Consider the following 144,179-nt stretch of genomic DNA (forward strand, 5'->3'; position numbering starts at 1 on the left):
ATGGATGGAATGGACTGAACTCAATGTTATGTATGAATCCTAATTGAAGGAAGACAGGAATATTGCAACGGAGGACGTGGTTCATTTCTTGACTTGTATAATGACATACAGATGGCACAAGACATTAAATGTTAGGTACCGGTGTTAGCTAGACCACTAAAAGTTTCCAACATATCAATCAATCAAATGCAGAGTAGTCATGCAATTGGTGCTCCTAAGTCATTGGCTAGGGTTGTGTGATATACTTTGCATTTGGTGAATGGGAGTGCTCTGCGCCCTTCTTGACCGGGTTGGGATATTTTCTTCTTCAATAAGTGACACTAGACTAGAATGTCGATCAAAATGGTATTTATTCTTATGTCTGGGACTCTCTAGCTAGGTGAATCCTAGTTGATCAAATGGTATTTATTCTCTGTCCCTATTGTGATGGCCTATACTAAGTAATGTCGATCAAAATGCTGAACGCTATGATCCTTGCATGCGATACTCCACGTATCTAGTTATAAGATTGAATGGTACTGGTTACTCCCAAGGTTCGAATCTTATATAAATCATTTTGATGGTCTTCTCTTTTCATTTACTGTACTTGTCCATATGCGCTAGCTTTAAATCAAAGGAACCCAATGCTCTCATGGGGTACAACTCATGGCTAGGCTTTACAAACGTACAATATATATATATATATATATATATATATATGAAGATTCAATAAAGATCAAGATTATGCATCTGGTATGATATTTCTGATCAAGTTTTTCTTATATATTCCTTGGGGTTATACCTTTTTCTCTTTCTTTGTACCCTTTTTCTTTTTTTGGGTGGTGATTTAATTCCTTAATCTCTCGAATATGAATTACGAGACACTGTAAAACAAGTCAATTTGACTCTCTCTCATATTAATCAGGGGCTCTTGTTATTCCTTTTTTTAGTTGCTACTCGGAAGGAAGAGAACCATTGATTTCTGAGAAGGCTCTACCTTTTTGAGCCTCTTTTAGTGGTTCTACCATGTGCAACCTTGAACAATTGATGGCCTCAAGCCCACCTATCTCCAATTTTTCTACTCCACTATTTAATACTTTTCGTAACATTTTTAGTTATCTTCTTTATTTGTTGTCTCTCCTGCTCATCAAATTAATCAAACTCCCCTAGTTGAATTTAAACTTTAGACGGAAATTGATTAATTTTAATTTTAGCATGATTAGTGTAGGTCGATGTCGACATTATTATAGTGTACGAATTTGCTCTTTGTTCAGGCCAAAAGACGCATTATCAACCACCTCCGTTTATACTAAATAACCATCTCCTTTAATTTTTTGACCCGTCAAAGAATAATCTCTCTCTCTTTAGATATGGTGATGCATGTTAGTTAATTATTTTATCATAATCACTATGTCTATATGTATGTATGTATGTATGTATCTTCGAAACCAAAAATTAAAATTATATTTACAATCTTCAGAAAAGGCTCTCCAACTTGCTGAGGCTGCGGAATTAATTTCCCATCAAAATAATTTTCACACCCATCTCTTAACTAGGGCAGGCCGACCAGTGCCTGGTTGATACCATGGTAAAATAATCTTAGACGTCGACTCACACAATATGGGTGTAAAACACGAATTTGCGGAGTCTAAGAGCATGCAGCAACCATTATAGTTGAATGATACTGGTCCCGTGAATACTTGTAAAACAATATATAATTAAGTAGGGCATAATATTACCAAAAGAAAATTGAAGGTTTTAATTTATGGATGCTATGCTCTAGTGTATGTAGGAGTAAGCAGGAGGTTGCGTATATGTATCCCCTTCCCGGACCAGACCCCATATTGGCATATAACTCCTTTCCCAGTGTCGAGTGACATGTATGTAGATTGTAGAGGGGGCAACAATTTAATTGGGTAGGAATTAATTGTAGCCTTGCATGCATGTATTAGTGAAGCTAGAAGGCTAGTAGCTAGCGTGCATCTGCCTTCACTTTAGCAACTTACAACACTAGACTACATGTCATGGAAGGTGTTGAGATGACAAAACTTAGTTATGCTTGGCTTTATTCATGGAGGTTTGGTTGGTTTATTCAGCATAGAGAGTTGATTATACAAGATTCGTTGCTTCAGGGGAAATATGTGCACCAACGGTCCGCAGTTCATCACTGAAAAATTCAGCTATACACCTTTCACTGTTTTGGGGGAGACTCTTCATCTTTTGTCGATTGATGCTACCTCAATTTGCATCTCCAGATTCTACTTTTGGGGGAGAATCTTCACGTACACCTTCAAATTAATTTTATCTTTCCACGACAATTTATAATGTAGAATATCTACCTACTCAATATATATATTATATATATATATAGTCCGCGTCCGGTGTGTGTCATTGGTCATGCCACACTTTGTACGTACGTACAACTCTTCAATTATAATTCTGATGGGGCTTAAAATATCCATTCCATTCATTCTATCACATTCACACATAATATGTTTGCTGAATCGCTGATACTTGTACGATTACGATGATAAGTCGATGCCTTTCTAGCTCTTTTGTAATATTAATAAACTATTTATTAGGATTCCGAGTTTTGGAGGATATCAACCATGCATTCGAAATCGACCTTGTACAAATCTTCTTCGCTGTGCGTGACTCTTACGGCTTGCAGACCTATCTGTGAATTACATATATATCTAATTCAGGATTGCGCATGGGAACTCTCTTTGTATAAAACTGCATCAAATTAAACTATATGTAGGGCTGTTCATAAGAAGGTCCAATCCGATCAAACCGACCAATCCAGACCGACCCAATCCGAGTCGGCCGGGTTTTCATTAGTACTGTTCGGTTTTGGGTTGTACAAATTCATAAACCGATAGTTTGGTTTTCTTGTGTGAAAATCGAAACCGACCCGAACCGAACCGACTCAGTTCCTACTTAACTATTTAAATATATATTTCGATTTAAAATTAAATCAACCTAATCTATTTAAATATATTTCAATTTTAATTAAAATATATTTTATATTTAAAACTACTAAATAAAGATATTTCAGTTTTACATAAAAACTGAAATATCTGGCAATCCAAACTTGCACCACACATTTTCTACTTGCGGCCCATTCACTTTTTGGAGATATCTATGTTTGCTCAATGAGATTTTGGTTACCATTGACCGAGATATATATGTTTATTTTTTCAAATTTATGTAGGGTCCGTAGAAAATTCATTTTCCCTACATATCGCTTACCTGCATAAGTATAAGTAATTTTCCCACATGAGAAACAATTGAAAATAATTGGATGGAACAACATTATCCTTTTTAATAATTGTTTTGTGTGGCTAAAATGGCCATTTTCTTATTTACCTAGGAAATCTATACTATTTTAAAAAGCACGAATGGCCTCAAGAATATTTCTGAAATTTTTTGAAGACGAATTTACCCCCTCTATATTTAAATTTATTGATAAAAATGAGGGCAAATAGGTCAATTGGTTATTGATATTAAATGAATTGAAAAGAGGTAATTTTAAGATATTTAATGCATTCAATTTTCTCTCACTAAATCCAACACTTAAGTTATTAACTTGCATTCATGTTCATTTAATCATATATTTAAGCCATTTTTGTTTCTTCTCATCATTAAGTTCTATTAATTAAATCCATACTTAGTAAATTAATAATTTTAATAACATAAAAGCTTATACTTTTAAAATCTATCTATAAAAAAATAGTGTTTTCAACTAGGTGGTGGTAAGAAATTAAACCATTGTGGGTCAAATTGGTCAATCCATGTTGCCACGATTAAATAATAAAATTCAAAAATTGATAAAATGAAAAAAATAGAAATTAAAAAAACTGGGAACATTTTTAAAATACATATTAAACAATAATAAGTATGATAAATAAAAAATATTTTTATTAATTATGGAAATGGAATGTAAAATTTTAAACCAATTGGAAATAACAATATTTTTTATTCTCTTTCATTAAAACCTATATTTAAAATATATTTTCCTCATCATTAAATTCTTGTAATTAAATCCACAATACTAATTTTAATAGTATAAAAACAAATATTTTGAAAAGTAATGTGAAAACAAAACCATTTTCTTCCCTCATGGTGGTAGGCAAGCAATTCAATCATTTGGGATCAAATGGATTAATAAATAATGTCATAATTAAATACTAAAAAATAAAATAAATAAGTATGAAATGTAAAAAGTAATTTTATTAATGATGAAAATGGAATGCCAAATTTAAAATAGCCTAGAAATGAAATGATGTCATAGTCAAATAATAAAATTTTTAAAAATAAAAAATACAAAAAATCACAAAAAAATATAGAGAAAAAATTGGGCATATATCTAATGTTATATATTTATAAAAAATAAAATATTGGGTACATTTCTAATATTATGCATTCATTATATTGAACAAAAATAAGTATTATACATAAAAAATAATTTTATCAATGATGGAGATGTAATACAAAATTTAAAAGTCAACCTATAAATCAAACTATTTTTCTTTTTGGGTGGTGGGTTAGTGGTTTGGGTCAAATGATATCATAGACAAACAAAAATTTAAGTGTGATAAGTAAAAATTATTTTATATAATATAAATGAAACATATAATTTAAAGAGAAAATTATAGTCAAAGCGAGCTATACATTTAAAATTAGGTTGCAAGTTGGTACAAAAACCAACAAAACTTTGACAACCAGTTCTACATTTCAAATTATAAACACCCCCGAATGTCAACGAAGGCTTATGTGGCTATTGCCAATATGGGACAAATTATAAACACCAGCAAAAAACCTTTACTGAAAAATAGGTTTTTAGTTTCTCTCTCACTCCCTCTGTCTCTTGAATCTCCCTTTATTCTCTCTCACTCTCATAGTCATCTCTCTATCTCCCACTCTCTCTATCTCCCACTCTCCTAGCTTCGGTTTGTAGCCAAATCAAAACCTCCATCTCTCAATCTATCTTAAGCATTAGTCTTTCTCCCACTCCCTCTTTTGTTCTTTTTTTTTATTTTTCTTACAAACTTATACAATATTAATCAGGCCATATAAAAGAACTAAAGAGACCAACAACTTGTACAATTAAGTTATAAATTTCTATTAAGTTGGTGTAAATTTCATAGACAATAGTTTCTTGTAAATTTTTATCAAATTGGTGTATTGATTTTTGAATCATATCAAATTCGTCTCATGTTCTTTTATACGATCTGATTAATACCATATAAGTGTGTAAAAAAATTAAAAAAAGAAAGAATGAGAGAGGGAGCAGGAGCGGGAGCGGGAGAGAAAAAGAATGAGAGAGATTGAGGGAGAACGATAGGTAGAGAGAGAGAATAAGAGAAATTGGTAGAGAGAGAGAGGGAGGGAGTGTGAGATAAACTAAAAGCCCTTTTTTTTAATTTTCCGATCACCCAACACTAAAGGGTAATTTTGGTATAAGCTTTTTCTTGTGTCCAACATGGATTAAGTCCTATGTTGGTAACAACCACATAAACCTTTTGATGACATGGTTGGAGTTTTTATAATTTGAAATGTAGAGCTAGTTGTTAAAGAGTTTTGTTGGTTTTTGGACCAACTTGTAGCCTAATTTTAAATGCATAGCTAACTCAACTAGCTATAATTTTCTCTAATTTAAAATGAATCTGAAAGCAAAATTAATTTCTTATCCAAATGGTGGGTCAATGTGAGGAGATGGGAGATCCATTGTATGAATGCCCAAATCTTGCGGAATAAGGTGGGTGAATTTCAAAAAAATTTCTCTCCCTTTCAACTGGGAATCGTATTCCCTATTTAAAAAATCACACTTTCAAGGATCAATCTTGAACTATAAACAGAACTAGATCTGAACAAGAACAGTAGGAGAGGATTATACCTGATACAGAGAAGTAATATCTCCCAATGGAGGTGTTCACGCCCAAGGAAGGATCCAAAGACTGCTCCCACTGAAGATGGCGTAGTGTAGGATGGAGTAGAATCAACAGTGTTCTTCTCCAAGAACCTAGTCCTTCGCAAGAATTAGCAGGATGGCACGCGAGCATAGCTTCCTACCAGTCCTTTCACAAAGAACTGATATCAAGATCAAATCTTGACTTGTCCCACTCAGTTGAAGATCGAACAGGCAATGAAGGCGACAAGAAGAAGGAGGCGGCAAGAAAGAATTCTACAGGGTTGCTTAATTCTTCTTTCTGTGATTTCAACTCTCTAGAGGATGTGAGAATGTCTCTGTAAAAGACTGTCGCCCCTCTCTTCTTTGTAACCCTAAAAGATCAGCTCCCAATCTCATTAGGAGTTGTTGATCCAAGTCATAATTGGATCAGCCAATCCTTTAGGTGATAAGGATAAATCCTTATCTTATCTGCAGATTGGATCGACCTTCTCCTAATCTCATTAGGAGGCTCATAGATATGAGATATATATACTTTTATATCTCATATAAAATATATTTTGCAAGACAAATCTCAACGATTGAAATCGGCTACCGGTAGTCTTGGTTTCCATCAAAGAGAGTGCATCCCCGATTATTACCTTTGTCCGACAAAAAGACTGATCCTGTCACTATGATCACCCACTCAGATGAATTCTCAGACTATCCCAACATACCCAGGTTTTGACCCCCACTAAGGATCTCACTGATTGGTACATCAAAGATAGCCCAATCTGACACCTAGTGCAGTATCATAATCGAGTCTAGGGGTCGGGTGTAACTTTCCAGTTTTGCCCACTAATCTCCAAGGTCCAGGGCAATACTGGAAATCTGGTCCGGTTCAAAGATTCAATTGATCATACACTGCATGTGCTTAGGGTCTCACCCTGGCGGCTGAGACAGGCCACCCCAAACGACTTGGTGGCACATCAATGTCAGCCTTATCAGGATAGGCCTCCCCAGACCGATTTACTGGCTGTGAACATTCTAAACTAACATGAGTCTCATTAAGTGTCAAGTTTAAGAGTATTACACAGAAACATATCAAGGGAACATGAATCAAATATGTACTTTTATTCATTTACAATAAACTCATAATATACATCATTCTGATTGAAGCTAAGGGCATACAAAATTGTCTAACACAATGGTCCAACCATTTTCAAATGCTGCTAAAGATAGGTAAAAACGCCACTAAAGGCTAAAAGATAGGTAAAAATGCCATCAATAGCTGAGTCGGTAAAAGTTTTAGTCGCGTTTATCCGATTTTTAGTAACACTCAAGTAAATAACAATAAAACTTACTTTCAATGACGTTTATCCAAATTTTAGTGGCACTTATATAAATGCCCATAAAAACTATTTTTAGTGGCGATTCATCCTTTAGTGACAATTTCAAATGCCATTTTTAAATTTAATAATGGCATTTATTGACACATTTAGTGGAAATTCTTAGTGCCACTAAATTGCAACCACTATAGTGGCAATTATAAGTGCCACTAGATGGTTACCATAAAAGCTAGCAATAACAACATAATAGCATTTATTTTTTATATTGCAACATTTTTACAAGCGCCACTAAATGTCTAAACATATTCATACATGCATGCTAAAATATAATAAAATGAAGCAACAAAAAATATGTTGCTTATTATATAATGGTAAATGGACCTGTATCAATAAATATTAATTTCATCATGCCCTTTAAATCAAATGCATATTATATATTTAATTAAAAATCAAATAATTATGAAGTTTAGCCAAATAAACCATTTTCATATAAAACAAATTTATCATAAAATATTTATATATATACAATTGTCACTTTCAGATCATAGGTCCATAATGGATAGTCTAAAAACCAACAAAAATATAACAAAAAAATCATTTTGCTTTATGATGTCCAAAAGTCTTCATCAAAATCCAAAGTATATATCTTCAATACCCTCCACGTTAACAATTTCCTGAAAAAACAAATATATATTGTTAATAAAAACTAGATATAATATTATATCTTTGAATCTAATAATAGATGGCCGAGAGATAGATAAATAAAGAGAGATCTTTATATAACAGATTTTATATCTTTGTTGCGAATGGACTATTTTGTGTTCTTTCACTATTTGTTTTTTCTAGGACAGTATACAAGTTTATGGTTGTATCTTTAACAGTTCTCACCTGCTTTAGAGTGGGTAAAAAATGCGAGTAGAAAATCTGGAGTAATGCTTGTACTTTGAGACTTTTTCTCAAACATTTCTAGTGATTCGTGACCGGAACTGGGATTTAACATATTAATTCCCCAAGAGCTTCCTCTAGACTAAAAACTAAAAAACCAAATCTCATAACAACAGTAGTAGGATCAAGCCAATTGGCATCTATTAAATTTCTGTTCCATACAAGTTGTCCATATTTCAAATTTTTGTTCCATCGAAGTCCTCCTGTTCAGACCATGAGAGAGGGATGGCATAGTCAACCTAAACTAGGGTTGTCAATTGGACTGAATTTGGTCCAATCTGATTCAGTCCAATGTGAGTCCATTATAAATGGATCAGGTCTAATTCAATCCAATGAATGTTTTAGATCAATTTGGATCGGTCCAATTCAATGTCTAGACTGTCCAATTTGTTCAAATTCATTTTTGATTTAGATTGGTTTCAACCCAAACCTGGTTGGGTCTGGACCGTCCAATCTATTCTGTTACTATTTTTTGTCTGATTTCAAACTTGAGATGCATTCCACCTTAAGATTTTCTTTCACAAGCAGACATAGGGATTCAAATACCGCTTCCATGACACCAAATTTGTAGGGGGTGGAGATTTATAAGTGTTAATCGGATTTCCTGCACACTATATATCCACAATCTACCCACCTTGAATTGCAGCCACACATCCCCATCTTATATTATAAGATGCGACGCTGCCGTGTATTGTCGGTGGGGTGTGGGTAGAGAAAGTGAGTAGGAAATCTAGATTCTTATAAGTGTGGTGCTGTGCTATTCAAAGTAGCCAGCTGATGGGAGAAGTTAAATCTTAGTTCTTAGTTCTTATTGTATATCCTTCCATAAATAAAACCATAAAATCAATCAAAGGAAAATATAGCATTTATATTAGTATATTACCACTGTGGTTGAAACCTTATATGGTCATGTATTAATAACAAACTGAAAAGAAAAAGGAACAACCTACTGGAAACCTTAAGTCTAACAAAATATCAAAACGCCGCCAATCATCACAACAAAAGGATGGTGGTAGAGGGAGATGGGGCCACGTTTTGTAGTTATATGACACAATGAACACATGAACGCATACTCTGGGCATTGGAAAATGAGGTAATCAATAGTTGGGATTTCTAATAGATATGCAAAAATGTAATTTGGCTAAAAGTAGCCTCCTGTCAATTCATCTCCCATGAAATCGGTCATTGGAGGTGAGGGATGTCTTGGGTCATAAGCCGGATAATTGACCAATCAAGTAATCTTGATATGCCTTTGGGTGGTAATCCTAATACCACTAGCTTTTGGGGCACTGTTAGAGAGAATTGTGAAAAAAGACTAGGTCAGTGGAAGAAAAAACTCACCTTTAAAAGAGGGAGACTCACCATTATAAAGGCTTCTCTCTCTAATTGATTGGGGTTCCAACCATGATCAGGGGCCTTGGAGATTTGATCATCTATTGAATGAGATCCAGGAGATCTCTTTTGACGCCTCATGTTCTTTTAGATGGATTCCAAGAAAGATGAACTCTTTAGCTGGTCGCCCTTCAAAGTCAAAGGTGGACAAAATCTTTTTGTATAGTGTTAATACTTCAACTTTATAATTGATTATGGTCTTTTGTTTCCTCTGTATGACCTTTATGTACATCCCCCCCTTGATCCCTTTTGAATAGAAAGTTACCCTCAAAAACATATTTTGAATTATAGTAGCAGAATAGATATTGAGGATGGTATCTAGGGCATCAAACCTCAAATTTCAAGTATCATTCAAGAACATCTAGAAGCAAAGGACCATTCTCTCCATTCGTGTTCAAATCATATCCATTCTTGTTACAGAAATCCTTTAACTCAATTTTCCAAAACTCTTTTTCCTGCAAAACGAAAGTAATTTATAAGCAAACAAGAAAATTAAAAAAGAAACATTTTAAGTAAAATCTGAAAATTAATATGCTATCTGAAATAGAAAGAATTACATGATTACCAAATTACATTCAGGCAAAAAAACTTTTAGGGTGTGACCCAATTGTGCCCACCCTAGGTATTCACATATCAGTGCTGTTAGTAGCCTTCCTGCATGTAGACATCCCAATCAAAGAAATGAAGAGGTCAGAGGAGGAAATCAGCATTACATAAAGAACAAGTAGGGAGACAAGTTGATCAAACTTCAGCCTCAAACGTAAATACCATGAGTAATAAAGTAGTAAACTAGCTGGCAAAGATGGGGGATCACCTGCAACCACCAAGGTTTAGGGGGAAAGCATGTCCCTATGTGAAACAAGGGGCCATTTCTAAATGGATAGATTAGGGATCCCCAATATCAGAGAGGCCATTGCTCTTTTATTGGAGAATTTGGACCCAACATCCTTGTCACTTTTCATGTGCAATCAAATGGTGTTAACAAGGCATACCCTTGTTAGAACCTACAGAGCAATTGGTGACTACAAATAGTTCAGCATAAAGTAGTAGGTTGCCCTAGCATGTAAGGATATGTTTTGTTAAAATTCGGCTCTAAAGAATCACTATTTGAAACATGAGTTTTGAGACAAAAATGACTCTTTTTTGAAGCTAATTTTTTTACTCCAAATAATCAATTCTTGGAATGAGTTTTGTGAGGAATTACTTCCAGCAGTTTTTTATTTTTTTATTTTTTGAGAAAAGTCTAACCAGATTTCATTAAAATAAGGAGTACATGAAATGAGAGGATGTACTTCCAGCAGTGTTCATGCATCCAAATTTAAAAATTATTAAATTTTAGAATCACAAAATTCATTAATTCTCTAAAAACATGCCACATGCAACCTAACTTGTTCAAACAAGAATCTAGATATCTTGGATGCTATATGAACCTCTTCAAAGCTATAGTTCTTGGAATTTTTGGCATCACAATTAATCAGAATCAAGTGTGTAAGCGATAGTTCTTACACAGTTCTTATCTTGTTTAGTTAAGTATCTTTCAAGTTTCAACCCCTAGATACTAATGAAGTGGATCCATACAGAATAAAATGGAACTGTTAACTCTTAGTCTCTGCAATTACAGGACCATGCATGTGTTGGGTCATTATCCATTCATATTCTGTACAATGTAAAATAGGACAAGGGCCTCACAAACCAAGTACCTCTTCAATGATGTTCATTATAAGGGATCAAATTGTGTATTTGTCCAACTAGGCAGGTCCATTCCTCTAGAATCATGTGGCCCCATTGCTTTGTATTTGGCTAGAATTTCCATTAAGATGTGAGGGATCCTAATTGTGAAGGATCTCCATCCAAGGATCTATTTGGGTACGGAGGTATCAAGGGGTGGCCCATGGAGCTCCTTTCTAAGCTCTTATCTATCCTTGCTAGCTCTCTGAAGTCTGAATTACCTAATTATAAGAAGTAGATAGGCCGGGTGGTCCAAATAGAATATCTATTCTTGAAAGCACTTGTGCCCTTGTATATTTTTGTTCAAGGAGAAAACAAGTTATAGAAATTGCTAATTTCTGCCAATAAATATGACACATCAGGTCTGTTTGGTAGGTACAGAATCTACTCCACTAGATATTTCTTCACCGTTTTGTAACCTGATCACCTCCTATTGTCCCTAGGATTGGACCCCACCTAGGCCTCCAACAAGCTAATGATCTACACTGGATATATTTATTACATACAATCATGTTCTTAGATTAATTCCAAGATTGTTAACAAACTAAGCGACCCTTATGACCCTATCCTAGCCCGTTTGACAACCATTTGAACAGCAACCTTTCTGAGTCTCTGCTTTCCCAATCACTGCCATCAACTGAGAAGGGGAACCCCTGAAAAAGTGATTGTTTCTTTCACCCCAAAACACCTAGAAAAGGACTAGAGGAGAAGCAAGCCACACAATCTTGCCTCTTTTACTAAACCCAGCTAAAGGTCAAGTAGAAACGAGGCAGCCAATGTCATCGGGAGGAATCCAATCTTTGCCAAAGTTTATTGAAATGAATCCACGCTGCAAAAAGATGGGGCAGTGCAAAAGGTGACTGATTTTCACGCATTAAGCTGAAAATTTCAGTCATGACCAAGTATAATTGCATCAAGTAGAATGATCCACCGTAAACACTGAAAACTAAGCCATAAGGTAGTATCTACCTAGCATACCAACAAGTTATATCCCTTCAATATATCCCCAGAGCAATGTAAGTAGAAACCATCTGAAAATACAAATTCCATTTGATCATTCTACCAAAAACTAGGGGGTGCACAATCATCAAATGCACATGACTAAAGTTAAATCATACGTTTTTTCCCTTTACTACAATAATAAATATACTAAAAAGAATTAATGAATTGATAAAACCTAAAAGGATCAAAATGAATAAAAACAATAAAAAATAAGAAAAAGAGAGAACCCAACAAGGAAGAAAGACAACAAAAATGGGAAGGTCATAGACTACAGACTTACCGTAAGCTTCTCGATCTGCTAATTAAGGTCGCTGTCATCTTAGTTGCTAATGTTCAAAGGGATGGAAGCAAATCTTGATGGGGAAGTTCAACGATAGGTAAGGGCTTGAATGAGGCAAAAGAGGACTAGGATGAAGAAAAGAGTAAAGGAACCTGTGCCATTGAAGGTATTTCCCTAAGGATCTGGAGGAAGATTTTGAAAGAAGGCCAACCACTTCAATAAAGTCCTCCGTTCTTGTAGTGGCCTCGGCGCATGAACATTGGCTTGGGACAACTCCGCCATAGCCCCGACCAAGCAAAAAATGGAAATAATATAATATCTGTAGACAAAAGAACTCACATAGACAAATAAGAATTCTAAAGTGGAGTGTAGTGAGCTCATGCACGAACTTTGCCACGATGTGAGTTTCGGGGACGGATGGAGGAGAATGCAGAACGAGATGGGGGAAAAGGAGAACCCAAACACCTATGAGCAAGAAAGTTTAGCGCTCATTTTTCTCTTATTGTTCTTTTAATAGTTGAGAATAGATATAGTGGCATTTAATATTTTAATTGCTTTTTGGGTGCAATTTATTAGAGATACATCAATAATTATTACAGTGGAGTTTATATTATATTTTAGCGGTAGTTTAAAATGTGCTGGTTAAAATACAAATGTAGTGGAGTTTCATGGTGGCATTTTTAAGATACACCACTAAAGATGATTTATAGTGGCATTTAGAAAAATGCCGCTAATAAAAATGCCGTTATAATCAGAATTTGTTATAGTGAATTTTTTCAAGAAATTCATGATGTCATAATTGAATATTAAATATTTATAAAAAGATAGAACACCAAAAATGAAAGTGTATAGAATTTTGTCGAAAACATTTGAGAACATTTCTAATGTTATATATTCATCATATTAAATAAAAATAATTGTTAAAATAAAAGTTATTTTTATTTATGATAAAAATGGAATACAAAATTTAATAATAATAATAATAATAATAATTGTTATTTGCTACAAGCATTGAAGTTTATTTTTAATCATATTGTTACTTTTGTTAATTTTCAATTTCTATCTTAACTATGCTATATCTAAAATTCAAGTAATTAATATGAAGAAAAATTTCTCACGTGCAACGCATGTGCTTAATTACTGGTAAAAGAACATGAATAAATAGCTTCCTAAAAAACGAATAGGGCTAGAGGTGTAAATCGGGCTGTGCCAAGGTTCAAAGTATTGAAAATGCAAAATTGGAAAGGCAATTTTAAGAGATGTATCGAGATATGCCTTTGATACGCATGCGTATGGAGAAAACTAAGACACGCATAGATACACTTGGAAACACTATAAATAGTTTCATAACTCATAAAAATACATCAACAACACTAAATATAAGAACTCAATGAGTTGTATATACATTAAATGAATATATTTTAATGATTTAATGAAGAAATATATTATAGTTAATTATAATTTTATTAAAAATCCTATGCTTAACTATAATTTATAAATTATAATTCTTATGTTTTAATGTTTTATAGGATGGGAAAAACTCAACTCTTCCATCCAATCATAAAACATGCATTGGCACAACTTCTAAGTGAAAATATAATCAATAATTATTATTTATTATTTATTTCTAATAATTATAAAAAATAAATAAATAAAAAAACATTATATAGCATATTAAAATATAGTTATTAAAGAAGAAATTTCAATTGCTATGTGGGTATGATAGATAATCTATAGAATTATAGTATATTCAATCATTGTGATTGAATGATAAAATATAATTAATTAATTTTTTTAATTAAAAAAATATCAAAAATAAAAAAATAATAATTATTAAACAAGAAATTTCAATTGGTCTATGGATATGATAGATCATCCATAGAATTATAATAGATTCAATTGTTGTGATCAAATGATAAAATATAATTAATTATTATTTACTTTTTAATTCTAAAAATAAAAAAAGAATATTAAAGAAGAAATTTCAATTGCTCTATAGTTTCCATAAATCTACTGATAACACAAAAAAAAATGTGATTTTGAATGTAAGAAATGTAGATCAACATTAACTTAAACATTCAAGAAAAAAAAAAGAAATCACAAAATATTATAAAAATTAAAAAAAAATTACCTATTTTTGCCATATTTTTTCAAAATTTGAAAAATCTTCAAAAAAAAATGAACGATCCACACTTGTTTCTTGCAAATTTTTGCAAATCTATTACTCCAGGAATGAGGTTTGGAGTTTTAGAACCATTTGGGCTGAAAGAAGCATTATTTCAGGGAAAAGAACCTTGCTTTCCCCCTTTATTTTTTTTTTCAATTTTGGGTTGTATCTTTTTCGTTGATACGCTCTGATACACCCCCGATACAAGTTCGATACGCATGGAAAAAGATGAAATGCCTCGTATCGAAATTTTAAACCTTGGGTTGTACCGTCCGTGGACCAACATGGCCCGACCCAAATTTGGGCTAACATGATACAACGACTTGTGGGCCGTGCTAGGTCCGACACGATGGTTTGGGCCGTGTTGGGCCTGGAGTTCTAGGTCCACGGGCTGGCACGACATGGGCTGCGCTTGGCTCGCCCGATGAACTAGTCGTTAGGGATCCCCACCCCCTAACGGCTAGTTTCAGCTTTTTGGTTTTTTTTTTACAAAAATATCCCCCAACAACTATAAATAGATATATAGGGGGGTATTTATGTATTTTGGTTTTGGAAAGAAAGGCACAAATGCCCTCCAACAACTATATAATAGCTAGTTTGGTGGCATTTTGGGTAAAGTGATAAATAACTTTACAATGACCAAAATACCTCTCCCAACAACTAAAAAATAACTTGTTTATAGAGTATTTTGGGCAATTGAATTATTTTCAATTCCTATAAATAGTTTTATCCTCCACCATTCTCATCACACCAATTCTCTTAATCACTTCTCTAGTTTTCATACTCTCTCAAGTCTCAATCTCTCATACATTCTCTAGTTCTCCAATTCTCAAATTTATTGAAGTTTCAACAAGAAGGCTTGTTCAATAGCTCAATTATCTCAAGTTAGCAATTTAGAAGGCTTGGAATCATGGAGTTGAAAGACTTCAACTGTTGAAATCTAGTTGGGATTCTGAACCAGCAATCTGAGTAAGTGCAATTAAATTAATTTTTATTTTTTAGAATTAAAAAAAAATGTTGGTTCCTCTCGAAACCAATTCCCCAATATGTTCAATGTCGATGATATTCAGTCGCAATATGATAGTGTTATCACCAATTTGGATGCTATTAATATTAACTGAACTTTCACCCCTATTACTAATATTATGGGAAAGAAAAAGAAGGCCACTAAGTTGATTAGCCCAGTTTGGAAAATATTTAAAGTTTTAGGGGAAGGGAAAAAGAGTTGTTTGCCAAAATGTTGGAAAGACTTTACCTATTGTAGCAAAGGTGGTACTGGCCATTTGGGTAGACATTTGCTCACCCATGAGAAAGAAAGAAGAAGGGAAAGAAACAACACAAACACAAATTGGGTGGGGGGTTGGTATTTGTAAATATTCTCAAGAAAAAAATGAGGCAATAAGAAACCAAATACATTGTATATGTTGAACAACCATTTTTGTTAGCTGAAGATATTAAACTTGAAAAATGGTTACGTAATTCTGTAAATCCACAATTTAAAAAAGTTTGTAGGAATACTATTAGATCAGATGCTTTAAAAATTTTTTGTTCACATAAACAAAATTTAATTTATATGTTATCAAATCTTAATTCTAAAGTTGCAACTACTTCTGATATTTGGACTTCTAAATTTACATAAGTTATATTTGTGTTACCGGTCATTTTATTGACGAAAAATAGCTTTTAGATAAAAGAATTTGAAGTTTTACTATGCTTGAATGGCCACATACTGGCCCAACTATTGCTGCAAGTATTTTAAATACTTTACATGCTTATGGAATTGACAATAAATTATTTTCTATTAGTTTTTGATAATGCTAGTATTAATTATTCAACAATAAATATTTTAAAATCTCAATTAAAACCATGTTTAAATGGTAAATTATTTCATATCAGATGTGCATGTCACATCTTAAATTTATGTATTAAGGATGATTTAAATATTATTTTTACCTATATTTCTAAAATTAGAAATTGTATTATATATATTAAAAGTTTTGGAGCAAGAAAACAAGAATTTAAATATTTATGTCAAAATTATGGTTTAAAATATAAACATTTTATATTAGATGTTAAACATATGTAAAATTCTACCTATGCTATGTTAGAAAGTTGTATTTCTCACAAACAATTCTTAGTGATTTTTATAATGCAAAAACGCCTAATATTATATTTGAAGAAGATTGGGAAATGACAATTTGTATAAGAGATTTTTTTAAAACATTTTTATGGTACAACTTATGAATTATTGGGTATTTACTATCCAACTAGTTGTAATTAGCTTATCAATTAATGATGATTAGTGATTGTTTTGCAAAATATAGAAAAAATCCACAATTTAAAAGTATTATTGAAATAATGGAAAATAAATTTAAAAAATATTGGGAAAACATTTCTCCTCTTTATTGCCTTAGCTACAATATTAGATCCTAGGATTAGGAAAGATGGTTTAGATATCTTACTTGAAATATATTGTGAAAATATGAATATTGAAATTGGAAATAAAAAAGAAGAAATTAATAGTTTATTATTTGAAATTATAATTTATATGAATATGAAGTAATGGGGAATTATAAAAATTCTATAACTTGTATAGCTTCATCTTCCACTTCTGGACTTGAGTCTAGTAGTGGAAGAGAAAAAACTTTTTTTATTTAATAAGGCAAAAATCCACTGTCTCGACAACAAGTTCATTTATTGAACTTAATTTTTATTTACAAGCAAATTTTTCTACTTTTGGTGGTTCTTCCTTCACCTCGAAGGGAACAAAGAATTTTGATATTTTAGCCTGATGGAGTGAACATGCAAAAAATTATCTACTTCTCGCTGCCATGGCATGTGATCTACTAACCCCTTTGGTGTCTATAATTCCATCGGAGTCTTGTTTTAGTACAGGTACTAAGGTGTTGGACGACAAGAGAAACTATATGAATGATGAAAGTCTAGAGATGTGCATTTGCTTTAAAGATTGGCTGGATGATGAAATTAAGTTACAAGACAAAGGAGGGCATGACACTACACTTGATATTTCACATGAAGTAGATGAGCAAAGTCAAGAACACTAGGAGAAAATGATGAAGTCAATATTTTTTGTATACTCAATAGTTGTATAGCATTTTTTCAAATTATTGTAAATTTTGTTTTAATTTTATTTAACTTATTTGATATTTTTAATAATGCAATTTTTTATTTTTAATTTGTAACAATATTGTGTTTTTTATATTTTATTAATTTATTGCATTTTCTAAATTTTCATATTTTATTCATCCAACCATTGTATGCTTTGTTTCATTTAAATTTAAATGAAATAAAATTCCTATTTTTCTTCTAATTTGGTATTCACTTTGAGTCTTTGTCCCTTTGACTTTTTATTTGGTTAAGTATTCTTTTAATTTCTTTGTTAGATTTTTTATTTTTCAAATAGTTTCCAAAGGCCAAAGGAAAGTTAAATATTTTAGTTTTACTTATCAAAGAAATAAAAAAAATAAAAAAACAAAAAAAAAAACAGTCTGATCCGGTTCGGCCCACGCCAAGTTCCAGCCTATGGCCCAGCCTGGCATGGTCTGTTACTCACCCGGCTCAAGCCTATGGCATGACACAGCACAGCACGGGCCCACACAGGCTTGGGCCGTGGGCCATGTTGGGTTGACCCCCAAAATTCTTCCTGGGGAAAGCTGCACAGCCCTGGACGCCTTGCACTTTGCATAGGTTGTAGGTGGGCCGTGCCATGCCGGCTGGCATGACCCGTTTTATACTTCTAAACAAGTTTTGCTAATCCTCTCCTATTTCTTTGTATTTTTTTAATGTTGATGTACATATGATACAATATACTTGAGAAATCATGAGAAAAATCTTTCTCTCAAACTCTTGTTTTCTTTGGATACCAGAGTTCTTGTGTTTAACCATTCATAGTTCTCTAACTTCATTCATTGTTCTAATTTTGGTCATAATCATGGTGTCTACAACCAGTGGTTAGCATTCGCATAAATAACCAAAATCAAAAGCCAAACTGAATTTGGTAAGCAAAAAATTGATTCTATTTCGATTAATATATTAAAAAATAGTGGTTGTATAGATAGTCCAAGTCACCTTGCTTTTCCTTGCTCCATTACCCCAACCCTACATTCTCCTTGACATAATTTCGTTACTTTAATTATTTAAAATTTAGTTATGTTAAGTATTTCAATATTCAAATATTTAAAATATTTAATCTTTTTTCTTATTTAAATTTTATTTCTTTAATGTTATCATGTAATTTTAAATATTTTGTTAGATAATTATTTAGCTATTTTTTATATTTTGTTATTTAAATAATTTTTACATATGTTTTTAAAATGTTATTTAGTTATTAAATTAATTGAACAATCCATAAAATTATAATTTATATTATTATTACATAATTTCATTATGAATTTTATAAAAATATAAAATTATTAATAATGTGAATAATATTAAACCTATTATAATTATTTTTTGTTTTTAATAAATATCTTAAAGCTACTAACATAATTTCATTATAATAGTTAAGTAATTATTAAATGTTTTAATTGAAACTTTTTTTATATAGATATAGATGAAAAGTTGGGGAGTGGATAAATAGGAATTAGAGATAATTTAGGAGAAAGTGGGGGATAGTTAATTTCCTAATAAAAAGAAAAAAAAAAGGAGATAAGCCATGTTAGGTGGCAACTCTTAGTTCTTCTAGAGGGAATCTTGCACTCCCTCTAGAATTGCTCTGTTTGGATAACAGAGCAAGGAGAGGACTGCTGAATGGAAAGCTCTACTTTAATATATACATACATACATACATACATACATACATACATACATACATACATACATACATATATATAAACTATTAAATAAACACTTATTTATCTATATAAGTACTTCTGAATTTATTATATATAGTGCTAATTTACTTAAAGCCTAAAATAAAAATTAAACACTTGACAAGAAGAAACAAAAATCGACATGAATCCAAGTCAAAAATTGAGATTTGGCTAGGGTTTGGGGTTGCACAGTTTGGATTGGATTAGGAATAGGATTGAGCTGAATCCAAACTTAACCCAATTGGATTTGCACCCCTAATTATTGGCTGGTTGGTTCAATCAACTAGAAGTTCAGAACATGCATAAGACAATACGGGCACCAACCTAAATAACTAGGGAAAAGTAAGGACATGCCCAATTCTGAATTCTGAATTCCAACCCAGCTATCGTAGAATCCAAAAACATATATAACTCCACTTTTTGAAAAGTTAGGATAGATTCCCACAGAATTATTGTCTTCAATAATTTTGTGTAAGGCCAACAGTGCTTCAATGTTTGTCTCCCATTTTTCTTTTAAAAGACTAAAATGCTCTTATTACAAAACATAACTCATTTGAAAAAGAAAATGCAATCTTATCTTGGTAAATGTTTATCAGGTTGGCACATGTAGCCCATATATGCCAAATGGCCGTTACGAATTTTGAATTCTTCAAAATAAAACTTTTCAAAACCCCATTTCCCTTTTAAAAACAAAGACTAAAACTCGCTTGTTACAAAACATGACTCATTTGAATCTCTCTCCCTTTTCCACTCTCTTCCTCCCTCTTTTCCCAATCATTGCATTCTCTCCCTCTTGTGTTTCTACGGCGTGAGCTCATAAGCTATATCAAACTAGGGGTGCAACTTAGGCGGGCCCAACCCGAAAATTTACACGGGCTGGTTATGGATTTTCAGTCCTCAGGTTGGGCTTGGGCCCAAGAAGTCAAGTTTTTTTTTGGGTCAAGCTCGAGCCTAGCCCTTAAGGTAGCCTGAACGTGGCCTAAGCCCAACTCAACTATACACATACATACATACATACATACATACATACATACATACATACATACATACATACATACATACATACATACATACATACATATATACATAAATTTTGCATACATATTATATATATATATATATATATATATGTATAAAATACATACATACATATTTTGCATATATATTTTCATAAATACATATATCTATGTATAATTTTAGAGTGGGTTCATTGACCAACTCGAGCCTGGCTTGGGCCCGAGCCCAACCCGAGTGCATCAAATTATATTGCAGGCTAGGCATGGGTTGGGAAGATTAGGCTTGACCTCAGGTTCTAGGCCTGTCAATGATACCCGAAAACCCGATGCTCGATCTGACATCTGATCCAATTATCTTGGATTCGGATGGTGTATATATGTAATCAGATCAGATTCAGATGTTACAATCTACACCCAATTAATAATCAGATCGGATTCAGATTTGACCCCATCCAATCTGATAAAAATTTGAATTCGATTATAATATAATATTTATAATTTTAATATATCAGTTTTATATAATTATATTTAGAATTAAAAAATATATTATGTATATTATATTATATGTGTATTTATATATATAATAAATTTAGTGTATTATATTTATATTAATAAATTATATATAAATGTTAAAAAATAAATAATTTTTACCTTTTCTAGTATTTTAGAAAATTTACAATGAAGTCAGATTAAATTCAAATCCAATCCGAGCCCATTAGGATTTAAATTCGAATTCAAGTTTTTAAATCCGATTGGATTCAAACGTATGCTATCAGTAATTGGACCGGATGTAGCAAAATCTACATCCGATCTGATTATAGCCCTATCAGGTTCTAGCCTTAAGCCCAAATTTTAGGATTGGGCCCGGGTTGACCATAAACCTAGCCCAACCTACCCAACTTGCACCCCTATCTCAAACCAGGTATTCTTTCTATCTTAGTATGAATTTACCAATTTAGCAAAATAGAAGAGATTTACTTGATTTTTATTATGGGATGACTTTCATGTTATAGATTGCACATTGATTACTTTATAACATTGGTCTTGAAGTCTTGAATGCCCAAATTGCCAACCAAGTGGACATTTACAAAGATGGATCTAAGATATTGGTTAAGCTCATTGGTGTTAGTAATTTTTTTTTTTTCATTTTAATTTCTTTTTATAATATATTAGTTTGTTTTTATCATACAAAGTGATGGTTATTGTCTATTCACAATAGCCTTGAATGCCCTATTTGCTAACTTCTCTTTACATTTGTTTTGGCAATAACAAACTATATTTGCCAACTTAATAAAACTTTACAAAATTGGAACTATGGGACTAATTAGAAGTGCGGGGACATGTGGCATTCATAACAAATGTTTTATTTTTTGTTTAATAATAAATAAAAAATATATTAGAAATAATTGTGTTAGTTACACTTTGATTGCTCTCCCATAATGTTGGCTAAATTCATTGGGAAGGATATGACCATCGTCACTTGGATAGTACGTTTCATGGAAATTTATTCAAGGACAATGACATAAAATATTAATTATTGTGTGCTCACTTCTCCTTAATGGCCGTTTAGCAATAGGGCCATATCAACCAACTTGGTAAAAATTTACCAAGATGGAATTAACATGTTAATTTTAAATCTAAATACATGCAAAAACTATATACATATGTAATATTGTTTGATAATGGAAGAAAGATATACTTGGTATGATGGTGTTATATTTTGGTTATCCTCCCATAATGGCATTATATACCCTAATTGCTAGCTTGGTAAAATTTTATTAAGATGTGTCTAGGGTGTTGGCTAAGTTCATTGGGAAGAACATGTCCATCCTCATTTTGATAATAGGTTTTATTGCAATCAACTCAAGGTCTATGACATAATAGCATTGATTATTGTGTGCACCATCTCCTTAATTGCCATTTGGAAAATATGAACTTATAGGTGTCAACTGAGTAAAATTTTATGAAGATGGGATTATAAGGGGTTAATTTCAAATTTGAGAACATGCAAAAACTATCACAAATGTATAGTATTGTTTTATCACAATTAACTTAAGGACAATGATATAATAGTATTGGTTATTGTGCATACACCATCTCCTTAATAGCCATTTGGCATATATGGGCTATATGTGCCAACTTGGTAAACATTTACGAGGATGAGATTGCATTTTCTTTAAACCTTTTCTTTTCTGAATGAGTCATATTTTGTAATAAGGGCATTTCAATCTTTGTCTTTTCAAAGAAAATTGGGAGATTGACATTGAAACAATGTTGGCATAACACCAAATCAATCAAGATAATAATTCCTTTGTGGTGTGGGAATCTATCTAACTTTTCAAAAAGTGGAGTTATATGTATTTCTGTATTCTACTATGGCTGGGCTGGAATATAGAATTCTGAATTAGGAATGTTTGTACTTTTCCCAAATAACTAAATTCAATAAAAAACATCTATTTATGGGTGACGTTCATCGAGTTTCGCCTTCTGAGTTTCCTGTTCCCACCAGTGTATGGAAATTAATTGCAAGTGGCAAGTGGGCAAGGCTGGCTGTAAAGGACGACTAACTACACTATCTAACCTCAAAGTTGGCGGGTATAATTCGTGCCAACAAAGCAAAATAGCATATATATATATATAGGTAGAGAGTTTGGCTTTATTTATTTACTAGCGGGGCCTGCGATGCACAAGATGTGGCTCCCCTCCTTGTCCCTCACTCCCATAAGTCAAGACACTCTCTTCCATCCCTACCTTGACCCTAGTGGCAAGAGAGGTCTGGGGTGAGGCACCCATTCTCCATAAGGGAAGGGGAATCCCCAAATTTTTCCCACCTTAAGCCAATCACCTAAAAAATCTAATTTATGAATATTTTACAAATAAGATTATGGGAATTTGAGCGGTTTTTAAGAATTGGATTATGACAATTTGGGGGTATTTTATAAATGAAATTATGGACCATAGGATTATAAGAATATGAGGAAAACATAAAGATACTTTAAAAATCAATATTAAATTTATGAATATTTTATTAATTTACCATCGGGTTTGGGGAATTATATGTAAACCCCATCCCCAATTTGGGGCAAAAATATTTTCCCTGTCCCCACCCTGTCCCATCCTTGTTTAAGATTTGAGAAAACTTGCCCCGTTTAGGGTGGGGCAAGGTAGGGCCTCAGTTTTATAGGGAATATTGCCATCCCCACAATTCTAATAATTTTCTATAACTAATTAACAAACAATTAATTAAATAACAATAAATTATAATATTTTATGATAATTTCCAAAAAATTATTGAAATTGCTATTGATTAGTAGTAATATGTATAGTAAATTAATTATTTGCAATAACAATAAATTAATATAAATTATTTACTTTTTAAGCATAAATTATTTATTATTAATCATAGTAAATGTAGTCATAGTAAATTAATGTAAATATGGTAAATTACATTATTTTTAATTAAAAGTAAACCACTTTTGTTAATTAATGGGAAACCAGGTATGGTCAAAGTTAACCAAGTGGTCTAGATCTGAGTGGATAAACTTAATAACTTTCCTAAATTATTAAGTAATTATTTTTTGAAATAATAATAATGGATTGTTATTTAAATAATTATGAAACCATTTCTAATAAATTAATTTCCTAATTTTTTAATAATTAATTAGTTGAATAATAATAATGGATTATTATTTAAATAGTTTTGGAGAATATTTTTTCATAGATTAATTTCTTAATTTTTAATTACTTATTTAAAAAATAAATATGGATTAATAAGAGTTTCCCTAAATTATTTGATAATTTCTAACTATAATTATTGATTTTATTTAAATTAGTAAATTACTCTAATTAGTAATAATATATTTTATCAATAAATTATTATTGTAAAAATTAAATGAAAATTTGTTATATTACATTGATTAATGTAAATTATGCTAAACATTGAAATTTTGAACATTTATTAATAACCAAAAATTATTATACAATGGATTGTTTATTTAGTTTTGGTAGATTATTAAATTATTTAATATTTTTTAAATAATGGATTGTTTTTAAATAATTATTTCATAATTTTTTGTAGAAATTTTTTCAGAAATTTTTAATAATTTTCATAAATAATGGATTATTTACCAATAGATTTATTTAACAATAATCGAAGTTGTCATGAATATATAGGAAACATCGAATTCCCCTTATTCCCCTCTCTTTGCTTGAAATCACATCTATAAATATAAATATTGTTTGATTTGAAAAACCAAATCTTAATATGGGAAAGTGGAGAGAATAGAGGGGAATTAGAGATAAATGTGAAGGAAAGGATAAAACATATATTGAGCTAATTAAGGAGAGAAGTCAAGTTGTTATAGAAAGTGAGAGACGTTAGTTGTTGGGGGAGAGATAGAACCCAATCGAAAGGGAGAGGAATGAAGAAAGAGGGTGCTGAGATGGTAAATTGGGAGTGATGAAAAGGGGGAGAGGAGAGAGAGTCAAGTAGAATGTAGGGAGAAGCAAGGTGACGTGGACCATCTTGCTATATATATACTAGAGGGGACCCACACAATGCATGGGCTTTGTTAAGCAAAAGCTAACCAATAGAAATACATAAGAGTATATAATTGTTTTATATTTTAACTTTTTAATAATCGATTCGATTGAACTCGACCCAAGTTGGTCAGCTTTATAGTATTTTTGATCGACTTTGGTTCAACATTTTTCCAATCCGACCAAGTTAGGTTAATTTCGGTTTGGCTATTTGTAAATTGATTAAAATTGAAACAACCCGACCATAGATATATATTAATATTTTATATTTTAAAAATAAATTTTTAATACTGGAAAGTTGAAAAATTCCCATATTTCTTTGTCTAAAATATTTTATATCATTAGTTTAATTTTTTAATTTACTTCTTAATAATGCCACTGTAATTTATTAGATTTAAATTTAATTTTTAAGTTTAAATATTTTAAACAAACAAACTAAATAGAAAATAGACCCAAACCGATACAACCCGGGTTGGTGAGTTTTCACTAATGGCCAGTCGATTTCCGGTGGCAAACTCCTAACCTGACCAGGTCGATTTGGTTCGCAAAAAAGCTTGCAACCGAACTAAACTGATCTTTGAACACTCCTAATTCCAAATAAATTTATAGTCTAATGTCTAATAAATAACAATAGTTTAATCTCCAATAATTATTAAAAATTTATAGCAAAAATACACAATTATTAAAAATAAATTTATAATAGAAATACAATAGATATCTAATACAAATACGATAATTAGAAAATACAATAAGCACTAAAAATAATATTAAATTAGTTAATAAATAGTGTAATCTCAAATAGTAGTTTAATCTCTAATTAATATTAATCAATAAATTATAAAAATACATAATTACTAAAAATAAATTTATAAAAAAAATACAATGAATTAAATATTTAAATAATATTGTTATTTAAATTTTAATTGATATAATTGAAATTAGATATTTACAAAATTATTTAATTATTTAAATAATATTGTTATTTAAATTTAAGATATTAAATATTTATTAAGTTTAATAAATCCATAAAATTATAGTTAGTAATATTATTACATAATTCGTTATTAATTTTGTCAAATATTAAATTATTATTAATATGTTTGTTATGAAATCTATTATAATTATTTTTCTACTTTTAAGAAATTTTTAAAATTTATTATATATATATTATTTTAACTATTTAAAATTTAGTCATGTTAAATATTTCCTTATTTAAATATTTAAATTTTTTTATTCTTTGAGTATATTTATTTTAAAAGTTATTGCATAATATTCTATATTTTGTTATATGATTATTTAGCTATTTTTAATGTTTTATTGCTTAACATATTTAGTTGTTTAAATATTTAAATAATGTTTTATTTTTTAATGTTAGATTTTTATTGTATGAATAACATTTTAGTTGAATAATTCATAAAATTATAATTTATATTGTGACTACATAGTTTCATGATGAATTTTGTGAAAATATAGAATTATTAATAATATGAATATTATTTAATCTATTATAATTAATTTTGTGTTTTGAATAAATATTTTAAAGTTAGTATATAATTTCGTTATAATATTTAAATAATTCTAAAATATTTGGTGAAAACTTTCTTTAGATAGATGTAGATAAAAAGTGGGGGAGAGAATAAATAGGAATTAGAGATATTTTAGGATAGAACTTCTATACTAAATTATTGATAAATAGGAGTGAGAGATAATTTTGGAGATGAAAAGGAATTAGAGACAATTTAGGACAAAGTGGGGGAAAATGGTGCCACTTGGCTAAACATTAGAAAAGCAAATCCCTCTTTCTTTATGGTAGTTAGGAATAGTTAAGCCTATGTTATTTTTTTATTGATTTAATGGGTAATTATGTGGAATTTAAAAATTAAAAAATTAAAAAATTAAAAAAACAGAAAATTAGGAAGGGGGTTTGGAGAAAGGAGGAGCATGGTGACATGGATTGTCTTGCTATAAAAATAGAAATCCCTGGAGTTTCTGACAATCATAAAAACCTCCCCTATAATTTTATTTTAGCAAAACCCTCCCTTCCATTATCATCTCAGATGGAAAACGTTAGATTGATGCACCAGTTTTTTTCCAAATACCCATTCTACCATTTTATAGATGATTTTACATACGAAATTACAGAAATAATCCAATTTTAATTCAACAAAAATACATATTTCAGTAATTTTGTATGTAAAAGTACTGAGATGATTGTTAAAGGAGGTTTTTGTTGAATTAAAATGGGGTTATTTCAATAATTTTGTATGTAAAATAATTTATAAAAGGGTAGAATGGGTATTTGAAAAAAAATTGGTGCATCAGTTTAACATTTTCCATCTAGGGCAATGACATAAGGGAGGCTTTTGTTGAGTTTCTTAGAAGCTCAATGGTGGCATTTGTTAAATAAAACTATAGTGGAGGTTTTTATAATTGATAGAAACTTCAGGAGAGGATTTTGTATTTTACCCTATATATATAGATATAGATAGATAGATAGATAAATAGGTAGATTTATTATTTATTTAAATACTGAAATACAAGTGATCTAGTTGCTAACAATCCATACACTCTGTACATTTAACAGGATGATGCGTCTTATATTGATTGGTCAAATACCCTTGGCTTCCTTCATTATGTGATTATAAGGACTGGGTCCGAAACCGGAACCTGAGGAAAGAAAATGACTGAAGGATTTGATTACTTGACTCGAATTTAACACGACCATGTTGTCACCAACTATGACTCACGTGATCGATTCTTTGTATTTCCAAGCATTTCATTTAGGCTTCGTTTGGTTTATGGGATGGGGATGAGAAAAGGGAATATTCCGAAAATATTCCTTTTTCTCTCATTTGTTTCAAGGGAAACAGGGGGATGGGATGAGAAAAAAGTGGGATGTGAGATCCCAAAGTTGTGGAATCGGGATCACACCAAAACCGTGCGACCTTGGTAGAAAAACTCGAGAAAACTCGAGTTTCATCTTCATCCTCATTATTGTTGCTAATTGCCACCACCGCTGCTGGTAATCGCCATTGCCCTTCTACCCTTTGCCACCGCCGCCGCCACCGCTGCCGCTCCTGGCAATCACCGCTGCCCTTCTACCTTCTACCTTCTGCATAAGGAAACCGGTAATAGTTTCAAGAACCCAAATCTGTCGCTACTAGTAAAGCATATGCATAAGGATGGAGACGGTTTGAACTTGATGGTTTCAGGAACCCAGATTTGCCGCTGCTCTTCTACCTTCTGCATAAGGAAACCGACAATTGATGGTTTCAGGAACCCAGATCTGCCGCTGTTGGTAAAGCATATGCATGAGGATGAAGATGGCTGGGAATCGTCGTTGTTGGTAACGCCACTTCTGGCGATTCCAGTTTCGCACGAGGTAACACTGTTGATGACGATCCTTGGTAGGCATTCACCGGCGATGAGGGCGGATTGAACCTCCGAGATCTCTTTTTGTGTTGAGTAATTTTCCTATTATTTTCCCATGTAAAACCAAACAATGGAAACTGGAATTTTTACACTTTCCCATCCCATCTTTTTCCCATCCCACCCAAATCTTCCCACAAACCAATTAAATGTTATATTATAATCTTAACAAATATGATTTAACATATAAAAAGGTCAAAATTGGTTATGGTTAACCTCGCATGATCTCACCCTATATAAGAAGAAAGGTCGGGTTAGGGTATCGGTGATTTAATTTGAGTTGAGTTCAAATTTGGTCATCACATCTATTGGGCCATGGTGAAAAACCCGAAGTGCACCAATTCCCAAGATGAAAAGGCTATTTTTACCATTTTTTAGGGTATTTCTTAAATGACCCTTATGGTTTAGCTAATTGACTAATTTTACCCCTGTTATTTAACTATTGTCTAACACTATCCCTACTGTTTCAAAAAATTACTATTATCATTAAATATTAATAGAAGGGATGAAATGTTAGTTTTACCCTTCCCTTAAATCCTTTTAAAAGCATTTCTTTCTCTCGCACTCTCTCTCTCCACCTCCCTCGCATTTTGCACACAGTGGAATGTCAACTTCGCAGTTCACACACACTAGAATGTCAGTTGGGTTCCTCTTCTAGTTTTGCTTCCACCAAGAATCTTCGATAAGTCTTACATGGGAATCTACGATTTTGATGAGTTTGAGTATTTATCAGTCGGTGATCGAGGAGCTGGAGAATGTGATGATGGTCGACGATAGAGATTCGTTTCGGTTGCTCCTTGTTTCTACTCCCTCTAGTGGTTGTTGTTTCTTCATCCTGTATTGGTGCTTTACAATCTGAGTAGAGTTTGAAAACGATGCAGAGCGGTGGTGTTCGGAACGGTGGATAGTTTGGTTTCTATTTATTGCTTTTGATCTATGTGTTTTCTATATACATTAGGGCGAGAATTAGAAAACTAAGGAGAAACACGCGCTAAATCAATTTCAACCTCGGGGGTCGTGCAACCGGTTTTCCTAGGGGCCGTTGGAACGTGTTAATCTCGACCGTTGATCCCCGGATACACTTGCTATAAATAGGGGCCAAGGGGCTCATTTCCTTCACCACAAGCCTACGGATTTGTAATCTGAGGTCGCACTCGAGTCTTTCAGTTCGGTGTCTTTCCGAGGTCGCCTTCCTTTCTTCGGTCTTCTTTTGGTGAGTCCCCCTTTGCTTTTTCTTTTCGATTCTGTGTCTTTCTAGCATGTCTAGTTTTAGTTTTGATAGTCTCTTAGACGAGAGCTGTGAATCCGCTGGAGCCAAGGTACCCACCTTGGCTCAGGCCATAGATCCTCGTCCTACCGAGGAGGTTACTTCGGGCCAGGATGCGGTCCACGGTCCTACCGAGGAGGTTACTTTGGGCCAGGATGCGGTCCACAGTCCTCAGGTAACCTGGCTTCCACCTCACATCGAAGTCGGCTGCCAGATAAATTTGGCCCATCGACAATGACGGCGGATAGGCACCTAACCCTAGTAGCCCGGTACAGACTTCCCAACGACCTTGTCTATAGCATTCCCTTAGGTAACTTCCCTTGGGATCATGGTCACAACGAGATTGTGATCTTTGAGGAGCAGCTGATTGCTGGTCTTCGTCTTCCACTTCACCCTCTCATAGTCGAGGTCGTAAAATTTTTCAACATCACCATAGATCAGCTACATTCGAACTCTATCCGCAACATCGTAGGGACCATTTCACTTTTCCACGATTACAATCTTCCTCTTGACCTCGACATTTTTTCTTCTATTCTTTCCATCAAGAAGAATTCGTCTTGTGTTCTGCCCGAGCACAGGCGAACTTACTATCTGTCACCTGGTCTTGGCTTCAAACTTTTGCACGAGCTCCCTAACAAGGTCCCCGCCCGGAAGAGGTGCTATTTCGTGGTCCGCAACACTGAGGGGTGGCTTTTCCCGACTCATTAGAGGGCAGCCATCCAGGACCCTGGTGTTAGGTTGGACCTAAAAACAAGGGAGGCGCTCCGATCTTGGGCGGAGCTCAGCCTGAAGTTTGAAAACTTCGTGACCGAGGAGAAGCTCGTGCAGACCGGTTTGAGCCCTGACAGGTCACTGTTTGCTGTATTTTTTCTCTGTTTTACTTTGGTGTTGTATCTGACAGCCTCGTTTTTGTCGCAGCTATCATGGAATCCCCGCCAACGAACTCTTCGGGAGTACGAAGAAGGGGAAAAAGAAGAGAGCCTCAAAAAGGGCTTGTGTTGAGCACCCACCAGCTACTGTACCCAAGCCTGAGCACCCGTCTGCCGATCAGCCTCCCGTAATAGATCTGGTCGAGGAGGACTCGGGCAAGCCCTCCCCACCCCGCATGCCCGAGGAGGCTACGTCTTCGGAGCCCGTTCCTGTGGCCGCCACTTCGGGTAGTGATGACGTAGCACAAAGTATTTTGACTCTAAAGTTCCGCCTCCTCAAGAGCAAGGACACGGTATTTGCCTAGGAGGTTGCTCATTGGGCTGAACTGCCAGTTGCTCAGCTCGGGGCTCGAGCGGCTACTCACTGTATGGTGGTAAGTTTTTAGGACTTGTCTCTTCAATCTGTCTTGTACTTTGATTTTTGTATACTGACGCTTATTTTCTTCTCTTGGCATATGAATTCCACCATCCACGCCTTGGCTTATCAGTCGGAGGTGAACTTGAAGCAGGCCCTCAGAGCCGAAGAGTCTTCCCGGAGTCAAGAAAAGATAAGAAACATTTTTTTGTTAATTTGGTGATCATAATTTGATATCACTGTTAAAATGAATCTGCACTCACTATATGATAGTCTCTAAATTTTTAATCCACAACCCCAGGACCCTGATGATTGAAGAATCGAGTTGACGCACCAAGGGGATACTTTTGTATTAAAGAAGAAGAAGAAATGGCATATTTTAAAAATTTAATGAATAGTTTGGGATACTTTTGCATTAAAATTTATTGTTAGGCTTAACCTTGAAAAGGTCAATAAGGTATATATAAGTTTTTTTAAAAGTTTAAGATATGTATAAATAGTTTCTCAAGTGTACAGGTATATATATGTAATTAATAACCCAAAAAAGAACTATGCCTGGATTGATAATTAAAATGTCTCACAGCAAAAACATGTCAATGCACCTAAATTTGATTGTTCAAAATAATAACATTTTTTTTGTTATTAGATTGGGTTGAATATATCCCAGTCCAATCCGAATTCAAATCCCACTTCCCTTGCCCTCTCTACCTATTTGATTTTAATTACTTGCCTTACATTAAAAGATGTTTAGTGGTCAATAGCCATACCTCTAATTTGGATGGTGTAGGTTCTGATCTTAGTTTAAGTTTGGGAGTGTTTATTCAAATAATTATTTATTTTGAGTGGGATCACACTAATAAGCATTTATTTGCATTTAAGAAAATAAGTCCGAAATAAATATTTATTTTGAGAATAAGAAAAGCCCAAATTTTGAATTTATTTTCAAATAAGCACTCCTAAACTTGCCTTATAACCCATTTGAGAGGGATTTCTGCGTTGGAGGTGGGATGAGGTGATTCAACCGTGGTAGTTGAGCACCTGTGTTCCGGTGAAACTACTTGGAATAGCTTCTTATTTCAGTCGTGTTTTTGACATTCGGAACACAGTGAAAGGGCTTTCCGGATTTTCAGCAAGCATAGTTTCTGACGTTCCCATATGGGGCCCAGCTGGGAAAGCTAAAAGCTGCATCTCAAAAGCCCTCTCAAACGGGCACTTATTAATAGGCTATGAGATGATAATATTCTTTTAATTTTTATTTAGGGTAAATTGTTGAAATTAATCTCCCCTGAAGTTTCTGGTCGTTGCTGAAACCTTCACTACAGTTTGATAATTATAATAGCCTCCCCTAAACTTTCTGACACGGTTGCAAGTAAACCTCCTCTATTAGAACCCTTTAACAAGAAGTGCCAAAATGTCCAAAAATCTGCATGCAATTACTATGGAGGCTGGTTTTTACAAAAAAATATACAAAAACTTTATAAACAAGAATTGTGTTTAATATACTTTTGTTTTTTTTTAAAAAAAAAAGAAAAAAAAAATAGAGAATTTGAGTCAAATTCAGGGAAACTTTACCTTTGAGTGATTGATATCAAGGGAAATTTTGGTAAATAAATCAAATTCAGAAAAGAAATTGGAAACTATTCATACAAAGAGAAAATTGAAAAATAAAAATTTTCATAAAAAATAACTATATAGGCATTTTATACATTTTCATGACTCTTTTTAGAGGATTCTAACAAGGGGGTCTAATTGCAACTATGTTAGAAAGTGTAGGAAAGATGATTACAATTTCGAAAATTCAGGGGAGGTTTAATAAATAATAACCAGAAATTTCAGGGGAGATTTTAGCATTATTTAAGAAGGAGATGAGGGCGGGAATTTGAAAGTCCACAATTAATGACATTGATGTGGTTGTTAATGAGCTCAGTTTGAAATTAGAGATTTAAAAAGTAGTACAATTATTGGAAACATAAAAAAATGGGTAAAGGTGCGATTAATTTGAAGTGGAACTTAGTGGGTTGAATGGCAAGGTTAATAAAACATTAAAGTTTGAAGTTTGAATTTTGAAATTTGAATTTTAATACCACTATGATTTGTATTGGCTAATACATGCGTAACGTATGGACAAAATAACAAAATAAGCATGTGCCATGTGTTAATAATATGGTTGGATAAAGATACGATACTCTGTATTGAACGTATAGTAGGATAGCCCATGGATACGATACCTTCTAGCTAGTCTTCAAGGTTGAGAACAAGAGGAGAAATAATTTTTCTAGGAAAAGAAATTAAACAATTAGATAGAGCCGTAGAGAGGTTACTCTGAACTAATTACCCCAAAAGGCACCATCAAAGTGGTGATTAGACCAAGTAGTGGTTTCCCCACAAGTAAGCATCATCCCATTTCCACAAAATCCCGTAAATTGATTTCCGCTTGGGTTATTATTGATAACCTCCATCTCCATGAACGAAGGTTGCGGCATGCTCATCCCCAAGGAACACGGCACTGCTATTTCTGCCTGATCATCACCACCCTCGTCAATTACCATAAGTGGTGGGGAAGGCCGCCTAAGGTATCCGATCCTCTCTTCGATTAAGTTCATCTTCTCCCCAATCAACGCTTCCAAATCTTTCAGATCCACAATGTTGTTCACATCTCCCAGGCTCCTACTACCTGCCAAGCACTGGTACATAAGATGGTTTATCTCAGTCTCCCTGTTCTCTTTCTCCTGTCTCTTCAGCTGCTCCTGCAGCTTGGATATTCTTTGCCTAAGGAACCCTTCTTGGTTCGTCATCTTCTTCCCTTTTTCCATCTCCGGCAAGCTCTGAAACCTTGCGGCAAGGAGTTGGGCCTCTGGCAGTGATGGCCAAACGTCGGGCTGTTTGTTGTAAGGACTATAAATGATTGCGCATGCATCAACGCCACACAGGGTGCTAAGGTCACTCAACTTCTTTGTCAAACCCTTCATCCTTTTCTCGAAGGTGACTTTCCTAACTCTGGGATCAGCAATCAGCATATGCTGCGTTTTTGCCCTAGGCATCGTTACTCGTTAGACTTAGGGTGGGTGCTTGCCTGCTTGGGGTCTGGGGAAGAAAACAAATATAAAAGGCCTGAAGGGCCCTTGTTTGTGGGCCGGCCGGTGAGGAGGGATTTTGTGGCTGCTACCTCTTTCTTGTACCAACCACGGGGTCAGAGTGGTATATATAAAGGTAAACGACTAAACGGGCACGTTACGTTGCCATTAGAAGATTTTTGTTGAGGACTTGAGGGCAGCGCAAGGGTGAGGGTGGGGTGGTATGATAACTGATAAGATTTTCACATTCCACGCTTTAGTAGCAAATGCTATATTAATTAGGTAAAAAAAAAAAAATCTTCGGGTGTAAGAGACACATGTATTCACTATTCAGTCCGTGGTTTAAAATTCTGCCTAGTAGGTATGACAACGCATTATTCTTAATACAAATTACAAGCCTATTAGCTGCTTATAGTTGGTGTCGTAAGGCAGTATAACTCTGTATGCTCACAAATAAAAGTGTCAGTTGATGTTGTCCATCATAGAACTTTCCCTCCTATTACAATCACCTTTTCGCAGTGGATTGAAAGCCATCTCATCCAGCATGGGAAAATTTTGACAAAAGTAACGAGGCGTGGGTTTGTCATCCCCCGTTTATAAGCAACTGTACCTACAATTTAATATAATAGGACCAAAAGTTTTCCCTTGTCCATACCCAGCCCCCTACCCGTTTGATTATGTGTTCGCATCCTGTGAATCCATGGATTCACGAACAACATAAACTTGCCAATCAGAGACGACCACGTCAGCAATTCAAAAAAGAAATAAGGTTAACATGTGTTCAGCCGTTAACCGAACAAATCCAATCCAACCACCCACAAAAAGACAAAAGAAATTTTCTTTCAAGGTCATTTAAACTTTCCTCCCGTTTCGAGTCCTCTCCTCCAAAGACCTAATCCAAGCATCCCGCCAGCCAGTCACCATACACCGGTGCCTGTGTCTGTGGAACAGTGGCAAGAACACTGACATTCCACAGGTACTCTCCAGTTTCTCCAACGGTTCCATTATCCCATCTTCTTCTTCTTCTAACCCAATTTCAACCCGATAACCTCCATGTACGGGTGTCAATTGGACTGGATTTGGTCCAATCCGATCCAATCTAATGTGAATCCATTATAAATAGATCAGGTCCAATTCAATCCGATGAATGTTTTGGACCAATTTGAACCGGTCCAATTCAATGTCTGGACCGTCCAATCTATTCAAATTCATTTTGATTTAGTTTGGTTTTAACTTAAATCTGGTCCATTGACACACATATTCTTATCTTATATCAATGAATCAGATATTGACTTAATCCAACACAATCCAATATAAATTTGTTACAGATGGACCAGATCCAATCCAATCTAATAAATAGTTTGGACTGGATTGATTTAATCCAATATATCTTGTTGGTCCGTCCAAATTAATTTTGGACCGAAATGGGCCTAATCCAAAACCGGTCCATTGACACCCTCACCTCCATGAGAGAACAGCAATTTGTAAACCAACTACAATTTGTTTATTATTATTTCTTTTTATCACGGTATCTTGAGTTATTAGAACAAACCAATTCAGCTGTTAGTTGACTCTGTTTTGTTCCTACAGATGGAGAAGGAAAAAAATCATCAAGGACCCGGAAGAGCTCCTAAGATAGAATTTATGTTACGGTGGGGAAACGGAAAAAGGCTTTGATGTGTGAATTTTAAAGCTAGAGATATCGCAGGGAGGAGAATCACTACTCGTGCCGATTGTCGTGTGGTGAGAGCTGAGAAAGAAACACCTCCTCTACAACAAAATCCCATGAGCATGTAAGATAAGGTCGAGAATAAGCACAAAATAGAATTTCAAGAATCCTGACATCAAATATTATAGTTCGTTTCTGTTCCGTTTGCTTTCAGGGACTCAGAAAAGAACAAAGTCTCAAGAAAATGAGCTTGAGAGCGCCAAGGGAAAAAATAGTTCTTTTTTGGATTTTGTTTGGTATCAAAGTACTCAAGATGAGATAGAAAGGATCACAAATCGAGTTCTTTTTTGGGCTTTCTTTTGTTTCAGAAACTCAAAAACTTGAAAAGAAGAAAAACCCAAAAAGGAATTCCAACTAAACAAGGTCCGAGTCATCAGAAATCGATTTATTGTTGGGTGTTGTTTTGGTTACAGGAACGCAGAACCGGTGATACATCCATCGAGTATAAGCGAGAATAGGAAAGTCAGCTTCGCCAGAGATGGAAGATCGGTGCTACGTGGCGATAAGGTCAATGGGGTTCGATGACAATGCGAAGATGAAAGAGAGGATACAGCGGTTATCTGGCCAAAGCTATTTATTTCACTATCAAAGCAAAGAAAAGGAAGAGGATTTCATGGTGATGAAGGAGTGTAAGCTTCCTCAGAGATCCAAGAAGAGGGCCAAATATATACAGAGGATCAAACTCGTGAGTTCTCTCTCCCTTCTTCCCTCCCTCTGTTTTAAGTTTCAACAGTACCTACTGGAATGCCGGAGTTCTTGTCATCGTTCCACGGCAGGCAGGATACTTGGGTTAGGGCTCGAATTAAGGGTGCTCACGGTTCTTTTTTTTCTTTTTTCAACGGAACAGGTACTACTGTTTTTGAAAAATCGGTTTGAAATTGAACCGAAGCCAATGGTTAATCGATTAATCGGTTTGATTAACCGTCGGTTTAATTTGTTTTTTTAATTTTTATAATATATATTATAAAAATATATAAATATATAATAAAAAATTATAAATATATAAAATATTATATTTTAAATAATAAATAATATATCATATTTTAAAAATATATATTTATATATATAATGTATATTTATTAATTTATAATATATATATATATAATAGATTCGATTTCAGTCAAAGCGTGATGAGTCAAACACCGTTCAAACATGCATTCATAAGCGCATTCCTCATTTGTGTGGGGATGGTAAATGGGCGTTTAACATGAACGCCATTAGCCATTCCTCATTCAAAATATTTTTGTGAAAAACCCCGTGTCTCTCCATTCTCCTCCCAAACATTTAATTCTGCTATCCTCTCCGATCAAAGGCATCTCCAGCGAAGACAATCTTCTTCCGGCGACCGGCGATAGAGGTTTAGTGTTTCTCTCCCTGCGGTGGTTTCTCTGCAACTGAAACCCGAAAAGGCAAAGGCATCACTGGCGAAGGCAAATTTCTTCCGGCGACCGGCGACAGAGGTTTAGTGTTTCTCTCCCTGCGGTGGTTCATCTGCAACTGAAACCCCAAAAGGCAAAAGGCATCAACGGCTTCATCTGCAACTTTGTGCTTCTACAGCTTCACCTGCAACGGCTTTCATCTGCGGTGGTTTTAAGGCATCAATGGCTTGTGAAATACATAGGCTCCAAAAACTACCAAGTTCCATAAGGCAAAGCTGCAGTTGAGCTTGTTTCGGGAGCTTCACCTGGGATACAAACAGCAATAGAGCTCAATAAGGGTACGACCTATAACTTGGAATTTGTACTTGGAGATGCAAACGGCTCTTGTGTGGGAGATTTCATTGTGAGGGCGCAAGCAGGATCTACATCAATGAACTTTATGATGCAGGCCAACGGAACCGGCTTGGCCCAAAGCTTCCTCATGACTTTCAACGCAGATTCAGCTCTTACAAACATCACCTTCGTTAGCCTAACCACGGGTCAGACAAGAGATTGTGTTTTGTGATCCTGTGATCGATAACGTGGTACTCCATGCTTCATTTGGGCTCAAACCACAAATGCAGAGTTGGGTGCTGTTTTTATGCTTGGTTTTCTCGTAGATGTTGTATAGATTATTGAGAAATAGAGCCAAATATGAATCTGTTTTACCACTTATTATCATATTTTACTGTTATTTTTTTTACAAGTTGTTCCTTGTAAGTTGTAACTGAATAATTTGATTTTGAGAACTTGGGTAAAGCATAGCTGGCCTGATTCCTTCGCCTGTAGAGATTGATTGGATCTCATAGGTCCAAAAACTTTTTATAAATTGCACTCCTTTAAAGGTTCTGATGGATTGATTGAAAGAGAATGATTGGTTTAGCAGTTGACTGATGGACATTATTCAATAGTTCTGGGTTTTTGACAAAACAAGTGTCTGGATAATGCGTTAATGTGGATCAACGAGATCCCCACTGAAGGAGTGGAATCGCAGGGTATTAGATATAAATGAGTAGTTCTATACATTGAGACCCTGTTTGAGTACCAATAAGGAAAATCGTAATGTTCTTCTGTTTCAAACAAAACACCGTGGTTAGGGTGTTGGTAACATGCTTGGCATATGGCTGTCAACCAGAGCCAAAGTTCCTATTCGGCACACCGTAACACATTGGCTGATAGATGGCAAATTAAGTAATAAGCACTAAGCAATAATAAAACCACAAACAAATTAAGCAATTCAACAAACTCAAAATGATTTTATATAAGAGAAGAAAAAATAATTAACCCAGAAATGATTTTACAAAGAGAAAAAAAATAACCCAAAAACAAGTTAACCCATAAATGATTTTATAAGAGAAAAAAATAACCCATAAACAAATTAACCCAAAAATGATTTTACATAAGAGAAAAAATTAACCCAGAAATGATTTTATTATTGTTCTGTTCTAAAATATACTAAAGTAAAATGTAGCCGTTGCAGATGAAGCCATTGATGTCTTAAAACCACCATAGATGAAAGCCGTTGCAGATGAAGACGTAGAAGCACAAAGTTGCAGATGAAGCCATTGATCCCTTTTGCCTTTTGGGGTTTCAATTGCAGGTGAACCACCGTAGGGAGAAAAGCACTAAACCTCTGTCGCCGATCACCGAAAGAAGCTTGCCTTCGCTACTGATGCCTTTGCCTTTTGGGGTTTCAGTTGCAGATGAACCACAGTAGGGAGAGAAACACTAAACTTCTGTTGCCGGTCGTTGGAAGAAGCTTGCTTTCGGCAGTGATGCCTTTTGGCTTCGCCGGTTGGAGAGGATAGCAGAACGAAAGGTTTGGGTGGAGAATGGAGAGACACGGGAAAGGAGAACAAAAGGATGGCTAACGACATTCATGTTAAATGCCCATTTACCATCCCCGCACGAATGAGGAATGCACACGTGCTTATGGGCACGTGTCATCCTCTCATAATGTTCGAATTGTGTTCGAACCCATCATGCTTTGACTGTAGCTGAACTGATATATAATATAATATACATAAATATATATAAAATATATAGAAATATATGTATATCAATCGGTTTGGTTAACCACCGGTTTTCTATATTGGTTAACCAAAACCAAACCGACAAGTTCGGTTAACCAATTTTTCAATTCGATTTTGGTTGATTTTCTCGATTGGTTCAGTTTTTTTTTTTAATTTTTTTTGCTCACCCCTAGCTCGAATGATAGAGGACTCAAAATGGGGAGGAGAGTTGAATGACGTTGAAAGAAAATTTATTCATGGCTTTTGTGGGTGGTTCAACTGAGTTTGTTCAGTTAATAGTTGAGCACCTGTTAACGTTACTCCTTTTTTGAATTGCCAACGTGGTCGTCTCTAGTTCCCTTCACAAAATGCGAACTCTCTTGATTGTATTGCTTGTGCCAATTAGTTTGTGGTTTTACATTTTATAATAGAAACCTTTTTTTATTCGCATGTGCCAGTTAGGTTGTGGCGGAGATTAAGGGCTTGTTAATTTTCTCTTAATTCTTATCTCTTAAAAGGAATTTTTTAACTTTAAGAGAAAAATATTTGTTGGTTTTCTCTTATCTTTTATTTTTTAAAGTACAATCATGTAACTTTTTGTTTTCCAATGATACTCCCAAAAAGACAAACAAAAATTCTCATATATGAGGCCAAAATAGATATTTGATAATTTTCAGAATCCAGAATTTAGAACTTCTCTACATTCAGAGTTCAAGTAAAGAAAAGTTTACCAATACTAATATAACTCTTAATGTAATTATTGCACTTTCAAATATTACACTTTAGAGCAAATAAACAAGCTCTAAGATTGTGTTTAATTTGAAGAAAAAGGTAGGGAGGTTTCCTTGCCTTTCCCTTCCTTTCCCTACCTTTTCCTTTAAACCAAACATAGCAAAGTTTAAAGTCTAAATAATTTCACTTATTTGGTTCAATTACTGTTCTAAAATGCTTATTTTTCCATTTGTGAGACCACATCTTCGCCCCACCACGTCTTGCCACACAACTCCCCACAGCACATCCTTGTCATGTACTCGATGATGACATCATCAGTTCTGATACATCATCGGAAGATGTTTCCAATACACGGCGTGAATGTGCTGTGGGGCGGAGATGTGAACTCCCATGTAAAGAAAAAAAATAAGGGTTAATTATTTAAATATATCCTATATTATTATTAAACTACTTAAAGGTCAAATCGACATATTCGTTTCTTAGAAATAACAGAAGACAGCCTCTCCCTCTCCTTTCTGGTAGATCCCAAATCATTCCAACATCTCTTGGACGGCTCCGCTAAAACCCATTTGTGAAAATTAATGGGACATGAACGCCGACCTAGGTCATGAACGCTGGCCTAAAAGACAAAGACCACCGTCCTAGAGACCTGGTCAAACCATTCATAAGCCGGCGTTAGACGACACTGATTGCCGGTAGTCATAACCGCCGGCTTAGAGCCATTTGTCATTTTAATAAACCGCCACCATAGGTAAACCATGTAGTAAAATCCGACACTTTTAACCGCCAGCTTAGAATAAATTGTCATCTAATTAAATCGCCGCCATAAATATATTAACCGCAGGCTTAGACATAGTATTAACCGCCGGCTTAAGTGTAATGATCTGTCAAATGTGGTGGTTTCTATGACTGCCGGCATAGATTTTGTTAATTTTTAAATAATAATATCAGTTGACACCTGCTTAAAACTGAAACCTGAAACAAGAATTCAATACAATCAATTCTAATAATCTGAAATCTGATTTGCATTTCTAGTCAAGAATTCAATACAATCATTAAAGAGTGTTCACACTTTACATTGCACACATATTACTATAAGTCTATTACAAGGCCACATCCTCCAACTGCGCTTGTACAAAAAGCTAGCCACATATTGATCAACCAAGGCAATCTTTCCATCAAATATATAACTAGGATTAGATCAATCATGATATAAACTTGTAGTTGGGTTGCAGTTTGTGGGAGGAGATTCCTTCTTGTTGTCTTGGTTCCTCTTCCTCCAGTCGAATATCTAAAACTTCCTAGTTTTGAATCCTTGATGTTATTTGTGAATCATTTACATTGTTTGTCATTTCAACACCTTCAGCTTCACTTATTGGATGAACTCTAGACTCGGTTCTTTTGAAAGTATGAGAGCTGAGATCCTTCTGGTCAAAATGAACTCTATACTATAGACTCAGTTATCTGAAACACATGACATTGCTGCACAAACCCGGTTCTACTGAACCCGTAATCCCATAGAGTATGTACTTCTGAGCATCCGAGCTTCTTCTCTTGTTCATAACTACCTTGTATTTGACATCTTGGAACTGCAGACAATAACCATGGAAGTTAAACCATTTCTTATTACACCCTAGAGCTACAGAATTTATGAAAACTTGAAAATTTTCAGCTAAAGGAACCCATCTCTAGTAAAGTATTAAACATTACCTTCAGAAATATGGGCAGAGTAGGTACTGTCTCAATTTTCTTCCAACTGCAGGACTTCTTATCCTACTCATAAGATGAAGGGAAGTCATCTACAGCATTCCCATCTGGTGTTTGTTGTGGATGCTTTTACAGCCGCTAACAGCAGCAGTAATGGGTGATTAATTCAGAGTTTAATGGTCAGCAGCAGTAATGGGTGATTAATTCAGAGTTTAATGGTCAGCAGCAGTAATGGGCGATTAACTTAGTGTTCTCATCTTATCTAATTCAGTGTATTCATCTTATCTAGCTAGATACAGTTCTATCTTATCTAGTAGGGAGTCTTATCTGTTCAATGTTCTTATCTAAATTCAGTAGTATAGTTCAGTAGGGAGTCCTAAAAGTAGGATTCTTATCTTCTTGTAATCTCCTATTTAAAGGAGCTAATGATATTCAATAGAGGCATCGAAATTCTCAGTCAAGACAGAGTAGAGGAGAGTTGGTGATCGCTTGAACAAATCACCATTAAGGCACCAAGATAGGTTCCTCAAGAAAAGGGAGGAACAAGGGAAAACATGAGGTTTTTCCCGTGGACCGACCCGTGACGAGATCCTATCGCGGGCCTGTAACAGTGTTGAATGCAATTTTCAGTGCAAATTGGCTCCCAGAAAGTATCTCCATTGGCAAAGAAAAAAAAAGGAAAATAGTAAGTAGTAGTGGAAGCACTATAATTAATTGAACACTCGATGCAGGTTTGGTGATCCCATTTTTATTCCAAGGTTTCTCTTCTTTCCTGTTTTATTTCCATCCTCAGGTTCACCATCTACTAGTCCAATTATGCTCTTACTTTTGTTTCTGGCAGTATTTGAGGATATGGGGATAGATTCTTTCATCATCGTCTGTCTTGATGCAGTCTTACCAGTATCATTGAAATTAATCCTGCTACCGCTCAGCTTTTGTCACTGCAGCAGATCCTCGTTTCACCTCCATATATATGTGAGTTCTATTAACAGTAGACAGAAGAATGAAAATGATAAATAGACTAAATATAACTAATTTTTTTTGAATGGTAACTTTTGACTGTATTAAAAGTATTTTCATCTCACGGGAACCAAAACAACTGAATGAAATGTAAATGTTGCCCATGAAATGGTGATGACAACAGCTGCAAACTTTCAAGTGTTTGTGGCTCCCACAAAAGCCCAATATTTTATATTAGACAAAGGGGTAGAGAAATTACACAACAAAGAATGGATGAATGCTTATTTCAGTCGAAAGCTGTACAAAAAGCAATAAAGGAGAAACACTGATCCAATACCCATTGGCAGACACTGAGGTTCAAATGAAGTCAATCTTAATATTGAGCTGGCACTTGGCAGCATGGCTGCCGGGCAAGCACTCCAGAAGCCACTGTTTTAAGCAAAACATGTGATAGCTCTGGCTATAATCCAGCTTTCCCATCTCATTATCAGCATCATATTCTTGAATGATTTCCAATCTTAGTATTGCTGCTGCTGCAGCCTTGCAGACAGGGCAAGCATTCTTCTGCAGAAGCCATTGCTTTATACAAAATAGGTGATAACTGTGGCCACAGTCCAGCTTTCCCACTTCATCATCAACTACATATTCTTCTTGACAAATGCTACATTTCCAATCTGTTTCAGTGGGAATATGTGATTGCAGATCCTCCATAAAGGAGTGCTTAATTTTTCTGAGGCAATGGAATATCTCATCTTCTCTTAAACTAGTATTTACATATCCAATTTTACCTCCCAGTTCAAGCAATTCCTCATATGTCATATTATCAACATCAAGCCGCCAATCCCTGTATTGATCATATACCTCTGATCTTCCACACAAAAGAAGGCTCTGGAACATCATAATCTCTGCAAGCCCTCCTGGAATAACCATTAAGCAAGTCAGAAGATCAACTTGAAGAACAAATAAGTTGCCATTGATCTTAAACGTAAAAAAAGATCATACTCATAGTATTAAACTAACTTTAATATCTATTCCAGCATGAATACTTTCTTATAGATAATTTGGCATAAATCAAAGCAAATTAAATGCAAAACACTGATTGATATAATCAAAGAGTTGGGTTTAATATGTACATCCAAAAGAGTTATTCTAGTCTTGAGCTTTTGCACAAACAGGCCAGACTTTGAAGAGAGGAGGCCTGCCTCTACTTCTCTCAAAGTCATTACATTACCTAGAAATGTTTATGTGGGATCTAAATAGATGCCTTCTCTCGAAAAGGCCTACAGCTCATGAGGATTTGCACAAGAAAATTTGTTCAAAATGATAAGACTACCATTATGCATCATTGGTTTAAAAACAAACTTCTAATGGTATAGGCTTTCTCTTAATAACTATAGATTACTCACAGACCATGCAACTAATGAAAAAAAGAAAGAATATGAGTTATGTCAGCAACACACCCCATGATAAATCTTCCCTGTAGTTCCTGAGTTTGAAGGTCATCTACTGTTAAAATTGATTCCAAATTTTTTAAACATGGGTTGGAATGGTCGGTTTCCCTTTTTTCAGTTTATGAATTATAACAACTTCCTCGTTCTTTGATGGCATCAGCAATCTCTTTAACATCCGGAAAAGTATGGACAGGCCCAATGCAGATTTCTGATTTCCATAAACATTCAAAATGTCAACAACCCACACTCTATGCACCAACGCCTGCCCGTGAATTGGCATCAATTCCGAGCTGGCACCTACCCCAACAGTACTTTGGGCCTACAAATTCTGACCCTGGGCTGAACCGTCTTTCTCCCCTTTAACATCTGCACATCTCACTGCTTCCCAGTACAGCGAGTCCATCATATCAGCACCAAAAAAAAAAAACCCAGGAAATATTTCCAAATAATAATGTGAATAAAAAGGACATAATATTCATAATGTGCTTTCTAGGTAAAATAATCAAATAACTAGTTTCTTAGAAATCCATATTATCGAGCAGAGAACAATATTCTGTTCATTTACATTTTACTGTAAAGGTTTTGCCTCTTAAGTTAAATAATACAAATGCATAACCCTGTGGGCCTGCCCATTAAGGTCACAGCTTTTTCTTTGCCTTTGCAAGCTACTAAACAAGAAAAGCATCTTACCATATTTTTTTTGATAATATCCTACTCATATATAATAGCTTGACTGTTGAGTCCTATCCATATATGTATCAAGAAGAGCTGTAAACATAACTACTTTATATGGAACAGAACAAGTGGTAGTCAAGATAGAAACCATAATGTCTGGAATCAATATGCAGTTAATGCAAAAGCCATCACCTCATCCACAAAGTGATGAAACTAGGAATGTGTTAAACAATTTGAAATCTTTATAATTGGAATAACAGAAACAACAGTAAGAAAGTTAATTACATGAATGCTCTATGAAAAAAGGATATAATTCCTCTATGCAACAGTAAGAAAGTTCATTTGAAATCTTTCTTTTATTCTTGATATATTTCTCTTACAGATATAATTCCTCTATGCAAGTTTTGCTAATATACAACATTCTTTTTTCCAAATACATTTCAGATTTACAATGATTTTTCTAACTTCATCAAGAAGTGGTATAAGCTACTCTGGCAGCTTGAGATGATTAGGAACTTTGGATACAGAATACGAATTTATTTTTTGAAGGTAAAGTGATTTCATTAAAGGGGAAAAATAGACCCCAAAGCTATACAGTCAAACATTGTACAGGCCATTAAGGCCATTACTCAATGTTGGTCCCAGCCATCTGGGTTCTTGGCAGGGGTAGACTCAGTAGGGTCCTAACCTTTGTCATTTTTTTCGCACAAAGTAGCTGCCCTCGGACTTGAACTTGTGTTCTCATGCTTGCCAGCCCGACTTCTGAACTTTGTCTGTGCTTGTTGCTTGATCAACAGCCGGGTCAGTAACTCAGTACTCAGTGTGAATTAAATATATATAGCTATTAATAGGCCAGATGATTCAAATTTTGAAACTCCTCAATAGTTTTTACTAACAACACCCAGCAAAAGACAACTCAATCAAAGCTATCAGATAAAATCAAAGAAAAAAGAGACTCCATTAGAGAATTCACCTTATCATCAAGCACAGTTTCAGTGAATCTTTGTATCTCATTCAAGCACTACCTGTTCATCTATTGAAGTATTGATTATTAATACTAAGCATGCAATCAGCCGTTAAGGAAGAGCATCTTTTGCCCATACCAAGATGCATTGTTTTTTGCTTTCTTTTCTTGGAAAAGAAATTAGTGTTATTGGTGCAAAACAGTAAAAACATTTAATGCAAACCCACACAGAGATAGAGAAATTGACAAACACCATTTCTTATAAATAATGTTTGATCTCAAAGCTCACAAAATTTATCTTGGGGGTGCAAATTTTAATTATAAAACTTCTCCCAACACAGCAAGTTGCTTTCCACGGTATACATTAACTATAATGTTTGTTAGTTACAATAATTACCTGAATAAAAAATAAAAAATAAAAAAACTATACGGGATACCCACAGAGCAATAATTATAATGGCTATGAATCGGACTCTTATTCCCTGAGCTGAAGCAGGAATCCTGGACACCCCCCCACAAAAACACATTTGTTACATTAGATTTAACAATTAATCTTTACATATATTTTCTTATTTAATCAGTTTCTATTCTACAAAACGCCAAGAGCCTGTTGAGATCCAAGGGGACTCCACCGAGGAGGATATGTCAGTTGTATTCTTGGAGGGTTTATGGTGTTGATGTAATGTTTCTTGGTTGTTTTAGTGTTGTATTTTCTTTCATGAGAGAGAGAGTGCTTTCTTCCTCTCACAGTACCATATACCATACAGATACCATATACACAGTTTCTTTCACAAGCCATGTACTGAATGGTTACCAATATCTTAGAAAAAATAATTAATATTTAATAATCAAGACTGTTTTTATTGTTTTTGAAATTAATTATTGTTAACTTAATACTATTCCATTTTGAAATAATAAAAAATAATAGTTAGTATAAATTAAAGAAAATTTACCTAACAAAACTTAATAAAAATAAAAAATTAACAATCCAAAAATAATGTTTGAATTGGACATGAAAGTAGTTGCATGTCTTTCACATGACCTCTAAATGAGGATAAGCAAAATATAAAACACAGAGTTTAAGACTGTGACCAAAGTTGAGTCTCTTAAGCTTGCTTCCTGGTAGTGTGGAATGTCATAACCACTAGCCTAGAATTCCTAAAGATAGGAAAATCAAACCTGGATTGAGCATCTCCTATTTTTGTGTCCTTATTTTTTTCTTTGTAGTTTGTTAGGTTATCAACAAAGCAGTTAACTTAAGATGTATGCAGCTATTTTATGGAGCACTATAATCAGAGCTGTTTATTTTATTTCAGCCATTCTGGAGGGTCTGGAATGCTGCAGGGAGTGATGGTCGGGGAGTTATAGATATTCTTTTGTACTTTTCAGACATTGATCTAATTATCTGAGACTTGGTCATATCTTATGCAGAAAATTAATACATTTATTCTAAATCATCTAAAAATTGTAGACTTGTTCTGTTTTTTTCCTACGATTCTAGATCAGCCATAATTCAGGATTCTGCATTCACATACTTGATCTACTATACTCATCTTCATATTAGAACCAAAGCAAGAAAAGCAAAAAATGTAAATATATTATTTATGGAGAACTGGAGAGATTCAAACTGAAAATTATTCAATAACCAGTAAAGCGGAACCCTTCTCCAATCAAGTAAGAAAACGCAAATAAAAGAAGAAGCTTTTTCCGCCCTTTCCTTGTTCTTCTATGTACTAGGAGTGTAGATTAGCAGTTGTTGAAGCCCTTCGATGAAAAAAAGCACGATTAGGGTTTTATAATTTATAGAGAAACAAGAATGGGGTATAAAAACTACAAGGGTCGATGAACTTACCTTTCTCGACTTCTCTGTTGAATTTCACAGCTCTGCGCCAATTTAGTATTAATAGAGCTCAATTCAAACTCTCGATCAAAGGAAACCTTTCATTGTTGTGTGAGAGAGAAAGTAGAGAACTAGAGTTGTGTGGGAGAGAAATCGTTGCTCTCTCCCATGTAGGAGAGGAGTCGTTGCTTTCTCCCAAGACGGACGGAGCAGAAATCGGCTCCATTGTTTAAGAAATTAATGGAGGGAAAGCATTGAACCAGTCAGTTTAAGAACAATTTAATTATGATCGGCTGGTTCAATGTGAATACCGTTGCTTTAGTTCACTTAACTGCCACCCTGTTTTAACGGTTTCCTTGGTTTAATTCATTGGCGGCAGTTTTGATAAAATCGCCACCATTGATGCATCGAGGTCGGTGTTTTTTATGACTGCCGGCTTACAACCGCCGGCTTAGCCGGTTTTTCTTATAATGGATAGACGTAGTCAATCATCTAATCCAGATCAGCAGCTCAAGTAGAATCCTGGCATGAAAATGCTCTACACAGTAATCTAAATTATCATCTGTTACGTTGTATTTTATCTCTATTTTAAATTATTTCAAATTATACCTCATCCTCTATAACCAGTCCACAAGTGTATATAAATACATTAATGAAGGGAAATCTATGATATGGAAAATCACATAGGATGAGATAGCCCAATCAACTTTCGACTTTTTATTTACGTGAATATGGGTTATTGTAAGTAATCAGTTTCATAAACAACAATTAAAATCACATTTGAAAAAATAAATTCATTTTAAGAAAGACGCTAACTTATGAAAAAGTAATGACCGTTATTTTCCCTAATATCTTCAGCTCACTACCCCTGTTGAATCATCGTTGACAACAATGGTTTCTCTTTGGTGTCACCTCGTCACCCTTGTGCTTCTTCAAGTGATCCTCATCCTCTTGCTCTCTCACCCTGTCAAATCTGATGGTAAGCATTGTCTCTCTTCCTTTCTTTTCTTAATTTTGCTCTTGCAGATCTTTTACTTTGATGGATTTGACCTGTTTGGTTTTATTTCTCTACCAATTTATATATGTTCATCATTCTTTCGTTCTTGCGTGATTTGGGTCTTCATTTCAAGTTCCAAGCATATGGGATCTCTTTATCTTCAGTGGTTGCATTGCAAGTCTGACTTTGCTGATTAATGGGACTTTTCTGATATAATAACATTCATTTGGTTGGGAGAAAGATCCTGATGCCTGGTTCTCCTAAAACGTCATTAAGTGACGATCTGAACGCATTGTGTCTAAAAAGGGACCTGGATATTGGGAGAAAAATGCATGTTGCAAATATCCATTTGATTGGGTATCATGTTCTGCAGTGTTACTCATTCTCTCTCTCTCTCTCTCTCCCAGGTAGTTCAATGATTCAAAGAACTGGTTTTGAGATTTTTTTTCGTTTTTCTTGCTAGGCTCTTGTCTGTCAGACAAGTGCTCTGAGAGGATACAGGAGAAATACATCTGTATTATTTGCAAGAGCATGATCATTACTAGATTCTAATCTAGGTCTAAATTCTTGTATTTTAGATCTAAATGTCGTTGGGAAGGAGATAACAAAAGATGGGAACTAATAATGGGTCCTTTAAGGATTTAAGGCTTCGCATCACCTTAATAGTTGTCTCAACTACGCTAGTTTTGTCATGAAATAGAACAGGAGAAGGTTTTCTCGTGTTTGGAAGTCTATAACAAATTGTTTACTGTGTCCTGAATCTGATTCCCACGATCTATATCTTGAATTACTGGAAGAAGATAAGAATGTAACAGAGTATTCGGTTAACGGATAAGTTAAAGACTCTTTTAAATTTTAATTAACAGAGTATTCGGTTACTGGAAGAAGATAACCCGGTAACTGCTGTATACATGGCAGCAGTACAGGTTTTAGATATAATATGGTTTTCCATATCATAGTCGGACCCATGAAACCGGCTTTTTAAGCCATATTTTATATATCTCCACTTTGTGTCTCTCATGGTATTAGAGCGTTGAACCGGCCAGCATCTTTATTTCACTGATCCTGAACTTTGTTCTCTCCTTATCATATCCACTATCTTGAACAACGAGAACTCCAATGGAGTGAGTCTCTTCGTCATCACTCGGTGCCTTGCTTTCTGGAACTGATTTTGGTTAAAGTAGTAGATGGCACCAATCATATGGCATTTTTAGGATGAAAACGCTCTAGTCGATCGGCCATGATGAACTTTTTGGACATGTAGATGGATCAACTCCTTGTCCATCCACCTCAACTAGTTAGACTCCTTTTGCACAAGATGTTGTAGCTACTGCCTCATGGAAGAAGCAAGATTGCTTTCTATTCAGTTGGATGTTGGCCTCGTTATCAGAAATCTCTCTCTCTCGCTCTCTCATGTTGTTGGTTGCAAAACCAGCAAGGAAGCCTAAGACACTCTAGAACACTTCTATGCTCTTCGTGGAGTACTACTAGTGCTGTTCATCTGCAAAATGAGCTTGGAAACCTTAGAAAGAACAATATGTCAAATTCTTGATTATTTGTAGAAGATAAAACACTGTGCTGATAAAGCTTGCAGCCATTGGTGAACTCTCACCAATTTCCCAACTCATTAACCATGCAATCCATGGCCTTAGTGCTGAATATGATGCCTTGATTACGGTTGTTAGCACACGAATGATGATGATCTTTCTTATGCTACCTTACAAGGTATGTTGCTTATTTTTGAAAATTATTAATTTATCTCAATCTCACCATTAATTCTATTCTCATAGACTGACCCCTTGCAAAGATGGCATCCAAAAATCATGACAACAAGCCTTCAACTCGTGATATTGGCTCTACCAGGCCTTTCAAGTACAGTAAAAATCCTTGCCAAATTTGTGGAGGGAAGAAACATTTTGCTAAGTATTACCATAAGCTCCTGACATTACTCGACTCTGAAATCTTGCTAATCATCTTCACAACCTTCAGCTTATGTTGCTTCAAGTGCCACTTCTATTGATGCATTGTTTTTAGATTCTGGCACTACACGTCATTTGACATCTGTGTTAAACAAGATTCAACTTCGAAATTCCTATGATGGTACGAACAGAGTGACTATTAGCAATGGTTCAAGTTTGTCCATTATGCATTCTAGCTTTTCTATTATTCCTGGTTCTTCTAGGCCATTATATCTAAATGATTTTCAATTAAATCTTCTCTTTGTTGCTGAATTCTCTTTTGATAACAACTGTTATGTTAAGTTTCACCCATCTAAGTTCCTTGTGAAGGATCTGAGCACTAAAAAGACCCTACTACAGGGTCTGAATAAAAATGGGATGTATGAACTTCGATTTCCTTTTATCGAAGATAAAGATAGCTCTCCTATTGCTTGTGTTGGTGAGAGAGTTAGCATGGATCTCTAGCATCATCTATCGGGTCACCTGTCTCCTAAACTTACTTCTAAGGTTGCTCATGATGTAATCTGCCTACTACAGGATGCTCGAGAAATAGTGGCAGTTTAGGAAGGGACTAAAAGCCGAATGCCGCTAATTTTAGAAGGGTTAAAAGCCGGCAATCTAGAAAGGGGCTAAATTTTATTCTATAGCGGCAGTTTTACATGACTGCCGCTATAGAGTATAGGGACTACCACTAATACATAAGGCGCGAATTAAGGTTCTTCCCTCCTATTTCCTTTTTCCATTATTTTCCTGCCCTTTCTCTCTCTCTCTTGGAGCCGACCTCTGACCACCGGATGACATCCAACTACACCGGCGTCAATAGGTAATCTTGCTCTCTCTATTTTCCCTTTCTTTCTCTCTCCCTCTCTCACTTTTCTACTGTCAATGACCGGTGGAGTTTGTCTCAGCGTTCCACCGAATAGCACCAACCAGCATCAATAGGGGTTCTATTGCCTTTGACACTATTACCAAAGTCCAATGACAATTAGGTTTCTTATTCTTCTTCAATATACCACTTAAGGTAATTTCTAATCCATCCTTTTAATTTGTTTGGTTGATATGGACCTGCTTGCGAATGCTGGACTTACTTGCGAATGCAAAGGGTTGACTAAGTTAGAGAAACCGCAGTTCGTGGGTCTAAGGGTGTCAATGGACCGGTTTTGGATTGGGCCCTGTCCGGTCCAAAATTAATTTGGACGGATTGAACGGACCAACAAGATATATTGGATTGGACCAATCCAGTCCAAAATATTTATTAGATTGGATTGGACCTGGTCCATCTGTAATAAATTTATATTGGAATGGGTTGGATTAAGCCAATATCTGATCCATTCATATAAGATAAGAATATATGTGTGAATTAACCGGGTTTGGGTTGAAACCAATCTAAATCAAAATGAATTTGAACAGATTGGACGGTCCAGACATTGAATTGGACCTCTCCAAATTGATCTAAAACATTCATTGGATTGAATTGGACCTGGTCCACATTGGACTGGATCGGATAGGACCAAATCCAGTCCAATTGACACCCGTATGTGGGTCCTCCTAAATCCCAAATTAGGAACTACACGTCTCTTTCTCTCTAGATTGTAGATATACTCCATTTAATTTTACTTTTTTGTATGATTAGATTTCCTAATATGTTCTTGTATTTTGTTTATTACATATTCTTACAGTAAAACATGTTTATTATTTTTTCCTAAATTTTTTATTCTCTTTTATGATTAAGTAGACGGTATATAGAAGAGAAAATAAAGAATATGTCTTCATTTATGCAGAAACTGGTTAATGTTCTAAGCTTATCATTCTATAATTTACTAATGAAACCTTGAAAATTCATGTCAACAAATAATCTATTATTGGATTTTCAGAAGTTTGCAATTTTTTGTGCACAATTTTTAGATTTTGTCAGTTTAGTTTGAAAAGGAACATGCTTAATTTATAAAGGCTTTTGGATATTCTAAAATGGAGATTTTCACGATCTGTTTGGGTTGATCTAACTTAATCTGCATTAGTATCAAATTGTGCTCATAGATGTTGATCTGAGAATGAATGAAGAAGCTTAACTCTTTCAACTTTTTGGGTGAAAATGGGTTAACATGTATATTGAAAGCTTCATTGTTGAAGGCATAAATCATTTTAAGTTAATGGATGCCATGCTATATGAAGCTACCCATAGTCAAACCAAATTCTCTTATGAAAAGGGAAAGGTTTTCTAATTCTGATAAAGCAGATATTTTGACTAAATAGATGTTTTTGATTTACTACAGTGGATTCCAAAATGAGAATGGTTGTTCTTGGCAGCTTTCTCTTTAATGGAAGGCATTGAAACATAAACAACCTTCTTATATATTTTGATATGGTTTTAACCTTGTACTGTTCTGGAAAAAAAAATGTTTTCAGAGAATGACAGTTGAAAGTAGCTTGAGAAGGTCATTTTAGTGTATTTGAGAGAACTTATATTGTAACCGAATTGGGACTTCATGGCATTTTCTTAATAATCTCATAAGCTTCCTCAACCCTCCCAGCCCATCCAAACAAATCCACCATACACCCATAGTTATTCACTATTGGGCTGATATTATATATTTTCAATCAATTTTTTATTAAGTCAGAAGAACATGTTCAGGAAATGATCCTAGTCTGTAATCATGTGATATTTCATTCTGTTCTAATAAAAAAAGAATATCTAGAACAATGAAGAGATGCTTTAGAATCTGGAGTTATTTTTAAAACAGCCTCTAAAATGTTTAAATGAACTCAATTTCTTGACCACCCAATTTGTTAGGTCTTGTGCAACGCATATCAAGAGTTCCAAGTAAAGCTGAGTCAGATCCTGATCCCTATCAGTGAAGAGATACAAAACTCTGCTGCATAATTACATTGTGAGTTACTAAATTGAGACTTGAATTACCTTCCATTTTCTTGGGCATCTTTTCCATCAGAACTGATTATTGTGGGCACTTGTAATTCATCAAAATCACTCGGTTTGTCTATGAGAAGTCTTGATAGACTTTTGCAGAATTGGTAATCATGTTCAAGTTAATAACTAAGTATACAGGCTCACAAAGTTTCAGCTTGAGCAATTCGTTTTTACCTCTTTATACATCCTTGGATATTTCTACCATAGAATAAATGGGAGTTACTTGAATGACATGATTTTCCACGACTTACACTATATTCTGGGCACCTTGATTGGTTTTATTGAATTTAATATTTCTGAAGTGAGTTTGACTTCTTAGTAGGCCATATGGTATTGACTTGGAAGAATTATCAAACTTTATCAGGTCTGGACAGTTTCTAAGGAACTTAGGTATTTCTTATGTGGGTCTAAGAAATAATTAGTCTCCATTCTATTGTCAACAATCCAATCAGATTACCTTTCTACAACTTCTGCAAACTCTCCCTGAAAATGAAATTGCAAAAAAGTAAACCAATTGATTTCACTATAAATTTGGCCACATAGCAGATCATGTTCTAAAAGTTTCCAGTGTAGAAACTGAGAGAGAAGGGTCACCCAAAACCAGACAGTAGCTGGAAAACATTGCATTAGAGATTGTATTTTCCCTTTCTTAGAAAAAACTTTTTTAAATTCCAACATTGCATTAGAGATTCCATAGTAGCTGGAAAACAACCACCAACCCCAAAGAAACCTGTGAACGCCCTCCAAATTGTATTGGCCCACCTTGCAATGGACTAAAAGTGAATGGCAGAATCCACTGCTATCCCACACATCACACATTGGTCATTGTCAATCAAGATTTACCTTCTTGAAATGGGCACTTGGCATGCATTCCTGTGCTATCAAACAACATTCTTGTGTTGTTATGAAATAGCAGAGCCTATGCATGCAACTGTGTTTGAAAGATGTTAATGTTATTGGAGGACTTTGGAAATATATTTTGAAATAGCAGAGCCCGTGCATGCTTGAAGTCAAACTGTAGGTTATGAAATAGCAGTCTCTCACTCTTCTTGTATGTTAATAAATATACCATTTTTACTATTGATAAATAAATAAATGATGAAGACAGCATAAAGATAATAAGTGTATATGAAGAACATGAAATTTTATTTTGATAGTTGAAAGGCAGAAATGATAGGGTTGCACACAATAAATCCTAATTTCTTATGGTGACGAAAATTTCTTGGGCATTTTGGCAATTCCTACCAAGTTGTAAGTGGGCCCAACATAGTAGATTGATTTGTCTATTTATAACACAGTTATGTACTAGTGCTTATAATTTCAGTCATTAATTCGTAAGTAGATTAGGAGTTATTATACTTACTTTAAATTAGGTTATCTGAACAATAAATCTGAAATTTTCTGCTGTTTTAGTTTTAGTACAAATGACCAATCCCTACAATCTATAAACATGTCCGTAAGATAAAGAGATCAATCATTATGTTTTGAGTTAATTTTGAGGATTTCCATCAAAACGTACAGTAATATTTGGTGCCCAGATTCAGGATCTTTTCTCTTCTTTCTTTATCTCTTGCCATTTAAGCTAACTCCAACATTGATTACTAAACAATGACCAGACAAAATACCACCATTCAACATGATTAGAGCACAGATAGCTAATCCATGTATTTTCTTACATCCATTTCCAAAAACCTACCCAACATTCCCCATCCCCCCCCCACCCATATTTTTTGATCAACCCCCTCCCCCCCTTATATTTAACCTCCTAACCATCCTTTGACAGGTTTGCAAAACTCCACCTAGAATTTCCTAGGTTTCTACACATAAACATCTTTTTTTTTTTGTTTTTTTGTGCAAAATCTACCAAAAAACCTACTAAAGTTAGATAGGAAATTTTAGCTTTGCTGTAGGGTTTGAGACTCATGTATACTCTATTTACAAAGATCAGAAGTTGAAGATTTAAAGATTGTTACTAACTGAATGACTGGTAAGGAGGATAATGCATGGTAGATTTGACACACCTTGTGTGATCATCCCACTAAATTAGATCAAGAGATATGGTTAATAAATTAGCAAGTGTTTGGGACACTTGTGAATAGCTATTCTAGTCTTTGTGCAACAGTAAAGATGGTTCAAGGTGATATATTTAATGGTGCTTGATTCCCTTTTGTGTATATATTTTTCATAGATGGTGCATTTGAAAGCTAATGTTTTGAAATGATTAACTGATCATTCAAGTAGGTAATGGTATTTATAATGGAATATTTTTCTTTTACGGTAAATGTGCCCTTATTCCGAAGGTTTTTGATACTTAAGAGGTGTCACTTTGCGAAGAATAAAATGGTCTATACATGATGAAACAATGTTGCACGGAAGCTTTTTTTCTTCGCCTTAATCCTCCTTCCTCGTCTAGCCCCTCTTCCAAGCTTACCCTTTGCAAAAATCTATGTGCTTCTTTTTAGTCTTTGTTGTTTCGTAGTTTCCTACCTTACAACAAAGGGGGGAGTTGTTAACACCCGATTTTTGATTGGTCTGCCACTTAAACCCCTAATTTACACTGAACGCTCGATCAGACCATTCCGATCACTCCGAAAATGCCAAAAAACCCAAAGAACCCAAATTTCAACCTTTGAGCCCTCAAATCCACCGTTAAATCTACTCAATACTAATCCAATGGCCCTGATCAACCCCCGTCTACACTTTGACCCTTAGACCAAACATCACCATTAGACTCAAGACATCCTAAAATACCTTACCATTAAATTTCGGCTGAAAATTCCTTCATTTAGCCTCTCATAAAAAAGATTCCATTTTGACCCCTTTTCGTTAGCCTAAAACACCTAGAACCCATATCCCATTTGATCTAACACATTTGTGTCAATCAGACCATACGATTGAGCCTTAGACAGAACAAAGTCCATAAAGTTTTGACAAAAAATTCCCCTATTTACCCCTCCAATGAGTCAAGATTCCGTTATAAACCCTCTTATGAACCCAAATTCCCTCAATCTGGACACCCTCTCCAAATGCCTACCCTATCCATCAAATTTCAACCAAAATTACCTTTGTCTGCCCTTCCATCTAAAAAGATTCTATTTTATGACTCTAAATTGACTGAGTTACAAATTTATATGATCCAGGTCCAGTTAGACTAATTTGACCCCACCAGTTAATCCAAAATGCATATAAACCTCACCCTAAAAAATTACAACCAAGACCACCCTCATTTACCCTTACATCTATAAAGATTCCATTTTTAAGGCTCTAGATTGACTGAATCCCAAATTTGTTTGATTTGGGTCCAATTTGGTCAATCTGACCCCATTGTTCAACCTAGAGTGCTCAAAACCCTATCCTATAAAATTTCAACTAAAAATATCTTTGTTTGCCCCTTCATCGCACCTAGAATCCATTTCGAAGGCCCAAATTGTTTAAATTGGTACCCTTCTAGATCTGCCCGATCTAGGCCTAGTTCTGCCAATCTAACCTATCAATCAACCGAGAGTCCTCAAAAACCCTATCTTGTGAAATTTTAACCAAAAATACCCCTGTTTACTCATCCATATGGAAAAATTCCGTTTTGGCCAATCTCTTTGCCCCACACACACAAAACCCTCTTTCCGGTCAGAACCCTTTGACCCAAAAATCCCTACCATTAAACCAGAATCCCGATTTGACCCCAAAAATCTCCACTATTAAACCAAAATCCCGATTTGACCCCGTAAACCCGGTTTCGCCCAAATATCTCAAAATTACCAAAATGCCAACTTCCAAAAATTTACGAAAATACCCTTTTATCTCCCCGTATAAATTTACTTTCTCCATTTGCCGTGGTCCACTATTCATTGGCTTCTCCCATCGAACCCGAAAGGCAGAACGGCGAGAAGGAGCTCTCGACACAGCGCTGGTAATCCCCGTCCACCTCCGGCCCCTCATTTTTCACTCTCTTCTTCTCTTTTCTCTCCCTTCTCTCTCTTCTTCCTCTCCCCAGTTCTCCCCTGATTTTTTTTGTTTCTTCTCTGCCATCGCCGCTGCAACTCTTGTTAGCGGCGGTTCGGCTTTTCTCTCATTTCACACTCTCCCTCACTGATTTCTCTGTCCTCACCGCATCGCTCTCTCTTCTCTCCCCATTGAACCGAACTCGGCTTTTTGTACTGTTCATCGTCTTCTATCCGGCGAACAGCAGCTGCGTTGCCCCTTCATCTCTGGCTCCTCTCCCCTTCGTTCCTCTCTCTCTACTCCGTTTTTCTTTATTTTTTTTATTTTCTCCCCAATCTCTCTTTCCTCTCAATCTCACCCACCCTATTCGAGTGCTACGAGATTACCGCTACCGCTGTAACTTCCGGCGGCGGTGAACTTCTTCCTATCTCTTCTCTATCTCACATTCTCTCTCGTTTTTTTTTTCTTTCTCTCTCCCTCTTTACCCGTTCTCCTCTCTCCCTCTCTCCATTACCCCATCCATATTGCCCAGTCGACCACCGCTTCCCTTCCCTCTCTCCATTGTTCTTCGTCGGTTGAACATTTCCAACGTCGTTCGGAGTCTGCAACTAAGCATCGTCCATTTCGTTGAGTTCCAACCGCAAGCACCAGTCGTTGTAGCAGATCGAAGGCAAGAAGCTAGACCGGAACCGTCCGAATCTACCCTGTTCATCAATCGTTCTCAGGTCTGGTAAGTTCTGTTTTCATCTCCTGTTTTCATCTCCTCTACATTTCGCTTTTTTATTTGTTTCCATTTCCTTTTATTTCTCTGTTTTGGCTCTTCTCGGGTTGGAGCTGGTAATGAGATTCCTCTGAATCATCTCCTGTGAACTCTAGACGCCAATCCGATCCCTATCGTTTATCTTGCCGCTGTGATTCACACATAGATCTCTTATTTTTAGTTTTTTCCTGTGAATGCTTTTTCTGATGCATATAACTGAGGGCATGGTCATTGGTTAATTGGTTAATTTGATCTGTTTTTTTTTTTTCATTCTGTTTTTGGTAATTAAGCTTCTGGTGGGGATGAAAGATGGATGAAATTAGGATCAATTTCTAGTGTTTCTGCCTCTTGATTTATTGATCTGTAAATTGCCCTGCACTTTGTGAGACTGAATTGGTTTCACTGGTTTCTAATCAGTTCGGTTTTTCTTTTCTTTTTTTTTTCCTATGCCAAGGGTTGTCGCTTGACATTAGAATCGGATAGCTTAGCTGATTTAAGTTTTTGTAAAAAAAAAGTGTGAAGACTGCAGCTGCAGCTGAAGATAAGATTTAAATCAAAAACAAAACGTAAGGAGGAAAAGAGGAGTTGGTGATTAGGGGAATACAGTAGGCCAGGGGATATTCGGTTTTGTTGCAAATTAGAGTGAGAAGGAGGAATGTCTGACAAAACAATTCAAAAATAAATGAATGATTTTAATAAACAATAATTGATTCAGGCTACCTAAAGTCTAGGCTCGAGCCTAATAAAATTTAAAAAATCCGAACTTTGGACCGAAAATTTAAGCCCAGTGCATATAAAATAGCGGATTGGATCGGTTCGGGATCGGGTTGGATCCGCCAAAGTTGCACCTGAACGCAGCTGAACTGTGTAGTTCGGTTGTTTCCTTCTATTCAGCCTCTCTCTCTCTCTCTCTCTCTCTCTTGCCACTCAATTACTTTTATTTAAAGTTTCAACTTCAAGTAAATTTACTAGGCTCTCCGCCCAAGACCAGTCTCAAACCCTAATACATAAAAAAAAGACCGTTGGATTGGATAAGCTTCAGGGGGAAGAATTTACTTGTATCTCTGTTTCAAAACCAGTCTCCGCCCTTCAACTTCAAGCAAATTTACTTGTATCTCTATTTTCATCTTCTTTTCTCTTTTCTTTTCCTTTTTGTTGAAAGAGTTTCCTTCTCCGTTTTATATGTGATGTATGTATTTGGTGGATAGATGGATTGTAAATGTTCTAAGGCACTTATTTCTGTTTTTACAGGGGGAAGAATGAAAGTGAAGATACTCCGTATCCTTTCCAAAAATTTCTATAGCTTTCCAAAAATTGCTCAAGATGCGTTTGAAAATTCGAAATTATTTGATTTACTTAATTTGTTAACATTGGGAATTATAAATTCGTCCTTCCAACTGGATGTATACATAGAAGTAGAAACATATTATTTCAATATTTTGAGAAATGAAAACATTGCTGAGAAATTAACATTCATATGAATCAGCCTTATATGATGAATTTATTTTTCCGAATGCCAAGGAAATTTAAATCGAGAAGATTTCGTTCTGCACGGTTTATAAATGCCCAGTTAATGTTTTGATTAAAGCTTTGTTGCTTCAGTTTATTTAATTATTATGTTATTTCTCTTAAAAATCGAGATAATGTGATTAAATAGGAGGGATGTTGCTAAGATTGTTGGAATTCTTGTTCACTGTTTAGATATTTTCATATGTACAACACTTGATCCTTAACCTATTCTTCTATGACATCTTGGTGGACTTTTATCAGAGTATGTATTCTCTATCTCTTAATTAACTTGCATAATACATACACACACGCAGATTCCTCAGAATAAAGTCCAAGCTGTAATCACAATTTTCGTAGGATATAATAGGGGATGTAAACCTATCAGATTCAAATATGATATACTTGGGTCTAAGTTTGATTTGTTAATGGTTAGATTTGAATAAATTCTTATCCATTTTATTCGGAGCTGACTTAGATCTGATTCGGATGTTGTATATTGTTGATAAATTGATCTAAATATAATCAAAATATGAACAAAGGCCATTACGCAATGTTGGTTCCAGCGGTCTGGGTTATTGGGAAGGGGTAGACTGGATATAATCAAAATGAACTAGAAATGAGTTTGAGATTGTATATCATGATTCATGAGTAAAATGACTTAGAAAATTTAACTTCTGAGTCTTGAACCTATCACTCTTTAGTAAACATGCAATGTCCAAACTTACCTTTAGATACATATTAGCTTATTTTTTTTAATTGGATCAAATTGGGGTGGTCCATATTTGATCCAATTATAGCAGATTAAATTTGGATCTCTTTAGCCCTATAGATTTAAGTTTGAATTTGGACCCGAGGAGATTATTTGCAGTCCTAGGATACACAAATTTCTTTTAGGCAAATGCTAGTATATGGAAATCACATGCTATGGGAATGAATTGTGACCATGCAACCCCCTTGTATTGGTATGCATGCTGCATGCCACTTTATGACCCTGGATCCTACTTTATGAAGTATGACCTCAGATCACAGGCTAGTATAATCCTTTCTTTTATTAAAACCTTTAAACTTCAATTGTTGATGAGTTTTCTTCTGTTTTTCTAATTTTTTAACTGATTACTTATTTAACTCCATTATTATGTTACATTCCATTATCATTATTTGCCTTCTTAATATCATAGAATGCTATAGTTATCCTTTCTTTTTTACATTTTCCATTTAAATTGCAGGTGGCATGCCATAGCATCTTGGACATGGGACGCCCAAGATGAAACATGTGGGATCTGTAGGATGGCTTTTGATGGTTGTTGTCCTGATTGTAAACTCCCAGGGGATGATTGCCCTTTAAGTAAGTTCATGTTACTGTTACCCTCACAAACTTCATTGTTTTGACTTTGTTAGACTATTAAGCTTGAATATAATAATGTCATGCTTAATAATTTCCAATTAACTAGCAAACATTATTTGATGAATAATCTGGGTTGAAGCAATTCCCTTACTGGTGCAAATATCATAACTCCTGCATTCTAACTTTACACACTCAGATGATAGATCATACCACATTGTGTTGTAAATTTTATACACCATTCCATCTCGTAACTTTAGGAGTTGATTGAATGGCAATAATGTTACAAGGTTTTTCAGAGCCACCTAAATTGGAGAGACATGATAACTTGCTCAAAATTCTTTGTCATGATATGTTGGATTTTAACATTTTAACTGCATGCTCTCTTTGTACTAGGATTTATGTTGGTTGTAAGATTTCAGGAGATAACCTTTAAGGGATGCATTTGGGTTCTCAAGTGCTGTTGTAAATTAGTTGTTTTTGCAGGTTGAAAATATAATTGATTTTTCTTGTAGGTGCTAATTGGATGATTTCAGTTTGTGATGGTTATGCTGTATTTGATTCTGCTAGAGGGTTCTAATTGGTTGATCTCAGTTTATGGTGATTGTGCTATGCTGCTATGATAAAAACATTTCTTTTACTGAAATGTTTGAGTCAGTTGTTAAAATCTTATGATTTATGATATGATTCACTATTCAATGAATTATTGATTACGATTTAACTATTGATCCTTTTGCGCAATTTTACTCTTTCTATTTTCTTATTTATAATTTCCATCTCTCTGTTTTTCTTTCTTCTTTCTTTCTCTTTTGTTTTCCTTTCTTTCATCCTTTCATTGTCTTTTTTTTTTCTTTTTTTAATGCAGCATTCACTAATTTAGACAAATGTACCATAGTGGGGTATATAAGCCTAGTATTTGAATTAATCTTGTTCTTTTGCAGTTTGGGGTGCATGCAATCACTCGTTCCATCTCCATTGCATCTTGAAATGGGTGAACTCTCAAACTTCTCAAGCCCATTGCCCCATGTGTCGCCGGGAATGGCAATTTAAAGGATGAAAGAAATTAAATTTTTTGTACTGCACTGCTGCTTCGTTTGTGTGATGTGTCAAGCATGAAGGTTGTGAGATATGGATTGTTATTAAACATGTGAGTAACCAGTCACTTAAATATTTCTTGATTTTCTGGATAGTTTTGTAAGTTAATGAAAAACGAGGTTTTTTTTAAGGCGTTTATTTATGTACTGTTCTTTTAGTCAATGACATTAGTCAGATCATTCTCCATTTATTTGAAGTGCCATAGTTAAGTGAAAATGATACAATCATATATGCTACCCAGATACAACAAGGCCACACAGCTGAATATGGTATTGGATATGATGAAATTTGCCCTAAAAATTAAAGTTTTCCACATGGTATGGCACCCTTGTACAGGTATCTATGGATTCGGGTATAAATGTATCATAGACAATTTTGTGTTTTTTCTTTTTAATGAAGATAATTCTGTGTATTATTATTCACTACACATTTCAGATCTACAGTGGATGAATAAATAATTATTTATATTCAAAAGGGGAGGGATTGGAGAAGATGTCAGTCATGTCACCCAAAGAATTAGAGTGGGAGTTAGATAGGTGAAATGGTTGGGTGCATTTGGAGTCTTATGTGATAGGGATACCACTTGGGCTAAAATCCAGAAAAGGAATTTGGCATTATTGGTGAAATGGCTCTGGAAATTACATGCAGAGGAAGGAAAGTTATTGGTGTAAGTGGTGGTGAGCATTTACAGGCTTGCAGTGAATGGATGGGTTGATGGAACTCAGGCTAGGATTACAAGAGCATCACCTTGGAAAGCCATCCAAGCTTCTGTTCCTTTGTTCTTGCCGTGGATCAGGTATAATTTACATTCTGGCAACCGAATCAACTTTTGGGACAGACTTGGATTGGGGATTTTCCTTCGAAAGATTAGTTCCCTTATTTGCTTTCTCCAATTATGAGAATGTGCCTATTTGTTTTTTGATACTGTCAAATTCCACTGGTAGGTTTGGTTGGGATTTGGGATTCAGATGGGCTGTTGGGGACCCTGATGGGATTTTCCTGAATCCTACTAAGCCTGATAAAAGGATTTGACCCTCTCTCCCTCTTGTTCATTCTGTTGTGCTTCCTATTTTAAAGCCTTAACCCAGTTGGATGACCACGGGGTGTTGCCATTTCCCACAGAGGAAATGTGGGGTAGGCCTATTCCACTAAGGGTTAGGAGCTTCTGTTGGGAGGTTTTTCTAAAAAGAATCAACACATGTGATTTTCTTCAAAGAAAAAGACCTAAAAGCTACTTATCCCCTCAATGGTGTATCCTTTGTAAGGCCAATGGTGAGAATTGCTATCACTTACTAATTACTTGTACTTTTGTGAAAGATATTTGGGAATGGTTTCTCTTTGTTTGGGTGTAGATGGGTTCTTCCACCAAATGTGCAAAGCTTGTTTTCCAATACCTTTTTCTGCTAGCCTAGGAAGGGCTGTCATTGTTTGGACAATGTGGGAGGAAAGGAATTCATGGATTTTTCCAGCAAAGGACAGAAGCAAAGAAACTATCTTGGAGGTGATTTTCTCTAGAGTGGTGCATTGCCTGAAAACTTTGGAAACATTTAAGGACTTTTCAATGGTTGATATGCTAAGAAGTTGGACGGCATTGCTTCTTCAGCCCCCGATCAAGGAATCCTCAGTCCTATCCTGGTGTCCTCCCCTTAATGGTTTTCTCAAGTTTAACTTTGATGGAAACAGTGCTGGAAATCCAGAACCTTGGGGCATTGGGGGAGTGATAAGGGATGAAAAAGGGAACATAATTGCCTTATTTTCAGCCCTATTGGAGTTGGTGACTCCCTTAGGGTTGAGATACTTGCAGTTTTGGAAGGAGTTCAAACTTCAAAGAGCTAAGGAGCCGAGCATTAATAAACTGATAATAGAAGGGAACTCTAAACTGGTTGGGCTGGCTGAACGAGAAGCAGGATGGTCTTTGGGCTTACAACAATGAAAAGAAAAAATTCAAGTGGTTGACTCAGGGCATGGGTTTAAAGATCTGCCAAATTCTTGGGAGAGTTGAGAGAATTTTACCTCTCCTTTGTGTCATCATATTTTCTCTACCCTTACAAGTCACACAAATTGGATTTTTGATCCAGAAATTGTGTTTCTTGATTATGTTCTGTCACAAAGGGTGTTATGTCTTGACAAGTCTTCTAGCTGTATCTTTGTTTTGATGCATGTAGTGTTCAATGAATCTCATTGTTTTGCCTTGGCCGAATCACCTCGTCATCTACTTGTTCTCTATCTCCAATTGTTGGTCCACCGTCGGTGATCTCTTTCCCTATGACAACTACTATTGGCTTGACCCCATTATTGCATACTTGTGCTGACTTTTTCATTGCCCTCTTAGCCATCTGAGCCTTCTCCAGAGCTTGCATAACCCTGTTGGCGTATGACTACTCGTTTTCAGTATGGGATTGTTAAACTAAATCCAAATATGCACTTCATGTTAGTACACTTCTAGAGATTGAACCTACTTGTTAGAAATAGGTTCAAAAGGATCCACGTTGGGTTCTTATTATGGCTGATTAATACAAAATCCTCGTGCACAATAAAAATTGGTCACTTGTTCCTCCACTGGGTGCTTATTATGGCTGATCCACGTTGGGTGCTTATTATGGCTGATTAATACAAAGCCCTCACTTGTTGCAAAGGGTAACATTCAAGAGGCCAGCCAATATTGATTTTGATGAGACATTTAGTCTAGTTGTGAAACCCACTATCATTTCATACCCTACTAGCTTTGGCTATTTCTTTTGGCTAGCATATACATCAACTTGATGTGAGTAAGCCTTTTTTCATGGGTTTATCGATAAAGATGTTTATATGAAGCAACCAATTGGTTTTATTTATCCTTGTTTTTCCTTAGTATGTTTATAAGGTTCAAGAATCTATATATGGGCTTTAAGCAGACATAGAATGGTTCCACTGTCTCCGTGATCATGTCCTTCAGCTTCACTTTGTTGCTTCACATGTTGGCCCGTCCCTCTTCTTCAAGCGGATGTTCATATTACTCGTATATTAGCATGTTGACCCGTCTCTCTTTTCTTCACATGTTGACCCGTCTCTCTTCTCTATATGGGCTTAAGCAGACATAGCATGGTTCACTTTGCATTACGTGACCTTGGACCGGCTCACTATTTTCTTAGGCTTGAACTTCGAAGCGCTACTTCTGGTTCTGGTGTGCAAATCTCCCAAAGTCCCCAACATAAGTATATTCAAGACCTTCATCGTTGCAAGTTACAGGATATCAAACTTGCTCCAACACCCATGTCGGCTTCTACTAGGTTGGATGCCACCTCTAGTACCTTCTTTTCTGATTCCACTCTTTATCGTAGCACAATAGGTGCACTACAATAAGCTATCTTGACTTGGCCTGAGATTTTATTTGCCATTAACAAGGTCGGTCAATTTATGAAGTCCCCAATTGATGTCCATTGGTCCACCGTTAAACTTATATTGCGTTTTCTCAAAGGGACAATTGGTCTGTGTCTATTCTTTTCTTGCGACTCTCCTCACACTCTTGAGGCATTTTTTTGATGCCGATTGGGCAACTTGACCCGTTGATATAAAATCTCCAAGTGGTTCTTACATTCATCTTTGGCATAATCTAATTGCTTGGAGTTCGAAGAAATAGTAAATTATTTTCTATTCTAGCACTGTCCAAGAATATCGGTCTCTTGCTTTTACCACTTCTGATATTATTTAGGTTTCTATGCGTAGGACTGTCAACGGGTCAGGTCTAGGCCAGCATCAGCTAGAATCGGAATCAACTCAAAATGAACCTGGAACCAAACCGATTAATTCTTAGGACAATCGGGTCTGATCTGACGGACTTGATTATAATAAATAAATATGTTTAATATATATTAAATATTATACATATTATGTATATTATATAAAGCTCGGGTCTGAATCGATTCAGGGTTGGGTGGAATCAATTTTGAACCGAAAATAATCAGGATTTTCGAGTTTGACTAGTTGAGTTGGTAATTTTGGCAAATTTTTAACCCAATCTAGTCATGGTCTAACCGGTCCAATAGGCCAATCGGTAGGGTGATCATTTCAGCTCGGCGTGGCCCAAAAATTCTGGGCTTGGGCCTAGGTTTTGTGTTTAGGCCTGGCCTAGGTTTGGGCCCACATCAGGCCTACAAATTTTAAGGGCGGGTTTGGGCTTAATACTTCAAGCCCGGCCTGGTCCACATATATTTAAACTTACACATTTTGTGTATAATGTATACAAGTTATTTTACATTATGTTATATATTTTATATATAAATATTATAGCATGACATGTATAATTTATATTATACTAGTAATTAAGCACATGCATTGCACGTGAGAAAAATTTCTTTATATTAATTATTTGAATTTTAGATATATCATGGTGAAGATAGAAATTGAAAATTAACAAAAGTAACAATATGATTAAAGAAAAACTTAAGTGCTTGTAGCAAATAACAATTATTATTATTATTATTATTATTATTATTATTATTATTATTATATTTTGTATTGCATTTTTATTTTTGATGTTCTATGTTTTTTTAAATATTTATTATTCAATTATGACATCATGTGTTTCTTTGAAAAGTTGGATCATTAACCCACCATCTCGATAAGAAAATAGCTTTGCTTCTGTATTAGTTTTAAATTAGGAAAAATTATAGTCGGAGTTGGTTGTACATTTAAAATTAGGATATAAATTGGTCCTTAAACCAACAAAACTTTGACAAACGGCTTTACATTTTAAATTATAAAAACCTCACCATGTCATCAAAGGCTTATGTGGTTGTTGCCAGCATGGGACTCTTAATCCATGTTGGAAAAAACAAAAAGCTTATCAATTTCTCTCATTCTCTCTTTCTACCTATCGTTCTCCCTCAATCTCTTTCATTCTCATTCTCGGTCGATCTCTCCTCCCTTGATTTCTATCGTTCTTCCTCAATTTCTCTCCCGCTCCCTCTTTCATTCTTTTTTTTTTCTTAGACACTTACATGGTATTAATCAAATCGTATAAAAGAACATGAAACTAACTTGGTATGATTAAAAAATCATTACACCAATTTGATAAAAAATTCACAAGAAACTCTCTTGGCTACAAAATTTACATCAATTGGAGAACGATAGAGATTGGGAGAGAAGGAGATATTGACCAAGAGGGAGAATGAGGGAGAAGAATGAGAGACATTGAGGGAGAACGATAGAGAGAGAGATAGGGAGAGGTTTTGATTTGGTTATAGATTGAAGATGAGAGTGTGAGATCGAGAGATGACTATGAGAGTAAAAGAGAAGGGAGGGAGATTGAGAAATAGAGGGAGTGGGAGAAAAATTGAAAACCTATTTTCGGTATAGGATTTTTTGTTGTGTCCAAAATGGACCAAGAGTCCCATGTTTGCAACAGTCACATAAACCTTCAATGACATGGCAGGGGTTTTTATAATTTGAAATGTAGAGCTGGTTGTTAGAGTTTTGTTGGTTTTTGTACCAACCTGCAACCTAATTTTAAATGTACAACTTTCTTTGGCTATATTTTTTTCCTTTAAATTATATATTTCATTTATATTATATAAAATATTTTTTACTTATCACACTTAATTTTTGTTTGTCTATGGTATCATTTGACTCAAACCACTAACTCACCATCTAAAAAGAAAAAGTTTGATTTTTAAGTTAACCTTAAATTTTGTATTACATTTCTATCATTGATAAAATTATTTCTTATACATAAAACTTATTTTTATTCAATATAATGAATGCATAATATTAGAGATGTACCCAATATTTTATTCTTTATAAATATATAACATTAGATATGTGCCCAAAATTTTCTCTATCCTTTTTTTTCTGATTCTTTGTATTTTCTATTATTAAAAAATTTATTATTTGACTATGACATCATTTCCTTTCTAAGTAGATTTTAAATTTGGCATTCCATTTTCAATATTAATAAAAATAGTTCTTACATTTCATAGTTATTTATTTTAATTTTTTATTATTTAATTATGGCATTATTTAATAATCCATTTGATCCCAAATGGTTGAATTGCTTGCCCACCACCGGGAGGGAAGAAAATGGTTTTGTTTTTAAATTAATTTTCAAATTATTTATTTTTATACTATTAAAATTAATATTGTGGATATAATTATAAGAATTTAATGATGAGAAAAATATATCTTAAATATAGGATTTAATGAGGGAGAATACGAAAATATTTTTATTTCCAATTGGTTTTAAATTTTACATTCAATTCCATCATTAATAAAAACACTTCTTATTCATCATACTTATTATTGTTTAATATGTATGTTAAAAATGTTCTCAATTTTTTAATTTATATTTTTTCATTTTATTATTTAATTGTGACAATATAGATTGACCCATTTGACCCAAAATGATTTAATTTTTTACCATCACCTAGATGAAAATACTATTTTTGATAGGTAGATTTTAAAAGTATAAGTTTTTATGTTATTGGAATTATTAATTTGTTAAATATGAATTTAATTAATAGAACTTAATGATGAGAATAAACAAAAGTGACTTAAAACTTATTAAGTATGGATTCAATGAATATGTGTGCAAGTTAATAACTTAAATGTTGGATTTAATGAAAGAGAATTGAATGCATTGAAAATTTTAAAGTTACCTCTTTTCAACTCATTTAATATCAAGAATCGATTACCCTATTTGCCCTCATTTTTTATCAATAAATTTAAATATAGAGGGGTAAATTTGTCCTTAGAAAATTCCAGAAATATTATTGAGTCCATTCGTGCTTTTTAAAGTAGTATAAATGTAATATTTTGTATTATATAATGTATAAAATAAATTTATATGCATGTTATGTCATTTAATATAAAATATTATAGATATGTATTGTTTTATATATATGAAAAACATTGGACCAGAATCAGGCCCGACCTGACTCGAGCCCTATAGACATGGGCTAGGGCTTATGTTTCAGGCCCAAAACCTTGGGCTGGGCCAGGCCTAGGCCTAAGCTATAGCCCTTATCATAAGTGCAAAGCCTGGCCTGGCTCATGATCACCCCTACCAATCGGTCCTATTTTCTAAAAATGGTAAATATTAATACAAATTATATTGATTCTTTAAATACTATAGTATGTAAACAAACATTTTAATTCTTTCATCATTTTTCAACAATTTCCAATTATGTTTCAATATTTCATACTTTGTATAAATTAATGAAATATAGATTTTTATGTTTAAATAGCTTATTTATAGTGATATAAAACTCATATTTATTGTAATTAGCATAGGTTTTAAGGATTTATATGAGTTTTTTAGTGTATTCATGTGTATCTTATTTTTTCATCCGTATCCATACGTATCTTAAGCGTATCTCAATACGTCTCTTAAAATTGTCTCTCTGATACACATTGCATTTTCGATACTTTAAACTTTGCTTGTATAAAAGGGCTCTACTTGATAATCCTTATCATTAGACCTGTTCACGGGTCGGGTTCGGGCCGGGCTTTGTCTCTACATTAACAGAAAATGTTTAGGCCCGAGCCCGAGCCCGGCCCGACCATCGGGCCTAGGTCTTGAGCCCGAGCCCGGCCCAACTATAAAGCCCAAAGCTCGGGCCCGAGCCAGAGCCCGAGCCCGACTAGAAATTTAGAAAAAAATGATTTTTCATTTTTAATTCAATTAAAAGTTGTTTTATTTATACTAAAAGACCACAAAACCTAAAAAAATAATGAAAAATCTCATTATTTCCTGAAAAAAGAGAAGAAAATATATTATATACATGTTTTTTTATTATAAAAAATATATTTTTATTAAAATAATACATTATCAAGTTGGGCTTGGACTCAGGCCGGGCTTTTTTGAGAAACCCCAAGCCTAGTCCGAAAAAAAGTCTGGCCTGAGCCTGAGCCCGTGGGCCTGAAATCTTGTCCAAGCCTGACTTAGATCGGGCCAGGCCGGGCCGGGCCCGTCGGGCTATCCAACCCATGAACAGGTCTACTTATCGTCTATTGTATTTTATCTCTATTTTAAATTATTTCAAATTGTATCTCATCCTTTGTAACCGATCTACAAGTGTATATAAATACAAAGACTCGACTATCTAAACCATATTAAGGATTTTTTGGAATTGGAAGAAAAATCAAGGGCATTTTATTAAATCCCCCAAATATACTCCAAGTGGGAGGGTAGCCACTTTTAAAAATTTTTATTGACAATTGTCAAAATCAAGGTTTTTAAAACTGAGTTGGACAACGAACCAGTCAGGGTTCAGTTCCCGGGTTGAACGGTCCGATCGTTCAAACTGAATGGATGGCCCGTTCTAACAAAAAATAAAAAAAATTTAAAAACAAAAAAAGCGATCAAACCGTTGGACGTTTTGAATGATTCGACCGACTGGATCAGCGATTTACTGACCAAATCAACAGTTTTTGGCAAAATAACAGTTCTGAGGTAAAATGGAAGTGACCAATTCCCGGTTTGTCTGTCTGATCCGACCATCCGGTCCAGTACGGTTTTGAAAACCATGGTCAAAATGAAGGAACAATAATATAGGAGCTGTCTTGCCCCAAAAACCAACAGAAAATCATACATCCTTTTCCCTCTCAACCCAACCCAAAACAACAAATAAAAACAGAAGAAAACAATTCATTACAATACGAAAGACTAAACTAATTGATTCTCAGCTTTACAATTCTTATATAGTTTTCTCTCAACAAAATTAAGAATTTTCTTTGGAGCCTCATGGCTAGAACTAAAAAAATGTAATCTTTCTTTTATAAATGTCATTGTTAGCCAAGAAATCAAAGCATTGATTCCCTACCAAAAAAAGGTGTGAGTAAATCAATAAGGTAATGATTCTTATTCATGAATATGTCGGTGAATATGAAGGAATTACCAAGGGAAATGATTCTTATTAATGAAAATGCCAACTAAATAATTTTTATCGCTCTCCACCTTAATTTCCAAAATGTTTTGAACGAAACATAAATTAAGGCCATAAAAAGGAGCAAGGAACTCAGCTCTGGTTGAAGTTCCACGTCTGTAAAAATTTTGGAAGCCGAAGCAAAGCGAATCCTAATTATTTCTCAAAACACCCCTACGACCACAGACACCAGGATTATTACGTGAAACTCCAATCTCCATCTATATTGAGTCTGTAAGGGAGAGGACTTGGCATCTTCCAAATCACCAGGATTAAAAACATGAGTGTTGTGGGAGATAGAGGCAGGGTCACTTTGACTTTTGCTTAATTTCCTCAATCATCTATTGGTTTTAGAAATGAGAAAAGAAGTAGGAGAACAACTAATTAAGTATTTTAGGAGCTACAATGTGTATTTAAGTAGTTCAGTGAAACCAGGGGTTATGTAAGATATTAACCCTAAGGCTATGTTTGGTTTGAAGGAAAAGGTAGGGAAAAGAAGGGAAAGACAGGGAAACTAAAATAAGGTTTGTAAAAGTTTTCCTATCTTTTCCTTCCTTTCCCTACATTTTTCTTCAAACCAAACATAGCCTAAAAGGAATTGGCAGTGTAATATTTGTTTGCGAACAACTTATCAAGCTGCAACTAAATTTATTAGGTATAACGTCTCATTCATCTAAATGATGCAATTAAGTTACAATTGATGTTCGAGAGGGTAGCTAGGTAAGTTATTTTCTCTCCAGTCACACTTTTCATCTTGTGTGCTAAATCATACGTCTCGAGTCTGTTGTAACAGAGCAGCCCATAGGTTTGCTCAATTTTGTATTAGACATGATTGCTCTATAACTTGGTCTACCGTTCCTAGTTTCCTTACAAGTTAGAACAATAGTCACAGTCGAAATGTAATTCTGTTTCTTCTTGAATGAAATTGCTGTTGGAGTCAAAAAAAATACGGGGTTTTCAAATTTTCTTCTAGAAATTGTATAGATTGTCCGCTGTGCGAAACATAAACCATTTATGAGTAACTTGATTTTCTTAAAGGCTGTTTGCATGGTTATGCAGGAAAGAAGTAAAATTTTCTAAAATGGTTATGTGGGATACACACAACTTGATTTTCTTTTCTTTTCTTTTTTTTTTTTTTTTGAATGGTAATGATTTTTCTTTGCAAGACTATCTAAAAATGCAAGAAAACGAAAGTTGGATTTAAAGTGTAAAATGGGTGGGAATGAAGCCCATGAATCATCACAAAATGCGTGGTTTCCAGAAACCAAGTTCACAAATTAACAATGGTAAAAACAGAACATATGTATTATCCCAAACATTCTCAGTCTAGAGATAAAGCAGACTAAATAGATTGACATTAAAACAAAGCAATAAGGAAATAACCTACTTAGGATGAGTTATTTATCTACATGAAACATAAGTGATGAAACCCAATTTAACAAGCTGAACTTGGTAATTAGAAGATTTTAAACCAAGAAAAACTCCTTGTAATTAAATTAAGGAAAGAAAGCATTTGACCAGTAAGTGGCATCACTGTCATAAGGCACGACTCCTATCGAATCCCCGCCGGAACCCGAACCCATAATATGTTCATGTGGGTTCATAACTTCCATGAACCAGCAGCTGGGTAATGTTTGTGCTTGCAGTGCGTCCATGGCCATGAACTCTAAGGCTGTTTTATTATTTTCTTGTACATCAGTGTCGTCGCCACACCTACTCTCTTCAACTGCAATAAAACGGGGTGGTGTTCTCCTAAGCTGTTCGATCCTCTCTTGGATTTCTTTCAATTTCTCGTCCACTAACCATGCTAAATCGTTCAAATCCCCGATGAGCACATCGTTCAAGCTCTTACCTGCTAAGGTCTGGTACATAAGTATAGTCATCTCATGTTTTCGATTGTCTTTCTCTTGCCGCTTCAGCTGCTCCTTCAATTTGGATATCCTTTGCCTGAGGAAGACCTCCTGGTTCATCTTCTTCTTGCTTTGTTCCATCTCAGGCAAGTTCTTAAACCTTGCAAGCACGCGCTGGGCATCGGATGCAGAGGGCCAAACGTCTGGCTGTTTATCATAGGGACTGTAAATGATGGCACAAGCACTGACGCCACATAGAGTGCTAAGTTCACTCACCTTCTTCATCAAACCGTTCTTCCTTTTCTTGAAAGTGGTTCTCCTAGCCGATTCGTTAGCAATCAGTGCAAGCTTAACCTTCTTTCTCGCCATGGTTAATGGTTTGGGGCCTTAGAGAGAAGAAAACAAAATTGGATAAATAGGAATTTGAGGCCGGGGTGGGAGTTGGATTCTGCAGGGTCTCTGTCTCTTGTCTCTGTTTCTCTCTTTATATGGGAGTGCAAATGTAAAAAATGCGAATTCTCGTTTAATTTCGTTTTAGATTTTATTTTATTCTGTTCATGTCTTAATTTACATAATTTTTATTGCAATCAAACAAAATAAGTTAAAATTTAAAATAAAAACAGGTTAAAATTTACATTTAAATCATTTGCACTGTCATAATTTTGTATCAGTGCAAATTTATTTGCATTGCAACTAAATACAGCCTAAGGCATATGGTATGTATGATGCAATGGAGATGAGAGAGGTTGCTGGCGCTTTAGCTTTAGATTTTAATAGCGATTTATTTAGGTTAAGAAATCTCGGAAATCTCGGGTAGATTGGAGATATTGAGATATGGTGCTGGTGTGGTATTATTGGAAGCTAGCTAGGTTTTGTTTTAAATGGGACAACCAATTATTCATTAATGGGCATTAATGATTTTCTATTTTTCTTGTTCAAAAAGGTGGCATGGTTGCCTTGATAACTTCTGTCTTGTTCCATAAATCTGTGATATATGTTGAAGTGAAGTGGAGGATGGAGGCACCAAACATTTTTAACAGGACCGAAGAAAAGTAGTTTAGAAACATTATCAATTTCCAATAAGGAGTTCCAGTTTCTAATCCCTTGAAAGCTTTCTGGAGGCTCTGTTTGGTTTTTAAGGAAAAGGCAGCAAAAAACAAAAAACTGATGATCGTAGACCTAGTGGGTAACGGCCTAGAAATTGAATGTATTAATTAAGTGATGATCTTAACAAATTGATCAAAGTATCACTGTTTTCAAAACTGGATCGGATCGGATGGTCAGACTGGAAAAACTGGGAATTGATCACTTGACCGGTTCTGTTTTCCTCTAAAACTGTTTTTTTTTTCCCAAAACCATTGATTTTGGTCAGTAAACTGCTAAACCAGCAGATTAACCGTTCAAACCGTTTTAACCGTTTTTCGATTTTTAAATTTTTTTTTTATTTTTTTGTCAGAACGGGTCGGCCATTCGGGTCAAACGGTTGGACCATTCGAACTGGTAACTGGACCCTTGACCGGTTCGGTCACCAGTTCGTTTTTAAAAACCTGGCAAAGTATTATTTGAGACCAACCAAAAGAAAACAAATTTAATTAAGGAATCATGAAGCTTATTTTGTTACATTTATTTAAAGAGAAGGAAAAAGACTAACCTTGAGGCTGTGTTTGGTTTTAAAAGAAAAGCTAGGGAAGGAAAGATGTAATTTGAAAGTGAGAGGATGCTTTAGTATGTATTATTTAGTGAAAATATCAGGAAAAGTTTATATTTTTTAATGGTTGTAGTGCAATTTTATTTGCACTGGTACAAATGTATGAGACAAATGAAAAGAATGTAAATTCTGGTTTTACTTTGTTTTAGGTGTACTTTTTATTTTGTTCTGCTTCAGGTATTATTTTACTTCATTTTTATTGTAATTAAACAAAATAAGATAAAATTTTAAATAAAAATAAATTAGAATTTGCACCAAAATCTTTTTTATTACCAAAATTTTGCATTATTAAAAATAAATTTGCATTACAACAAAATACAGCCTTGGCTCATCAATATTGCAATCCGAATTCGATTCGTATCCCAAAATAAATGAATGAAGTTTGGATCTATCTATTTCCGGTTCAATCTGATCCGTTTGCTGCTCTACAGAATACACATGCACCGGGCTTGATGCATCCGTATGCCTGGCATTCTTATTTCTTTTCTTCAGTCTCAGACTCCTGAAACTAACTAACGATTCTAATCTAGCAGTTTTAACAGGAGATCCAAATTACTTTCCGTAGAACTCAGGAGCGGAGCTAGGATTCTTTATTGAGGGGGCCAAAGTGTAATAAGAATGGATAGGGAGGGCCAAAAGATAAGAAACGTGGATAAGAGGGGCAAAATATATGTGGGATTTAAACAATTATTATGAGGATTTTCAAGGCATAGGGGGGGCCATGGCTCCCCTCTGCCACCCCCTGGCTCTGCCCTTGGCCAGCGCGGAGCTAGGAAACTTTCATGAGGGGGCCAAAACCTAAGATGAATTGGGGGTGGGAGGGGGGATAAATATGGATGGTCATAGGGGGGCCAACCCATTGGGGTGGGGAGTGGGGGAGGGGGAATAAGGTAGTGTTTGAGAACACTTAAAAGAAGTACTTCTTTTAAGACATGGGACCACACATTAAGTGGTTTTTAATTACTTATGGGTGTTTGGTAAAAAAGTGGGGAAAAAGTACTTTGAAAAAGTGACTTCAAGTTGGCTTTTTTTAATTACTTCTCAAAAAAAATAGGATGAACTAGTCCTTGATAAATTTTTATAATGCCTAAAATATCCCCACGAGGGTTATACCTCCAGCCTCCTTCTCCATTCATTCGAACCTCAAACCCTAGTAGTGGCAACTACCTCCCCCCTTTGATCTATTCTTCCTTTTCTTATCCCTTTTATTATTTTTTCTCTCTCCTTTCGTTTATCAGCTCCCCCTCTATCAATTGCAGCAGCTTGTTCGAATAGTGGCAACGTCTGTGCCATTCAAAAACGGGAATCTAATGTTGTCGGCGTACCAGTTGTCGTTCTCTCTCCCTCCCTAATGAAAATTTGTTAGGGGGTTTTAATGGCAGAAATGTAGCGGTGAAATTAGAGTGGAGACTCAGTTTCAGAAACTAGGGTTTGTGATACTTGGACGAAATGCCTATTACAAGGTACCAGATAAGAAACGAGTACAACATCGCCGATCCGGAGCTACCGATAAAGATGATCCCAAAGCGCTACTTGAAGGCGTCACCATGGCCGGGCTCGTCGGCGTCTTGCGTCAGCTTGGAGACCTATTCTCTGTCGTCTTCTATTGATGATTAGTTATTATTATTATTATTTTTAGTATTATTATTATTATTATCATTTATTATTATTATTATTATTTATTATTATTATTATTATTATTATTATTATTATTATTATTATTATTATTATTATTATTAATTGGGTCCACATGATAGCCCACGTAGGGGTCCACGTGGGCTGTCAATTGAAATGTATAGTATAACATGTGAAAACCATTGTATATATGTATGAGTGAAGTGAGGGCTAAAATTGTCATTTGTGTCAATATAAGCACTTATGGGGAAAGTAGCTTACCAAACATTCCCACCCCAATAAGTGCTTAAAAACATAATAAGTGATTTGAAAAGTGGGTTACCAAAGTTCTTAAAAAACAGCCTTAATGGTTGTTAAAATAAGTACTTCTACAAGTACTTCTTTTAACAAGTACTTAATCATCAAACATGGCCTAAATATGGATGGTTATAAGGGGGGCCAACCCATTGGCGTTGGGAGTGGAGGAGGGGGAAATGTACATGAAACAGTATATCCCAAGTTGGGATTTTTGGGACCATAGGGGGGGGGGCATGGCTCCCCTGGGTCCCCTTGGCTCCGCCCCTGAGAGTCCCCACCATCTCACCTTGTGCTGAATAGACTCAAAAACAAGAAGGAAAATGTTAACATGGCAGTCGCTAGTGACTTACCTGGCCCCTGTACTACAACTACTTTGGAGTCTGTTGCAGCTGTTGCAGTGAGGGTCGAACTTGAGAGATATGGGCAGTTACTAAATCAGCAAGATACAGTCAGCCCTAATCCGGTAATAGGTGGACAGCTAGGTATAGGTGGTTTTGGTGATTGACATTCTACTTCCTTTTCTCATACAGGTAGTTTACATGCCACTACAAATTATGTTTCTACTACAAGTAAGGAGGGACCTCCTTGGATTATAGATTTTGGAGCCTCAGAGCACATGATCCATAGTTCCACTATTTTTTCTTCTTACAAATTTTGTTTTGGTAGAGACAAAGTTTCCACAGCCAATGGATATCATGTTCCCATTGCTGGGAAGGGGTCTGTCAAGATTACTGATTCCATTTCCTTACCCTTTGTCCTTCATGTACTTAGATTAAGTACTAACTTATTATCTGTTAGTAGTCTAACTAAGAACTTGAATTGCTTAGTGATTTTTTCTCCTGGCCAGTGTTTTGCAGGATCTGGTTTCAAAGAGGATGATTGGGAGTGGTCGTGAGGTGAATGGAAACTACCTTCTAGATGCGTTTCCTCATCATCAGAGTCATTATGTTAGCAGGGATTTTGAGTCAGAGTCTGTGGGTTAGATTATGCTTTGGCATAATCGTTTGAGACATTTGTCTTTTCCTTCTTTGCGTTTCTCATTTCCGAAGTTATTTGAATTTGTTAATTTGTCTAGCTTAGAATGTGAAAACCATCAGCTTGGAAAACATTGTAGACATTCGTTTAAAGCTAGTAATAAAAGGTGTTCATCTGCTTTTGATGTTATTCATATTGTTGTATGGGGACCATGTCATGTTCCTTCTATGGGTGACTACCGATATTTTCTTTTATTTGTGGGTGATTTTTCTTAGTATTATTGGATTTAATTAATGAGATACCGTGATGAGGTACTATCCTTGGTTTGACAGTTTCATCAGATGGTGCTAACATAGTTTGGGGTACGAGTAAAGGTGTTCAAATCAGATAATGCCAAGGAATATTTTGAGAACCATCTTTCGTATCTGTTAAAGTATAATCAATCAGAGCAATTGTTTTTACAGTCCACAACAGAATGGTGTAGTAGAGAGGAAGAACAAACACATTATTGAGATTGCAAGAAGCATGATGATCACATCTACTGTTCCAATTCAGTTTTGGGGTGATGCAGTTCTCACAGTAGTCTTTCTGATTAATAGGGTGCCCTCTCGTGTACTTGGATTCAGTACCCCATTTAGCCTCCTTTTTCCCGAGGGGGAGATGTTCCACATCCCTCTCAGGGTTTTTGATTGTGTTTGCTTTGCACATGTTCTTGGTCCTCACTGCTCAACTCTTGATTCGAAAACAAAGAAGTGTGTTTTTCTTGGGTATGTAGAAAATTAGAAAGAGTACTGTTGCTATTACCCATTCTCTGGGAGTCAGTATGTTACTATGGATGTCACATTTTTTGTGTCCACATCATTTTTCCCGAAGGATTCTTCTCAGGGGGAGTGTTTTGGGGAAGTAAGTGAGCACTCAATTCCTCTTCCGATTCCAGTCCCTACGTCCACTCATGTGTTTGATCCTCCTATGTCACCTATCTTACCACCTCCTTTGCGTCCTGCTTCTCAGTATTACTCACGACAACACCTACGACTTCATAGGGAGGTTGATTCCACTGTAGAAGAACCCATATCACTTCTTATCGATTCCTTGGAGACTCCAGATTCGATTGACATGGACTCAGTTGTTCCTCTTGATCCCTCTAATGTTTTAGTTCTGATTGATTCTACTAATTCCATTACAGATGACCTAAACCTTTCTATTGCACTCAGAAAAGGAAAGAGAAAGTGTACTGCTCATTGTATCTCACAGTATCTATCCTATAGTGGACTTTCTCCTTCTTATCGAACTTTCCTTTCTTACCTTGACTCTGTGTCTATACCCAAGGGTGTTAGTGAGGTTTTCTCCCAACCTAAGTGGAAGACAACTATGCAGGAAGAAATGGAAGCCTTAATTAAGAATCAGACATGAGAGATTGTAGATCTACTAGAGGGCAAGGAGACTGTTGGATGTAGATGGGTTTATATAGTTAAATACAAGGCAGATGGAAGTATAGAAAGGTATAAGGCCAGACTTGTTGCAAAAGGGTACACACAGACCTATGGCATTGATTACTTAGAGACCTTTGCACTAGTTGCAAAGATGACTTCTGTTCAGATTCTTCTCTCTCTTGTTGCTACATTCTCTTGGCCCATTTTCCAACTTAATGTAAAAAATGCCTTTCTGAATAGAGATTTGTGAGAAGAAGTGTATATGGATCTTCCTGCTGGTTTCTACAGTGATGCTGAAAAGGGGAAGGTATGCAAATTGAAGAAGTCACTTTGTGGTTTAAAATAGTCTCCCAGAGCATGATTTGACAAGTCTAGGTTGATTGCTTTTGGCTATACTCAGACTCAAGCAGACCATACTTTGTTTGTGAAGCGGAGGGGGTCCCTAGTGTCAGTTCTGATTGTTTATGTGGATGACATTGTAGTTACAGGAAATAACCTGAGTGAGATTGACAATTTGAAGAATCTGCATAGAGAATTTGAAGTTAAGGATCTTGGGGAGCTAAATTATTTCTTGGGCATTGAGGTTGCAAGATCAAAGCATGGAATTTTTATTTCTCAGAGGAAGTATGTTCTTAACCTTTTACAAGAAACATGGAAACTTGGAAGAAAGGTAGCTTGTACACCTATTGATTAGAATCAAATAATTAATGTATAAGAAGGTGAGCTGGTAAAGGACACTGGGAGATATTAGAGACTTGTGGGGCGGCTGCTATATTTATGTTGACAAGACCAGACATCTTCTATGCAGTGAGTGTGGTGATTCAATACATGTATGCCCCATGAATCCAACATTGGGAGGCTATTGACAGGATTCTTGCTTATCTGAAGGGACACTCAGGCAATTGAAGGTAGAAGGGGCACACTCAGGCAGTCCAACATTGGTAGGCTATTTCTGACCATGGATAGTTGAAGGTAGAAGATTATATAGATGCTGATTGGGTAGGATGCCTTGATGACAGGAGATCTACATCAGGAGTTTGCACTCTTGTTTGGGGTAATCTAGTCTCATAGAAAAGTAAGAAACAAACAATTATGGCAAGGTCAAGTGCAGAAGCTAAATACAGAGCCATGGCACATGGAGATTTAGTGCTTCTCTGAATCCGTTCCTTGTTAGGAGAGATTGGGTGACTTCAGGGGAAGTCAAGTAGCAATCGAATCGTACAACCTATGATGTTGTATTGTGATAATCAGGTAGCATTTAACATTGCCTACAACTCGGTTCAACATGACAGGACAAACCACATTGAAGTGGATGGACATTTCATAAGAGAAATGGTGACTTCAGGGGAAGTTTGTCTCCCATACATTGCTTTTGATTTGCAGCTTGTTGATATTTTTATAAAAGGTGTTGCAAGGAACAAGTTGGAAATGTGTGACATTTACTTCCAACTTGAGGGGGAGTGTTAAGTTGGGCCGATTTTGAGTTATTGGGCTCATCCTTTTATTTTTTATTTTTAAGTTGTTAAGTTAGGAAGTTATTGGGCCTTAGGTCCATTAGTTTATGTTATTTTAAGTTGTGACTGTTCAACTACTTAAAGTAGCTGCCCTACTAAGGGTATTCGTGTAATCTTCCATTCTTTTATTTTAAGTATATAAATCAAGAGGGATTGGCGGCCAGATCTATTAAATTTTGATGACATTCCACTCTCTTTTCTTTACAAGGCATTCATTTGAAACTGTTATCAACACTTTCTACTCACAGATGATGATCCCATTAATGATAATGTAGAGATAAGGGGGTATAAGCTAGGAGAGCAAAGACCCCCATATCGAAGGAACCTCAATAGCTACAAACTCCATTAGACTGAAATCTATACAAGCCAAATCAGTTGTCAAAGAGAGGGACAATATCTCTTGTTGCGTAATACTTGGCAGTGACAATGAGCATTGTCACACAATTCCATGTGTCGGCATTGTTGGGATTGTGTCTTATTTTACAACCGTTTGATTAATTTTAATCTAACAGTTGGTGTGGTCCCTCTTTAGGTTAAAGAGGTTTTACATATAAATCTTTCTTTTGTATGTAGGGTTAAGGCTTTTTGGGGGAAAATGTGTAAGAGAAAAATACAGAGTGCTCTTGGTGTGAGAGTGAGTTTTCTCTCTTGTTTTTGTTCTTCAGGTTGAGAGGAAAGGGAGAATGGGTGTACAAGGGTTAAGGATTGGTTTGGGCTGCAAGCCACAAGGTACTTGTATTGTTTTCAATTTTCTTTCATAGTGAATAACAGATTTCGTCTGTCCCGTGGACGTAGGCAGTAAGGCCGAATCACGTAAATCTTTGTGTTCTTTGTAGCGCTTGTTTTATTTGTCTTTACTTGGATTTTATCATTTTTTCTTCTATTAGATTTCTCGTGTTTGCTTTTTCAAATACCTTGTGATTTTATATTGTGGGTGATTGTTGTGAGACCCCAACAAAGTGGTATTAGAGCTCCTAGGTTAGTGTTTACAAGGTGTTTGTAAAATTGCTTGAGAGATAATGTTAGTAAAATGTACATGTTCTCAGTTCCAGATTGAAAGGTTTGATGGCAAAGGTAGTTTTACATTATGGCAAAGAAGGGTAAAGGACATCCTGGTTCAACAAGGCTTGGCTAGAGCGTTGAAGGGAAATGATAGGAAGCCAGAAGACATGAAGGATGTTAATAAGGACATCGAGTCAAGGTGTGTTAGTATGATTCGATTGCTCCTAGCTGATAATGTGTTTAACGTTATGGAGAAAGATTTTGCACCAGAATTGTAGGATAAGATGGAGAAGCTTTATTTGGGAAAAAGCTTAACAACAAAGCTAGGGAAAGTTGATGTCAAGGTGTATGGGATGAAGATGGAAGGTGGGAATCTCCTAGAACACCTAAATGTGTTTAATAGTATCTTAGATCAATTAGGGAAAGTTGATGCCAAGGTGGAGGAAGAAGACAAGGCCTTTTTACTTCTTACCTCATTTCCTGATTTGAATGAAAACTTGGTTTGTACGGGAAAGATACTGCATCTTTTCTATCCAATGAGATTAGGAGAAAGCCCAAATATGAGAATGGGCAAGACTTTGCGTTGGTCACAATAGGAACGGATTGGAAAGGAAGGTCATCTAACAGGGGATTTGAGAGCAACAGGTCTAGATCCAAGGCCAGGGAAAAGGGCAAAGTACAGTGTTATAGATGCAAGAAATTTGGTCACATGAAGAGAGATTGTCCTATATGAAAAAGGAGTAGGGATGAATTCGGAAGCGTGGCAATTGCATCTGATGATGATGGAGACATTTTCATAGTCTTAAAAGGTATGCACAATTTTTCCCCAAATGAGTGGGTTTTAGATTTTGGATGTTCTATGCATATTTGCTCCAGGAATGAATATTTTGACATGTTCCAAGAGAGGAGGACAGGTATTGTTTCCTTAGGTGATGGATCTACGTGTAACATCACGGGTGTTGGGACAATAAAAATCAAAATATTTGCTTGAGTGATTCACACTTTGGGTGGTGTAGCGTATGTTCCAAAAATGTGCAAGAATCTAATATCACTTAGCCGGTTAGACTCCAAGGGATGCAAATTTTTTGTTGTAGGTGGAGCCATGAAAATCACACGTGGCGATATGGTTCTGATGAAGGGAGAAAAATGCAAGGATTTGTATCATCTGGTTGGGAGTATAGTGGTTTCCAAGACCTCGATAGGGTGTTGGAAATGGAATGCGCAAGGTAGTGTGGCCACACGGAGGGTCTCTTTTACGGATAGAGTGGAGACAAGTGCTACAAGTTTCCAAGGTATAGATGATGGTGAGAGGAAGATTCCTATTGGAAGAGAGGAAGGATTGAGCTTCCTTTCTGAAGTTAACTATGATTGTTAGCTTAGGTACAACTACACATGTACATTGGCTGTCTTGTTTGAATCACGTGGAGTCAGGACCGAATGGTTCAAGTTATGTGTAGCTGGTGATGTTTTATAAGGCCAATGAAGGTTTGCGGTATTTGCAAATTGGTAGAAGTACAAATAGTATATCTCTAAGGTGGTTAAAAAATAAGCCAAGGTGGAGATTGTTGGGATTGTGTCTTATTTTACAACCATTTGATTAATTTTAATCTAACGGTTGGTGTGGTCCCTCTTTAGGTTAAAAAGGTTTTACATATAAAAGCTTTCTTTTGTATGTAGGGTTAAGACTTTTGGGGAGAAAATGTGTGAGAGAGAAATACAGAGTGCTTTTGGTGTGAAAATGAGTTTTTTCTCTTGTTTTTGTTCTTCGGGTTGAGAGGAAAGGGAAAACGGGTGTACAAGGGCTAAGGGTTGGTTTGGTCTACAAGTCGCAAGGTACTTGTATTGTTCTCAGTTTTCTTTCATAGTGAAGAATAGATTTTGTCTCTCCCGTGGGTATAGGCGGTAAGGCCGAACCATGTAAATCTTTGTATTCTTTGTGGAGTTTGTTTTATTTGTCTTCGCTTGGATTTTATGGCCTCAATTCATCTCCTTTGTAATTTCATTCTTTTTCTCTGAGTCGTAATTAAAAATATAGCCCCCAATGTTTTCTCCAAAATGGCTTGTCCAAGCCTGTCATTTTAATAAGTTTAGCAAAGCAAAAATAACACGTCATATGGAGAGATCCTCCCTCCCACTCAAAGCCTTTGCCAAAATATTACTCTCTTTGTCATTGGCTTGCTTTAGTTTTGTTTATAGCTCTTGCTTGTATCGTTTAAAATATAGATAAAAATGAGGTGTTGTTGTCTTTGCTTCAACCTTTCTGCTTACAAGGGTGGTGTGACGACTGGGTAGTGCAGCTAGGCTTTAGAAGAGAAGTGTGCAATAATTCGAAAGAAGTTTAAATGGCAACAAGACCCATTTGGGTGCTTTCTCTATCCAATTTGAGAGATGGGTTGTTCTAAATTTTGGATTTGATTGTAAATCATGGAATATATCTTTAGAAGATGCAGCGAAGGGCAACCGACTACTAGTGCCGAGTTTGAAGGAGGTTTTCTTGTAGGATATAGGGGCTTTCTTGGTTTGTTCTTTGGCCCCATTCGCTTTTCGGTAAGTTATTTACCCGGGAAATGCAATTACTTGGGTAACTTTTTCTTGTGAAACATTTATCCGGGTAAGTACATTTACCCATGTTCTTTTATTTCTCATGTAAATAAGGCAATAACCATTTTAGTCATAAAAATCCATTATTAAAAAAGGCATTTTTGTCCCATTCAACTGTTGGCAACTTTCCTCCTACGTGGGAAAGTTATTTACCCACCTAGGAGATGGGTATCACTTACCCGGGTAAGTGATACCCAAGAAAATAAACTTTACCTAGTCCCCACATAAATCTGAAAAAAGAACATGGGATTCTTGGTCAATGGGAACCAAAATCCCATTGACCAACCTTCCCCCCTCTCAAAATCCTAAAAAAGAACACCCCCATAGTTGCAGCTTTGGTGTTGTTTGTCGTTCATCATCACCATGACTACCTGGTTGAAGCTTACAATCACTGGGGTTGGATCTTTCTTACCTTTCCATTTGGTTCCCTGTTGCGAAGCTTACAAAAGTGAAAGAAACAAACGAAAGGAGAGAAGGAGAGTATCCTCTCACCGTCATGTCTCTCTATAGCAGTCACTCTCCCAAATCTGATTTGGGTCGCGGAACGCAACTGTACACTATCCACTGTGTTTGGTCTCAAGGTAGAAGGTGATGAACAATGTATTTTTGGAAGATAGTTTGAAATTTTAAAAGTTTTAAACCGCACATGTTATCGCGTGATACAAATAACTAACGGATTATTAATGACAAGTACAATGTTAACACGTTTTGGAAGTTTAGGTATTAGATTGACACATTTTAATGTTTGGGAACCAAAGTGACACTAGCTCAAAATATAGGATACTAATTCGGAATTTTCCCTTAAAAAATTATATATATATATATAATCGGGCATGTTTCGGATTAGTACAAGGACGAATTAGATTTAGGCTACCTAAAGTCTAAGCTTCTTTTACCAAAAAAAAAAAAAGTCTAGGCTTGAGCTTAATAAAAATTAAAAAAATCCGAACTTTGGACCAAGGCCTTGTTCACTTTTTGGTAAGCTATTTACATAGGTAAATGCACTTACTCGGATAAGTGCATTTACCAATGTTCTTTTATTTTCCATGTAAATAAGGCAATGAGCAATTTAGTCATAAAAATTTATTATTAAAAGGGACATTTTTGTATTCAAGTATTAGTAATTTTCTTCCCCAAGTGGGAAGTTATTTACCCAACTAGGAGATGGATAAATGATACCTAGGAAAATAAACTTTCCCTAATCCTCACATAAATCTAAAAAAAGAACATGTATTTCTTGGTCAATGGGAATCAAAATCCCATTGACGAATTTTCCCCTTCTCGAAATCCAAAAAAAAACGCCCCCAAAATGCATCCCATATACCAAAATTTAAGCCTAATACATATAAAATTGCGGACTGGATTGGTTCAGGATCGGGTTGGATCCGCCCAAGTTGCACCCGGACGCAGCTGAACTGTGTAGTTTGGTTGTCTCCCTCTCTCCAGCCTCTCTCTCTTGCCAGTTGCCACTGATCAATTAGTTTTATTCAAAGTTTCAATTTCAATCAAATTTGCTCGTCTCTCGTCTCTCCGCCCAAGATTAATCCCAAACCCTAATACATAAAGAAAAAGACCGTTGCAATGGATAAGCTTCAAACTTCCCCATCGTTGGCGTCCATAACAGAGGTACCATTTGGAGAATTTTAAAGATTTTCTTCTCGATAAAAGATCATGATGCGACTTGAACATTTGTTTTCATCTTCTTTTCTCTTGTCTTTTCCTTTTTATTGAAAGAGTTTCCCTCTTTTCCATTTTATATATGATGTATGTATTGGTGGATAAATTGACTGTAAATGTTCCAAGGCATTTATTCTGAAGGCATTATTTCTGTTTTTACAGGTAGAAGAATGAAAGTGAAGATACTCTGTATCATTTTCAGAAATTTCTGTAGCTTTCGAAAGAATTGCTCAAGATGCGTTTGAAAATTATGCTGATTAAAATTTTGAAATTATTTGATTTTTGTTAACATTGGGAATTATAAATTCATCGTTCCAACTAGATGCATACATAGAAGTAGAAACATATTTATTTCAATATTTTGAGAAATGATTAATGATGAAGGAAGATTTGGCCCGACCTCGCAAATCACGCCACGTGGCAAAAAACAAGTAGCTCGGCACTTAAAGCAGCATACCTAGGGTACAAACACCAAGGGGAAGAGACCAGCGGTCCGAACTCCCCTCGAGGAGACCGAACTCCCCTCGAGGAGACCAACTCCCTAAGAGAAGCCCGAACTCCCAACAAGGGGCCCGAACTCCCTAAAAGGAGCCCGACCTCCCTACTAAGAGCTCAAACTCCCTACGATGAGCCCAAACTCTCCCTTTGGCCCCGAGCCACACAAAGCAGTGACCCGAACTGGCCTGTCTCATGACAGTTCAGGACACCCCTCTATCCGAACTCAAGACTTCGCCTCCAGAGCATTGAACTGGACGAACCACACCGTACCTGACACCGAAGGAGTCCGTATCCAGGGGCGGCGCACCTGACTGACTTGGGATTTGACGCTTGACGGCCGTACTTCAACGGCCACCTGCCACCGTCACCTGCCACCGCCATCTCCAGTTACAGAGACGGCTCCGACAAAGAGAGCAGTGACGGTTCTGCCCCAGCAGAGGCAATGACGCCCGAACTGCCAGAAGCACGGAAGTAATCATTCCCAACCTGACAGAAGTCTAGGAGTGAGTGTGCGAGGTGGATAAAAGGCTCTCCACCCCCCAAAGAGGAGGTATGCAAACTTTGCGCTATCTGGTTTTATCTTGCCTTTGAAGGATTCTAACTTGAGCTTCGGAGCCTTTACACCGAGTTCCCCCCGGAGCTTCCTCATCTCCCCCGTTTCAGGTTCCCTGCTACTCAGTTCAAAGGCAAGATCGTTGACAGCTAAGACCGGCCGGATCGCGCATCATCAATTGGCGCCATTTGTGGGATAACGCTTAAAAAAGCCTCCCTCCAAACTCTCATAACCTCTTTTCTTCAAAAAACCCAACACTCATGGCTTCTTCCAGCAACGCCGGACGTGGCACGGAGACAAACACCACCGGGGAATAACTTCAAGTCCCCGTGGTGTGCGTTGGACAGTTCACCATCCCCCTTTCGGTGGATGGGATCCCCAGCTTGAATGCGCCACAAGCAGTGGCGCCCGTAAACCTTCTTGCCACGAGCATCCCCTTTCCTCCCCCTATTGAGACAACCTTTACTGAACCAGCTGCCGTCCCCCTGGCAGCCAGCCAAAACCGGTTGGACGACCTGATGTAGTGCATGCGGGCAATGCAAGCCCAAATGCAACAGTTCCAGCAACACCAGTTTCACCAGCACCAAGTACTGCACAACATCTCCCAATATCACTATCAACAGCAGTTTCCCCAACTGCCGCTGAACCAACCACTACTTCCACCTCGGCACCCTGCTCCGAGGCCGGTTAAGGCCTCCCCGCAGGATGGACGCCCCCACCAAGGAAAGGCCTCCCGGCCCTAGAACCCCCCTAAGCTATCTCAATAGCTTATGCTGTTGGGCCCCAACAACCAAAGTTACCCCTAAACATAGAGGAAAGAGGGATGGGCCAGACATGTTGAGATGTCAAAATGAGAGAGGGAGAAGGGAGTGATGAGGTGGCTTCGTGATGGAGTAAGGAAGGCTAAAATGAAGAGGGGCTGAGAGTTGTTGTCGGTTGGGATAAGGGAGAAAGCTCAAGCCATGACGTTTCTACTTTTTAGTATATGTATAGATATAGATTTAGATGTCATTTGATAAATCTTTTTTGAAAGATGTGACATCTAAAAATCATGCACAGTTTACAGATGGTTTGGTTGGAGGTGAGAAGCTTGATTTTTTGCTTCCCGAAATAGACTCCAATAGAGAGTTTCTCATGTTTTTTTTGGAATTCACTGTTTTTGCAGCTAGAACTTCACCCAACCAAACTAGAAACTATGAAACATAGGCTGTTGACCGTGCAAAAAAACAGGCCAAACAAGGCCTTAGGCTGTATTTTGTTCCATGGGTGTTTATTGAAAAAACTCTACTACATCAGTGCCACATAGGCATTGATATTTATTGCATATAAAGCAAAATAAAGCAACTGTTTAATTTCACCATTTATAAAATAAATAGTAGAAAAATGAAACACTTTAATTTTTATGCATATGAAAAAATATAAATAAACATTTTAAATGAAAAATATAAATAAATAATCTATCGATAAACGCCCAAGAAATCAAACACATACTTATTTTTTGGTATTGAGTTTCGGAATGCGTCTCAAAAATGAATACCGAAACGCGTACCGCGTTGATGCCAATTAAAAAAAGCCACGTGCTGATGCTTACCGTCAGTAATTAGTTATTTGGTTGTAACAGAAGGTATGGGAGCAGGGGAGGTTTTTCGTGCAGTCTGAAGTGTGCAGTCTGGGCAACACGGCACCAGAAAATGATAATGAATCACAAGTATTTAATATTTAGATATTAATGTGGTATAGGTTCAGTTTGAAAAGAGTATAAATACATATAAAATATAAAATTTTGCATATTATATATTTACATTTATACTCCTTGTTTTGTATTTTGAAAGGATGGCGCACTCATTACTTAATACTCAATGAATTGGTTGGCCTTATTTTTCTTTTCACGCCATTCCATGAGACCATGAATTGGAGAAGGTGACACCGACCCCACTGACCCACCCCTCTCCCTCTCTCATCTTTTGCATGGCTCGTGACACGTATCTTCCCTCCCTCTGTGTCTCTGTCATCCTTTCTGTTCACATGTTTCACGAAGTTGTAGGGTATTTACTTTATTATTTTTCAAATAAGAGCCAAACGTCCTAAACCCCACTTTATATAAACAAACGTTGATATTTGAATTTATTTTTATGAATTATACAAAATTAAAAATAAGAATTAGTTTTGTTTATTATATAATATAAATAGATGTTGAACTAGCTGAGTTAGATTAGATAGCTCTAAATCAATTAATGCCTCGATTTTCTTTTTCAAAATAAAAGGACATGCTTTGTACGTGCTCTTAATTATGTTCTCGTTAAATTGTTTGCCACTAGCATATACTGTATCAAGTTACCAGATTAATTACATATTTACATGTGCGGTTTTGGTAGAAAAATAACGCCTGGATGTTTTCTGGGTGTTCACTATAGTGGTTTTGTTTTCAATGACTTTCAGGAATCTTCAACAACCATCTATTAAGATGAAACCGTTTTTATTTTCATTTTCAAGCAGGTCCCATAAATCATATCACGAAAAGGAAGTGATGGTAGGGCCCCATTGATTGAAATCAATTGGCCAAATCGTAAAATAAAAAGGTTAATATAATTGGGCGAGTATTGTATTCCACTTTGACAATACAATAAGGTTCATTTCAAATTCATTCTAGAGAATCGGCTATTGGTATTGAAGAACAGGTTTTGAGTGGCTCTGAACACTTAAATCAAGAGTGGTTGATGTTGATGTTGGTTAAGACCAAGGTTTGAAATTTTGATATATATTTGATCGTATCAATTAATACATATTGTATAAGGAGCTTTTTGATATGCCCCTATAAGGGGTGCTTTGGATCAAACAATGGTTTAGGGGATATATCAGCCTTAAACCAATCTCTCTAAATTAAATTCAAAAAGAGAATAAAACACTGATTAACGTATCAGTCTCCTGTATCAATATTTTAAACCTTCGTTAAGACTTATTTTAAATGCAGAAATTCATGATAAGGGCAACACTGATCAGAAAACAATATTTTCGTCTGGTCACTGGCATCTATTGGGTGCTCAAAAGGAAAGTGTTCACACAATTGTAACGATGCGAGTGAAAGATAAATAACAATGAAAAATATTTTATTTATGTATTGGGTCCATTTGCAGTCTCTCTTGCACATTAAACGCGTCCCAGTGGAGAATACATGTATTAATTCATTTCTTTATCTTTCTCTTGAATTGTACCAACAAAAGATTCTCTTGATATTCCTAACCCAAAGAAATCCCTCTACTACTTAAACGATGTGGTTTGGTGCGCTGTTCAATCCAAAAAGGAAATTGTATCAGATTCCCAGTTTTAGGCGACAGGAGGGAATACGAATTTTCTTACAAAAAAAAAAAGTGAAAAAGCTGGATTCTTGGATAAAGCTATATGTTTTATTCCACCAACCATTCTATAATTAATTGGAGACACAACTCACAACTCACTACTCACTACTCACAAGTCACAAGTCACAACCACATATTCTGATATTCACATTCCATTCCCTTGGGAAAATCAAGATCTCTATTCATTCCTATTCCTATGCCAAGATTCACCACCGAAAATCCAATACTCTGTTTGTTAGAGCGGATGGCGGGCGGAGGTAATGATTTTTTTTTTTTATTATTATAGAATCTACCTGTTCAAAGAATACAAACCAATTTCCTCTTCTAATTTGGTTCTGATATACCACCCACTAGTTACTGCTTCCTACTTCCTAATTATATATGATAATTTCATTTTTTTTTTAAATTTCATAGTTAATACTCTGATTTCGATTTATTGATTGATAATTTATGTCTAACTTGCAAATAAAAAAAAGAATCTGAAGCATGTTAAACAATCTAAAATTCCATCAAATAAAATATTCTGACATAAATACAAGGAGATAAAATGCCCACCTAAAAATTACAGAGAAAACGAAAACACGCGCGTACACAATAGAGACGTCACAGAAACGACAGACCAGAAAGGAAACTCTCTAGAGTCTAGACACCGACACAATCCTGATTCCTGACCCTGCGGCAGCAAATATCTCAATTCTCAGGTCGACAATCCCAAGAATCCAGTTCATCCAACCACCAATCCATGACGAACCCTAACGGCCGCCGCTGTTAATGAGGAACCAAATAAAATCTTCTGCACACCTGTATAAGATCTTGTGTCAATTTTATTGCATAGTTACAGAGAAATATATAAATACAACAAGTTGGAGAAAGAGAGACAGAGAGGTCTTACAGGAATTTTATTCATTATTGATTATAAGCTTGTTCACTTGGTGATGGCGTAGATAGCATAGATGATCCCAGGGATATACCCAAAAAGTGTTAGCAGCAAACAGATCCAGAACTCTACCTACAACAACAGTGATCGATCATTATTAGTAAAGATCAATCATACCCCAAAAACTTAAAGAAGAAGAAGAAGTACGAGAAAAGATGGATATATACCTTGCATCCGAACTTGAGAAAGACTCCAAGAGGAGGAAGAATGATAGCCAAGAGGATGTCTATGCAGGTTGCAGTACCTTCACTCGCCATCTTCAAGCCTTCACAAATTAAAGCTAGCTGCTTCCTTTAGAGGGAGAGACACAGTCAGATATATGGAAAGAATTATAGATGAGAGGACTGATCAGGAGACAAAAGAGGAAGCAGGGGTGGTTTAATGGTTTTGTGGTGGTACTGGATCGATGTATCCCACTGTCTTGTGGTTTTGATAACTGATAAGAATGGCAACGCCATGGTGGTTGCCCTCCCCTTTTTATAGAAATACATTACCCACGTGGCCAGGTAACATTGACTGACCGTTGACCCTACCATCCTCGCTGGTTTCGCTGTAAATTAATTCCCTATAATAATTCTCTCCATCCCCCCCCCCCCGGGGGCTTTTCTGGAAATATCTTTTCCCTTTTAATTTCCAGCTAATAAAGGCCTTTTTTTTTTTAATTCAATCCAAAACCAAAAAGTTATTGAAGGAGAGGATTAGAGTGCATGTGCATGTGATGTAACACCCACTCCAACCTAATAGTCCAGGCTGCAGACTGCAGAAGGTGGAGGTGCGTTGCTCTTTAGATTTTAAACAAACTTAAAAAGCTTAATTCCCGTGTTTAGTCCGTGTATATGAACTAGGGCAATAAGAGAGAGAAAGAGAGATAAACGGAGGTGCCGACCACAGGAGGAGGTACAAAACCCAAACCCAAAGACATGATGGTGGAGTGGAGACGAGATGATGTACATGTGAAGAGGAAAGTAATTATCATTTAATTAATTAATAAATGTATATATTTAATCAGCTCATCCCATGTTTTCTTGTTTGATGATCAAGTTTGAATTCTGAAACCCAATAGAGTACGTAAAGGCAATCGTGACCGACGCTGAATTGGCATATGTGTTGGGTTAACGCTGGGGCTACTTCTTTCCTTCCATGTCTTACTGTTTAATAGATCGGTGCATGTGGAATGTGGACGATGTATCCACCTCAACCGTACGTCTAATTAATGTCCATGCAAGATGGTGATTGCCATGATAATGATAATCCAAAACTGCGCAACCAAGCCTCAGTACTCGAGAGTTGAGATTAGTAGGTGGGCCGGTGGCCCACCACCAGTACTGGTATTTTAATTTCGTATTTATAAGTATAATCAGTTTGATCAGTTTGGGAATATTTGGGAGTCCCGGCGCTGCAGCCCCGAGTTTCACTGGTCTGAGTTGAGCCTGATTGAGCAAGCTCCGTCCCTCCGTTCAGGCCAGACGCTAAGGGGCAGGAAAGTCTCGGGTTTGCGGGTCCAGGGCTGCAGTCCTAATACCAATCTGTAGTATATAGATATGCATTGGCCCCCATAATTAAGTACATTGAATGGGACTCATCACTCATATATATAACCATATTGGTCATGCACAAAACTCAGACAATCAAACCCAATGTTACATTGACCATCTGATGAATTGAATTGACCATTATTTGTGCAAGTAACAAGTGTTTCGAAGAAAAATTACTTTTGAGTGAGTGAAGCATTTTTTTAACTTTTCTTCGACGTCCAAAGGAAATGATGGTGTCTTTCGTTCGTGGATGCTACTTTTGGGCCAGGTTATATATCAAGAAAGACCCATCGGATAGTGGGCCCTTCCTTATATGGCGGTAGAGGGCTAAGTAATGGGGTGTTGTGTCCCACTCCCACACGGCACACCCAGATCCTAAATTCAATTTTAAGCCCTTCAAAGGTTCAGCTGGTTGTTGTAGCAGTTGCTAATGTCACGTGGCGGGCCAGCCCTACCATACCTTAAGTGGAATTATTAGATATTTTTTTTTTAATGGATGGAAAAGTATAGTGGTGGGAACATTGCGATATCAAGTGGGTGATGGGGCTGATATAATAGCTGGAATTACAATTAATGGCTTCTTTATTAAAAGAAAATTAATTAGGAAGAGCTCCAGCAAGATTTTCATCTTTGGACAAACTATCCGTGGGTGGGAGATAGCGTAAACTGTCAATGTCACCTTTCAAATAATCTCTCTTACTCAAAATGCTTTGGGGCTAAGAAATCAAAATATATAGATATCGGATATCAAACAAATATTAGCTTCAAGAAATTATCAAATATAAATAAATAAATACATTAGCCCTCCCAAATGGGCTGTTAGAGCTATTTTATATGGAAAGCTATTTGTTTTGTGAAAGAGAGAGGAATTATGTGGAAGATAATTTGATCGAATTTTCTCTTATCTGTCTTGATTAACTTTAAATGGCTCTGATTCGGTTCTCCCATGGGATTTATAAGATTTATATTTTGGACATTGTTCAGTTTAGTCATGCTAAGTTCAAAATTAAATTAGGGCTCAAGATGAGATAGCTCATCATCAGGCTGTTAAAAGGTTGTTTCTCCCAATCTGTATGCACTTGGGGATCAGCTTTGCTTGTTGGATAGTGGTTTGAGTACTTTGCATTGTTTTTTGTATTTACTCGTAAAAAACTGGACTTAATAAGAGGCAGGTGGTCAAAAATTATATTATATTAGAAAATTAATAAATCACACAAATTAGGAGGTCAAATAACTGATTAATTGTTTAATAACATGATAATCTTTTATTAAACTATAATAACATACTACCTAATAAGCACTAGATTTAGATATATTCTAATCGGAAAGGCATCACTACCAACTGCTAACTGCCAATCCTTTCTAAGTCAATATATCATATGAATAGACACTCCAAGTCCATCTAATCCATCTGATGAATAGAAACATCTGCGATGTTGCATATCGGATTAAAACATGTGTCCGCATATTCCCACTCCCAAGTCCAAGTAAAAAGAAAAATAAAAAGCTTTGAATATCAAAATTTGATCTATCTATAATTGGATCAAATTCATCCCTAGCTAATCAGGTATAATTGATTTGATTTAATTTAAATATATATGCTCATATATTCTTAAAATTAATATTGTATTTATTAATAAAGTTGATTTGAATATTATGTTTTTACTAAATTTTAATTAGTTGAAGTTTTGAATAAGTAATTTTTGATTAATTTATTTAAAATGTATATTATCAAAATCATTTTTAATTTATTTTATAATACTAATATTTTTTTAAAACCCCAAACTTTATTCTAGGTGGAGGGGTGGATACCTTAAAATTTAATTGAGATCAACACAAAAATACGACTAATACAGGGGAGGACATAGCCCTCCTTGCTCACACCTGAAAATTGAAGGGAATCACCTCAAAAAAAATTTTCTCCCTTCAACTGGGAATTGCGTTTCCTATTTAGAAAATTATATTTTCAATGATCAATCTTGAACCATAAACTGAACCAGATCTAAACAAAAGCAGTAGGAGAGGATTATACCTGATATAGAGAAATAATATCTTCCAACGAAGGTGTTCACGCCCAAGGAAGAATCCAAAGACTGCTCCCACTGAAGATGGTGCGGTGTTGGGAGGAGCAGAATCAGTAGTGTTCTTCTCCAAGAACCTAGTCCTTCACAAGAAATAACAGGATGGCACGTGAGCACAGCTTCCTATCAATCCCTTCACAAGGAACTGATATCAAGATCGAATCTTGATTTCTCCCACTGAAAAGGAGGTCGAACTGGCAAGTGAGGCGGCGGCAGGAAGGAGGCGGCAAGAGAGAATTTTTGCAGGTACGCTGAATTCTCTCTTCTATGATTTCAGTTCTAAAGAGGATGTGGATATGTGTCTTCTAAAGGTTGTCGCCCCCTCCTTCTTTTGTAACCTTAAAGGATCAGCTCCTAATCCCATTAGGAGTTACTGATCCAAATCATATTTGGATCAGACATCCCTTTAGGTGATAAGGATAAACCCTTATCTTATCTGCGGATTATATCAGCCTTCTCCTAATCTCATTAGGAGGTTTTTAGATCTGAATCACATTCAGATATGGACTCTCTGAGTGGATAGGGTTAAGACCCTATCCTATCTACTAATCCATCCTAGAATTCGCCCCATATTTAACTACTTAAATTAGCCCAGTTCGAAATGGGCTTTAGGTCCATTAAGGTTATGTGCTCACTTAGCCTTCCTAACTGCTGCCCAATTGGACTTCCTTGTATGTGTGGAACCCAAGCATTGATCTACACATCAGCCACATGGGTTCGGCCCAACCTTTGTTACAAGGCCTGGCCGAATACACTGTTATGGACAGTGCACCCCCTGAAACCCATCATATGGGCTCTATGGGCCCAACACTTACCCTAAGTGGTCCCTGTGCCAAGCCACCTTGTAACACCCAGAGACTGTGGGCATATGCAAGATTAGCCCATCAGGCATTACCCTCTATGGTCTTACACTCAACCTCTCAGCCCATAATGATCAAACACTGCCTGACAAGAGAGGATCTCTCCCTCGGCTGCAAGGAACAGTGTTGCACTCTCTGCTTATATGGATCCTGGGAATTAAAACCTTTTGCAAACATTTTGGAAACCGTAATATATATATATATATTTATTTATATCTCATATAAAATATATTTTGCAAAACGAATCTCAACGATTGAAATCGGCTGCCGACAATCTTGGTTTCCATTAGTGAGAGTGCATCCCCGATCATTACCTTTGTCCGACAAAGGGGCTGATCTTATCACTATGATCACTCACTCAAATGAATTCTCAGGCTGCCCCAACATACTCAGGTTTTGACCCCCGCTAAGGATCTCATTGATTGGTACATCAAAGACAGCCTAATCCGACACCTAGTGTAGTATCATAATCGAGTCTAGGGGTCAGGTGTAACTTTCCAGTTTTGCCCATTAATCTCCAAGGTCCAGGGCAATACTAAAAATCCGGTCCGGTTCAAAGATTCAATTAATCCTACACTGCATGTGCCTAGGGTCTCACCCTGGCGACTTGGTGGCACATCAGTGTCAGCCTTATCAGGATAGGTCTCCCCAGACCAACCCATTGGCTGTGAACATTCTAAACTAACATGAGTCTCATTATGTGTCCAGTTTAAGGGTATTACACAGAAACATACCAAAGGAACATGAATCAAATATGTACTTTATTCATTTACAATAAACTCATAATGTACATCATTCTGATTGAAGCTAAGGGCATACAAAAACTGTCTAACAAAAATAGCATAATTCTCCGTGATACTCTCAATCTCGCCCCAAAAAAGAAAAGAAAACCAATACAATGTTAGCTCCAATTTGCTTGATGTACATTATGGCATTTATTGTAAATGAATAAAGTACATATTTGATTCATATTATATTGGTGTGCTTTTGTGTAGTACCCTTAAACTGGACATTTATGAGACTTGTGTTAGTTTAGAATCTTTACAGTCGTTAGATAGATTTAGGGAGATTTATCCTGCCAAGTTTGACATTGATGTGCCGCCAAGTGGGTTGGGGTGGCTTGTCTCAGCTACTAGGGTGAGACCTGAGGCACATGCAGTGTGGGGTTTCTTGAAACCCTGAACCAGATCAAATTCCAGCATTGCCCTAGACCTTGGAGATAGATGGGCAAAACTAGAATGTTACACCTAATCCCTAGACTCGATTATGGTACTGCACTAGGTGTTGGGTTATCTTTGATATGCCAATCAGTGAGATCCTTAGAGGGGGTCAAAACCTGGGTATATTGAGGTAGTTCGAGAATTCACCTAAGTAGGTGAACACAGTGACAAGATACAGCTCCTTTGTCGGACAAAGTGAATGATCGGGGAATGCACTCTCTCTAATGCACTCTCTCTTTCCTAATTGGATTAGGAAGCTGATCCAAAGATGGTTATAAATAGGAGGGCGAATTCTTCTTAAAGAAACAATTCTTTCTGCAATCTTTTTCTCCCTTTGCTCTTGCCACCCTACTCAGTTCAATCTCCACCTCTTGGAGCGATCAAGAACAGTTCTTGATATTATTTCTTGGTAGAAGAAACAATTTGAAGTCGTGCTCACATACTCCCTACTCGATTCTTGGTGAAGAATTTGGGTTCTTGGTGAAGAACCCCTTTGCTGATCCTGTCTCAACTTAAGCTATGTCATCTTCAGTGGAGGCAGGTTTTGGTGACCTCTTTGGGCGTGAACACGTACATTGGGAGGAGCTTTTGCGTAGATTCTGTATCAAGTATTCCTCTCCCTCTTTTGGTTTCAAATCTGGTCTTGTTTGTTTCAAGAACAAACCTTGAAAATGCAATTTTCTAAATTAGGGAATAGAATTCCTGAAAGGAAGAAATAAATTTTTTTGAAATTTTGTCAAACCTCCCTGCAAGGTTCAGCCATCCATATGATGGATCTTCCTTCCCTTTATACAATACATTACACAAGTCTAGGCAGGTAAACCTAAATAGTCATCCTGAAATAGAGATCTTGTTTGACCTGGTAGCTGGGATAAAACTGTAAAAACTGTATTAGAGCGTAAATCAATACTCCAATTAACTAGAGAGTCTACCGATCTATATTTTCATCATCAATTTAGTTATTTTATTTATACTATTTAATATCCAATTAAAATCTAAATTTGATATGTTTTCAGCCCTATTATGAAGACCTATGGGCCATCCATCTCAATATCCAAACAGATTAATTGGGACTATTTTCACAAACTTGCATCAGCACCCTGCAAGCACGGGAGGGCCATTCATCTCGATATCCAAACAGATTAATTGGGACTATTTTCACAAATGTGCATAAGCACCCTGCAAGTACGGGAGATGTTTCTAATGCACGCTGAGATGTGCATGTGTGGCACTGTGAGAAGCCAATCTGAGCTTTGTTCCTAATGCACGCTGAGACGTGCATGTGTGGTACTGTGGGAAGTGAATCTGAGCTCTGTTTTTACAAGAGTACTTGGGCCATATCAAATAATTCCAATACATGCTATAGCATAGAATCCAAGAACGATAACTTTTTCCTTGTTTTTTCTTGTAGGTTGGAGTACGTACATATGCAGATCCTTAGAGATCGGCTCCAGTCAGTGCAAGACCCATTTGAACATTGTTCGAATAGCCTTCACAGCCTTGCATTGGGAATATCTTCGCACTTCTATGTTTTATTTTATAGAGATATTCCCAATGCAAGGCTAAAGTTGTTGGAACGGACCTTGCACTGAATCCAGTTTCCAACTAGACACAGATGGAGAATCAACGAGCAAGTGCTAGTATCTTATGATCACCGGAGCAAACTTGATCGGCCACTTAACAGTCTCATCAATCAACTTGATGAGGGGTTTGGTGATTTTTCTATTCCTTCGCTATTGTTCAAGGCTGAACCTCCTCAGGAAAATAAGCTGAAGAGACTGAAGTTGAAAACTCTTTAGTCTCTACTGTCGCTAAATGTTACCTTGGTCAGACCCATGGTTTTTAAAACCGATCCAGCGATCAAATCGGTCAGAGGTCCGGTTACTGGTTGAATGGTCCGATTGTTCGATTCAAACGGTCAGCTCGTTTTGATAAAAAAATTAAAAAAAATTGAAAAATGATCAAAACCGTTTGAATGGTTCAAATGGTTAATTGGCCGGTTCAACAGTTTATTGACCAAAATCAACGATTTTGAGGGAAAAAACGGTTTTGAAGAAAAATAAAACCGATTAAGTGACCAATTCCTAGTTTTTCTGGTCCGACCGCCCAATCCAATCTGATTTTAAAAACCATGGTCAGACTTATAAGGTTGGACAGATAACCTAACAAATCGCATGCACTTGTGAAGCGTATAACATGGAAAGTGTCTGATAACATTAAATAATCTTCCAAATCCTTTTTTCATGATTCACTGATTGTAAATTTGTTAGGTGATGAAGAAAGATTTGGCCCGACCTCGTAACCACTCAACACATGGCAGAGGCAACAGCTCGGCACGACAGTACGTCCAAGGCGCAAGCTCCGAAAGGAGGAACCAGCAGTCCGAGCTCCCTACAAGGAGCCTGAACTCTCCCTTTGACCCCGAGCCTTACGAGGAGCACAAAGGGCAACAACCCGAACTGGCCCACCCCAGGGCAGTTCAGGCCACACCTCTGTCTGAACTCAAGAGTTCACCTCGCCCACCACTCCAGCACTTTGCCTCCAGGATGCCAAACTGAACAACCATACCTGGCCTGACACCAAAGGAGTTCGTATCCTGAGGCGGTGCACCTGATTGACTTAGGATTTGACACTTGACAGCCGCACTTCAACGGCCACCTGCCACCGCCACCTGCAATCACAGAGGCGGCTCCGACAAAGAGAGCAGTGGCGGTTGTCTGCCCCAGCAGAGGTGATGACACCCGAACTGGCAAAAGTACAGAGGTAATGATACCCGACTTGACAGGAGCTTGGGAGTGAGTGTGCAAAGTGGTTATAAAAGGGTCCCTTCCCCCCCAAGAAGGAGGTATGTGATAACTATGCGCCATTTGGTTTTTTATCTTGCCTTTGAGGAAATACTAACTTGAGCTTCAGAGCACTCTCACCGGGTTCTTCCCCGGAGATTACTCGCTTTCTCCTCCGTTTCAGGCACCTTTTGCTCCAGCCTGAGGCAAGATCGTTGACAGGTAGGACCAGCCGGATTGTGCACCATCAATTGGCGCCATCTGTGGGAAACGCTTCTAAAAGCCTCCCTCTAAAACTCTCATAACCCCTTTTTTCCAAGAAACCCCAACACTCATGACTTCTTCCAGCAATGTCGGACGTGGCACGGAGATGAACGCCACTAGGGAACAACTTCAAGTCCCCGTGGTGTGCATCGGACAGTTCACCATCCCCCTTCTGGTGGATGGGATCCCCAGCCTGAGTACGCCATGAACAGTGGCACCCGTGAACCTTCCCTTCATGAACGTCCCCCTTCCTCCTCTCCTTGTCGAGACAACCTTTACCGAACCAACTGTTGTTCCCCTAGCGACTAGCCAAAACCAGTTTGATGACTTGATGCAATGCATGCGGGCAATGCAAGCCCAAATGCAACAGTTCCACCAGCATCAGCTCCAGCAGCACCAAGTACTGCACCACATCTCTCAGTATCACTATTAGCAACAGTTCCCCCAACTGCCTCTGAACCAACCACAGCTTCCACCTCGGTACCCTGCTCCAAAGCCGGTTAAGCCCTCCCCTCAGGGCGGACGCCATCACCGAGGAGAAGCCTCCCAACTTCAGAACCCCCCCAAGAGCCAGGCCTCATCCCCGGGCCGGGGTAAAAGAAAAATCACCCCACCTCGCAGCTCGCCGGCGGGTCGGGAACCTCGCCTGCCAAGTCAGCACCTCAGCACTCCAAGTCTGAGCTCCCGCCCACAGAGAACCGATTCAGCGTCCTAGTGGCGGACTACCAACAGTCCGGGCCCATCAAGCTTGGCAACACAGAGGCCAGCAGCGCCAGTACCAGGCCCACTCAGCAACGAAGATGCCGAACTGCCACCCGTGTCTTGCCCGAGCTCCGAGGTAAAGAAGAGACAAGCTCAGGCGAGGTAAAAGCTGCCCCTATTCTCTCAGTTCCTTCCCCCCTCTCATCAGAACTCCTTGCAGTCCCCATGCCTAGAGATTTCAAACTCCCCCCTTTAGACAAGTATGATGGGTCCTTCGACCCCAACGACCATGTTGATGCCTTCCAGTCCCAAATGAACCTAGCAAGGGCTAGTGAATCATGCATGTGCGTGGCCTTCACTACCACCTTCAGGGGGTGGCCCGCACCTGGTACTGGAACCTGGCCCTTGGGTCAATAAAAAGCTGGACCCAGTTCATGCAGGTCTTCACCGCACACTTCGTTACCAGCAAGCGGTGCCCTAGAACCGAGGAAAGCATCTTTGGAGTAGTCCAGAGGGAAGGAGAGTCCATCCGGGGCTACATCAAGCGGTTCAATGATGCGTGCTTGCAGATACCGCGATTGGACCCCGTGGTGCAGCTCGCGGCGGCCAAGAGAGGAGTGACACACAAGGAGTTCAAATGGCACATGGTAGCTAGCCAGCCCGCGACCGTAGCTGAATTCCTCAAGTTCGCGGATAAGTTCATGAGAACAGAGGAGGAGATCAACCAAAGGATCGAAAGCGGAATCGAGAAAAGGAAGAGGGAAGGCGAGCCCTCCAACCTAGATGACAGAAGAAGGAAAGGTCCAGCCCGGGAGACGAAGCCGAGCTAGCTGTTTTGAGCTCCCTTAGCAGCGCGGACAGACTACCCGCCCTTAAATGCGAGGCGGGCCGAGATCTTGATGACGATCAAAGACGCCCCGTACGTAAAATGGCCACCTTGCCTAAAAGGGAACCCAAACGAGAGGAACAAAAACTTGTACTGCAGTTTCCATAGAGATCACGGTCATAGTACCGAACATTGTAATAATCTCCAGGACGAGATAGAGGGACTCATCCGTCGCGGGTACTTGAGAAATTTTGTACAACATAATAATAGTAACAATAATAATAAGACAAGTCAGCAAGGGGAGCACAGTAGGGATGCCCCTGAGTCCAATAGCAGGCCGGCCGAACCGTCGCAAAGACAGCCTCCGGAAGAGAGGCCAGTTCGGGAAACCATCCACGTGATAGTGGGAGGTTTGGTGGTAGCAGGTTGTACTTCGACAGCGGCCGGGCGTCAGTTCGCGAAGTTGCCCGAGAAGAACAGAACCCTCCGAAGAGGTTGAAGATGAAGGAACCGATTTTCTTCACGGAAGACGATGTGCGAGGGGTCCACTACCCCCACGATGATGCGCTTGTCATAAAACTAAGGATCAGCGACTTCGAAGTCAGGCGCGTACTTGTTGATTCAGGCAGCTCGGCGGACATTCTCTTCAAGTCGGCGTTTGACCAGCTTCAGTTGTAGAGAAGCGAGTAGAAGCCCGCAAACACTCCTCTAGTGGGCTTCAGCGGAGAGGAAGTCAGGCCCCTCGGGAAAATAATAGTACCTGTGGAAGTCGACACATGACCTTGTGCGGTCAGACTCAACCACGATTTCCTGGTGGTCGCGACCCCCTCCCCATACAATGCCATAATAGGGCGGCCAATCACTCATGTCCTACGGGCAGTGGTCTCCACCTACTATTTGGCAATGAAGTTTCCTACAGACTTCGGTGTGGGGGTAGCATGGGGCGACCAACTTGAGTCCCGCAAGTGCTATGTTGCCACCCTAAAGGGAAAAACCAAGGTGGCCGACGACCTCGAATTGGAGCGGCCTACGGAGCAAGGCGAAGAACAGGCTTCGCCCACAAAGGAAACGGTCGCAATCCCAACTTCAGCTGCGGACCCGGCTCGGACGCTACAGATCGGTGCTTCCATCCAAGAACCTCTACGAACCGAACTGGTGAGTTTCTTACTTCAAAATTTAGATATTTTTGCATGGTCTGCGGCTGATATGCCCGGTATTGACCACAGCCTTATAACTCACAAACTTAATACTGACCCTGTAGTCAGACCCATTAGACAGAAGAAACGCAACTTAGCCCCAGAGCGCTGGAGGGCGGTCGACGAGGAGGTCGAAAAGCTCCTCGTAGCAGACTTCATAAGGGAAGTTCATTACCCAAGTTGGGTAGCCAACCCAATGCTGGTAAAAAAGGCAAACGACAAGTGGTGCATGTGTGTCGACTACACCGACCTGAACCGAGCTTGACAGAAAGATTGCTTCCCCCTCCCTAGAATTGACTGCCTAGTGGATGCGACCTCAGGACATGAGTTGCTAAGCTTCTTGGACGCCAATCGGGCTACAACCAAATCAGGATGGACCAGCCTGATGAGGAAAAAACCACCTTCATAACCGAGTTTGGCTTGTACTGCTACAAGGTCATGCTCTTCTGACTGAAGAATGCTGGAGCGACCTTCCAAAGATGACATGGTCGTCAAGACACAATTTTCACATGAATTAATACAAGACTTAGATTCTGTCTTCCATATTCTGCGTCAATTTAGCATGAAACTGAACCCTAACAAGTGTGTCTTCGGTGTCACCTCGGGTAAGTTCCTAGGGTACATCGTCAACCGGTGCGGTATTGAGGCCAACCTGGACAAGATAAAGGTCATCCTAGATATGAGACCACCCCGAAAAGTAAAAGAGGTTCAGAGGCTAAATGGCCGCATAGCCGCTCTGAGCTTCATGTCCAATTCGGCAGACCGCTGCCTGCCTTTCTTTAAAGCAATCAAAGGCAAAGGATTCAAATGGACCCGAGACTGCCAGCTCATGTTCGACGAGCTAAAAAACTACCTCGCTAGTGTGTCGATCTTAACCAGGCCCGAGGAGGGCGAGGTCTTAGAACTGTGCCTCTTAGCAAGCAACAAGGTGGTCAGTTCGGTACTAATAAAAGAAGTAGATCGGGTCCAACGACCCATCTATTATGTTAGTAAAATTCTACAGGGAGCAGAGACGAGATACCCGCAGATAGAAAAGCTGGCGTACGCACTGATAATTGCAGCTCGGAAACTCCGCCCATATTTCCAGGCTCACACTGTCATCATCTTGACTGACAAACCTCTGAGGCAAGTCTTACTCAAGCCCGAGGTTTCCGGTCAGCTGACGAAGTGGGCCATCGAGCTCAGCAAGTACGACCTCCAGTATAAGCCACGGACTACTATTAAGGCTCAAGCCTTAGCAGATTTTATCGTCGAGTGCACGTTCAGCCTCGAAGTCCCTAGGCCAGTTGAGGCTGAGATCCCCAACTCAAGTGAGCCCGGAGCTCCCAAGCCAATAGAGTTTGAACCCCGTGAGGTAGCAGCCAGGGTGGCATCTCTCCTAGTTAGGCCAAACGCGAACTAGGATGAGGAGCCCTGAATCTTTCATGTAGACGACTCCTCGAACCGACAGGGCAGCGGGGTTGGAATAGTCCTGTGCGGCCCGGGTGGCACGAAATTGGAATACGCGCTACGCTTTCAGTTCGCAGCATCCAACAACGAGGCAGAGTATGAGGCATTGACAGTCGGGCTGAACCTAGCGCAAAATGTAAGAGCAAAACACATAGTTATCTACAGCGGTTCCCAGCTTGTGGTCAACTAGGTTACGGGCAAATACGAAGCACGCGAGCTAACTATGATCGCCTACTTGGCAAAGGTAAAGGAGGCTCTACTCAACTTCCAGTCACACTTCATCAAGCAAATCCCGAGGTCGGAGAACACTGAGGCCGACACCCTGTCCCGGTTAGCCAGCATCAGTCACAACGCCATGAGAACCGTGTACATAGAGGACTTACCTCGGCCTAGCATTCTCGGTGGGGCAGAGGAGGTCCCTCCCGTCCTTGAAGCAGAGCCGAGCTGGATCGACCCACTCGCGAGCTTCTTGCTAGATGGGACCCTCCCTGCGGACTGCAATGCAGCCAGAAGGGTGCAGCGCTAGGCAGCCAAATATGTCATAATAATCGAACGGCTGTACTGACGGTCCTACACGCTCCCTTACCTGTGTTGCTTGCGACCTGCCGAAGCCGAGTTCGTACTCCACGACACTCATGAAGGTCTGTGCGGCGGACACTTAGGGGGTAGAGCCCTTGCCCAAAAGACACTTCGACAAGGGTATTACTGGCTAACGATGAAGGCAGAGGCTGTTGAGCTCGTCAGAAAATGCGACAAGTGTCAGAAGCATGCCAATATCCACCATCAGCCTACCGCCGACCTCAAGTATCTCACCAGCCCATGGCCCTTTGCGCAATGGGGCATCGACCTCCTTGGGCCATTCCCGCCAGCAACAGGTGGGAGGAAGTTCCTAGTGGTGGCGGTAGATTACTTCACAAAGTGGATAGAAGCTGAACCTCTTGCAACTGTTACAGCTTGAAACGTACAAAACTTCTTTTGGAAGAACATAGTATGTCGCTTCGGGTTACCTCAGGTACTGATCTCCGACAATGGCAAGCAGTTCGAGGATATCAAGTTTTAGGAATGGTGCCAAGATATGGGGATTCGGCAGAACTTCACATCGGTCGCACACCCGCAGGCAAACGGTCAAACAGAAGTAATGAACAGAGCTATCCTCCACGGACTGAAAGCGCGACTAGACTGAGCTAAAGGGTTGTGGGCGGACAAACTACCAAGTGTTCTATGGGCTTACCGAACTACGGAAAAAACCGCTATGGGAGAGACCCCCTTTAACCTCACCTACGGCACTGAAGCAGTAATCCCAGCAGAGATCGAAGTACCTACACTGCGACTAGAAGCATATGACGATCAGATAAATGGAGACGAGTTACGTACCAACCTCGACCTACTGGACGAGGTAAGAGACCTCGCGTACATCCGGACCGCAGCTTACCAGCAAAGAGTAGCTCGGTACTACAATGCTAGAGTAAAAAAGCGGAACTTCCGTGTCGGCGATCTGGTTCTCCGTAAGATCATGGCACTCGAGCCCGGCGAGGGCAAACTTGGACCGAATTGGGAAGGGCTCTACCGAGTAAAGAGAGCGCTCGGGGGAGCATATGAGCTCAAAACTTTAGAGGGCAAACAAGTACCCCAAGCGTGGAATGTCGTTAACTTGAGACGATACTACCTATAGATCACCAAGCGAAGTGGACTAAGTCGTTGAGCCTAAGGGCTAGAATGCCGAGCTAACAAGGACCTCGGCATGGGCAAGCAAAGGCAAAAAATGCTAACCAAAAGCTCAGGCAAAGTGCTAACAACGAACTAATAGGGACATCGGCATCTCAGAGGCCAAGTGTTAACACCAAAACAGGCCGCACGAGTGCAATAACACGGACAAAAAACGGATTGGGTATAGTGACCAACACTTAACCACAAGAAAATCATTCCACTGCAAAATACTTTTACATTTCCAAAAAAAAAAACAACAACAACAACAGAAGCGAGCTCACAGGCCCGGAAGTACTTATTCACCATGAGAAGGCACTTCAACGATACCCGAAGGTCCTGCCTCGTCCTTAGAATCCGGTTCACCGTCAGCAGCGTTGGCCATCTCTTGAGTAATGCGCGAAGTGGTTATGGCGCTAATATCGAGCTCGGGGTACGTATTCTGGATCATCCACCGGCTCAGTTTAAAACCTCTTCTGTACGAGCCCACCATCAGGTCGTCGAAGCGTGGTGAGGCGATATAGTCCTCGATGACCTTCTTCTTGGCGTTCTCGATGCCCTGAGAAAAGATCTCTGTCCTCTCCCTAATATCCTCTCGAAGGTATTCGACCTGATGCTGCAAGTCCAGCCTCAGGTCCGCCATATGCTTCACCACCACTCCCATGGCCTCGATGTCTCTCTGAGACCTCGCCAGCCTAGCTTGTGTAGCGCGAGAAGCCGCCTCGGCAGCGCCGGAAGCCTCTTTGGCAGCTCGTGCCCGCCTCGAGCTCCTTTCCGCTTGGGCCGCTAAGGCATGGATGGAGGATTTCACCTACCAAAAGAAAAAATAACAAGTTTTCAAATAGCAATAGCAAGAAAGGTAATGACAAGGAGCCCAACAAGAAAGTCGCTGACTTACCACCATGACATGAGAGGCAGCACGCCCGGCTACATGGTTCAAAGGAAGCTCGGTCCACGCCGCGACCTCCTCAGGGTAAATGTTCTCCCTACATTTTTGAAGAGCGTGGTTTGGCGACAACACGCTCCTGAACTCGCCTTGGCCTCCCGAGCCTGAAGGCCCAGCTCGTGTATAAGCAGACTCAGTGTAAGCAGGAGCCCCCGTATAAGCAGTCTCGGCGTAAGGGGCCCCTTCCATTTCTTGTACTGGAGGGGCCATCTCGGGCTCCCTGGGCGGGTCCACTGACGGGTAGCCCGGTACCTCAGGCTCCGCATCTCGGGGCAGCTCGGCACAAGTCTGTTTGGCGACTCGCTTCCTCCTTTTCATGCCGTGAAACAGGTTCCCACTGCGAGTCTTCTCTGCGTCCATCGCACTTGCAAAAAGAGCTTGGCATTAGGAAAACGACAGAACGGAAAGCAAAACAAAAGGCAAGCCTCTGAGCAAGGAACCTACCCAAACTCAGACTGGCCTCGATGAGCTTGGCCTCCGTCAAATAATGGTGGCATTTTAGCTCAAGTCGTGCCCATTCCCGGAGGCCCTTCACCGTCTCCCTATCAAGCGTAACACCGGCATCGGGGGCATCCATCCCTGACCCGGTTTGGAACGGCCACCCCATTGCACTTCGCACCCCGAAGTAGTCCCGTTTCCACGCTGGGACCTTGTTGGGTAGATCGTGTAAAAGCTTAAACACCGGGCAAGGAGACAGGTAGTACGCCCGCCTACGCCCGGGAAGGGGACCCGCTTGCTTCTTAAGCATTAGAATGGAAGAAAAGATCTCCAGGTCTAAAGGCAAGATCTATTCGCAAAAGAGGGAGATAGTCCCCACCAAGTTACGAATAGAATTCGGGTGAAGCTGGTCGACGGTAACGCCAAAGTGATTCATAACCTCGACGATAAGGGGGTGGAAAGGTAGGCGCAACCCAGCGATGAGCTGCTCCCGGAAAATCACGATCTCATTGGGACTATGTTCCCAAGGGAAGTCGCCTGAGGGTATAAAGTAAGTGTACTCCCTAGGCAAGTTGAACTAGGTGATAAGGGAGTAAAGCCCCTCATGCATCATGGTCAAGGGCCCAAACTTGTCTAACGTCCGACCTCGATGGGAGGAGGACGCCAAACTACCCGAGGCGACTCGGCCTACGGGTTTGAACTCTTCATCGAGCTCGAGCTCCACCTCGGGTTCACTAAGGCTGCCAGGGGATACAGCTCGGTTCGTAGAACCTACATCTGACCCCCTCGAAGAATTGTCTGAGCTATCTGAGCTAGACATCGGGAGGAAAAGGATACCAGTAAGAAAAGTATACTCACCCGAAAAAAAGGCAAACGGACTACGGAAACATGGACCCAAAGTACGGGTCAAATCCACCCGCCACCTCGTGAACTCACCGTGCCAGGGCAAGCTCCTTAGCGCGAGGAGTGGGGGGCAATTGATGAAGGAAGATTTGGCCCAACCTCGTAACCACTCAACACGTGGCAGAGGCAACAGCTCGGCACGACAGTACGCCCAAGGCGCGAGCTCCAAAAGGAGGAACCAGCGGTCCAAGCTCCCCACAAGGAGCCCGAACTCTCTCTTTGACCTCGAGCCTTACGAGGAGCACAAAGGGCAACAACCCGAACTGGCCCGCCCCAGGGCAGTTCGGGCGACACCTCTGTCCGAACTCAAGATTTCACCTCGCACACCACTCCAACACTTCACCTCTAGGACGCCGAACTGAACAACCGTACCTGACCTGACACCAAAGGAGTCTGTATCCTGAGGCAGTGCACTTGACTGACTTAGGATCTGACACTTGATAGCTGCACTTCAACGGCCACCTGCCACTGCCACCTCCAGTCACAGAGGTGAATCCGACAAAGAGAGCAGTGGCGGTTATTTGCCCCAACAGAGGTGATGACACCCGAACTGGCAGAAGTGCAGAGTTAATAATACCCGACCTGACAGGAGCTTGGGAGTGAGTGTGCGAAGTGGTTATAAAAGGCTCCCTTCTGTAATGGGCCCGAGCGTAGGATCTCGTCACGGGGTGGTTTGCTGGGAAAACTCCTTGCCTTCCCCTTACCTTCCCTTTGTGAGTTGACCCTATGGTGGCGGACTGAGGGGTGATTTGTTCAAGAGATCACCTAACTCTCCTTGTTCTCTTCTTGACTAAAAATTCGATACCTTTATTGAATAAATCAGCTCCTTAAATAGGAGATTACAAGAGGGTTTCCTTCTTGTATTCGGCTAAGGTAGTCCGTCTCTTATCTTAACTTAAACTTCTATCGAAACTCAAACTCCTACTTCTAAGGGGAAAACAAAAATAGGGGATAAGGGAAAGGTACAGCTGGCGTGTGTGCCCCGCTCTACGTTGGCGCGCACGACCCACCTTGCTGCTGCTGTGAGGTGCGTGCTGCTGCCGTGTGGTGCGTGCCGCTGCCGTGCGGTGCGTGCTGCTTCCGAGTGCTGCTGTCGTGCGGTGCGTGCTGTTGCCGAGTGTTGCTGTCGTGCGATGCATGCTGTTGCCGAGCGGCTGGCAGATTGTACCGCGGTGCGTGCCGCCTGTGCCACGGCACGCTGCTGGGCGGTGCGTGTCGCCTGTGCCGCGGCACGCTGCTGGGCGGTGTGTGCCGCTTGTGCCATGGCACACTGTCGGGCGGTGTGTGCCGCTAGGCGCGCTACTGTGCACGCTGCTGCCTATGGTTGCGACGCAGCGTGTTGCCGGGAGTCATGTCCATAACATTACACCCCTCCTGGGCAACGAGCTTATCCTCAAGCTCGAGGTTGGGGTAGGCGTTGTGCAGGTCGGTCCATGGAATCCAAGTGGCCTCCACTGATGGTAATCCGTTCCAGTCTACTAGAACCTCCTAGGTGCCCTGATTGATGCGTGACCGGACGAGAGCTCTAGGTTGGAGGATGGGTCTACCGTCCTTGAGAGGGAGTAGAGGAGGCACTTGCGTTGGGGAGTCCCTGTAAAAGGCTTTAGTAGGGACACATGAAAGACATCGTGTATTTTGCTATGCTCGGGCAGTTCTAGTTGATAGGCAACCTTCCCGATCTGTCGAAGAACTTTGAAGGGCCCGTAAAACCTTGGGGTTAGCTTTTGGGGGCCCCGTCGCCTGAGGGAGAGCTGTCGGTAGGGCTGGAGCTTTAGCCAAACGAAATGTCCTGGCTAGAAGGTGACCTCGCGGTGGTGCTGATCCTAGGCTATCTTCATATGTGCCTATGCCTGCTGCAACTGTAAGGAGACTTCAGCCAGTAGGGCATCGCGGTCTTGGAGGCTGCGGTCTACTTCTTCCAACCGTGTTGAACCCGGTTCATAGGAGAGAAGACGAGGAGGGTCTCGCCCATACACCAGGCGGAAGGGAGTCATGCCGAGGGACGAGTGGTTGGATGTGTTGTAGTAGTATTCGGCCCAAGGAAGGCAGTCCACCCAGCGGCGTGGTTGGTCCCCCACGAAGCAACGGAGGTACATTTCTATGGTGCAATTGACAACCTCCGTTTGCCCGTCCGTCTGTGGATGATAGGCGGAGGAAAAGGCTAGGGTCGTGTCCTGTAATCTGAATAGCTCCTTCCAGAAGGTGCTGGTGAAGACTGCATCCCTATCACTGACGATGGTCTCGGGCAGCCCATGTAGGCGAAAGATGTGTGAAAAAGGTGTAGGCCACAGAAACTGCGTTGTAGGGGTGGGACAATGGAATGAAATGAGCATATTTTGAGAAGCGGTCCACCACTATGAATAAGATGGATTTCCCTCTGACTTTAGGCAAGCCTTCAACGAAGTCCATAGAGATATCGGCCCAGATCTGCGTTGGGAGTGAAAGGGGCTACAGGAGTCCTGTTGGGTGTAAGTTCTCCCACTTTTGTTGCTGACATACGGAGCAGTTCTGGATGAAATCCCTGACCGAGCCTCGCATACCATGCCAATGAAAGTCTGCACGGATGCGGTGTAATGTCTTCTGCACCCCTTCATGGGTGGCGTTGTGGATGCTGGCGAGGATAGTTGGAATCAAGGGACAATTTGTTGGGAGATATACCCTTCCTTTGTACAGCACAAGTCCTTCGTGGATGGTCCAGTTTGGTTTGGTTGTGCCCGACTGTAACTCTTGCATTAGGTCTCTCCACGTTGGTGATTGGGGCAACACGCTCCTTAGGTCCTCCAGTAGGGTCACGCGGGGCTGGGAGACCGCGTAGAGGTGCGCCGTGTCCTCTTCCCGCCTGGACAACGCATCAGCGGCCCAGTTGGAGGCTCCCGCCTTGTGGTTTATGCGAAAGTCAAATCCTAGCAATTTGCTTGCCCAGTGCTATTGGGGTGGAGTAGTAAGCCGCTGTTCTAGAAGGTATTTGAGGCTGTAGTGATCTGTCTTGACAATGAAGGGTTTGCCCCACAAATACGGCCTCCAGTGCTGGACGGCCTTGGCCAGTCTGATCAATTCGCGCTCGTAGGCCGGTAGCTTAAGGTGCCAATCTGCTAGTTTGCGGCTAAAGAAGGCTATGGGGTGCCCTTTCTATTGCAGTACTGCTCCGATGCCTATGCCAGACGCATCACATTCTACCGTAAATTCTTGCTCAAAGTTTGGGAGTTGCAGCACGGGGGTAGTGGAGAGTGCGTCCCTTAGGTTTGTGAAGGCGGTGTTAGCTGCTTCATCCCATTGAATTGCATTCTTCTTCAACATCTTGGTCAATGGGGCTGCTAGGAGTCCATAGTCCCTTACAAACTTGCGGTAGTATCCCGTGAGCCCCTAGAACCCACGGAGAGCCCTAATGGTCTGCGGCTTGGGCCACTCCCGGATGGCTTGAATCTTGGAATTATCTACCAAGACTCCTTCCCTGCTGACTATATGGCCTAGGTAACGGACCTGCGGCTCTCCAAAGGAGCACTTGGTTCGTTTTAGGAAGAGCTTGTGTTGTTGTAGCAGCTCCGGAACTATCCTTAGGTGACAAACGTGCTCCACCCACGAAGTACCGTAAATCAAGATATCGTCGAAAAATACTAAGACAAACCTGCGGAGGTGGGGCCGAAATACTTCGTTCATCAGGGCCTGGAATGTAGATGGGGCATTGGTGAGACCAAAAGGCATGACCAGGAATTCAAAGTGGTTGTGATGCATTTGGAAGGCTGTTTTCTCCACATCTCTAGGGGCCATTCGGACCTGGAAGTAACCTAACCTGAGATCCGGCTTAGAAAAGTACTGAGACCCGTGGAGCTCATCTAGCAATTCGTCTACCACCGGGATCGGGAACTTGTCCTTGACGGTTCTACTGTTGAGCTCCCTGTAGTCCACACAAAATCTCCAGGTGCCGTCTTGCTTGGGCACTAACAAGACTGGTGAAAAGAATGGAGAGCGGCTGGGGCGTATGATTCCCTATTCTAGCATCTCTGCACACTGCCTCTCTATCTCGTCCTTCTATAGGTGCGGGTAGCGGTACGGCCTCACGACAATGGGTCCTGCCCCTGGTATTAATGGGATCCGATGGTCACTCGACCGGCCAGGTGGAAGGCCCTTAGGCTCTGAGAATACGTCTGAAAAGTCGGCAAGAAGCCTCTCCATCTCTGCGGTGTGCAAGGCGTCGCCATGGAGAGTATGCACCTATAGTTTTCTTGCTCTCATCTTGGTCCCTTTCCAGGTGACCCGCTTCCCATGCAAGTCAAATGTCATGGTCAAGGCGCTAAAATTCCATAGGATGGGGCCGAGGGTGATGAGCCACTTAATCCCCAACACTATGTCGAACTCGTCTAAGGTCAGTACAAATAGATCTGCGAGGAATGGTTCAGAATCCACCTGGATTTGGACACTTCGGCAAATCCCTGGACTGTGAATTCTCTCCCCGTTTGCTACAGCCACCTGGAGTCGCGACTTGTCTTCCATTGGTAGCTTCAGTCAGAGCGCAGCCTGCTTGCTGATGAAGTTGTGGGTGCTCCCTGAGTCAACCAAAATCCGTACCTGTTTTCCTGCCACCTGGGCTTGCAGCTGCATGGTTTGGGAGTTTTGGACTCCAGTGATGGCATGGAGGGAGATCTCGGGTTCTTGTGCCGCCTGTTCCTCTTCTTCCTCCTCCACCTCGTCTACTAGGAGGCAGAATAACCGCTTGCAACGGTGGTCGGTTGAGTACAACTCGTCACAGTTGAAGCATTGGCCCTTGGCTCGACGCTCTGCCATCTCGGCCCTGGATAAGCGTCTGATGGGAGGTGTTGTCGTGCTGCAACCCATGCTAGTTGCAGCTCGGGTGGTGTTGCTGGTGAAAGGGCGTTGTTCCCTATTGGCGGCCATCGAAGGCCCTCCTATGGTAGATCTTGGGTTCGCCCAAGTCGTTGCGGGACGCCCCATGCTGGACGGCCCTCGGCTGATCTGCAGCTTGCGCTCGAATGCTCGGGCCAGATTCATTGTTGTGACCAAGTTGGGTGGGCTCTGCATCTCCACATCAACCCTCAGAGGTTCCGCTAGGCCGGCTGTGAACATATCCACCTGTTGGTCTGGCCAAACCGAAGAGGCTCTGGCGAGAAGGGTTTGAAACTGCCGCTGATACTCCGCGTCGGTCCCGGTCTTCTTGAGGTTAATGAGCTCCCCCAAGGGGTTTCTCGTTAATGGGGGCCCGAACCAGAGGAGGCAATACGACTTGAACTGGCCCCAACTAAGGCCTGGTTCTTCCTGCTCCACTCGATAGAACCAGAGCTGTGCTTCATCGGTCAAGTGGAATGCTGCCAGGCTGACCTTGTCCTTATCTTCTGTGCGCTGATTGCGGAAGAATTGCTCACAGCGGTACAACCATCCAAGTGGGTCACCGTTGCCGTTGTATGAGGGGAACTCCAGACGACTGTATTTGGGTATGATTGCTGCTGTTGGTGTGTCACTCTGTCGCTCACCAGAGCCCTCTACCCGATCTGGGCGGCGGCTGTGATGAGTGGCTGCCCCTTCAGGGCTCCCTTCTTTGGTGGAGAAGTATAACTCCAGTAGACGCCGAAGTTCCCTGACGTCCTCTTTAACTTCCCTTACCTCCGCGTTATTTTCCACGAGACGGTGTTCCAGCTCGTGAACCCTGGTCGATAGCTGCTCCATGTCGCCCATGACGCTCGGCTCTGATACCAAAATGTTATGGGCCCGGGCGTAGGATCTCATCACGGGGCGGTTTGCTGGGAAAACTCCTTGCCTTCCCTTTGTGAGTTAACCCTATGGTGGCGGACTGAGGGGTGATTTGTTCAAGAGATCACCTAACTCTCCTTGTTCTCTTCTTGACTAAAAATTCGATACCTTTATTGAATAAATCAGCTCCTTAAATAGGAGATTACAGGAGGGTTTCCTTCTTGTATTCGGCTAAGGTAGTCCCTCTCTTATCGCAACTTAAACTTCTATCGAAACTCAAACTCCTACTTCTAAGGGGAACACAAAAATAGGGGATAAGGGAAAGGTACAGCTGGCGTGGGGCCCCGCTCTACGTTGGTGCGCGCGACCCACCTTGCTACTGCTGCTGTGAGGTGCGTGCTGCTGTCGTGTGGTGTGTGCCACTGCCGTGCGGTGCGTGCTGCTACCGGGCGGCTGGTAGACTGTACCACAGCGCGCTGCCGGGCGGTGCGTGCCGCTAGGCGCGCTGCTGCCTGTGGTTGCGATGCAGCGTGTTGCCGGGAGTCGTGTCCATAACACCTTCCTCCCCCAAGAAGGAAATATGTGATAACTTTGCGCCATCTGGTTTTTTGTCTTGCCTTTGAGGAAAATACTAACTTGAGCTTCGAAGCACTCTCACCGGGTTCTTCCCCGGAGATTACTCGTTTTCTCCTCCGTTTCAGGCACCTTTTGCTCCAGCCCGAAACAAGATCATTGACAGATAAGACTGGCCGAATTGCGCACCATCATTAGGCATCTAGGCAATCGTGGATTTTCAAAAATAAAATAACAAACAATGTATTTGCATTTGTGTGAAAATAATAATAAAACCATGTTTACTCTTAAGTCTTAACAAACAATGTATTTGCATGGATATACCACGGCAGATGGGATCTCATGAAAGCAATGCGCATTGCATACTAAGAATATCTTTCAAATTAACGGAAAAATATTCCCAATTGTGTTTGAATATTTTGTCCACAGAAATTTTGCTTTTTGCTCATATTGCAATTCCAGATCTGCTACCACAAAGCCACCCACAACTACAACCACACATCGTCAACATCTAATTTGTCATTCTTAGGAGATGTTCCGCAGATCCGAGCTCATATACCGTTCTCATATCCTTATATAATGAGTAGCAAAATAAAGTTTATTATCTGAAAGATTCCAAACTTATCTCTTTAAATTTGGAAGTTCCGTCAATTTTAAATGTTAAAAAATAAATAATTATTAAGAAGAGTTTGCCAAAATAATGTGTTGGGCCTTTTGGCAAACTATCATTTCAAAACCATTTTTGGAAATGGCAACAGCCAAAGCATCATCACTATCAGTTCGATCGAATTTAAACAGTACTTTTAGGAATGACAATGAGGCAGGTTCAGGGTGGGGCACTCATTTCTTGTTTGGGGTGGAGAATCTCCAAATTGTCTCCATCAATGCACTGGGTTCGACTATGATATGAAAAAGATATGATATCGGAAAAACAATTGATCAATAAATTGGAATCATAAACATGGTAACGAATCCGGTATCATTTATCAAAATTCATGGGTGGGCTTTGATTGGTCAAAACTCTTTCCATATCATATCTTCCCTGTATCATAGATTTTTCTCCACTTAAAAATAACTCAATCTATGAATATTTTACAAATAGAATTATGGACTAAGATTTTAAAAATTTAAGAAAAATTAGAGATATTTTAAAAATCAATATTAAAATGATTAAACTAGATTCCAATGAATAATCCTTGATATTTGGCCCAATCCATATTTAAGTCTAGGTGGCAAGGCCAGGCATCATCCTTTTAAATTTGGATCATATTTTAACTCTTAGGTGGCCCATCAACGAAGATGCATTAGAACTGGGTAAAGAACCACTTCAAGAGGATGCTGTTTTCCGAGGCATGAAAACAGGTATGTTGGATTCACCCATTAGATTATTTGTATTGATTCAGCTGATTTAATATCAATTTGATATTGTTTCGGAATGAAACTTTGCTTCTGTTAGCAAACACAATTAACACTGCAATCTTAGTGATAAAAACTCAAGAAAACACTATGTTAAGTGGTCAGAAAATAATAACATATAAATATGTGGTTTCTGTATTATATACTTGAACCAATGATAATAATAAAACTTTTAATTGTTTTTGACCTATAAAAATAATAAAATTCATAAAATTGTACTTATTCAATACGAAATATGAAAACAAAAAGTTGACTGAGATGTAGTCATGTGCATCGATTATGTGGTGTAGGTAGAAGGAATTAAACGAGAGAGGGGAAGACAAAAAATAAATATAATCTAAAGTAGAATCAAATCACATAAATTCTAAAGACTTTAAATTTAATGGAAAACATAGCTTTTGACAATGAACAATCAGGGGTTAGCATTCATGTAGCTAACCCCAAATATTTGGGATTAATGATAGGCTGAATTGAGCTGAGTTCAAGTAAGATGATCATGGACCGGTACGGGCTTAGCATTTGTGATAAGGACTGTAGGCCAGGTGGGCCATCCTGGCCTGGGCTAGGCATGATTCCAGGCCTATGAATTTGATGTATAAAATATTAAATAGTGTGTATAAAATTATATAATATAAAATATTATATATAATATTTATTATGTGTGGGTTGGGTTGCCCGTACTGTTTGGCATCGTTGATATTGCTCCAAAAAATAGTACTGCATCAGCGTTATATTGGAAAAAACTGTACTCAACGAAACAGGCATTTGTTTGGAATCGTCTTTCATAAAAAACAGTATTCTAAGCTATGTCTTGAAAATTAGGAAGACATGACTCAGAACAATATCAAATTTGACGTTTCCTAAAAGTACAATTCATTACTGTCAACAGGGCTGTGATGTGGCAATAAGTTTGGTTCAGTGGTCTTGATGCAGTTACTGACTTACTGTTGTGTGGGAAATATCTAACCTTTTTCAGTTTTTTCTACTGAAGAGACAGTACTGTTCAATTGGATACAGCCCACATTTAATTTAGGGTTGGATTGAGCCGACTTTAGCCAGCTAGTCCACACGTTTTCGAGATATTTTAATTAAGAATCCACCACAAATTTATAAGAAACATCTTGTTGATCTTCATGCACTCTAGGCTTAGTTTGGGAAGAGAGTAAATGCTAATATGTACTGTGCAAACTTGTATTTGCACTGTACATATTTGTACTTGCACTCTTCCCAAATTGAGTTCTAGGTCTTAAGAATGAAGATACTACGTGCATACAACTACGTATATGAAAAATGGGTAGCAAGTTCTGACCTAACAACCCATTTTACCAATCCACTTGCCCACCCATTTAAGATGTTGCTGGTAGAGTATGGGTCTAAGTCACCCATTGGCCTGGGTGATTCATATACGTGTATGAACACACACACTCATATACCTCGTGGGAGAGTAGGAAGAATGCATACAGGAGAATCTACATATATGACTCATATATAACATGAGATCACATCCGTAAACGTATGATGAGTGTGTGTTCATGCGTGTCTGTGTGTCACACGATTTTGCAACGTGTCTAAAGTTCATCCTCTGATTAGAGACTCGTTCATTAATTAAGAAGGATTAACGCAACACTCGTGTTGCGACACGAGGGGAAGGACCACAACCACATCCACTACTCGACAAGGTAAAAGAGAAATAAAGGAAAAAAAAAAAGGAAACACAAGTATGAAGCTCATACCTACTTTCATGGAAACCTTGAGCATCTTTGCAGCTTTTTCTTTTCTTTTCTTTTCAATCTGTTTCATTTCACTGTGATGAGTCTCTCCGACAAGTTTAAGTATATCAATTGAAATTGAATACCCAAAAGAAGAAAAGAGCAAAGAAGAAAAAACTATATCTCTTTGTACCATTTAGGTGTATGGCCCTGTACATTTATAACTTAGCAAATTTAATTCATTTGGGTTTCTATTGGATATATTATATATCGCAATTAACAAAAAAAATATTGTAGAGAGAGAGATAAAAGGAGAAAGTGGGGAGATGTATCAGAATCTGGTAAAAATTAGCATTTATCTGCCCTTGTGATCTTCAGTCTCTTCACAGTGGTCAAGAACATCCTGAGATAAGCAGATATTTTTTCTAATTGATTAATATATATGCATTTAAATTTTAATGCAAGGAAATTAAACCAGAAAAATAGAACAAAAGAGAGTGTAAGACGAAGCTTACTCCCATGGAACATCTCCCACCATCATCCAATCCCCTTCCTTATCTTCATACGTCAACACATGATCGTTGTCTGAAAGAACTCCATCTATGTCAGGGCCTATATCAAATTGTTTTCGGAAATTAAAGGTAGGAAAAGAACTCCTCATTAGTCATTAGTTAAAACATAAGGAAGCTAGCAATATTTAATTTTCAGAACAAATGGTACATGATCTTCATAGTACGTGCCATCAAACCAATTTTGGCTTAACTAGGTTTAAATTAAAATGCAGACACAAATAAGTTTAATTCTAGTCTATAATTCTGAATGGAATTAATTCAAGTTAGTCATCTAAAATCCTATATCTGTGTCCCTGATCTATACTTACAGAGAATGGTGGTCCGGAACATCTGGCCAAGAGTTCTTACTAAGCCATCATAATCATTGTGAGCAAACAGATCTAGTTTCCTTCCGATTGGAACTCCTTCCATGTAGACTTTCACAAAATAGCTGGTTCGTTGTCGATTACTTCCTTTCTCTGCAAGCGTACTCCGGAGGAGAGGCTTGAGCGGCGGCCAATCGGATGATTGCTCTCTAAAATCCAGGAAGATGGATAAATAAAGTATTCCAAGTAGAACGATATCATGTAAACCTGAATAGATAAAATTTAGATGTGGCCATATGGGTACTACCACATTCAACTTAGAACTCATGTGGAGATTAAGAAGTGAGCAAAAAGATGAAATGAAGACATGACTGAAGGGGATCAAGAGTGAAACAGAATAAGTGTATGTATCGCGATTATAACAAATGCAGAACATATATTTCTATATATAAAAGAAAGAATTAAAAATCAAATGGGTATTGATTATATAGCAAAAGTTCCAAGAGAGTTGAGGCAAAAAAATAAATAAATAAATAAAGAAGAAAGGAAAAAAGAAATGAAATGGGTATTGATTCTAAGAGTGGAAAGGCAGAAAAATAAGAAGAAAGTAGAATTACTTGCATCTACCTTGAATTATTAGAAAAGTTGTCAATTTCCGACGAGGTTGAAATATTGAGGCCAAGCCTTAGATCGGTGCTCAAGTCTTTCTTTGTTTGAAGAGAAGATGCACATGAGAGAGAAGGGTGATTACTGCTATCAATTGAAGACGAAGAAGAATTGGTCGACCTACCCATTGTAGCGTTCTGGTGTGTGTGCGTGTGAGAGAGAGAGAGAGCCGCCACCTTAGGCTTAAATAGTATAAATAGAGAGAGAGACAGAGAGGAGCAAACTGGCAAAGGGGAATATATGGAAGGAGGGAAATCCGACCCTCAACAGACTCGTCGGTTTGAATTGTCGTCAAGGTGGCCGACATTTACACGTGGCATATACCATTTGGTCCGCTTCGTTTACTCGGCTTGGCTCATTTTGGTTTTAAGATAGAAAATAGAGATAGAGATGGGCTTTAAGTTGTTTGTTTGGGTTGAAACTTGGAAGTTGGAACCCCTTTTAATTTTTCTCTTTATTGTTGTCTTGTTCTTTGTCTTGAGACTTGAAATGATGAGGGTTTTAGGAGTCGAAGAAGAATAAAGTAGATGGAGACCAATACCAACTTAATAGGTCTTATTTACTTTTCAAAAAAAAAAAAAAAAGGTCTCAGTGGGGACACCACTACAGAAATAGTCGACTTTGATCTTATAATCATGCCCGTCTAATGTAGGACTGTTTTGACTAGTCAATACTCGATAACCCATTGAGACTTGAGACTTGGAACTTGGGAGATTTTGGATTGGAGAACCATCCGAATCCCATGCCTGATCGTGATGGGACGGTGGTGATGCGAATTGCATTTAATTTTATGGGAATAATGGGATTGCTTCTCTCTGTTATATCCTTTCTTTTCTCCTTATTTTAACATTGTAACTTTCCAGATCTTATATATATGTATATATATATATTGTTGGAAAAATCAAATCCGGTTTTAGTCTAGGTTGGGTTCTGGTTGGCATTTTTATCCGACCAATCTAATTGCCTCCCTTGTTTATGCCATCATTCCAAATTTCATACCATGATTGATACATCTTTCCTTCTTTCTCTTTCCTCCATCTGCTCTCAGCCTTCTGCGTGTTCTAACTTATGGACTAAAATATAATCTACGGTTTCAGTTGGTTTCACCATGAGTATATATGTATATGGAGTATATAGTTGCTATAACTGAAGTAATGCAATTAATTATCATGGTTATGGAATTGAATGCTGTATTTTTTTGCTATAAATAAATTAATATAATCATGCAATTTAACGAGTAACACAGCACACAACATTCAATTCCTTCACAGAGACTTACTGTAGTGATAATGTGATATAATTCAAAACCAGAATAAGGTAATTAGCAATCGAGAAAGTGAATTTACTGTAGTGATACAATTCGAAATTAAAAGGATTTATGCCGATGGCGAAAGGGAAAATTTGAAACAACTTGGTTCGTGATTCATGAATACAAGAATAAGCCCCTGGCTGCAGCTGCTGGACATGGGACGATTTCAAGTGATTCACACTACAGCTACAGGTGGGCTTGGCCTCATCATGAACAAGTTCTAACCACCATGCGTAATCAAAGTGTTTTGGCAATATTGCCTACAAAGGTGGCAGCTAATGAGAAAAAGTGTGTAGAAGAGCTAGGTACAATCTGGGTCATGACAATGACTAGGACCGTAATGTCAGTTGTTAGGGCAACCATCTGGACCCATCACTCATCTGTTTTGGTCTACCTCAACAAATTCTTGCCTAGGGTTTAAGAACTAACATTTTCCTTGGAAAATTAAAAAGAAAAAAAAAAGGGAAAAACTATCAGCATATTTCCATAAGAGGCTAGGACTAAATTAAAGAAGGTGACTTTACACTGTAGGAAAAAAGAAAGATTTTGCTTTTCAAAAAATTCTTTTTTATTAAATTAAAAACTTTTATTAATTTAGGGCCCGTTTGAGAGGGTTGGCTGAGCTGAATTCAACTAAGTTCAGCTGCTTCGAGGAGCTGCAGATAAGTCATTCAAATATTGAGGTGGACAGTCCTTCAAATGATAAACTGACAGCCAATCTGTCGTGTAGGATCCACCACACCGTTTCTTTTATTTCTTTTTTTTTATATACGCTCTGTTTTCTTTGCTTTTTCTCAATCGCATATAAAATTGGAAATGACCACTCTTCTTGGTTTTTTTTTCCCTTTCTGATTCAAAGGATATATTAAACACAAACTAGCTAGAAATACAAAGTATTAAATTTCAAAGAACCATTTAAGATAAAATCTTGTACGGAAACTAGTTAATTATAATAATTAATTAGGGAAATAAAGATAGAGTACTAAACCACTTGACTAAACAGACTCTGATATCATCTAAAACACGGTTCAACCTAAAATCTCTAACTGTTAGGGGATGGATAACTACTAGAGAAAGAGGAAACCGATCATATACACGATTGACATATTAACTAATAGATCAGCATATCCATTACTCTCTCTAACAATGTTCGAGGACAAGATGAGACCCAGCCAAGCTAGTCCAAGTGTCCAACAATAATAATGCATTTAAATTAGCGACGTAGCCTATCTGGGACAAATTAAATAAATACCTCAGGCACATGAATCTCATTAACACCCGCCTTGCAATCCCCCAGTATTTGAATTTTAACAAAGGTTAGCTGTCGTATCTGTGTTTAATTGGGAGGTCACAATGAAATGCTTCGACGGTATTTCATGTCATTACTTGGCACCATTCCTTCTAGCTAGATATGTGCCAACAAAAGAATATTAATCGAATAAACAAATAAGTATAACTACAATCTAGCTTTATTGTATGAAAGAGAGGAGGTTTTTCTTTTTTTAAAAAAAAAAAAATCCATAGTCTACTTCCCTTCAAAATACCTTATTTTTTTGTTTGATAAATCACCATTATCGAGACTTGAGAGATTTGAGAGGCAAAAATAAAGCACCTAAAGCTTCAATTTAAGTTGAAGCTATTTTGCGATGGAGATCCAAGCTTTAAGAAATTAACGAGCACAATGTTATGTCTATAGGAGATCATTATATATATATATATATACACTTGGAAACCATACAATTAAATCAATAGTCCACGTATCAGTTCTTAGTAAAGCTTAGAGAAATTAAGGGAATATTGATACATGTGATACAGTAAATTAACCTAATTAATTGATTGATTAGCATGCAAATATTGTACTAAAGAGGGATCGATGTTCCTAAAATAACCTAATTGAGCATAAACATGCAAATAACGTAACTGTTGTTTGAGAAACTTTATGAAGCAATAAACTTTAGTAGGAGACAAGATGGACATGGGGTTTGAAATTTGGGATTTTGGAGTTTGAAAAGTGAGGTTGTAGGAGGTCATGAGGTTCCAATTGATGGTGGGTGTTTCAACTTTCAAGGCCCTTTATATTAATCCAAAAACACCTCACAGAAAGGAAATGAATATAAGACATGTGAGGGCCACTCTAGGTCTAGGAGACATGTAATCAAATCGATTCAGGTAGCCAAGTCGAGGAGATCGATCAGATATACATATTTCTCTCTAGTCCACGGAATGAAGCATATATCATATATGCATGCACGTGTGTTAAGCTTCAAGCCTTCAACCATTACCATTTTAGTGGGGCCTCCTTGTGCACATGTGAATACACGGGGCCATGATTTCAACATGGTTACAATTAAGAACCCATGCATTAATTGTCCTTTCATGCGTCATTAATTGGAATCAAGAATTATGGTGTCTCTGCCCTTCCAACTGTTACGTACTGTTGCTCTTTAATTTAGTTTCCTTGAGCAAAGGCCAGTTTTTTTGTTCAATTTGCATCCTTGCACATAATTATATTCTACGTATCATTCATCTTTAATTATTAATTAATTAATTTTCCTCTTCATCAAGGCAACTCCTTTTAATAATAATGGGTACTTAAACTTTGATCTAGCTGTTACAATCCAAAGTTGAAGGAGATAGATCACCTGTATAAGTAACCCTTTCAAATACGAGTTCTTCAAAGCCTGATACCAATTAATGGAATCTTTTATATAAACATATATGTAAGTATATCTATATGAGATTATGAAACTTGAAAACTATAGAAAGGAAATAATAATTAGTAACTATATTATTATATTCATATTCTTTTTTATTTGTTTCTTCGCTATAAAGAAAAAAAAAAAGAAAGAAATTATCAATTTTCTTTTTTGATGCATGCATGAAATTATCATTTTCACGTTCCTGCTTAATACCAATTTAATTTATTAGTGGAACCGTACGTTATAATTCATACCAGATCACACCTATAAGCCCCGTGTTTGAAATAGCACCGGGATTTTTATATGCAAGGACCCGGCCTGGACCAAGTAGTTAACTTGGTCCGAAAGAAAGCCAATTGTGTGGGAGAAGATTTAGGTTGTAAAATAATACGAAAAAGGTTGTTTTGTTCCCTCTTTGTTGCTTCCTTTGAGCATCTTCGGCTTGCTGCAATAACTTTTGTTGCAATGCACTTTATGTACAACTCAAGCATCTCTCTTTCTTCTGAATTGAAAACTCAAAAATAATCGTACGTAGATAAAGGTCATTATTCCAAACGAACAAGAGGAACAAAGCGAAATTTAAACACCAAGGTTCGAAGTTGTCTTTATTAGCAAAAAGCCCTGATGCAACAGATAATGTGGGTGTTAATTAATTAAAAGAAAAATGCATGGGATATGCACAAAATATCCATGGAGACAAAAGATAAAGACGAGCTTGAGCCTTGTGGTGGTCATGGTGATGATAGTGCGAGAGGCGGTCCTCGTATGGAGAGCTCCCATTTTCACCACCGTCTATGGACCACGCTTCCCATATCTCATCACATTGCCCCCCATTGTCCACTACATGTTTCCCTTTTATTATTAAATTCCAAGCCCAATTAATAATGCCCCTTAACAATTTCATAAAACCCACTCTTTATATATATATATATATATATATATATATATTAATGGAATCCGTGGGATGCACGGAATTTATTAATCGAAAGCTATATAATAGAAAGAGTCATTTACTAAAATACCCCCTATAATTTCATGGATTTATAAAAATCTACCCTATATTTAAAATTTTACTAAAGCATCACTTATAATTTACAATGGATTTAATCAGTCTTCCATTAGATAACAGTGGAAAATGACAGTGTTGACCCTAAAGTTCATTTAAATAAATTTAATCAAAAGAAAATAAAAGTAAAAATACCATTTTTTCCCTTTATAAGACATGGGCAACCACTCTATTGGCTATATTTGGTTAATTTTGTTTTCTATATAAAAAAAAAGTGTTAAAAGTATTTTTGGAATAAAAAATCATGGGTCTAATGGCAAAACAAACACTCCATAATGAAATGTTGATTAAGTAAATAAGTTGTAAAATATATGTGATGTTTTAATAAAATGAAAACTATAAGGAGGTTTAAGTAAATATGTAAAACTATAAGATGTGTTCTAGTAAATGACCCTAAAGGAATCACATAATAGAACACAATTGTTTTATATTTTCAACTTTTTAAATAATTAATAATTATTCATATTTTATATATTACTTTTAATAAACTTTTTATAATTTAAAAATAACAATAATTAATTTCAATTATGTTTATTCATCAAACCAATGAAACCGACCAACCCGATCAACTCGACCTAAGTTGGTCGGTTTTCTAGTATTTTAGGTCAGCTTTGGTTAAAAAATTTCCCAATTTGACCAAGTTGGATCAATTTCACTTTGACCATTTGTAAACCAACCAAAGTCAAATAACCTAACCATGGATATATATTAATATTTTATATTTTAAATATAATTTTTAATATGAAAAAGTTGGAAATTTCTCACATTTCTTAGTCTAAAATATTTTATGTCATAAATCTAATTTTTAAATTTATTTTTTAATAATTGCACTATAATTTTTAAAGTTAAATTAAATTTTTATGTTAAATCTTTTGAACCGACTGACCAAACCAAAAAATTGACTCAAACTAATACAACTTGAGTGGATCACCTTTTACAAAAGGTCAGTCGGTTTTAGCACCAACTCCCCAACTTAACCCGGTCAATTTAGTTGGCCAAATAGCCTATGACCGAACCGAACCAACTCATGAACACTCATAATTTCAACTAAATTAATAGTCTCATCTTTGATAAATAACAATAGTTTAATCTCCAATAATTATTGAAAATTTATAGCAAAAATACATAATTATTGAAAATATATTGATATTGAAAAAATACAATAATTACAAAAATACAATAAGTACTAAAACATATTAACTTAGTCAATGAATAGTATAATCTAAAATAATAGTTTAATCTCTAATATATATTAATCAATAAGCTATAACAAAAATACAATAAGTACAATAAATTAAATTTAAAATTTTCACTAATAGTAGTTTAATCTCCAATAGCTATTGAAAGTTTTCTATTAAATAACAAAACAAAATAATTTTATACATAATCATTGAAAATACATTTATCACAAAAACAATAAATAATTACTGAAATACAATAAATATTAATTTTAGTGTATAATTACATAATAAATACAAATTAAGAGTTTAAAATTATTATTAATAAATATTAATTTCTTTGAAAGTTATTTTCTCGAATTGTTAATTGATATAAGTGAAGTTATTTATCTACAATATTATATAAAAATATTCAATTACTTTTAATTTCAATATTATGTTATAATTATTTTTTTACTTCTCAATTTTTTTTTAATTTATTACATAATTTCTTTATATTAACTATTTAAAATATAGTTATGTTAAACATTTTGTTATTTAAAATACCCATTTATTTAAATACTTAAATAATATGTAAAATATTTAAATTTTAAAATACTAGTTATTTACGGAATTTAATTACCCAAAAAATCATAGTTTATACTATTATTACATAATTTCATTATTAATTTTTTAATATATTAAATTATTATTAATTTCAATGTTATGTTATAATTATTTTTCCGCTTTAAAGAATTTTTTAAATTTATTACATAATTTTGTTATTTTAACTATTTAAATAATCTATAAAATATTTAATTGTTTTTGTTATTTGAATTTTATTTATTTAAAGCTATTAAAAATTATTAAATATTTGAAAAACATTTAAATTGATGATCCAGAAAAACATAATTTAAATTGTTAGTACATAATTTTGTTATATATTTTATAAAAATATAAAATTATTTATTAGATAGTTTCATTATTTCAACTATTTAAAATATAGTTACGATAAATATTTAGGTATTTAAATATTTAAATAATCTATAAACTATTTAAATGTTTTTGTTATTTGAATTTTATTTATTTAAAGCTATTAGATATTATTAAATATTTGAAAAGGAATTAAATTGGTAATCCAAAAAAACATAATTTAAATTGTTAGTACATAATTTCGTGATATATTTTGTAAAAATATAAAATTATTTTGTGTTCTTAATAAGTATTTTAAAGTTATTATACAATTTTGTTAAAATATTTAAATAAATCTTAAACTTTTTAATCCAGACTTTCTTTAGATAGATATAGATAAAAAGTAGGGAAGATGATAAGTAGGAATTAGAGATAATTTAGGAGAGAAACTTTCTACTAAATTAGAGATAATTGTGGAGATAAATAGGAATTAGAGATAATTATGGAGAAATTGGGGGAGGTAGTTTAGGATAAATTTTAGGAGAAGAGATTATTTAGGTTATTGGAAAAGTGATATCATTGGTTGTTTAAAAAATCACATAGAATAAAGAAAACAAAAAAATCAAAAAAAAAGGAGAAAATTTCGCTTTGTTTTAATACATACTAGCGGGGACCCATGCGATGTACGGGATTTATTAAGCAAAAGATCAATAATAGAAAGGGTCATCTACTAATATACCCTTATAGTTTCATGGATTTACTAAAATCTACCCTATAGTAAAAATTTTACTAAAACACCACTTATAATTTGCAATGGATTTAATCAATTTTCCATTAGATGACAATGGAAAATAATAGTGTTGACCCTAATGTTCATTTAAATAAATTTAATTAAAAGAAAATAAAAATAAAATACCACTTTTGCCCTTTATAAGACACGGGCAACCACTCTATTGGCTATATTTGGTTAATTTTGTTTTCTGTACAAAAAAAAGTGTTAAGGGTATTTTTGGAATAACAAAAATCATGGGCATAATGGCAAAACAAGCATTCCTTAATGAATGGTCGATTAAGTAAATAAGTTGTAAAATATATGGGACGTTTCAATAAAATGAAAACTATAAGGAGGTTTAAGTAAATATGTAAAACTATAAGATGTGTTTTAATAAATGACCCTAATAGAATCAGATAAGTGACCCTAATAGAATCACATAAGAGTATACAATTGTTTTATATTTTTAACTTTTTAAGTAATTAATAATTATTTATATTTTATATACTACTTTTAATAAATTTTTATTATACAAAAACAATAATAATTAATTTTAGTTAGGTTTATTCATCAAACTGATGATACCGACGAACCCGATCAACTCGACCAGAGTTGGTCAATTTCCTAGTATTTTAGGTTGGCTTTGGTTAAATTTTTTTCCAATTTGACCAAGTTGGATCAATTTCACTTTGATCATTTGTAAACCAACCAAAATTGAATGACCTAACAATGGATATATATTAATATTTTATATTTTAAACATAATTTTTAATATGGAAAAGTGAGAAATTTCCCATATTTCTTATTCTAAAATGTTTTATATCATAAATCTAATTTTTAAATTTCTTTTTTAATAATTGCACAATAATTTTTAAAATTAAATTTAATTTTTAAGTTTAAATCTTTTGAACCGATTGACTAAACCAAACAATCGACCCAAACTAATACAACTTGAGAGGGTCGGTTTTCACAAAAGGTCAATCAGTTTCAACTGACCAACTCCCCAACCTGACCAGTCAATTTGGTTGGCCAAATAGCCTACGACAAAACCGAACCAACTCATTAACACCCATAATTTCAACTAAATTTATAGTCACATATCTGATAAATACCAATAGTTTAACCTCCAATAATTATTGAAAATTTATAGCGAAAATACACAATTATTGAAAATATATTGATAATGAAAAAATACAATAATTACAAAAATACAATTAGTACTAAAAATAAATTAACTTAGTCAATAAATTGTATAATCTCAAATAATAGTTTAATCTAAAATAAATTTTAATCAATTTAAAATTTTCAATAATAGTAGTCTACTCTCCAATTATTATTGAAAATTTTCTGTTAACTAACAAAATAAAATAAATTTATACATAATCATTGAAAATACATTTATCACAAAAACAATAAATAATTACTAAAATACAATAAATATTAATTTTATTAATATAATTATATAATAAATACAGATTAAGAGTTTAAAATTATTATTAATAAATATTAATTTTTTTGAAAGCTATTTTCTCGATTTATTACTTGATATAAGTGAAAGTAGTTATTTACAATATTATGTAAAAATATTAAATTATTATTATCCATAAATTAGTTATTTAAATACTTAAATAATATGTAAAATATTTTACTTTTAAAATATTAATTACTTATTGAATTTAATTATTCCTAAAATCATAATTTACACTATTATTACATAATTTCCTTGTTTATTTTGTAATATATTAAATTATCATTAATTTCAATATTATGTTATAATTATTTTTCTACTTTGAAGAAATTTTTTAAATTTATTACATAATTTCGTTACTTTAACTATTTAAACTCTAGTTAATATAAATATTTAGTTATTTAAATATTTAAATATTCTATAAAATATTTAATTTTTTTGTTATTTGAATTTTGTTTATTTAAAGCTATTACATATTATTAAATATTTTAAAAACATTTAAATTTATAATCCAGAAAAACATAATTTAAATTGTTAGTACATAAATTTGTGATATATTTTTTAAAAATATAAAATTATTTTTTTTACTTTTAGTAAATATTTTAAAATTATTATATAATTTTTTAGAATATTTAAATAATTATTAAAATTTTAATTTAAAATTTCATTAGATAGATATAGATAAAAATTAGGGGATAGGATAAATATGAATTAGAGATAATTTAGGAGAGAAACTCTATGCTAAATTAGAGATAATTTTGGAGATAAATAGGTAGAGATAATTTAGAAGATAAATAGGATTAGAGATAATTGTGGAGAGAAACTCTCTACTAAATTAGAGATAATTAGCGATAATTTAGGAGATAAACTCTCTACTAAATTAGAGATAATTGTGGAGATAAATAGAAATTAGAGATAGTTTAGAAGATAAATAGGAATTAGAGATTATTCGGGAGAATGTGGTGGAGGTAGTTTAGGATAAATTTTAGGAGAAGAGATCATTTAAATTATTGGGAAAGTGCATCTCATTGGTTGTTTCAAAAATGACATGGGATTCAAAAAAAGGAGAAAATGTAATGACATTTTTGTTTTAAGTGAAAGCTAAATAATAGAAAGGGCTATTTACTAAAGTACTCCTTATAGTTTAATGGATTTACTAAAATCTACCATATAGTTAGCATCTTACTAAAACACCACTTATAATTTGCAATGGATTTAATCAATCTTCCATTAGATGATAGTGAAAAATGATTATGTTGACCCTAATGATCATTTAAATAAATTTAATCAAAAGAAAATAAAAATAAAATACCATTCTTGCCCTTAATAAGACACGGGCAACCACTCTATTGGCTATATTTGGTCAACTTTGTTTTATGTACAAAAAAGTGTTAAGGGTATTTTTGAAAAAAAAATCATGGGCCTAGTGGCAAAAGAAACACTCCTTAATGTAATATTGATTAAGTAAATAAGTTGTAAAATATATGGGATGTTTTAGTAAAATGAAAACTATAAGGAGGTTTAAGTAAATATGTAAAACTATAAGGTGTGTTCTAGTAAATGACCCTAATAGAAACATATAAAAGTATACAATAATACAATTGTTTTATATTTTTAACTTTTTAAATAATTAATAATTATTCATATTTTATATACTACTTTTAATAAATTTTTCATAATACAAAAATAACAATAATTAATTTCAGTTAGGTTTATTCATTAAACTGATGAAACCGAGCAACCCGATCAACTTGACTCGAGTTGGCCGGTTTACTAGTATTTTAGGTCGGCTTTTGTTTAAAAATTTTTCAATTCAATCAAGTTGGATCAGTTTCACTTTGGCCATTTCTAAACCAACCAAAATCGACAACCTAACCATGGTATATATTAATATTTTATATTTTAAATATAATTTTTAATATTGAAAATGACATAGAATAAAAAAATAAAAATTCAAAACAAGGAGAAAATTTCTTGACCACTTTGTTTTAATATATATATTAAACTAAGAAATATTGGAATTAATGATTAGCATTATTACAATCGTTATTAATTATCAGTAATTAATCAAACGGGGTTTGTTTTCAACACGTAATTAATTATCTATCCGAATTAAAAACTATCATTAATTTCATTGCTGTTAATTATCAGTAATTAATTATGTGTTTTTAAGTAGTAGTAATTAATTAAATACCTTAATTAATAAGCAACAATTGAACGAATTAAATACCTTAATTAATAAGCCACAATTGTTGGGAATTGACTCGGTTTAAATTCCTTAAACCGGTTCAAAATACCGGGGTCATTATTAAGGAACAGTTAAAGTGTTAGTTTGGATCAGACTCGACCCGATCCGATCCACATAACATCTTCTTCTTAACCCGACTCAAGGTTTCATTCACTCGACGGAGCGACGAAACTGACCATACAGCAAACTTCAAGAGGCCAAATAACGGTGATTTACCACCCATTTGAATAAATGCATTAGATAGTCGAAAATTAGAAGAAAATAACAATAGAATTTGAAAAAAAATAAAAAAATAATTGAAAACACAAATCAGTTGTGATAACAGCCACCGGTGAACAGAGCTAACCAATTTACTGATTTTACTAAATCCTAACACTTGAACAGATAGTAGACTAACCGATTGAAGTATTACTGAAGTTCAAACTTCTCTAAGTTGCAGAGTTCTCTGAATATGCAGACTGTTCTGAAACATTGAAAGTTCGGTTAGATGAGATTTAAATGGGAAGAAACATTAATAGTTGGGATAATAGACTAACCGAATGAAGGATTTCTGAAGTTCAGATCTCTGGGTTGCAGATTTCTCTAAGTTGCAGACTTCTCTGACATGCAAACTCTCTCTAAATGTGCAGAAAGATAGGTAGTTCGGTCAGAACTAACCGATTTAACATTAAATAACTACTAAAAAACTAAAAAAAAAAAATAGAGCATATAGTAGACTAATCGATTGAAGTATTACTGAAGTCCAAACTTCTTTAATTGCATACTTGTATAAGTTGCAGAGTTCTCAGTTCTCTGGGATGTAAATTTCTTTGAGTTGCAGACTTCTCAGAGATGCAAACCTCTCTAAATGTGCAGAAAGATAGCTAGTTCGATTGGTTGAAGTTGCATATTGTTCAGAGATGAAAATTGAAATGTTGCATATTCTCCGTTTTTTAGGAAACGATGGAGAGTGGGAGCTTCCCACTCCTCACTTTTTGTAAAAAAAGAGTTCGAATGACATATGACTTTGCATGGAGGTGGGCTGTGTTCTTGAATGGTCACTTCTCATATTGTTTACACGTGTTTGCTTCCTCTTCATTCCTCTCCCTTTCCATTGGGTTCTCTCTTCCCCCAAAACTCATGTCTCTAACTTTTTATCACAACCTAATTTCTCTCCTTAATTAGCTTAATATGTGTTTTATCCTTTCCTCTATTTTATCTCTAATTTCCCTCTATTCTCTCCATTTTTCATAAAAATAGGGTCATAATTTATTAAGATTTGGTTTTCTCAATCAAACAATATTTATATTTATAGATGTGATTTCAAACAAAGAGAGGGGAATTTGATGTTTCCAATATATTCATGGCATCTCCCATTATTCTTAAATAATCATATTCTTAACTAATAATATATTGTTAAATAATCCATTAGTTATGAAAAATATTAAAAAATTATGGAAAATATTCTACCAAAAATTATGAAATAATTATTTCAGAAATAATCCATTATTTAACATATATTATATAATTTAATAATCTACCAATAATTAATAAAACAATCCATTATTTAATAAATTTTGGTTATTGATAAATGTTCAAAATTTCAACGTTTAGCGCAATTTAAATTAATCATTGTAATTTAATAAATTTTCATTAAATTTTTATAATAATATTCTATTGATAAAATATATTACTAATTAGCGTAATTTACTAACTTCTATAAAAATAATAATTATAATAACAATTATCAAATAATTTAGGGAAACTCTTTATCTAATAATACATAATTATTTTTTCTAAATAAGTAATTAAAAAGTTAAGAAATTAATCTATGAAAAAAGTATTTTCCAAAACTATTTAAATAATAATCCATTATTATTAGTCAACTAAATAATTATTAAAAAAGTTAGGAAAATTAAATTAGGAAATTAATCTATCAAAAATTGTTTTATAATTATTTAAATAACAATCCATTATTATTATTTTAATAAATAACTATTAAATAATTTAGGAAAATTATTAAGTCTATCCACACTGATCTAGACCACATAGTTGACTTCGATCATACCTGGTTTTATATTAATTAACAACAAATTGTTTACTTTTAATTAAAAATAATATAATTTACCATAATTACATTAATTTACTATATTTGCATTTACTTTGGTTATAGTAAATAATTTAGGCTTAAAACGTAAATAATTTACATAATTAATTGTTATTGTAAATAATTAATTTACCATACATTACTACTAATCAATAGCAATTTCAATATTTTTTTGGAAATTATCATAAAATATTGTAATTTATTGTTAGTTAATTAGTTATAGAAAATTATTAGAATTGTAGGGATGGCAATTTTCTCTGTAAAACTAGGGCCCTACCCTACCCTACCTCAAATGGGGCAAGTTTTATCAAATCTTAAACTGGGACGGGGTAGAGATGGGGTGCACACAGGAAAAATATTTTTGCCACAAATTAGAGATGGGGTTTACATATAATTTCCCAAACCCGATAGTAAATTAGTAAAATATCCGTAGATTTAATAATAGTTTTTAAAATATCTCTAAGTTTTTCTCATATTCTTATAATCCTAGGAACACATGATTTCATTTATAAAATACCCCCCAAATTATCAATCCAATTCCTAAAATACCCCTAAATTCCTATAATCCTATTTGTAAAGTATCCATAAATTAGTTTTTTTATGTGGTTGCCTTAGGGTTAGGAAAATTTGGGGATTCCCCATCCCTAACGGGAAATGGGTGCCTCACCCCCCATAAGTCAAGACATTCCATAGTGGAATGTCTTGACTTACGAGGCGAGGGACAAGGAGAGGTGCCCCATCCTATGCTTCAAATAGGCCTCGCTAGTGTGTGTGTGCGTGTGCTCCTTTTTCATTAATTCTTGTTCAAAACTCAAACTTAGGAATACATTATTTATTTCACATGTTGGTATGTCATGGCTAGGGAGGGGCATAAATAACATATGTTGCGATAAACAATTTCTTGCACCCCATTAAGACATAGTTGTTAGAACTCATTCATCCAAGAGTTCATGATGGCTTGAAATGGATCAGAATTTGGGGACCTAGTGGTGTCTAGAGCTAGATACTGAGATGGAAAGTTAGTTCTAGAAGCCCACCTAAGGCTCCCACTAAGAGAGGGAGTGCATGGTTTCACTGTTAATGGTTTGCAAAAATAGAGGTTGATGGATCCTCTGGTTTTTTAGTTCCTTAAACATGAAGGAATGCCCCTCTAGGCGGTTGGGGATCTATAAATAGAACCCCATACACACATACTAGCCATCTATCGGTTGAGAGCAACTGTGACTAGAGAGAAGAGTCTCCTTTGTATGCTCTGTTTCAGTTTTGCAGTTCAACAGAGAGAGAGGTGTTCTCCAGTTCTGCTCCTTGTAGAAAAGAGAAGAATAGAAGGTGACAGAGAAAGAATTTGATCTGGTCTGATCTGACCTGATTCGGGCCGGTTCTTCGTCTGAATTGACTCGGATTTGCGCAACCCAGATCGGCACTATCAAAACCGGTTCAGTTTGGATCCAATTTAGTTTAGTTCAACCCAACAGACTATGATAGGGTCACAATTTTGTGGCTGGTTCAAGGGGTTTCTGAACTCTGATTTGGCTGAAATTTTGTGGGCCCCTACTAGACCTTATGGCCCTCTTATGTATGAAATTTCAGATCCAAGCTCCCATTATATGAGGAGATATTGAACCAGTTAGTGACTGATCCGTCGGTTCACTATCACACTGATAACTTCTAGAATCCGGTTTTGGGGGTTCCAATCTCGGATTGGATTGAAATTTGGAGGGATCATAAAGGACCCTATTTTCTATATTTTTTCAAAATTCCATTCCAAACTAATCTATGGATATGCATATTTCATTATGGTTTAGTGATTATTCTACTAGTTTTTGCTGTTTTGCATGATTATTTATCAGTTTTGATATGCCTACTATTTGTTCTCTTGAAAGGCATGTGATAATAATTATGCATATATAAGACTATTGTCTTTATATGGGGTATGACTGTGAGGTTTTTCTCTATAAATAAGTCATGTATTTGCACCTAACTATGATAGGTAGCAGATCGGCCCAACGAAAGGATGCTATTTTTGAATAGTTAGAGTGGGATAGAAAGATTAATTAAGGGGTTCTACATGAGAAAACTCGTAACCCAACGGTGATGGGCTTACCCAATCGGTAGGGTCACTTACTTAGTTTGGGCCATTGAGATCATTAGTAGAATTATTGTTTAACCCAACCGTGGGACGATATTCTACATTAATCTTGGGTCAAGGCCCAATCAAGTTTATATAATGGTCTTGATGAGATCTAATTGATAACTACCCCATTTTGAGTTAGACTATTGATGTATGTGTATTTTATGTGGCATGACATTTTTTATTTATTATGAAATTTGCAGTTGTTAATCTAACAATGATTACTGGTTATCTATTTAGTATTGAAATGTTAATTGGCACAAACTTTAACAAGTGGAAGGACCAAAATATGAATGTTCTAGGGTGCGTGGATCTAGATCTTGCAATTAGGGCGAAAAAACCAATTGAAATCACTGGTGCTAATACTAGTGAGCAAAATGCACTTTATGAAAAGTGGGAACGCTTAAATTGCATGAGTTTTATGATCATAAGGAACACCATTTCCACTGTGATCTGTGGTGCAATTCTTGAAAAGGAAAGTGCAATGGATTATTTAAAGGTAGTAAAAGAACACTTTGCTGGTTCCACTAAAACATTAGTAAATACCCTCATGATCAAAATGATTACCATGAAGTATGATGGTCGTAGTGTAGTACGTGAGCACATTATGAAAATGAGTGACATGGCAAACTAGCTAGACTGATTTTTTACTTTTTTTGTTTTTTTTTTATTTTTTATTTATTTTCTAAGTAAAAGTGTAAAACTAAAATATTTAACTTTCCTTTGAACTTTGGGAACTATTTGAAAGAAAAATAGGAATTTTATTTCATTTAAATTTGAATGATACAAATTACAAATACAATGATTAGATCATTGGATAGTTGGATGTTGGATGAATGAAATATGAAAATGGAATAAATTAATAAAAAATTAAATAAAATTACAAAATTACAAATTGAAAATACAAAATTACATTGTTAAAAAAATTAAAAAAATAGCAAATAAATTAAATAAAATTAAAAAATTTACAATATTTTGAAAAAATAAAAAATTATATACAACTAGTCAACTTCATGAATCATGACTTTCATCATCTACTTCAGGTGAAATATCCGATGTAGTATAATGCCCTCCTTTGTCTTGTAATCTATCTTCTGCATCTATCCAATCCTTGAAGCAGATGCACATCTCTATGCTTTCATCGTTCATGTAGCTTCTCTTGTCGTCCAGCACCTTGGTACATGCACTAAAACAAGACTTCGATGGAACTGTAGATACCGGAGGAGTTAGTAGATCATGTGCCATTGCGGCGAGAATTGGATAATTTTTTGAATGTTCATTCCAGTAGGCTAAAATATCAAAATTATTTGTTCCTTCACCTAAATTAGAAAAAATTGCTTGTAAATAGAAGTTAAGTTCAGTAAATGAACCTGTTGTAGAAGTAGTAGATTTTTGCCTTCTACCTATTAAATAAAAAATTTTTTCTCTTCTACTATTGGGCTCAAGATCAGAAGTAGAAGATGTTGTACAAGTTGTAGGACTTTTATATTTCCTATTTCAATATTCATATTTTCACAATTTGATTCAAGTAGATTATCTAAACCATCTTTCCTAATCCTAGGGTCTAATATTGTAGCTAAACAATAAAAGGGAGAAATGTTCTCCCAATATTTTTTAAATTTATTTTCCATTATTTCAACAATACATTGAAATTGTGGATTATTTCTATATTTTGAAAACAATCACTAATTACCATTAATTGATAAGGTAAATTACAACTAGTTGGATAATAAATACCTGATAATTCATTAGTTGCATCATAAAAATGTTTTAAAAAATCTCTTATATAGACTATCATTTCCCAGTCTTCCTCAAATATCATATCATTAGGCATTTTTGAATTATAAAAATCAATACGAATTTGTTTATGAGAAATACAACTTTCTAACATAGCATAGGTAGAATTCCACCTATGTTTTACATCTAATATAAAATATTTATATTTTAAACCATAATTTTGACAAAAATATTTAAATTCTTGTTTTCTTGCCCCTGAACTTTTAATATATAATACAATTTCTAATTTTAGAAATATGAGTAGAAATAATATTCAAGGCATCTTGAATACATAAATTTAAGATGTGACATGCACAACTGATATGAAATAATTTACCATTTAAACATGGTTTTAATTGAGATTTTAAAGTATTTATTGCAAAATTATTATTGCTGGCATTATCAAAACTAATAGAAAATAATTTATTTTCTATTCCATAAGCATGCAATGTATTTAAAATACTTGTAGCAATAGTTGGGCCAATATGAGGCCATTTAAGTCTAGTAAAACTTAAAATTCTTTTATTTACAAGCCAATTTTTATCAATAAAATAGTCGGTAACACAAATATAACTTATATTAAATTTAGATGTCCAAACATTAATTGCAACTTTAGAATTAAGATTTGATAACAAAGAAATTAAATTTTGTTTATATGAATAAAATATTTTTAAAGCATCTGATCTAATAGTATCCCTAGAAACTTTTTTATATTGTGTTTATAGAATTACACAACTCGATTTAAAGCATCCGATTTAATTGGACTTACCTAGATTGCCGGTTCAGAATCCCAACTTGATTTTAGCAGTTGAAGCCTTTCAACGTCCAAGCCTCCTTAATTGAGATACTTGAACTGGTTGAGCAAGCCTTCTTCTCGTTGAAAGTTAAAACTTCAATAAAGTTGTGACTTGAGAATTGGAGAATGGAGAATCAGACAATTAGCCAATCAGCCAATCAGAATTACTCAGATTGTAGAGAATTGAGAATGTATGGGTATGGGAGAGAGAGAAGAGATTAAGACAATTGTTGAATTGGTGTGATGAGATTGTTGGAGGATAGGGCTATTTATAGGAATTGAACATACTCAATTGCCCAAAATACCCTAAAAACTAGTTGTTATTTAGTTGTTGGGAGGGGTATTTTGGTCATTGTAAAGTCATTTGTAACTTTACCAAAAAACCCCTCATAAACTAGTTATATAGCTATTGGGGGCATTTATGTCATTTTTTCTCCTTTTCATAAGCAAAATACATAAATTCCCCCTATATGGCTGTTTATAGTTGTTGGGGGGTATTTATGTAAAAGACCCCCCAAAAAGCTAAAACTAGCCATTGGGGGGGGGGGGCGCTAGTTTTTGGACGGGCCACGCTCAGCCCACTATGGGCCCCGCAAGCCATGCCATGCCGGCCCGTGACGGGACTTGCTGGCATGTGGGTCTCGACGGCATGACACGAACAACGTGCCGGCCCGTGGACCTCGAACCCCCGGCCTAGCACGACACAAACCATCATGCCACGCCTAGCACGGCCTGTGGGCTGTCGTGCTGTGCTGGGCCATAGGTGGAACGACCCGATTTACACCTCTAGTCCCAAATCCTTGCCTCTTCCATTTAAGAAAGTTGGGGTCACCAGAATGCCCATTGAGACGTGACCCCAACTTTCTTGAATAGAAGAGGCAAGGATTTGGGACTGTTCATTTTTTGTCAACATTTGAATGGTTGGCAAAGAGAATTAGATGACATTGGAAGGGCATTTGTGTCTTTTCAAATGCCACTTAGTGGTTAGATATTGACAAGTATTAAATTGATATGTTTTAAAAGTTCAAATATTGAATTGTTGCATTTTAAAGTTTGGGGACCAAAGTGACACTAGACCCAAAGTACATGGTACTAATTGGGAATTTTTTCCCTTACTATGGATTAATAGACATGTATAGAGAACTTATGTCTCTTGCATTAAAACAAGGCGGATGCTTTGCTCAAGGGAATCCTCAAGTCTCTTGAGAGAAAAGAAAGCATTGTAATCTCTATTGTAGTAGAAGTTATAACTCTCTATTCCAAGGTTTTGAAAACTGATATGGAAATAGAACCAGTCAGGGGATCAATTTCTAAGTCATCGATTCAACTGTTTAGGTCAAACAGTTTGACCCGTGATGTCATAAATAAATAAAAAATGGAAAATTAATTATAAATAATAAAAATAGCATTAAATTAAATAAAATATAGAAAAACATCATATGGAAAATTAAATCCATCTAAATATAAAAACAATAAAATATAAAATACATAGAAAAATACAAAAAATGCAAAAAATATAGGCATAGCAAATAAGCCAAGAATAGAAGTCTATGTGAAGGAATTTGAAAAAAATTGATAATCAAGGAATTGAAAAAACAAGTTAATAATACAAGCAGAATTTCATTCAAATAAGCAAGGAATTGAAAATTGAACATAGCAAATAAGTAAAGAATTGAAGAAAAATAGTGAATAATGATACAAAAAAGATTTGATTCAAAAAATCAAATAATTTAAACAAACCAAAGTTTCTGTGAAGCATTTTATATGTTCACAGTTTCACTGCTGGCCAGTAATGGTGGTGTAATGGTGTTGGGCTCACAGAGAGGGGAAATCACTGCTGGTGGATAGACCTGTTCTTGGGTCGGGTTGGGCTTTCACTCTATATTAACAAATTTTTCCAAGGCTCGAGCCTGAGCCTAGCTCGACCATCGTGTCTACAACTTGGGCCCGAGCCTAGCCCACATAAAAAGCCCAAAGCCCGGGCTTGGGCCCGAGCTCGAAATTTAGTCCATATTGTTACTATTACTGAAGCGGTTGAATAGAGAGAGAGAGAGAGAGAGAGAGAGAGAGAGATTATAAAAAAAAGAATAAAAAATGTATATATTAAATTATAAATATATATTTCAATAAATATTATATTATTTATATATTTTATATAATATATAAAATACATATTATATATTTTATAAAATATATAATGCTGAGGTCGGGCCGAGCCGGGCTCGGACAGGCTCTTTTGACAAATCCCGAGCCCGGCCCGAAACACAGTCGGGCTTACTGTGTTATGCCCGAGGTCAGGCCCGCGGGCCTAATTACACGACCAAGCCCGACCGAGGTGCGGGCCGGGCCGGGTCGGACTACCCGACCCATGAACGGGTCTACTGGTGGTGGACTGTAGTTTGGTCGCCGGGGATTGAAGTTGCAACTCCGGCTAACAAGCAGAAAGCTAGAAACTATTGTCGTAGGCCCGCAGTTACAATAGAAACTCCAATGGTTGCTGCTACTGATCATCGTTTGTCTCTAAACGACGGTCACCGTTGCAAATACTGAAGCCTCTACCGCCTTGCTGCTGTAGGTCACCGCTACAAATACTGCAAAACCTCCTAGCCACGATAGGTCGCTGTACATGAAGATCTACCGCTGTACTGGTCTCCGTGAATCGCTAGAGGTTGTTGGCGGTTATTTAGTAGTGACTGAGAGCTGGGAAGGGAAGAACAAAAATGACTTTCGTTCAAACCCTAACCCTTACGAAAGGATTTGAGACACAGAAGTATCTTGTACTTTAGGCCGAATGTCAATTTAGAATTAATCCAGTACACATTAAATTTCCATCAGTTAGAAGATAAAAAATCTTAAATACCCTCAATTATCGATTAAAATTACGAAAATAACTCATCATCTATTTCGACCAATGCAAGAATCCAGTACCATTGCTGAAACATTATTATGCCCACTATTTACTCAACCGTTGCGGGAGAAGACGACTTATTGCCGGTGTCGAAGAGACAATCAGAGAGGAGAGAGACTTCACTTAGTTTCGACCATTTTACCCAGCGTTAACTCCCGCTCTTCATTCCGAGCACGCTACACTCAACTCCGGCGTCACATTTTGAGTGCTGGCTTCACACGACGCTTCACCTGGCGCAGTACAAGTGCTGACTGGTAGTGTTTGACAAGGGTGAGAGGATGCATTAAAGCTTCTCTACAATTGTCTCTATGCATTCTGTGACACTTGTTCGAAACTAGTTGTCTCAAGTTTCAACCCGACTTGAGCAAAAAGGTTTGCTTCGCCCATATATAGGAAAAGGGAGAAAGAAAAGCGATGGATTACCAGGAAGACACACAGATGGGCCTTTTTCGTTTCTGTTGGAGAAGATGGGGTCACTGTAACTTTGGAGGAGAAGCTCTGAGGCATGTCTGAAGACACTGTCTTTAGAACGTTATTTGCCCCCACTCAGTTTGACTAAGTTTGTTGTTGGGTTACAGGCAAATTCGTTCCCATGATACAACGGAGCCTTGGACGAGAATCTGCAACCAGCAAAGCTGAAGAGTCTCCAAAAAAACCTTCTGTGAGACTGTAGCAGACCAGACTAAGAGAGAGAGAGAGTGTGAATTTCGAAATTGTGTGTTTTGGAGTCTGATTCATGCTCCTTAAATAATTTGTGAAGATGTATGAAAAAAATGTAGGTGCTGGTTTAGAGAAAGCACCTTGAATAGTCACAATTTCAAACATTATGACTGTTTAAAATGTAGTTAACAGTTGGTGACTGTTAACTTTGAATTGTGCCTCTTGATCACACTCGATCGAATTGTGACCATTGATCTCATCAACGGTGATCAACGGTCATCAACGCACCAAAACCAAAGCCACTCATCGCGAGCCATGTTAGTGCAAGCAAAGTGCATCTCTAAAGCGCTTCATTGCGCCGCACACACGTTCGCACATGCGTGCACACGCATTACGCGGTATCGAATCCCCATACTCTCCTCTACTAATTTTAAGGAGTGTAAATCAGCTCCTATTGAAATAATGAAAACAAAACTTATAATTTTCCAATGTGGGACCAGTTCAAAACTGGGTTTTGTAAGAGAAAAACTGATTTTTTCAATAGTGTAGAGGTGCAATTTCTCCATTACATAACCGAAAAAGACCTCACGAACAAGGTAACACAGTGAGATGGCCAGATTGGGTCTCTCCTTCCTCGTAGGGTTCGTCTAAAACATTGTTGAAATCGTTTTTGGATCTTTCTCCAAAGCTCTCCTTTTTTTATGATACTCTTTCTCTTTCTTGTTTGTTGTTTCTTTTATATCCGCTTTCATTTTCTGGGGTTTAGTCTAATATTTTGTCTCTTTTACTGTCCGTTTCTATGATTCAGATCTAGACGGAATTGTTCTTCGTCGTTGGGAGATAAGGGGAAAATGTTGCCACAGAAGCAAGCCGAAGAAGCGATTGTCTCGAACTTTAACGAGACGGAGCATGAAGGAAAGGAGGAGGAGAAGACAGATCAGTCCATGTTTAGCGTGAAGAGCCTCCTTTGGCATGGCGGCTCCGTTTATGATACCTGGTTCAGTTGCGCTTCGAATCAAGTAAAACCCACAAAGACCCAGATAATAAAAATGAATTCCATTAGCTCCTTTGCTCAATCTTGTCTGAGGAAATTCAATCTTGCCTTTCATTACAGGTAGATCAGTCCATCTTCGGAGCTTGCTGTGCGACGACGGTGTCCACAACTATCGGATTTGGTCTTTTCTAGGGCTCAGGATGACCACTTACACCGCCTGGTATCTGGCCAAGCCCAGCAACAACAACTCCTAAATGATTTGTCATGCTTCTCTCAGCCACATCTTAGTTCATCCACCATTAACAGATCTGTTCGTTCCAAGATCCTGACCCCTTGAAACCTTGAGGATCACTTTACTACTGAAATCTCCTCGTCGTCCCGGTATTCAGATCAGGCAGCATCAGAGGTCTTTTCCCCATCTCACAAATTAGCGATTCTCAACCAGTTCCAACAACAACAGAGCATGCCATCGCCGATCAACACGAACATTTTCTCCCCAAAATTCGTTGATCATTCACTCTTATAGGCATCCTTTGGTGTTCCATCCCCGGACAGGATGTCACCTCGAAGCATGAAACCTCTCTCCGATGAGCTCTCGACTCTTGCATTTGCTCAGTGTGAGAACCAGCAACAGCAGGGTACCTGTCGAGAATTTCTCTCCCACTAAGAGAAATTATAATTGGGTCATTTTTATAATTTCGATCGAGAATCTATGCATTACTTGAAATAACTGGGGGGTATTTAGGACTTTTTAATTTCTAACGTACCTATCAAACCACTGCCCGGTTGAACAGTTTAGCGGTTGGTTTGATCACCCAAGTCATCAGTTTCCTGTCCTTTTTAATGGGTTTTTGGATGTTAGCGGTCTACCATATAACTGGAACCGGAGACCTGAACGGTTTCCGATTTTCTGGTCCGGTCCTTTTTGAAAACCTTGCTGCATTCTACTTTTGCGTTAGAGCGTGCTATGGTTGTTTTCTTCTTAGCAAGTATGAGGTTCGACTCGGAGACTAAGACAATAGTAGAGTGGCGAAGTGAGGGGGACATCACGCCCAATAATCAGAATTTAAAAAAACAGAGAGTTGGAGCAACGGAATGTTTGTTTTGGGGCCGAGCTACCCTTCGCCTTGTGTAACTTTTTCTTATTTCTACATCAGAGAGTTAATGGGAATTTTAACGTGTGAGAGGAACACCAAGGTCAATAGTTCCTTTTATATAACGCAGACACGTAGTATTCTCCTCACAAGCTGAATAATTTGGGGGTGGGCTGAACCATGGCCCATCTTTGGCCATGCCACCCTCCTGAAGGATAATTTGAGGGGTTGGCCAAGCATGGCCCATGGCTTAAGCCCGTGTGGGCCTGTGTTGTGCCACAGGTTTGGGTTGGGTGGGCTGCAGGCCATGTTGGGTTGGGCACAGGTTGGGCCTTGGATGTGGGCTGAGTCGGGTTGGATTGTTTTTTTTTTGTTTTTTTGATATTTTATTTTTTATTAAGTAAAACTAAAATCTTTAACTTTCTTTTGGGAACTATATAAAAAATAAAAAATATAATAAAAAAATGAAAACATTGCTTAATTAAATAAGAAGTCAAAGAGACAAAAATTCAAAGTGAATAACAAATTGGAAGAAAAATAGGAATTTTATTTCATTTAAATTTGAATGATATAAAGCATACAATGGTTGGATGAATGAAATATGAAAATTGGAAAATGGAATAAATTAATAAAATACAAAAAACACAATATAGTTATAAATTGAAATTAAAAAATTACGTTATTAAAAAATATCAAATTAAAACAAAATTTACAATAATTTGAAAAAATGCTATACAATATTGAGTATACAAAAAATATTAACTTCATCATTTTTTCTATTGTTCTTTACTTTAATCATCTACTTTAGGTGAAACATCTGGTGTAATGTCATGCCCTCCTTTGTCTTGTAACATATCTTTAAATCAAATGCACATATTTAAACTTTCATCATTCATACAACTTCTCTTATTGTTCAACACCCTAGTACTAAAACAAAACACCAATGAAATTGTAGACATTGAAGGGGTTAGTAGATCACGTGCCATGGCGGTGAGAATTGGATAATTTTTTGCATGTTCACTCCACCAGGCTAAAATATCAAAATTATTTGTTCCCTCTGAGGTGAAGGAAGAATCACCACCTAAAGTAGAAAAAATTGTTTGTAAATAAAAATTAAGTCTAGTAAATG

The 144,179-nt window shown here is 36.9% G+C and overlaps 4 protein-coding genes, 3 long non-coding RNA genes and 1 pseudogene across 10 annotated transcripts; 2 read left to right on the forward strand and 6 right to left on the reverse strand.

The window, feature by feature from the left end:
• Positions 1–7,631: 7,631 nt before the first annotated feature.
• Positions 7,632–13,045, reverse strand: LOC104607183 (uncharacterized). Of its 3 annotated transcripts, none has more exons than XR_736910.3 (4): positions 12,566–13,045; positions 10,121–10,209; positions 9,888–10,010; positions 7,632–7,892 (listed from the first exon to the last, which is right to left on the reverse strand). It is a non-coding gene; the product is annotated as an uncharacterized LOC104607183 (long non-coding RNA). The 3 variants fall into 3 exon arrangements; XR_736911.3 differs by having other exon boundaries at positions 9,526–10,010; XR_736912.3 differs by having other exon boundaries at positions 9,505–10,010.
• A 20,221-nt stretch (positions 13,046–33,266) lies between these two features.
• Positions 33,267–34,362, reverse strand: LOC104607184 (agamous-like MADS-box protein AGL80). The gene has a single exon (XM_010272750.2). The coding sequence runs from the start codon at positions 34,138–34,140 to the stop codon at positions 33,427–33,429; it is 714 nt and encodes a 237-aa protein (XP_010271052.1). The 5' UTR covers positions 34,141–34,362; the 3' UTR covers positions 33,267–33,426.
• Positions 34,363–35,705: 1,343 nt separating this feature from the next.
• LOC104607185 (uncharacterized) lies at positions 35,706–38,180 on the forward strand. Its single transcript, XR_736913.3, has 3 exons — positions 35,706–35,966; positions 36,057–36,587; positions 37,215–38,180. It is a non-coding gene; the product is annotated as an uncharacterized LOC104607185 (long non-coding RNA).
• A 2,926-nt stretch (positions 38,181–41,106) lies between these two features.
• LOC148801845 (uncharacterized) lies at positions 41,107–47,964 on the reverse strand. The gene is made up of 3 exons (XR_016083767.1): positions 47,674–47,964; positions 41,775–47,585; positions 41,107–41,653 (listed from the first exon to the last, which is right to left on the reverse strand). It is a non-coding gene; the product is annotated as an uncharacterized LOC148801845 (long non-coding RNA).
• Positions 47,965–50,465: 2,501 nt separating this feature from the next.
• On the forward strand, positions 50,466–62,373 carry LOC104607187 (uncharacterized). Its single transcript, XM_088900436.1, has 7 exons — positions 50,466–50,535; positions 50,648–50,996; positions 58,014–58,211; positions 59,493–59,519; positions 60,001–60,012; positions 60,977–61,095; positions 62,034–62,373. The coding sequence occupies exons 1-7, from the start codon at positions 50,466–50,468 to the stop codon at positions 62,147–62,149; spliced, it is 891 nt and encodes a 296-aa protein (XP_088756562.1). The 3' UTR covers positions 62,150–62,373.
• A 9,988-nt stretch (positions 62,374–72,361) lies between these two features.
• LOC104607189 (agamous-like MADS-box protein AGL80 pseudogene) lies at positions 72,362–73,434 on the reverse strand (annotated as a pseudogene).
• A 17,239-nt stretch (positions 73,435–90,673) lies between these two features.
• LOC104607190 (hydrophobic protein RCI2B) lies at positions 90,674–91,573 on the reverse strand. Its single transcript, XM_010272756.3, has 3 exons — positions 91,291–91,573; positions 91,079–91,195; positions 90,674–90,987 (listed from the first exon to the last, which is right to left on the reverse strand). Exons 1-2 carry the CDS (start codon positions 91,378–91,380, stop codon positions 91,112–91,114), a joined length of 174 nt encoding a protein of 57 aa, XP_010271058.1. The 5' UTR covers positions 91,381–91,573; the 3' UTR covers positions 90,674–90,987; positions 91,079–91,111.
• A 21,998-nt stretch (positions 91,574–113,571) lies between these two features.
• On the reverse strand, positions 113,572–119,194 carry LOC104607191 (auxin-responsive protein IAA4-like). Of its 2 annotated transcripts, none has more exons than XM_010272759.3 (4): positions 118,936–119,194; positions 118,312–118,517; positions 117,947–118,016; positions 113,572–117,834 (listed from the first exon to the last, which is right to left on the reverse strand). In XM_010272759.3, exons 1-4 carry the CDS (start codon positions 119,100–119,102, stop codon positions 117,780–117,782), a joined length of 498 nt encoding a protein of 165 aa, XP_010271061.1. In that variant the 5' UTR covers positions 119,103–119,194; the 3' UTR covers positions 113,572–117,779. The 2 variants fall into 2 exon arrangements, with proteins under 2 accessions (XP_010271061.1, XP_010271060.1); XM_010272758.3 differs by having other exon boundaries at positions 113,587–117,834; positions 117,947–118,043; positions 118,936–119,193.
• Between the last annotated feature and the right edge of the window lie 24,985 nt (positions 119,195–144,179).

The sequence above is a fragment of the Nelumbo nucifera genome, chromosome 3, assembly GCF_055504915.1.
Source record: "Nelumbo nucifera cultivar China Antique chromosome 3, China Antique-T2T, whole genome shotgun sequence".
NCBI lineage: Eukaryota > Viridiplantae > Streptophyta > Magnoliopsida > Proteales > Nelumbonaceae > Nelumbo > Nelumbo nucifera.

What these genes read in the sequence shown, in the direction of transcription:
- LOC104607191 (XM_010272758.3), bottom strand. Translation starts at nt 119,102, where the DNA reads ATGGGTAGGTCGACCAATTCTTCTTCGTCTTCAATTGATAGCAGTAAT. An exon ending in GTTCCGGACCACCATTCTCT is followed by an intron (nt 118,044 to 118,311) that starts GTAAGTATAGAT and finishes AATTTGATATAG; the next exon opens with GCCCTGACATAGATGGAGTT. An exon ending in GTGGGAGATGTTCCATGGGA is followed by an intron (nt 117,835 to 117,946) that starts GTAAGCTTCGTC and finishes TGCTTATCTCAG; the next exon opens with GATGTTCTTGACCACTGTGA.
- LOC104607187 (XM_088900436.1), top strand. Translation starts at nt 50,466, where the DNA reads ATGGCATCCAAAAATCATGACAACAAGCCTTCAACTCGTGATATTGGC. An exon ending in ATCAATCGTTCTCAGGTCTG is followed by an intron (nt 58,212 to 59,492) that starts GTAAGTTCTGTT and finishes CTGTTTTTACAG; the next exon opens with GGGGAAGAATGAAAGTGAAG. An exon ending in AGGGGATGATTGCCCTTTAA is followed by an intron (nt 61,096 to 62,033) that starts GTAAGTTCATGT and finishes GTTCTTTTGCAG; the next exon opens with TTTGGGGTGCATGCAATCAC.
- LOC104607190 (XM_010272756.3), bottom strand. Translation starts at nt 91,380, where the DNA reads ATGGCGAGTGAAGGTACTGCAACCTGCATAGACATCCTCTTGGCTATC. An exon ending in TTCTCAAGTTCGGATGCAAG is followed by an intron (nt 91,196 to 91,290) that starts GTATATATCCAT and finishes CTGTTGTTGTAG; the next exon opens with GTAGAGTTCTGGATCTGTTT.
- LOC104607184 (XM_010272750.2), bottom strand. Translation starts at nt 34,140, where the DNA reads ATGCCTAGGGCAAAAACGCAGCATATGCTGATTGCTGATCCCAGAGTT.